Here is a 144,179-nt window from a genome sequence, read left to right on the forward strand (position 1 = left end):
GGGAAGGGAAGTGTCTGAGATGAAGGCAATGGAGGGGCGGAAACTGGAAGTGAAGTTGATGAATTCTTCAAGGTCTAGATGAGAACATGAAATGGCGCCAAAATAGTCATCGATGGAGTGGTAAAGGAGTTGTGGGAGGGGACTGGGTAGGCTTGGAACAAGGAATGTTTCACATACCCATAAAAAGACAAACGTAGCAAGGACCCATGCGGGTCTTTTGATTTGGAAAATGTGGGGTGAGTTAATGGAGAAGTTGTCGAAAAATAGAACGAGTTCAGCCAGGTGGAGAGAGTGGTGGTGAATAGGAATTGTTCAGGCCTCTTTTCAAGAAAGAAGCAAAGAGCCCTCAGGCCATCCTGGTGTGGGATGGAGGTGTAGGGAGATCGCACATCCATGGTGAACAGGAGGCGGTTAGGGCCATTGAATTGGAAACTGCCGATATGAGGCAGGGCATCAGAGGAATCCTAGATGTAGGTGGGGAAGGATAGGACCAGGGGAATGAGGATGGAGTCAAGGTAAGAGGAAATATTTTTATAGCTATTCCTAACTCTCACTTTTAGTCTTCCTCACTCAACAATAGTCCTTATAGTTGTAAATTATTGGAGCACATGAACTCTGTGTACAATTCAGACAAGAGATTATGATTCAGGTAAATTATGAACTTAAAAAATTCTCCAGTACCCTCTTTATCCCTATCCATATTGTGGATAGTTCTTGCTAACCCTGCTGCCATACCTGCCCACCATAAATAGGTACAAAAAAAACCCCCTCATGTGCGCAAATGGGTTTTGGGTAAAATGGTTGCCTTTAGCCAATTTGCTGTCTATAACCATTTACTCAATTGTAAAGTATAATGTCCTAATTATATGTCAGTACTACATAATACCAATGTTTTATATTTCTATAATCTATGACATATAAGCCTTGTGATATGGAATTAAGGACTCTGACATTTCTTGGCATTGTAACAAGAACTTCACCATGGCCACAATGAAATTCTTGCTTTCATAACTTAACAGGTTAATTAACCATAAAATTCCCAACCTAATTCAAACCAATATTTATTAACTAAGGAAATATCTGAAAAGCTGCAAAAAATAGTACTTTTTTATAAAACGGTTTCTTGTCAAATCAAAGCAATAGGTTTTAAACAGTCCAAACTGGATTTCAGCCAAACAGCTTCAAGGTTTCAAGGCTAAAGTTTATCTTTTGTAAAACAAATTGTTCAGTGATTTTTCCACAGTTGCAAAAATAGTGTTGAATGAAAATAATTCTAAAACCTGCAACTTTTAACTTAAAGTGCAAAAACCTTTTCTTGCCACACATGGTCTTAAAAGTAAATAATAAACAGATTCAACAATCACATTCGTACTTTCCTAATTCTGAGCAACTGGGAAATATTGGTTCCTGTAATGGGTTATGAATTCAACTGTCAAAAATCTGTTACATCCCCATTATTGAGGGTGGTGCGGAGTGTGGTTTGAGTCCCTATTTGTTATGGGAACAGACTGGCAAAAAGTTCAGGCACAAAGCTAGAAGCCACAACAAGTTTAAATTCTCAGATAAACTAACAATCAGCTATGATTTTTGTGATGGACTGGGCTATGTTCACAACCCTCTTGATGTGGAGATGCCGGCGTTGAACTGGGGTAAACTCAGTAAGAAGTCTCACAACACCATGTTAAAGTCCAACAGGTTTATTTGATAGTAAACACACAAGCTCTCAGAACGCTGTTCCTTTGTCAGGTGAGTGGAGAGGTCAGGTGAGTGGAGAACTCTCCATTCACCTGACGAAGGAACAGCATTCTGAAAGCTTGTGGGTTTACTATCAAATAAACCTGTTGGACTTTAACCTGGTGTTGTGAGACTTCTTACTGTGTCACAACTGTCTTATCAGTTCTTACGGTCTTGATCAGAGCAGGAGCCATACCAAAATGGGATACATCCAGAAAGGATGCTTCTTATAGTGTATTTGCAAAAAATTGTGAGAATCATAGTGGACATGCCAAATTTGCTTAACCTTCTGAGAGGCGTTAGTGGGCTTTCTTAACTGTAGCGTCGGTGTGAAGGGACCAGGACAGGTTGTTAGTGATCCAAACACCTAGAAACCTGAAGCTCTGACTATTTCCACTTCATCACTGTTAATGTAACATAATAAGAACATAAGAAATAGGAGCAGGAGTAGGCCATCTAGCCCTTCGAGCCTGCCCCGCCATTCAATAAGATCATGGCTGATCTGTTGTGGCTCAGTTCCACTTTCCCGCCCTCTTCCCATAACCCTTAATCCCCTCTCTTATCAAGAACCCATCAACCCGCTTCTTAAAAATATTTAGCGAGGCAGCCTCCACCACTTCAACGGGCAGAGAATTCCAGAGATTCACCACCCTTTGAGCGAAGAAGTTCCTCCTCAACTCCGTTCTAAACCGCCTCCCCTTTATCTTGAGGCTGTGCCCCCTAGTCCTACTGTCTTTTTTGAGCGGGAAGAGTCTCTCCACCTCTATCCTATCCATCCCATTCATCATCTTATACGTCTCAATGAGATCTCCCCTCATTCTTCTAAACTCTAACGAGTACAAGCCTAGTTTATTCAGCCTCTCCTCATAGCTCAATCCCCTCAACTCCGGTATCAGCCTAGTAAACCTCCTCTGCACTCCCTCCAGGGCCAAAATATCCTTGCGCAGGTGCGGCGCCCAAAACTGCACACAGTACTCCAGCTGCGGCCTCACCAATGCCCTATACAGCTGCAGCAAGACCTCCCTACTTTTATATTCAATCCCCCTCGCTATGAAGGCCAGCATCCCATTCGCCTTCCTGACCACCTGCTGCACCTGCAAGCTGGGTTTTTGCGACTCATGCACAAGGACCCCGAGGTCCCTCTGCACCGTCGCCTGCTGCAGTTTTTCGCCACGTAAGTAATAGTCCTTCCTACCATTATTCCTACCAAAGTGGACCACCTCACACTTGCCAACATTAAATTCCATTTGCCATTTCCTGGCCCATTCGCCCAGCCTATCTAGATCCTTCTGCAGACTCTCCACACCCTCCGCACAATTTGCCTTTCCCCCAATCTTGGTGTCATCAGCAAATTTCGACACCCTGCACTCGGTTCCCTCCTCCAGATCATCTATATAAATGGTAAATAGCTGAGGCCCCAGCACCGACCCCTGGGGCACCCCACTAGTCACCAACCGCCAATCCAAATAGCATCCATTGACCCCCACTCTCTGCCTCCTATTTGACAACCAATCCACTATCCACGCTAACACCCTACCCCCAACTCCATGTCCCCTGACCTTCTGCAATAACCTCTTGTGAGGTACCTTGTCAAACGCCTTCTGAAAATCCAGAAAGACCACATCCACCGGCTCTCCTCTATCCACTGCCCTAGACGGAGCATGTCCTCCACTGCGCTTTTTGGAGTCAATACTGTTTCGGTGGCTGATTTCCATGTTGTATTTGAACGGAAAGCAAGGTTGGCCCACCCCCAGCTCCCTTCCCCCACTTTAATTTCCTAGTAAAGTTGGTATCACTTTATTTTCCAACTATACCACTTATTTACAACCTGTGAGTGCATTTGTTGATCAAATTTTTTTCTGTGATTTCAAGATATGTAAATTAGTCACAATTCATGTGGCTGCAGTTTTAGTCAGTCGTCACAATTCGGTTGACTATGTTTTTGGGCCATCATCAGAAAATCATCACACCATGACATATACTTCAGTAGGCACACATCTTTGGAAGAAATGGTTTTCATGCAGTGTGCTTGGGAAGGTGAGATAAGAATTTACTTAGGAGGCTTATTATTAAAAAGACGAACAAGGGGGAGAAAGGTTATCCAGGGTAGGCAGGAATGTGGGGTTTAGTTACAATCACATCGGCCATGAGCGTAATAAATGATGGAGCAGGCTCAAGGGCAGAGTGGCTGACTCCTACTCCTAATTTGTATGTTCGTATGTAAATATTTTAAACCTTTAAGCGCTGATTGGAAATTAACTCTTTTCATTGTTTATGCTCTCATGGCTGGATTCCTTCACAAGATAACGTGTGTTCATAACAATATATGTTCTCAGATAAATGGATAGCTATTGCAGAATCATAGAAGCTCTGCAGTGCAGAGAGAGGCATGATGTGGCGATGCTGGCATTGGACTGGGGTAAACACAGTAAGAAGTCTCACAACACCAGATTAAAGTCCAACAGATTTATTTGGTAGCAAAAGCCATTAGCTTTCAGAGCGCTTGCTGCCCCTTTGTCAGGTGAGTGGGAATTCTATTCACACACAGGGCATATAAAGACACAAATTCAATTTACAAAATAATGATTTGTATGCGAATCTTTACAGGTAATCAAGTCTTAAAGGTACAGACAATGTGACCGGAGAGGGCGTTAAGCACAGGTTAAAGAGATATATATTGTTTCCCTTCAGGACAATAAATGAGGTTTTGCAAGCCCAGGCATGTCATGGGGGTTACAGATAATGCGGCATGAACCCAAGATTCCGGTTGAGGCCATCCTCAAATGTGTGGAACTTGGTTATCAGTCTCTGCTCAGCGACTCTGCTCTGTCGTGTTTCGTGAAGGCCGCCTTGGAGAATGCTTACCTGAAAATCAGAGGTCAAATGCCTGTGACCACTGAAATGTTCCCCAATAGGAAGAGAACACACTTGCCTGGTGATTGTTGAGTGGTGTTCTTTCATCCATTGTCGTAGTGTCTGCATGGTCTCCCCAATGTACCATGCCTCAGGACATTCTTTCCTGCAGCGTATCAAGTAAACAACCTTAGCCGAGTTTCCAGATGCAATTTTATAACTCATTCACTTCATCCTGGTCCACAATGTCTTCACCTTCAACAACCATTCGCACCTCAATATACCAACATCTTCATGTACAGGTTTGAACAAGACTTCTTCACCGCACAGGACCTTCAGCCCATGCTATACACTAGATTCATACTCTTGCAACTCGGCCAACGTTGTCTACTTGATACGCTGCAGGAAAGGATGTCCCGGTGCATGGTACATTGGGATGTTACGACATGCAGACACTACGACAATAGATGAATGAACGCCACTCGACAATCACCAGGTAAGACTGTTTTATTTCAGGCCACTAATGTGCTCAACATATTGCAGATTTTTCTGTGCAATATCAGTTTAATATACTGTTGGCTTGGCAGACAAGAGGCATCAGAGCGTTTGGAATATGTTACAGCACAGTTTATGTTGCTCCCTTTGTCAAACAAACTATCCAATCCAATTATCTGAACTGATGTTACTGAACAGCGAATAGACAGGAGGTCACACGGTGAAGCCTTCCATTGTTTGCTGGAGCAGACGAGTGAAGGAGCAGAGAGAGAGATAAGAATTTACCTGTTAAAAACCTGTTTAAATAAGTTTAAAGCACTTAGTTCCTTGTAGAACTGTTTAAATCATATAAAAGCATTTTTGCAGGCTTTTTGTATTTACCGCTTTAAGAATTCTGAGGGAGTGGATAGCAGGGAGTTGTGGGCCAGCAAGCTTTAAATCAGCGCCAGGTTTAAAAGGAGGCCTGGTATAGACAGCGGGCAGCGGAGTGAGGGGGAAGCAGAGTGAGCTATTAGAGCTTAATATCAAAAGGGCTGGAGAGAATAAGGGCCAGGTGAGTTCGTGTGGAAATTTTCAATACTACTACAGTGAATAATGGAGGGGCATGTGATGTGTGGTTTCTGTATGATGTGGGAGCTGGTGGACCCCAGGGTCCTTCCCAGTGACCATGTCTGCAGTAAGTGCAGGTTGCTGGAGGAGCTCCAGCTCAAGGTAGATGAGCTGGCCTCTGAGCTACAGACACTGAGGCTCATCAGGGGGAGAGAGGGTGCCATTGTCAATGGGGTGCAAGTGACATCCACCCCCCCTGGACTGGCTAACTCTAAGGGTCAGGAACAAGAGGGGGCTGCTGAGAGGAGGAAGGGGGGTGGGGAGAGGAGGAAGGAGGGTGGGGAGCGGAGGCCTCAGCCTCTCAATCTGCATAACAGGTTTGAGGTTCTTGCTTCCAGTCTGGATGAGGACAAGGGAGGTGAGGTCGGTGAGCAGACTGCACACAGTACAGTGATGCAGCAGGACATAGGCAAGGAGAAGGTGAAAAGGAACATAGTAGTGATTGGGGATAGTGGGGTTAAGGGTATTGACACTGTCCTTTGTCACAATGACAAAGTGCACAGAAGGGTGTGCTGTCTGCCTGGTGCTCGGGTCCGGGATGTCGCATCTGGGCTGCAGAGGAACCTGGAGTGGGAGGGTGAGAATCCAGTCGTTGTGGTACATGTGGGTGCCGGCGATGTAGGCAAAATGCGAACTGAGGATCTGGTGAGGGAGTATGAAAAGCTGGGAATGGAATTAAAAAGTAGAACCGACAAGGTGGTTATCTCTGGGCTACTGCCTGAACCGAGTGCAGACGGGCGCAGGGTTGATAGGATTAAGGAAGTGAATGGGTGGCTCAGGGATTGGTGTGGGAGGAATGGGTTTGAATTTATGGGGCATTGGCACCAGTATTGGGGTAGGTGGGACCTGTTCGGGCGGGATGGGGTGGGTCTGAACCGTGCTGGGACCAGAGTCCTGGCGAATCGGTTAAAGAGGACTGTAGATAGGGCTTTAAACTAATTAGGGGGGGGGAGGGTGCGAGGGTAGGTGACATTACGGGGTCTAAAGTTAAGGAGAGGGTACAGGTAAGGGAAGAGGCTGAGGATGTCCCAATAATAAAGGGAGTAGGGGGCGTGAGTATGGTTGGTGGCGTTCTGGCAAATAGGGTCCAGGTGAAGGCTGGGATGAAGGCGCTTTATCTGAATGCGCGAAGCATTCGGAATAAAGTGGATGAGCTGGTGGCACAGATCAGCACAAATGGATATGATCTGGTGGCCATTACAGAGACGTGGCTGCAAGGTGACAGGGACTGGGAGCTGAATGTCCAGGGGTATCAAGTGTTTAGGAAGGATACGCAGGAGAAAAAAGTGGGGGGCGTAGCTCTGCTGATTAAGGATAGCATCAGGGTGATAGCAAGGGATGATATTGGAGCCAAGGAGCAGAAAGTGGAATCGTTGTGGGTAGAGATTAGGAACAGCAAAGGGAGGAAGACACTGGTAGATGTTGTCTATAGGCCCCCGAATAATGATCTGGAGGTGGGGCGGGCTGTTAACGCGCAAATAAGTGCGGCATGCAGGAATGGGACGGCCGTAGTTATGGGGGATTTCAATCTGCATATAGATTGGTCAACCCATGTTGGACGTGGTGGGCTCGAGGAGGAGTTCTTGGAATGCTGCCGGGATAATTTCCTTGAACAGTGTGTGTTGGAGCCGACGAGGGAGCGAGCTATCTTGGATCTGGTGCTATGTAATGAGGCAGGTAGAATTAGGGACCTTGCGGTGAAGGATCCTCTTGGGGAGAGTGATCATTGTATGGTGGAGTTTCTGGTGCAGATGGAGGAGGAGAAAGTGGGTTCCCGGACGCGCGTCCTTTGTTTGAACGGAGGGGAGTACAGTAGGATGAGAGAAGAATTGGCGAATGTGGACTGGGGGAGCGCGTTGGAAGGTAGGTCTGCTGAGGAGCAGTGGAGGATCTTTGAGGAGATCTTTCTTGGTGCTCAGCAGAAATTTATTCCGATGGTCAAAAAGGACAGTAGGAGGAGAGGTAATAAGCCATGGATAACGAAGGAGGTGAAGGAAAGTGTTAAATTAAAAGCAGAGGCGTTTAGAGTAGCTAAGAGTAGAGGGCGAGAAGAGGATTGGGAGAGGTTTAAATGTCAACAAAGGTTGACAAAGAAGTTGATAAAGAAGGGTAGGAGAAACTATGAAGCTGGGCTAGCGCTTAATATAAAAAAGGATAGCAAGAGTTTTTATAAATATATAAAAAGGAAGAGGCTGGCTAGGGTGAACGTTGGTCCCTTAGAGGATGAGAAGGGGGACTTAGTGGTAGGGGATGGGGAAAATGGCTAAGGTCTTGAATAACTTTTTTGTTTCTGTCTTCACGGAGGAGGACGTGAATAATTTGCCGGGTGTTAGAGATGGAAAGGTGGTAGGACTGGAGGGTCTTAATGACGTTACTGTTACTAGAGAGGCGGTGCTCGACAGACTGGAGGGGCTGATTGTGGACAAGTCGCCAGGACCGGATGGAATGCATCCAAGGGTTCTGAAAGAAATGGCGGAGGTGATAGTGGATGCCTTGGTGGTTATTTTCCAGACGTCGCTGGATTCTGGGGAAGTGCCGGAAGATTGGAAAATGGCTAACGTTACGCCGTTGTTTAAGAAGGGTGGCAGGCAAAAGGCAGGGAATTATAGGCTGGTTAGTTTAACGTCTGTTGTAGGTAAAATGTTAGAATCCGTCATCAAGGAGGAAATAGCGAGGCATCTTGAGAGGAATTGCTTGATAGAGCAGGCGCAGCACGGTTTTGTTAAAGAGAAGTTGTGTCTGACAAATTTACTGGAGTTCTATGAGGATGTGTCTAGGGCGGTGGATAGAGGAGAGCCGGTGGATGTGGTCTTTCTTGATTTTCAGAAGGCGTTTGACAAGGTACCTCACAAGAGGTTATTGCAGAAGGTCAGGGGACATGGAGTTGGGGGTAGGGTATTAGCGTGGATAGAGGATTGGTTGTCAAATAGGAGGCAGAGAGTGGGGGTCAATGGGTGCTATTCGGATTGGCGGATGGTGACTAGTGGAGTGCCCCAGGGGTCGGTGCTGGGGCCTCAGCTATTTACCATTTCTATAGATGATCTGGAGGAGGGAACCGAGTGTAGGGTGTCGAAATTTGCTGATGACACCAAGATTGGTGGAACAGCAAATTGTGCGGAGGGTGTGGAGAGTCTGCAGAAGGATCTAGATAGGCTGGGCGAATGGGCCAGGAAATGGCAAATGGAATTTAATGTTGGCAAGTGTGAGGTGGTCCACTTTGGTAGGAATAATGGTAGGAAGGATCATTACTTACGTGGCGAAAAACTGCAGCAGGCAACGGTGCAGAGGGACATCGGGGTCCTTGTGCATGAGTCGCAGAAACCCAGCTTGCAGGTGCAGCAGGTGGTCAGGAAGGCGAATGGGATGCTGGCCTTCATCGCGAGGGGGATTGAATATAAAAGTAGGGAGGTCTTGCTGCGGCTGTATAGGGCATTGGTGAGGCCGCAGCTGGAGTACTGTGTGCAGCTTTGGGCGCCGTACTTACGCAAGGATATTTTGGCCTTGGAGGGAGTGCAGAGGAGGTTTACTAGGCTGATGCTGGAGTTGAGGGGGTTGAGCTATGAGGAGAGGCTGAATAAATTAGGCTTGTACTCATTAGAGTTTAGAAGAATGAGGGGAGATCTCATTGAGACGTATAAGATGATGAATGGGATGGATAGGATAGAGGTGGAGAGACTCTTCCCGCTCAGAAAGGATAGTAAGACTAGGGGGCACAGCCTCAAGATAAAGGGGGGGCGGTTTAGAACGGAGTTGAGGAGGAACTTCTTCACTCAAAGGGTGGTGAATCTCTGGAATTCTCTGCCCGTTGAAGTGGTGGAGGCTGCCTCGCTAAATATTTTTAAGACGCGGGTTGATGGGTTTTTGATAAGAGAGGGGATTAAGGGTTATGGGGAGAGGGTGGGAATGTGGAACTGAGCAGCGACAGATCAGCCATGATCTTATTGAATGGCGGGGCAGGCTCGAAGGGCTAGATGGCCTACTCCTGCTCCTATTTCTTATGTTCTTATGAAATAAAAAGAGGTGATTTCTAAAAAATTATATAGGAACATAAGAACTAGGAGCCGGAGTAGGCCATTTGGCCCCTTGAGTCTGCTCCTCCATTTAATAAGATCATGGCTGATCTTTTCGTGGACTCAATTCCACTTACCCACCCACTCACCATAACCCTTAATTCCTTTACTGTTCAAAAATTTATCTATCCTTGCCTTAAAAACATTCAATGAGGTAGCCTCAACTGCTTCACTGGGCAGGGAATTCCACAGATTCACAACCCTTTGGATGAAGAAGTTCCTCCTCAACTCAGTCCTTAATCCGTTTCCCCTTATTTTGAGGCCATGCCCCCTAATTCTACTTTCACCTGCTTCTAATTTACCTATTCCCTTCATAATCTTACATGTTTCTATAACATCTCCCCTCATTCTTCTGATTTCCACTGAATATAGCCCCAGACTACTCAGTCTCTTCTCAAAAGCCAACCCTCTCAAACTCCAGAATCAACCTAGTGAATCTCCTCTGCAGCCCCTCCAGTGCCAGTATATCCTTTCTCAAATAAGGAGACCAAAACTGTACACAGTACTCCAGATGTGGCCTCACCAGCACCTTGTACAGCTGCAACGTAACCTCGCTGTTCTTAAACTCCATCCCTCTAGCAATGAAGGACAAAATTCCATTTGCCTTCTTAATTACCTGCTGCACCTGCAAACCAACTCCTTGTGATTCTTGCACAAGGATACCTAGATCCCTCTGTAGAGCAGCATGCTGCAATTTTTTACTATTTAAATAATAGTTGATTTTGCTGTTGTTCCTACGAAACTGGAGAACCTCACATTTACCAGTATTGTACTCCATCTGCCAGACCCTTGTCCACTCAGACTATCTCTATCCCTTTGCAGACTTTCAGCAGCCTCTGCTCTGTCACTCATCGTAATGTCATCTGCAAATTTCAACACACTACACTTGCTCCCCAACTCCAAATCATCTACGTAAATCATTAACAATTGCAGTTCCAACACTGATCCCTGAGGCATACCACTAATCACTAATCACCAACCAGAAAAACACCTACTTACCCCCAATCTTTGCTTTCTGTGAGTTAGCCAATCCTCTATCCATGCTAATACATTACGCATAACACCCTGCACCTTTATCTTATGTAGCAGTCTTTGGTGTGGCACCTTGTCAAACACCTTCTGGAAATCCAGATACACCACATCCACAGGTTCCCCATTGTCCACTGCGCATGTAATGTTCTCAAAGAATTGCACTGAATCAGTCAAACATGACCTACCCTTCATGAACCCATACTGTGTCTTACCAAAGGGATAATTTATATCCAGATGTCTATTTCTTTCTTAATGGTAGATTCAAGTATTTTCCCTACTACAGAAGTTAAGCTAACCAGCCTATTGTTACCTGCCTTTTGTCAACCCCCTTTTTCAAACAGTGGCGTCACATTTGCTGTTTTCCAATGTGCAGGAATCACTCCAGAGTCCAGCGAATTTTGGTAAATTACCACAAGTGCATTTGTTATTTCCCCCACCATCTCTTTTACTACCCTGGGATGCATCCCATCAGGGACAGGAGACTTGTCTGCCTTTAGCCCCATTAGCTTGCTCTTTTGTGATAATGATAGTTTGTGGATCCTCACCTGCTATAGCCTTCCTGTCATTAATTTTTGGCATGTTATTCGTGTTTTCCATTGTGTAGACCGACTCAAAATATCTCAGCCGTTCTCTCATTTCCAGTTATTACATCCCCCTTCTCACCCTCTAAAGGACTAATGTTTACTTTAGCTATTTTTTTATTTTATATATGTAGAAATATTTGCTATTTTTTTATATTCTGAGCTACTTTGATCTCATAATCCATCTTACTTTTCTTTAAAGTGTTTTTTGTGGCTTTCTGTTGACCTTTAAAAATGTCCTAATTCTCTTTTCCCACTAATCTTTCTACTTTGTATGCATTTACTTTCAATTTGGTACCCTCCTTTATTTCTTTAGGTATCCATGGCTGATAATCTCTTTTTCTACTGTCCTTATCACTGAAGTCAGCAAACATATGAGCTTTGGACTGTCTGCAAAAAGGGAAAAAATAGTAAACCCTTTGCAAGTCTCTGTTGGCCTAAGTCATACCTATGGACAACTAATGAGTTCATCTTTGCCCACTTATGCTGCCCAGAGACAACTATAGCCTGATGTGACGTGGGAAGGATCTCTCGACAGGATACAAGAGCACGTTGAGACCTCAGTGTCACATACACAGATTTCAGGTTGTTAAAAAAGCTTCTGGTTGAAATCCATTGTGTTGGAACAGGTAATGCTTAGGCCATTAGCACTAGAATGGAAATAGTTGTCTTTGTTGTTCATAGCTGGCTGGGGCAGACATCCCATCTGCAAGACCATTGTGTTGACTACGCTGGAATGTTTACGCAATGTAAAATGTGTTACATTCCAGGAGGTGTTATCCTTTGTTCACTTTCAAATGGCTCAGAAACTTCCAGAAACTAGCATGTGATCACTTGGAGCCATTTTATCAGCCCAGCAATTGTTCATTTTGAAGAGAGGGGAAAAAACAATTTTATTAAGTAGTCAGCCTGTCTCCTGTTGGGAGTTTCTGACGCAGGTGGTCCATTCCTGTTTGAGAAAGCTGCTGTTTGCTCAGGAACACATTTCTGTGAAAAGTTGAAAAATAAGGCAGGGTTAAACCAAAATGGAAAATGATGTACAAAAGAATCTTTAGAGAATCAATGCTCAGATAGGGAAATTGGAACTCGTTGGGAGAATGCCCAGAGGCAGAAGCAAAAAAGATAGTGTAGGTGTAAGATTAATGCATAGATTATGATGCCTGGATAAAGAAATAAATATCACTACGTTTCAGAAATGGGCTGGCAGCATTTGGTTGGTGGAATGCCAGCAGCAGGTTAGAAGAAAAATTAAAGGAACTCACAATAAAGCTTAAAATACTATATTAACAATCAAGATTCTTTGTGTTTATAGATTTTATGACTTGTTAATGAACAACTGTCCAGCTTATATGTGTATGTCAATTTTGTGCACGGATCTAAAAGTTGTTTAACTTCTTGTGGTCCTGTCTTCAATGTTATTATAAGTTTGCCATTTATATTGTGTGTTTAACTGTCCGGCAGGGACTTAGTTCTAGCCGAGCATTCTCAGAACTGCCAAGGAGAGAAAGAGGGTTGAAGTTCTATATATTTTGTGTTTCCAAGTTAGGAAACTACAGGTCAACTGAGGCAATGTGATACTGTTATCTCAACAATAACTGCAAGGAGACAGACCTGGTGCAGTGCAGATTAGATGTTGCAAACGAGCTTTCATCATCATAGAATCCCTACAATACAGGAGGCCATTAGGCCCATCAAGTATGTACCGACCGCAATCTCAACCAGGCCCTATTCACGTAATCCCACACATTTACCCTGCTAATCCCCCTGACACTAGGGTCAATTTAGCATGGCCAATCGACCTAACCCACACATCTTTGGACTGTGGGAGGAAACCCACGCGGTCACAGGGAGAAAGTGCAAACTCCACACTGTGACCTAGTTCGGAATTGAACCTGGGTCCCTGGCGCTGTGAGGCGGATGAGGGTAAAGCAGTTGATGTGGTGTATATCAGTTTCAGTAAAGCATTTGATAAGGTTCCCCACAATAGGCTATTGCAGAAAATACGAGGGCATGGGATTGAGGGTAATTTTGTGGTTTGGCTCAGAAATTGGTTAGCTGAAAGAAGAGAGTGTGATGGAGTTCAGTTACTAATGGTGTACCGCAAGGATCTGTTTTGGGGCCACTGCTGTGTGTCATTTTTATGAATGATCTGGATGAGGATATAGTAGAATGGGTTAGTAAATTTGTGGATGACACAAAAGTTGGTGGAGTTGTGGACAGTATGGAAAGATGTTGCAGGTTACAGAGAGGCATAGATAAGCTGCGGAGCTGGGATAAGAGGTGGCAAATGGAGTTTAATGTGGAAAAGTGTGAGGTGATTCACTTTGGAAGGAGTAACAGGAATACAGAGCACTGGGCTAATGGTAAGATACTTGGTAGTCTAGATGAGCAGAGAAATCTCAGTGTCCTTACTACTCAGAGAGTAGTAAGGGTGTGGAATGCCCTTCCTTCAATAGTAGTGGACTCTTCGACATTAAGCGTGTTTAAAGGGTCATGGGAAAAACATGTGGATGATATTGGAATAGTGTAGATTAAATGGGCTTTAGATTTGTTTCACAAGTTGGTGCAACATCGAGGGCCAAAGGGCCTGTACTACGCTGTAATATTCTATGTTCTATGAAGTTTGTTGCTGGCCACAATGAAACTAGCAATACTGGTGAAATGTGGGAGTTTGAATTGAGGATGAGAGTTTTATGGTTTGATAGTTTAAATTGGAAATTTGGAGCTCAACTTAAGGTGATTTCTCATGGATTGTTCATGGGTTAAAAACTCTATATGAAAGCTAACATGTTTAGTGAATAGTTGAGAGTTTATGTTCTAATCCGTTTTGCTCCAGGATGTTTGTTCAGAAGTAACCCATTTTGAATTTGTCTATGCGCATGACTTGAAATGTTTTGTTCTACTTTTTAAAAGGGGAGTAGTGACTTAACGACTCAAGAAGTTCTGCCCCATGAGATCACTGAATTAAGTGTTCACATCGCCAGGTCTCTGCCCAATCCTCATGCCAATTTTAGCTTCTGCTAATTTCTCAAGTCTTTAGTCACCTAACATGTGAACAATTAATTGTGAAGATAACATCAGCTCCAAAATTTATCCTTGGGCAGAATGGTGGCACAGTGATTAGCACTGCTGCCTCATAGCACCAGGGACCTTGGTTTGACGCTTGGGTCACTTTCTATGTGGAGTTTGCACATTCTCCTTGTGTCTGCGTGGGTTTCCTCCCACACTCCAAAGTCATGTAGGTTAGGTGCTTTGGCCATACTAAATTTCCCCTTAGTGTCCTCATAGGATAGCAAGATTAGTGGGGTAAATATATGGGGTTATGGGGATAAGGCCCAAGTGGAATTGTCGGTGCAGATTCGATGGGCCGAATAGCCTCCTTATGCACCGTACGGATTCTATGATTCTTTCTACCCAAAATTCTAATGACAATACTGAACAATGCAAAAGTATGAAACATGAAAGAGTCCTTTATTTTATTAAGCACTCACAGAATAAAATACATTAATTTCGACAAGTATCCAGTTGTGCTTGTGATTCCTTTTATAATTTAGATATTTTATAGAGTTACTGCAATAAATAGGGCACTTGGTCTACTCAAACTTCTCCTTCGAAATGTACTTTACACTCCTTCCCCAAAAGATCAGTCACTAAAAGGCCACATGTAGTGATGAATAGCCATTTCTATCAGACTGGTAGCACTTCAGTCAACAACTTGCTATCGTACAATTGTGAAGCTAAATTCAATAAATATTGTAATTTGTGGGCTGGCACAATGGGGGAAAAAACATGGACAGTATCATTTTATGTCCACAATATTTGAGAAAGAAACCTGGCAGACCTACTTGTTCTGATTGACATGACTCTGGCTCCACACTCAAGCTATAAAATGCCACTCTTTTAAGAGCCAATTACCATGATGAAGGCCTAAGATACTGTGGTTAAAAACAGGACCCAGTTAAATTCTTGGGCCATGACTTAAAAACAGCAGTTAGGATATTCCAACAATTAAACTAACTTCATAGAAATTGTTGTGGCCCAAACTCAGGTCAAAGTATTTCAACTCATACAAAATTTGGTGTTGATTCAATACGTGAAAGCCTTTAAATTCTCCAAGCAGATTACTAATAATCTTGAGATAAAATTAAAAGACATATTCCAGATTTTTAGCAGCCTATTAAATGTAATTTGCTACTAGCATGAAGGACGGAATCGCAGTGCACCAACAGTAATCTTAAATTAGAAATCATTCACTAGTCATTTTTACAATAGAAATGCATGATATCAATTTACTGATTTTCAATAGATCAAATCAGACAATCAAGAATCAAATTAGCCAGTTAGATAAATGAGTGCTACCAGATAGCATATTGGAATTGAAAAAGGTCTGCGATACATACACCGTCTCCCCTCTACACAGAAGTTATAAGTCAGATTGCTTTAATTTTTTTTAAAAGAAGTTGAATATTTTAAACCTGTATTGAGAGGGAAGGTTAATGCAGTACTTACTGGCACAGTACCAGTGTCAATAGCTGCTAGTTATATCATTTGGCCTAATGAAAAAGGAGCCCAACCGCAAAGTTCAAACTGTCAGAGGGTACAGGTGGAAATCATTCGGCCCATTTAGTCCATACTAGATTCTCACAGAGCAATCCAGTCAGTCCCACTATCCCATTCAGTTCCTGTAGCCCTACAGGTTTATTTCCTTCAATTACCAAATTGCTTTTTGGAATCTTTGTTTTTGCATCCACGACCATTGTGGGCAGTGAATCCAAGGATGTTGCTGCTTGTTGTGTGAAGAAACTTTTCCTCATTTCCCCTTCATTTCTTGTCCAAAATCTCCTTTGTGACCCCTAGTCGAAGTACAGTCAGCTGATTGGAAATTGTTTGTCTGTAATAATCTTATACAGCCCCCTATTTCCCTTCCAAAGAACAGGCCCATTGACCCTCCAAGCCTGAACCAACCATGCTGCCTGACTGAACTAAAACCCCCTACCCTTCTGGGGACCGTATCTCTCTATTCCCATCCTATTCATCTATTTGTCAAGATGAACCTGAAAAGTCACTATCGTATCTGCTTCCACTATTTTCCCCCCACAGCAAGTTCCAGGCATCCACCACTTTCTAAAAAAAAACTTGCCTCATACATCTCCTTTAAACCTTGCCCTCACACCTTAAACATATGTCCCCTAGTAATTGACTCTTCCACCGCTCCGATAAAACTTCTGACTATCCACTCTGTCCATGCCCCTCAAAATCTTGTTGACTTGTATCAGATCACCTCTCAACCTCTGTCATTCCAATGAGAACAGATCAAGTTTCTCCAACCTTTCGTCGTAGCTAATGCCCTCCTTAATAGGCAACTCCTGGTAAATCTTTTCTGTATCCTCTCCAAAGCCTCCACATCCTTCTGGTAGTGCAGTAACCTGAATTGAACACTAAATTCCAAGTGTGGCCTAATTAACGTTCTATAAAGCTGCAACATGACTTGCCAATTTTTAAACTCAATGCCCCAGCCGATGAAGGCAAGCATGCCGTATGCCATCTTGACTACCTTCTCTACCTGCGTTGCCACTTTGTGACCTGTGTACCTGCTCACCCAGATCCTTTGCTTATCAACATCCTAAGGGCTCTATCATTTACTATATATTTCCCATCTGCATTAGACCTTCCAAAATGCATTACCTCACATTTGTCCAGATTAAATTCCATCCACCCAAGTCTCCAACCGATCTATATCCTGCTGTATTCTCTAATGTTCCTCATCGCTTTCTGCAACTCCACCAACATCTGTGTCGTCTGCAAACTTAATCAAACCAGTTATGTTTTCCTCCAAATCATTTGTTTTCACAAATGACAAAGATCCTAGCACATCCCTGAGGAACACCACTTGTCACAGCCCTCCATTCAAATACACCCTTCCACTGCTACCCTTCTATGCTATCTTCTATGACTGAGTAAGAAGTCTCACAATGCCAGGTTAAATTCCAACAAGTTTATTTGACAACAAAAGCTGTAGGAGTGCTGCTCCTTCATCAGGTGAGTGACGACTTGTGTTCACACACAAGGCATATACAAACACAAAGTCAATTGACAAGATAATGGTTGGAATGCGAGTGTTTACAGGTAATCAAGTCTTAAAAGGTACAGCTAATGCGCGTGGAGAGAGGGCCAAGTACAAAGTATTGTCTCCAGCCAAGACAGTTAGTGAGATTTTGCAAGCCCAGGCAAGTCTTGGAGGTTACAGATAGCGTGACATGAACCCAAGATCCCAGTTGAGGCCATTCTCATGTGTGCGGAATTTGGCTATCAATCTCTGCTCAGCGATTCATGAAGGCCACCTTGGAGAACACTTACCCGAAGATCAGAGGCTGAATGTCCATCACTGCTGAAGTGTTCACCGAGTGAGAGGGAGCATTCTTGCCTGATTGTTGAACGGTGTTCATTCATCATGTCTGCATGATCTCCCTAATGTACCATGGCTCAGGACATCCTTTCCAGCAGCTGAGTTGCAAGAGTATGTACTGAGTACTTGGTGGATGGTGTTCTCACGTGAGATGATGGCATCCGTGTCGATGATCTGGCATGTATTGCAGAGATTGCTGTGGCAGGATTATGTGGTGTTGTGGTCACAGTTCTCCTGAAGGCTGGGTAGTTTGCTGCGGACATTGGTTTGTTTGAGATTGTGCGGTTGTTTGAAGGCAAGGAGGAGGTGTGGGGATGGCCCTGGTGAGATGTTTGTCTTCATCAATGACACGTTGAAGGCTCCGGAGAAGATGTCGTAGCTTCTCCGCTCCAGGGAAGTACTGGGCGACGAAGGGTACTCTACCTGCCATTTCCCATATTTGTCTTCTGAGGTGGTCAGTGCGGTTTTTCGTTGTGGCACTTCTATGACAGACCAGTTCTGTATCTTGCCAGCTCATCACTAATCCTATGCTACTTCACCTTCTGTTATCAGTCTGCCACGAGGGACTTTAACCTGGTGTCGTGAGGCTTCTTACTAAAGTCCAAAGTCCAACAGGTTTATTTAGTAGTAAACACCAATAGCTTTGGGAATGCAGTTCCTTTGTCAGGTGAGTGGAGAGTTCTATGTGCCTTTATATGCCCTGTTTGTGATCAGAACTCTCCACTCACCTGACAAAGGAACAGCGTTTCCAAAGCTACTGGTGTTTACTACCAAATAAACCTGTTGGACTTTAACCTGGTGTTGTGAGACTTCTTACTGTGTTTACCCCAGTCCAACGCCGGCATCTCCACATCATGAGGGACTTTGTCAGAGGCCTTACTGAAATCCATGTAGACAACGTCCACTGTCCTAACCTCATCAATCATCTCCACAAAACACTCAATCAAGTTAGTGAAACACAACCTCCCCTTCACAAAACCATGCCGCCTCTCGCTAATATGTGCACTCATTTCTAAGTGGGAATAAATCCTGTCTCAAAGAATCATCTCTAATAATTTCCCTACCACTGTCATAAGGTTCACAGGTCTGTAATTACCTGGATCAATCGTTGCTATCCTTCTTAAACAAAATAACAATATTGGCTATTTTCCAATTTTGGGATCTCCCCTGTAGCCAGTGAGGATTCCAAGTTTTCTCTGAAGGCCCCAGTAATTTCCTCCCTCCCCATTCTGCCCATTTTCCTTCTCAATATGGCTGGACCATTAAACCTGCCTGATTTGTAGCAGGTAGTGGCATAAAAAGAGGACATCTTCCTTCCCTAAAGTCACCTGCACTCACCGGAATCCATCTCAATGTATTTTTCTCACACCCAGCCTAACCAGGCCTTAATAGATGATCAATATAATTTCCCTGCTTTTGCACTTAACACATCTATTTATGAAGTCTCATATCTCTCTGCTTAATGTTCTGCAACCTACAAGTATCAATACACATGCAAGCTCCACCCCCTCCCCCACTCAATAATATGTTCCTCCATTCCTTCAGAGAATGAAAGCAAAGTAGAAAAAGCCTTACTGTTGCCTAGCAACAGTGCTCAAGTGGCAGAGAATGACAGGACCTGATAGGCAGTTTAATCAGTAGGTGACAGAGAGACAAGACAGGAATTTTAAGCTCAAGGTTACTGAATTTACAGAATAAATGTTAGTTTGCTCTTCAATTGAAGCAACTGTTTTGTGTGCAGTTTTGGGCGATTTGGGGACTTATTAGTTGGGTGAGAAGCATCAAGTGACTGCTTAAGAATTCACAGGAAAAATACTGCTGACATGCATGTCAATCCCAAGCAAGGAGCCTTTGTGTCAAGCTAGTGATAACTCTTCGCTGCTTTGAATGCCTGTCATTTAAAGGAAAATGGATCATCTTGTGTATGTAGAATGTTATAGCTTTTTTTTGGTCTAGTGTGGTCATTTTTCTTGTTTGAACATGAAGTAAAGCATTTATTAAGAATTTATCAGCAGACTCTTCTGAATTTATTCAGCAAATTTCCTCCATGATTTTGAAAAAGACATTAGGACCTATCAAGTCAAGGTTCACTCTGGGATCTGACTTGTCCAGTATCAGCTGGGATGGCAACACCATTGTAAACCTTGCACTCTGTCACGTTTGCCATTCTTCAATCCTCTGCTAGTTGAAAAATTAGGCAAACCCTTCTGCTATGTCAATCCCTCTTCCCTTAGCAACTTGTCCGCAAGCCATCTGAACCAGTTGTTTTTCCAGTACTTTTTGCTTAAATTTCCATACTATCTCTTGCTGCCATTGTCACTATTGCAACCAATATTTTGTCAGCCCACACTTCCTTCATAAACACCAATACATAGAATTCATTAGGGATTGCAACTTTGCCCTATACCTCTAAACATACATCAACTCTTTATCCTCAGTTCACCATTTACCTGTTGGTAAGATCTTTGTGTTTTCATTCCTGTTGACTGCCATTCTACTGTTGTACACTGAGTCATATTTTCTTCACCTCCCCTCTTAAACCAATTGCATTCACTTAATTCACCTAACATGCATTATATACCCTCCCTTTTTGTTTCATCATCATCATCTCGGTTTTTCACATCATCCAGGCAACCTTGTTTTTGGCTCCATTTCACTCTTGTTTGAATGCATCAAATCTGTAGCAGAAGTATCTCTTCTTAAAGATCATCCATTGTTCCAGTAACTCTCCCCCACCAGTCTATGGTTCCATTGCATGCTGGCTAGTTCTAATTGTTCATTACTCTCCTCCATTACTAACTGAAACCCCATGATAAACTGATCATTTTTACCCAAATGGTCCACCACATTCCCCAGCACCAAATCCAACATCATCTTTCTAGTTATGCCAAGAACGTCCTGATCAATGAAATTATCCTGAATGAAGTTCAGAAATTCCTCCCCTTCCTTACCGTCTTGAGAGAGCCAGAAAGCAGGAAGATGATACTGTCAAAATCAGTGTAATAGGAGGAAGGCAAGATATTGGATGGATTAAAAACTGATTTTACTCAAAAGATTCTCAGTGGGGATGGTGTCAGAGAGCTGGAGAATTGCAAATGTTACAGCCAACATTCCTGAAACTCCACATATGGGGTATCTTCAATCAGGTTTCTCTTTATAACAATGATCTTCAAGAAATTAGACAACTGGGAGAAAATAAAAGCATGGTATATCTCCAAACCTTATACAATCAGACATAGGTTGATTGGGAGGGAACTTCTCTGTGGAGAAGTCATCTATCTTTTGAAGAATGAAGAATGTTAGCCCAAGTCATCTATTTGACTTCTTAATTTATTCAACCATCACCTACAATATATGAAAACTGCACAGATTATGCAAAGGTCTCCAAGGACCGACACCAAGTATGCTTGGTATACCACAGGGTCTATCTGTTCAAAATAGTAAAGCAATCATACTTTGAGAAAAGCACAAGGCAGATTCATTAATCACAAGCAATTGCTTGTACCCTAACTATTCTAGGTTAGCTCTCTGAAGGTCCATGCAAATAAACACCAATGGACACTGGCAACCAAGTCACATCTGTCTGTTCAATTTGTTTTCAAAAGTTCCAATTCCAGGATTACATGTGATAGACCCAAATGTTTTGCCCCCTTATAGGTTCTTGCTGCTCTGCTAACTGGAACGGGTCACTTCAGAACCAACACCTGGGTTCCATAGTTCCATTTAAATCCAAAAACCTAAACTGGGTGCAGCACAAACTTAAAACTCAAAAAAAATTGTTGCAGAACAAGTGGATTGCTTCTGTTGTGTGCATTTCAGATACTGAGAGTGAACTGAATTGGGATAGAGGGAGCAAAGTGCTGAAGATGTGGTGTAAACAGCGTTAGGTTGATTTCAAGTGTGAAAATTAACCATCTGCCTCAGATTCTAAAGAACTCTAATACTCAGTCAATGGGGAACTTTACCAAAAAAAGTCCGCAAGGCTTGACAGATGGTTGGAGTAACAAAGGGCTGATTCATAAACATTCTCCAGTGACCTATTTTTTGTAAAAAGAAATCTTTGCATCAAACCAGGGCATCTTGCAAGTATGATCATTAAGGGCTCACTTAAGAAAACATTCAAGGCATGAATACTAAGCGCAGTGCTTTGACAGCTTGGTGCTAAAGTTACACTATAATTACAAAGCTTTTAGAAGTGCAAGGTCTTTAAAACTTTTGCAGCACCATAAAAATGAAACTGAAAAATCTGACAGGTCTCAGGTCTTATAGCAAGATTTGAAGTAGACTTGAACTTTGTCGATATTCTTTAATAAAACAATTTTGACATTTAAACAAGTGAATAACTTCACAAACTAACAAAACAATCATCAGGTTGGGAAGGTTGGGAATCTTTTATCATTTGCAAACATTATGCAAAATGTTACGGGTACATGGCAGTAGAAAACAGTGTCAAAAAATTAAAGTTCAATATAAAAAAATTGACTTCATAAACAATGCAGTGAAGTCAACTTCCCAGTGTTTCAGATCAAAATTATACATTCCAAAAATATAATGCATCAAGAAATTCTCATCTAACCACTTAATTCTTTGTTCATAGTTACCAGTGGCAGTGTTCAATACTTAGTGTAAAAAAACTCAGCTTGATTTATATACTGAAATCAAGTACTATGTACAGTTTGACTGAGGTACTAGCCAAGGCAAATGAAGCGACCATCTCATGTCTTGATGAATCTGATATCAATAATATTTCCAAAGGGAATCGCCTGAAATAACTTTACCTCATTAGGTAACCTACCAATGAAGCATCTGGTCACTATTAACATTGATTTACAGCATATGAACAATTAATCCTTTTTGTTCCTAGCCTTGGTAGAGAATTACCATGCCTTTAGTAGCATCATAAGGAAATGCAGTAAACGCAGATCATAAAAGCAGTAACAGAAAGGAAATTACCATTGTGTTTCATACAAAAAAATGGTTTATCTTTCTTTAAAAAAAAGGCTCAATAGGGAAACATAGAAACTTCATGACACAATTATTGGGATTTGGCTCTGGCTTTCGCCCTGGTTTTACAGGGCTTTCCAGAAACAGGCAGTAGACTGACGAGAACAGCACGTTCTCCCGATGAGGAGTAGGTTTTATCCCGGATCATAACACGACAGTTATAGCTGGGCAGAAGTTTGGCATCTGTCACAAACAAAACAAAAAGATTAGCAACGAAGAACCAAGTGACACGTCAGCTTATCCAATAGTTTATTTTTCACTTCCACATTTCCTGAAAATGCTGATTCAATCGATTCCACAGTTGTGTCTAATATCATGAACACTTGATCATTTTAATGTCAAGAGCTTAGATAGTTCCTTGTGCATCCTTGGGATATCCAAAAGATGTCACAGTGAAAGCCTATTCACTATAGTTAGCAAGTTATTTGATCATACTGGATTGGGTTTATCATGGATGATGCTAATTCTGTCCTTGTCCAATATCCCCAAATTAATTTTACCATCAGGGAGGAGGATTTTGGTTGCATTTTCACTGACCTATCTTGAAGAAACAGAGGCCAGTTTTTATTCTTATACTGCTACTTCAACTAATTCAGCATAGACAAAGGGAACTAAACTCAGGTCCACCTTGGTTAATATAGTTCAGTACCTGACCTGAAACTATGCTTAATGCTCCACTATTTAGTGCAGCATCTGTCCTTCAGCTTTCTCCAGAAGGCAATGCTGGATCAGCTCAGTCTGACATATCAGATGTGTCACCAAAATGGCTCTTCCTCATGAGCAAACAGTGGGGGGAGGGTAGTATTATTAGGCCATTTGATAGGGGGTGGAAAATAAAAAGATGCAAAACTCCGATCCTTGTATGATAATCAGCAATGAGAACCTAGGAGTTTATTTCTCTTCTTCCTCTGGCCTTAGTCTCACTTGGCAAAGTTATGTTTCCAATAATACTTTGCTTTCCATCTTTGTATGCACATTTTTCAAGACTTTCTTTGAAAATTACTTTCTTTCTTGGACATCAACTTGTTCATTTGGCTAAATGGTCAGTACACATACTCATGTATATATCCGAATAAGTGGATAAGATATTGGCATAATGGCAGAGAAATGCTCCTTGATAAGCTGCCAGCAACAACATTGTTCTTGCCTTCAACACTTGTCAGCTGCCTTCCCTCAGTGGAGGAACTGATTTCTGGACATCCATACAGATTTGCTAGCCTACACAGTCCATCTGCTGGTACGATTAACTTGGTTTATTTCCTTATTCTTTCAATGGGTGTGGCTGTACTGGCAAGGCCATTATTTGTTGCTCAAAGAATTGTCCTCGAATTGAGTGGCTTGCTACACCATTTCAGAGGGCATTAAAGAATCAACCATAATTAGGTCGGACCAGGTAATGGCAGGTTTTCTTTCCTAAAAACATGCAATGCAGATGGAATTTTATTGGCAATCGATCAACATTTTTGATTTAATTTGATTTGTCACATGTATTAGCATACAGTGAAAAGTATTGTTTCTTGCGCATTATACAGACAAAACATACCATTCATAGAGAAGGAAATGAGAGAGTACGGAATGTAGTGTTAGTCATAGCTAGGCTATTAGACAAAGATCAACTTAATGCAAGGCAAATCCATTCAAAAGTCTGACAACAGCAGGGAAGAAGCTATTCTTGAGTTGGTTGGTATATGACCTCAGACTGTGTGCTTTCTCCCCCCGACGGAAGAAGATGGCAGAGAGAACGTCCAGGATGCATGGGGTCCTCAATTATGCTGGCTGCTTTGCTGAGGCAGCAGGAAGTGTAGACAGGGTCAAACCAGCAGGCCGGTTTGCGTGATGGATTGGGCTACATTCACAATCTTTTGTAGTTTCTTGCGGTCTTGGGCAGCGCAGGAGCCATACCAACCTGTGATACAACCAGAAAGAATGCTTTCTATGGTGCATCTGTTAAAGTTAGAGAGAGTCATAGATGACATGCCAAATTTCCTTAATCTTTTGAGAAAATATTGAGTGGCTTTACACAATCAAATACTCAAGCCATCTTGAGAGCTGCTGTTTAGTTCACTTAAATGTTGTCACCAGTCTTTTTAAAAACTGATGCTGGGGTTTTTAGTCTACTCAAAGTCAGTTTCAATGCAAAACATGATTTTGTAACACTATCAAGAGTACAGCGGGACTTTGGACCATTTAACCATTAGCCAAGGAGGAGGCAAGAGCTTAGTAATATTATTGCTAGATTATTAATCTAGAAACTCAGCTAATATTCTGAGGATCTGAGTTTGAATCCCATCATGGCAGCTGGTGGAATTTGAATTCAATAAAAAATATCTAGAATTAGGAGTCTACTGACGACCATGAAGCCATTGTTGATTGTTGGAAAAACCCATTTGGTTCACTAATGTCTTTTAGGGAAGGCAATTTGCCTGGTCTGGCCTACATGTGACTCTGGAGCCACAGCACTCTAGCTGACACTCAACTGCCCTCTGAAATGGCCGCTCAAGCCACTCGATTGTAGCAATTGCTACAAAGTTTCAACAAAGAAACTGGACCAACCGCCTAACATCAATCTAGACACCAGAAAAGACAATGGCAAAACAAACGGCCCTGTCAACCCTGCATAGTCCTCCTTACTAACGTCTGGGAGCTAATACCAAAACTGGGAAACCTGTTTCAGAGTAGTCAAGCAACAGCCTGACAGTTATTATCACAAAATAATACCTTACAAATAACACCCCAGACACCATTACCATCCCTGGATATGTTGTCCCCCACCTCTGCCACCCCCTCCACCCCCACAGGACAGATCCAGCAGAGGTGGCACACAGTCAGGAGGCAGGAGTGATTTGCCCTGGGAATCCTTAACATTGACTTTGGACCCCATAAGTCTAATGGCTTCAGGGTAAACATGGGCAAGGAAACCTCTTACTTGTTACCGTGTACCATTTTCCTTCAGCTGATGAATCAGTACTCCTCCATGTCGAACAACACTTAGAGGAGCCACTGAGGGTGGTAAGGGTGCAAAACGTACTCTGGTTGGGGGATTTCAATGTCCAAGAGTGGCTCAGCAGTAATACTACTGATCGAGCTGGTCAGGTCCTAAAGGATATAACTGCTAAATTGGGTCTGCAGCAGGTGGTGAAGGAACCAGCAAGAAGAAATAACATAATTGACCTCATCCTTACCAATCTGCCGGCTGCAGATGCATCTGTCCACGACAGTATTGATGAGTGCCGATCGGACAGTTCTTGTGGAGGTGAAATCCCGCCATCACATTGAGAATAACCTCCAGCGTGTTGTGTGACACTATCACTGTGCTAAGTGGGACAGGCTTCAAACAGATCTAGCAACTCAAGGCTGGGCATCCATGAGACACTGTGGCCATCAGCAGCAATGGGACTGTACTCGAACACAATCTGCAGCCTCATGGCCCAGCATATCCCCCACTCAACCATTACCATCAAACCACAGAATCAACCCTGGTTCAATACCAGGCATACTTAAAAATGAGCTATCAACCTGCTAAAGCTACCAAACAAGACTACTTGAATACCAAATGAATAAACAGTTAATGTCGATGCTGGCAGCTTATCAAGGAGCATTTCTCTGCCATTATGCTAATACCTTATCCACCTATTCGGATATATACATGGTATGTATACTGACCGTTTAGCTAAGTGAACACCAGTTGACATCCAAGAAAGAAAGTAATTTTCAAAGAAAATCTTTAAAAATGTGCTGACAGAGATGGAAAGTAAGGTATTATTGGAAACATAACAATGCCAAGTGAGACTAAGGCCGAAGATAGAGCTAAGCTCTCCCACAACCAACTGATTAGATCTAAGAGGTGCAGTCTTGCCACATCCAGTCGTGGATGGTAATTAAACAACTCACTGGAGGAGGGGGCTCCACAAATATCCCCATCCTCAATGGTGGAGGAGTCCAGTACATCAGTGCAAGAGATTAGACTGAAGCATCCGCAGCAAACGTCAGCCAGAAGTGCCAAGTGGATGACCCACCTCGGCCTCTTCCAGTGGTCCCAATATCTCAGATGCCAGTCTCCAGCCAATTAAATTCTCTCCACGTGATATCAAGAAACAGTGCACAAGTAAAGGGCTCTGATAACATTCTAGCAATAGCACTGAAGACTTTTGCTCCAGAACTTGCCACTCCCCTTGACAAGCTCTTCCAGTACAATTACAACAAGTGGCATCTACCCAGCAATGTGGAAAATTGGCCAGGTATGTCCTGTACACAAAAGACAGGACAAATCCAACCTGGCCAATTATCACCCAGCCTTCTCTCTATCATCGGTAAAGTGATAAAAGGGATCAACTTTCTACTTTCATCTATTTTCTCAGAAGACTAAGGAAATTTGGCATGTCAGCTATGACTCTCACCAACTTTTACAGATGCACCATAGAAAGCATTCTTTCTGGTTGTATCACAGCTTGGTATGGTTCCTACTGTGCCCAAGATCACAAGAAACTACAAAAGATTGTGAATGTAGCCCAATCCATCACGCAAACCAGCCTCCCAACCACTGACTCTGTCTGCACTTCCCGCTGTCTTGGCAAAACATCCAGCATAATTAAGGACCCGACACACCCTGGACATTCTCTCTTTCACCTTCTTCTGTCAGGAAAAAGATACAAAAGGCTGAAGGCATGTATCAACCGACACTCAAGAACAGCTTCTTCCCTGCTGCTGTCATTTTGAATGGACTTATCTTGCATTAAGTTGATCTTTCGCTACACACTATGACTGTAACACTACATTCTGCACTCATGTTTCCTTCTTTATGACCAGTATGTTTTGACTGTATAGCGCATAAGCAACAACACTTTTCAATGTATATTAATACGTGATAATAATAAATCAAAAGTGCTATCAAGCAGCATCTGCTCAGCAATAATGTGCTCAGTTACGCCCAATTTGGGTTTTGCCAGGGTCACTCAATTCCTGACCTCAGCTGAATTTTGAGGTGAGGGGAGTGTGATGGCCGCATTCGACTATGTATGGCATCAAGGAGCCCTAGAAAAACTGTAATCAATGAGTATTGGGGCAACTCTACTGGTTAGAGTCATACTGATACATAGGATGATGGTTGTAGTTGTGGAGGGTCAGTCATCTCAGTTCCAGGGCATTCCTGCAGGAGTAGCTCAATGTAGTGTCTTACGCCCAACAATCTTCAGCTGCTTCATCAATGATCTTCTCTCCATCATAAGGCCAGAAGTGGGATGCTCACCAATGACTGCACAATGTTCAGCACCATTTGTGACTCCTCAGATAGTGAAGCAGTCCACGTTCACATGCAACAAGATCTGGACAATATCCAGGCTTGGGCTGACAAGTGGTAAGTAACATTTGTGCCATAAACACAATGACCATCATCAATAAGGAACACTAACCACCACCCCTTGACATTCAGTGGTGTTACCATCACTGTATCCCCCACTGTCAACATCCTTAAGGATACCATTGAACAGAAACTCAACTGGACTTGCCACAGAAAGTGACAACAATAGATCAGAGGCTAGGAACACTGCAGTGATTAACTCACTTCGTATCCACCATCTACAAAATCAGGAATGTGATGGAATACTCCCCACTTGCCTATAAAGGTGCAGCTTCAACAAAACTCAAGAAGCTTGAAGCCATCCAGGACAAAGCAGCCCACTTGATTGGCACCACATCTACACATTTACATTTATTGGCGAAACTGGAGAAACCAGCATGGAATAAAAAGAATATAATTGGAGAAGTAACTCCTGTCAGTCTCACACTCACTGCTCTTCCCATCTAATACTGCATTGTTCTCCCACTCTCACCTGGACCTGTAGCTCCTTGGTCTTGTTTCGATCTTGAAGGAGCCTTAAAGTAATACTGTACAAGGACAACATTCAAGGTCCTGAACTTACATCCCAGTCTTCCCATTTTCGTTAAATACTTGTGATGACTTGAAGGTGATTTACCCTATTTCCAAATCAAGCTCAACCTCTTGGTTTGGATATTGTTGATGGTCCTTTTCCAATCACCTTTCTATTATTTCAAATTGCCTTCACCACTAGTATAATTCAATTAATGGTGAGAAATTTGAATCTGGTGTAGATCTTTTCTTGGATTCAGGAAAGCCAATTATGCCCTCAAATTATAAGCACCTTAACCATTACAGAATTAACTCAGAACGTCAACATATATCTTTCATTATCTCTAGGAATGAATCCCGATTTCCTATTTGAATTTGCATCTTTATCTCTCAACCCAGCTCACCTATGAAATTTGACCTTCCACAGCTAAGTTACTTGCAACAGTCGCACTGTTAAACACACATAGCAGCATAGTTTAAAAGCTTGAAACATGACAAAATGATATGCAGAATTGCTTTGAGGGAATTAGCTCAAATGGTAGAGCACTCACTAACCATGAGGGGTAGTGAGATCAATGCTCACTTTGATTTTGGGGCAGCACAGTGGTTAGCATGGCTGCCTCAAAAGCGCCAGGGACCCAGGTTCGATTCCTGGCTTGGGTCACTGTCTGTGTGGAGTTTGCACATCTTCCGTGTCTACACGGCTTTTCTCCGGGTGCGCCAGTTTCCTTCCACAATCGAAAGACGTGGAGGTTAGGTTGATTGGTCAGGCTAAATTGCCTTTTAGTATCAGGGGGACTAGTTAGAGTAAATCCATAGGGTTAGGGCCTTGTTGGGATTGTATTGTGGTTGGCGCAGACTCGATGGATCAAATCTGCATTGTAGGATTCTATGAATTCGTAGAATTAGAGTGCAATTGTTTGGAGGGGTAAAAACCCACAATCTAACTTTAAAATAAAGGATTTTCTTAGGACAAATAGATATGTTCTAGTCCAGAATATCTCAAACAGCTCCCCACTCACCACGATTTCTAGCAGTTCAGACTGGATCACTAGCCAGGGAGAGGGAGCATGCTTTAGGCCAGAATACAGTAAGTGCCTGTAGGTAGATCATTTTTAAAAATCTGCAGAATTTAATATCTCATTTCTCTACACAAATTTCACTTCATGTGACTTAGTTCAACAAAGAAATAGATAATAGGATACTTGCAACAACTATAGTCAAAAATCTCAGCTCACCAGTCTATTATTTGCCAAGCAGTCAATGATTCGTCATTACAGCACATCAACCCTGACTGCTTTTATCAAACAGAATCTTATTGGCAGTTATTGAGCCAGCACGGTAAAAGCAAAGTTACCACAGTCCCAGATAACCATAAGCTGGTCTCCACTTTGAAGGGGAGAGCAGACTGGTGGTGATTTAACCCAAGGATCATCACACCTCAGGCTAGGGACAAAATTGAGAAAGTGGGGCCTTCATAAATAACGTCAGCCAATATGGGAATTGAACCCCTGCTGTTTGCATCACAAAACCACGAACCAACTCTTCATCTGCAGAACAGGCTCGGGGCTGATTGTACAAGTTAGGAGGAGTAGGCCATTTATATAAATCTCCAAGGAGCAATTTGTTTGCTCACTGGCTAAATCTTGCATCTTTCCACTCCAGGTTTACTTCTCCTGTAACCAAACACCGTCTTTCCACTCCAGGTTTACTTCTCCTGTAACCAAACACCACACTGACAACTATCAGCTTCTAACCAATTTAGAATTGGAGGATGTGTGTATCATTTGTGGTTTTGTCTAATTCAAGGGGACATTATGTTCCAAATATGGTCCCCTTAATGTCAGTTTTATATACATTTCAGAATAGGCAAATGTTTCATTGGTCTACAGCACCCAAGTAACTTAATCTTTATTTCAGTTTTCAAAAGATCAACTGATTGTGTGTTATTTTCATAGAGCATTCCATTCATTTTGTAAGACCTTTACTTATGACGTATTAATTAGAAGCGAGTTTTAATATAATCCAACATCTCCAGTCTCAACATGGTCTTTTTATGATCTAAAAAGCTAAGTCAGAGGTAGTTTTATCCTCAGCTGAAGTTTTACTTTATTGGATTTAATTTGTGGTGATCTCTTGGGCATGCTGCCAAGCTCTCCATGCAGCCAGCTGAGAAAAATGGATAAACTACAAGTGTCCCATGAAACTGCGACTCAAAATGGCCAATTATCTGAAGTGAAAACTACAATTTGTTCTGTTTTGTTACCAAGGATGTTAGTCTGCCATTCCCTTCTATAAGGCAAATATAACAGTGAGGTCAGCAAGTTTAAAATCACAATATTCAATATCCTACAGGATTAAGAGGTTTATCCCTACTTTCGGAAAACCATTTCCAAATTCATTTTCTCAAACTGTTCTACCATTAACCTACAGCAATGATTTTACAACAAGTAATTCACTTAATAGCCATACAATGATTTCCCTGTCCTTGTGTTTATTCACTTTTTTCCAAATGCTCAACATCTGATATTGGATACATAGAAATTTCCTCCAACCAAATATCCTGAAGACTGGAAGCCCACCATAAACTTCTTTCCCCAACCACTGATCTCTCCTAGATAAATGTGAGGCAAATCCAGGTCACATGCAATCTTGGTGTTGTATTTAAATTTTGAAATGAGCTTCTGACTATACATAAGCTCAAACAAAATATGTCACCTGATCACCCCCAACCCTATAGCTCATCTCTGGCTTCATAAACCTGAACTCTGCTGCCTATATACTAATTTAAACCAACTTTTGCCTCAGTGCTTACCTTACTTACAATGGCTCTTGGTGCAATAACACCTTAATTTTAAAATTGCTGTTCTTTTTAAATCTCCCCTCACCCCTTCTGTTTCTAACCTCCTCCAGCCCTACAATCCACCAAAATCTCAGCACTCCAATTCTGACACCTTGCACATCTGATTTTATTCATTTGACAAGAGGCCATGGTTACTTCAGCTATCAGAGCTTCAAGCACTAGAATTCTCACCCCTAAAACTTTCAATTTTTCTACTTTTCCCATCACTCTAAGAAGCCACAAATCATGGCTTCATGAGAAATTTAGCTTGCTAACTCTCCAATAAAGTACCTGGGGTAGTTTTACTGTACCAAAATGCACTACAAGCTGTTGTTCACATAAGGCCCTATTACACCAGAAAATACTTAGTTTTTACTTCTCAACTATTCCCACTTGGTTTAAATATCAGTTCATTATGTTGTCTATACAAGATCACATCCTTTGTCTATTGGAATGTGAAAATTTCATCCTTCAACCATGTAGGATAATAATGAACCCTATTGCAAGCATTCTAATAATCCTGGTCACAACTATGGTCATTCCTAATTCTAGCCTACAAATCTGAAATAATCCTCAGTGAATTTTTTTCCAATCCAGATTCAGTCTGTCTCACTTTATGCCCCATTATGCTATCAGATTATCCCCAGGGTTACAGTTAAAAACAACTTAATTTGACACTCATGATGCATCTATTCCATAGTGCTCGCTAAGCTCAGACTCAAAATTAGCAATAGGAACGTTGTTGCTACAGTAATCCAAGGAAACACGTATTGCACTGAACACTTAATACTGCCGGTTGTTTCTCCGCCTACCAGTTTAGGTCAACATATTTTTTGAACAAACATATTAAGCTTCGACCTTAAAAGTCTTGTTAGTTCTGTTACTTTATTTCACCTCTAGTCACTTTCTCCTATTTCTCCCGTTTAAAAAGAAATCTGATACTCCCTCAACTAACAGCCAAATCAGAAGACCATGAATAGAGTCACTTCAAGATAGTCCTCACACAAGAGTACTGCTAACCCAGGTTTGTTTTTTTAATTCACCTGAAGGGTGTTGCATCACAGTTCACTGAGCTTATGGTAGCCCACATTCTAAAAACATGATACACTGGATTGCATGCCTATTATGTTTATAATCAGCTTAAATTTTCAGAGCTTTATAAAAACAGAGCCAGATTTCAAATTTTATAACCCCCTCAGAATATAGTCAAAATTCCTTGACTCCAAAATATTCAATTTATTTGTGATAACTATACTGGTCAGACTAGTTGGAGAAATTCAAAGTTGATTCCATAAATTTCCACACAATTGTTAGCTCTTCAACCTCAAGCTATCACCTTCATAGTTTGTGTTCTTTTTGATTTCTTGCTGTTGTCAGGTTTTGCTGTCTTTTTAGCTGATTCAACATCACTGGCTATGCCAGTATTTGTTGCCCATCCTAATTTTCCTTGAGCTAATAGTGATGAGCTGCCTTCTTGAACTACTGTAGTCCATGTGGTTTAAGTGATGTAAGTGTGGGAGTTCCAGGATTTTGATCCAGCCACAGTGAAGGAACACTGATGGAATTCCAAGTCAGGATGATGCAATTTGGAAGGGAACTTGCAGGTGTTGGTGTTCCCAAGTATCCCTTGCTGCCTTCGCCCTTCTAAGTGGTACAGGTCATGCATTTGGTGAAAGGTGCTGTCAAAGGAGCCTTAACGAGTAGCTGCAGTATGTCTTCCAGATGGCACACACAGCTGTCACACTGAGGGTCAGTGATGAAGGGAGCAAAAATTGGGGTGCCAATCAAGTGGGTTGCTTTCTCCTAGGTGGTGTCAACTTGAGTGCTGTTGGAGCTGCACTCATCCAGGCAACTGTAAAGAATCCTATCTTATACCCTCACTTTATCAAGCCCGGCAGATTGTATGCTTCAACAGTCTTGGCAACTTGTCTGACCAAGGTGTGTCTTTTTACTCATGCACAGACATTAAAATGTCAATTTCTTCCCAGATTCAGTTAATTCATTAGATTTCCGCACCACCCTCCACTGCCCCCCCTCCCCATACCCTACATGCCCAAGTTCATACTCACTTTCCCTTCAGAATGTTTTGATTCTTGTTGGAAACAAATTGTATTCTTCCTTTCATAGGTGGAATGGTTTGTTAATATTTCACCTCCATTTTTGAATTCCAACCCAGTATCCCAAGGGGCTTCCAGTTGATCCAACTCTTCTTGGTCCTCCGTATTTCTGCTCCAAAACCGTTAGACTTCACTGCGCTGGCACATTTGTCTAATGAAATAATCCTTAAATTACTAAATTGTACTATGCACAAAGCTTAGTGATGGAAAATCTGCGTATGCATTATTTGGACAATTTGTGAATTTTAGGTCACGTCAAGAACTTTGACGCATCTCTTGGAAGTTCCGAATATTTTGATATAACTTTAAGAATGGATATTTGGGTCTTTTGCAATGTCATAGCTTGGACACATTTGGAGGAAAGAGAAGCCAAAGCCAGTTCATAAGCCAGGAAGGGGCCTGAAGCTTCACTAACCCAGGGTCCTCCGGTTAAGAGAAATACATTAGGTTTGATTGTTGTAGAGAAACTAGGAATATTCTTCCCATTGATCAGGGTTGCAAATATTTGGTTTGAAGTTATTAGTTATGTTGACAAAGGGGCACACACTTGGGCTAAATTTTGCTTTGGATATTGCTGGTTGACAGGTATTTGTCACAGGTTGAGGATTTGAGAACCTAGTATTAGGCTTAGTCAGTGACTAAAGCAATAGTCACGGGGCTGAGAACTGCCATACAAATCCAGTGTTAGAGATCAGTGGATCCAATATAGACAGGATTGCCAGGAGTGAAGTAATTGCCTTGAGAAGAGAGAGAACATTTAACAGCAAACAGCTGTGAAATGTGGTTTCAGCAGTTAAGGTGTACAGGAAGCTTCAACAGCTAAGGTAAACCGGGAAGTTGTAGTTTGGAAAAGCATCAAGTCAAGTTGAATTTTTAAAGTTGCAAAGGAATTCTCATTTACATCAGAGTTATGTTGGCTAAGCTATAATTTTGAATGACATCGGGAGTCAAGAGGTCAGGTTCAAGGAAACAAAAAGAATCCAGAAGTCCCCATTCCACAGGAGGGGCAGACCAACCTGCATTGAACTCATGTATTGTGCCACAATACATGATTGGACACAGCAAGAACAAGGCCTTGTTCATGGAATCTTGTACCATCGGGTGTATCCAGAAAAGCTTCCATTTTGCAAAGATCTCTCATCTGAAGAAGAGGCTTGTTCAGGAGGGAGGCCAGGGGAGGAGGAGGATGGGGAAGAGATAGGAGGGAAGGGGAGGTTAACATTGCCCTCAACTTCTGCAGTAAAACCAGATTAATTGTCAGAGTAAAGGAACGGTCAGAATCGTGGGCTGGAATTTGCCGGATGTTAACACCCTGCTGCCAGAGAGGACGGAAAATTTAGCTCTTAGCCACATCTCTATTCACTGCAGTGGACGAGAGAATCCCGCTGGCATGAATGGCCAGAGAATCCAACTGGCATGAATCAGCATCCATTCTTTCAAGTCGTTTCAAAGATCACCTCCCATTCTTCTAAACACCAATGAGTGTAGGCCCAACCCATTCAATCTTTCCTCATAAGACAACCCCTTCATCTCAGGATCAAGCTGGTGAACTTTCTCAACTACCTCCAATCTGAATATTCTTCCCTTAAATAAGGAGGCAAAAACTGCAGTACACTGGTGCGATTTCATCAACACCACATACAGCTGTAGCAAGAACTTCCTACTTTTGTACTCCATTCCCCTTACAATAAAACCAGTCAAATGCTTTCTCTATTCCTTGCTGTACATGTATGCTTTTTAATGCAAAGATACCTTGTCATTTCATAGCCTTCTATTTAAATAACATTTTACATGTCGATTTTCCCTGACAAAATGGATTAGTTGATATTTTCCCACATCACATACTATCCATCAATGTTCTGCCAGCACATTTAGGCTATAATCCCTTTGCAGATTTTGCGTCCTCAAATTTCATTTCCGCTTAGCTTTATATGGTTAGTAAATGTGGCTATTATATTCAGTCCCTTCAACTAATTAAGAGATTGAGATACCTGTAGTTTGTTAATTTGTCAACCTGAAATGACCTATTTATCCCGACTGTCAAGTTACCCAATCCTCTTTCAATCTCACTCCCAAGTACCAGGAGCACTTGTGCAGTGACTATTAACATGCACTTTATCAAATGTCTTTTTGCAAATCCAAATGCGCCAATCTGACCGATTCCTCATTACCTACTTGTTACATCCTCAAAGAACTCTTAATAAATTTGTCAAGACACAATTTTCCTTTTACAAAGCCATAAATCTGAGGATGCAGACCATCAGGTTCAGGTGCTTGACAGCCGAGTAATTTACTCCTTTTCTTTCTGATATTTTACTATTACTGAATTGCTTTTTGTGCCTTCTCAATAAAGATACAAAATATTTTTCAGAATTGTTGCCATTTCCTCATTTCACATCACTACTTCACCAGTCACATTCTCTTAAGGACCAATGCTTACTTCAGCTCCTCACTTTTTACATAATTGTAGAAGCTATTTCATATTTTCTGCTAGTTTATGCACAATTTATTTTCTCTATCTTTAGATCATATTTGCCGATACCTAAAATGTTCCCCAACATCTTCGTAATATTGTATTTTTTAAAATTTGATACCATCTTTAACTTTCCTAGCTAGCCACAGATCTCAGCCTTTCTTCCCCCCTCAATCAGATATATATCTTCATTGAGTCAAAGTATTTCCTTGAACGCGTATCGCTGCTCCCTACAATCTTACCTTTTAACTTATTTTCCAGTTCCCTTTAGGCAATTCTTGTCTTCACATCTTTGAAATTACCTCTTACTGGAGTTTGAGACTCCAGTTTCAGGAGAAAGATTCTCACCCCCAAATCAAATGTAAAATTTTAAGCAGGTTATAAGAATATAAAAACTAGGAGCAGGAGTAGGCCATCTGGTTCCTAGAGCCTGCTCTACTATTCAGTAAGATCATAGCTGATCTTTTCATGGGCTCAGCTCACTTACCTACCCGCTTACTATACCCTTTAATTCCTTTACTGTTCAAAAATTTATCTATCCTTGCCTTAAAAACATTCAATGAGATAACCTCAATTGCTTCACTGGGCAGGGAATTCCACAGATTCACAACCCTTTGTGTGAAGAAGTTCTTCCTCAACTCAGTCCTTAATCTGTTTCCCCATATTTTGGTACTATGCCCCCTAGTTCCAGTTTCACCCACCAATGGAAAGAACTTCCCTGCTTCTATCTTATCTATTCCCTTCATAATCTTATGTTTCCATAAGATTTCCTCTCATTCTTCTGAATTCCAATGAGACTCAGCGTCTCCTCATAAGCCAACCCTCTCAATTCCAGAATCAATCTAGTGAATCTCTTCTGCACCTCCTCCAGTGCCTGTATATTCTCATGTAAGGAGACCAAGACTGGACACAGTATTCCAGGCGTGGCTTCACCAGCACTTTATACAGTTGCAACATAATCTCGCTGTTTTTAAATTCAATCCCTCTAGCAAAGGACAAAATTCTATTTGCCTTCTTAATTGCCTGCTGCACCTGCAAACCAACTGCTTGAGATTCCCGCACAAGGACACCCAGGTCGTCTGCACAGCAGCATGCTGCAATTTTTCACTATTTGAATAATAGTCCATTTTGCTATTATTCCTACCAAAATGGATGACCTTACATTTACCAACATCATACTCCATCTGCCAGATCCTCACCCACGCACTTAGATTATCTATATCCCTTTGCAGACTTTCAGCATCCTCTACACTTTGCTCTTCCACCTATCTTGGTGACATCTGTGAATTTTGACACATTGCACTTGGTCCCCAACTCCAAATCATCTATATAAATCATAAACAATTGCGGTCCCAACACTAATCCCTGAGGCACACCACTAATCACTGATCGCCAACCAGAAAAACATCCATTTATCCCCATTTTTTGCTTTCTGTTAGTTAACCAATCCTCTATCTATTCTAATACATTACCCGTAACACTGTGCACCTTTATCTTATGTAGCAGTCTTTGCTGTGGCACCTTGCCCATTCTCCAGTGCATATGTAACGTTCTCAAAGAATTCTTTCCTCAAGATATTTTATCGAGATGAATGCAAACATTTTTTAAATCTACCATTCTGTGGGACGTGGGCATCACTGGCAAGACCACCCCAATGGTCCTTGAACTGACTGGCTTGCCAGGCTGTTTCAGAGAGCATTTAAGGGGCAACTGTTTTGCTGTGGATCTGGAGGCACATGTCAGGTGGATTAGGTAATGACAGCAGATTTCCCTCCCTAAAGGGAATTGGTAAATTATATAGATTTTTACAACAATGATAATTTCATGGTCACCATAATAGAGACCAACTTTTAATTCCAGGCTTTCACTGAACTTAAATTCTACCAGCAGCACAGTGGAATTTGAACCTATGTCACTGGACTACAACTATGCCATCATCTCCCCCAAAGTACCATTCATCCTGACACATCATACGTTATCAGATCTAAAATAGCCTGTTCCCTGTTATTCAACATTCAGTTCTAAGTAACTATCCCAAACACATTTTGAATTTATTCTTGAGGATATCTGACAATTTGATTTGTCAAGTCCAATATGATTAAATCATCTTTTTTACAGGTACTCATTATGTCTTGATTTATACTCTGTTGTAGAATGCAGACTGTTAAGGGGGCTTACAAACTAGTCCCACTAGTATACGCTCCATTTTCTTCAAAATTACACTCAGGTTAAACCTATCGCTATCATGAGTTTTTTCTTCGATATTCTCTGACAGAGTATAGATTTATAATTCAAGCATAAGTGCCAAGCATTACCTCCACAAATGCCCCTCCTGAACAGATACAGGATCTCTGATGTTTTGTACTTCGAATTGTATTTAATTAATTTTCAATTCTACAAGATCATCAGTAGAAAACAGCCACTCTGGTCCCTTTTATTTGGGGGGGGGGGGGGGGTGGTGGGGGGAGAATGCAGATTAAGAAAAAAAAAACAAAAAAAATCAAAGATATAATGGTAAATGCAGCATTACTTGAAACTAGGTATAAGGCTTAATAGCAGAGTAAGATTTGCTTATATTTGCAGCTCTCCGAAAAAATGAAACTAGAAGATTGTTGACTGTTGGATTTCAACATCTTTAACTGCAATACAGAACACTTAGATTTTAAAGAGAAACGCTGAGTTACTGAGCTCTTAGAGCTAAGCTTCAACATTTATCAGAGACAGCATATTTACTGAGGACTAGGGCATAATGGTTCACAAAACTGTCACCAAGACAAATGTAGCAAATACACGAGATTTAATATTAACAAAGCCATCATCTCAGTCCATAGAAGTGCTTCAACTTTTCACAAATGATTCACATGATCATAATTGGTAAATAGAAGCTGTCCACATAAATCTCTAATGCTTGTGTATCAACTTTCACATTAAAAATATTGCCAGGGATTACAAGATCCTTAGGGTAAAAATATCCTTTAGTACTGTCAACCCTCTAAATGAAGGCCATTTGTAGCAAGTCTGCACTTTCAGAAACATGCTCCAAAACCAATTTGCTAGATCAAAGATGGTCATGACGATTCTTTCTGGTTGTATCACAGCTTGGTATGGCTTCTGCTCTGTCCAAGACCACAAGGAATTATAAAAGGTTGTGAATGTAGCCCAATCCATCATGCAAACCAGCCTCTCATCCATTGACTCTATCTACACTTCTCGCTGCCTCAGCAAAGCAGCCAGCATAATTAAAGACCCCATGCACCCCAGACATTCTCTCTTCCACCTTCTTCCTTCGGGAAAAAGCTGCAAAAGTCTGAGGTCACGTACCAACCAACTTGAGAACAGCTTCTTCTCTGCTGCTGTCAGGCTTCTGAATAGGCCTACCTTGCAGTAAGTTGATCTTTACACCCTAGCAATGACTGTAACAGTACATTCTGCATGGTCTCATTTCCTTCTCTATGAATGGTATGTTTTGTCTGTATAACACGCAAGAAATGATACCTTTCACTATCTGTTAATACATGTGACAATAATAAATCAAATGTACTTGCATCTAGGCAAACTCTCAATCATTCCTTTTGCAGGTATTGATGACGCTACTTTCTGTTCTTGAAATTCCACTAACCAACACCATCAGGCTTCCTTCCCCGATCAATTAATTTGAAGATCTTACAAGACAATCTTTATGATGATCCTTGCATCTTCCAACACGAAGATATTGGCTTGCTGCAGGCCTACAATAGCTACAATTAAAGGATTCCCTCTCTTCAGCATGAAAGTTAGACGTGGTAAATCCTGTTTTAATCTTAAATGGGGTCTAAGTGATTCATGGTTCAATTACCTCTGGGATATTTACAGACAGGGCTATTCTGGCTTGATTCCAGTAGTCTGCAGCCTGCTAACATGTTGATCAGGTCAATAACCAGATGTTCAGCTCATTTCATAGAATTGCACCCATTAAACCTATTTTTTGGACTGGATTATTTTACTGATACTTGACATCATTAAGTTTATCATTTCAGGAGCAAACCGATTACTTGTTTCTTTACCAGAAAGATCTCTGCCCATATATCTAAATCACTCCCATTTATTGAAGAAATCTGAGACCATCCTCTTCTGAAGACTGTCAATCTTAGATCATAGGTTCACTCCACAATTACATACTTCCACCCACCCCACACACAATTTGTCTTTCTGGAGATCCCAGTTACATGTTGATTATCAGTTCAGCTGAATTGTGCCAGGTTGAATATCCATCTGTTCCCCTAACAACCACTTTCAATTCAGCTATTAAGGGTTCCTGACTTGACTGTGCATGATGAGGTCTATGTCCTGCCTCTGCTATCCTGAATCCTAAGATTGATAAGCATTTTATGTCTTTATCCAAGCACACAGTATTGAACTGATTTTGAAATGTGGGTGCTTATTTATTCAGCATTGATAGGAGAGAAGTGACTTTCCTGCTGGTACTGCTTCTCCTTTTCCATCCAACTTCCCTCTCCATTCAGATAGGTTGGACTTCTTTAGCTTAATATCCTGCCCAGCTCAGGAAACTGCCTTTAGGGCGCTTTTTGCCCTAATAGCCATAGGTGTCATCATGTCATTTAATTGTTTTCTCTGCATTTCTTTATTCTCTTATGCAGGGTGTGCAGGGTGGTGATGGAGGGGGGATGGGGAGAAGTATTTTCCTCTCTCTAGCTAATGTTAGCTCAGTAACTGATTAATAAGTGATGGCAGAAACTAAAGCAAGTCCAGCACACATAACATATGAATAGTCCAAGAACTGATGTCTTAGATCCTCCAAGTTGCAATGTTTTGCCATTTTCCATTTAATATTCCTTTACCTTTCTTCCTACAGAGGAATGAATGATGTTCCACTGGACAATCCTTCACAATTTTCTATGTTTGTGCACATCTTGGGACATCCATTTTACATTCAGTAATTATCTACAAGTACAAATTAATTTTAAGCTAAGCTATTAACTGCACTCAATTACTAGAGAATCTTAATTTCCAAGTCAAAGGACTGCATTTCCATTTGTTTAACTAGTCCTGCAAATCCTTTGGGCTACTTCATAAAGATTCTGTAAGGACTGGATTTGATCAGTTTTGCGGGTATCGCTTCCATGGTTTGATTCACTATTACACGGGACCAACGAGTCAAGTATGACTTGGTCTTGACTGGAGCAGGGAGCTCTATTTATAATATTCTCATGTTGACTCCTGAGGTGTTTGAACCCTGCTCTGCATTATCAGGGTAATGCTTCAAGAGGAGGAGTTATAACTTCCATCTCCAAGAGCAGGAAATACGGCATGTTTAAATGTTATTCCTCCGGGTGAACATCCCTCTTTTCCAGAGGTTAAAGTGAACCTATCTAGATTGGAGCAGGGTGTTTTGTGTGTGTGTGTGTGTGTGTGTGTGTGTGTGGCAAAATAACTAGATTTCTCTTCCTACGGAGTGCTCAAGACCTCAAACAAGTTTTCGTTCAGCAGACAGCTGGAGTAATGATGCCTGGCTCTGGAGCTGTTGGGAAATAAATTTGGTTGGGTTAGGATTTTATTTTTCGGTTCAGATGAATTGGCCTACAAGATACCTGTTTTCACTGGTATTCAGAAGAATGGGGGGGGGGCATCTCATTGAAACACAAAATTCTGACAGGGCTGGACAGATTTGATGCAGGGATGATGGTTCCTCTGAGTGAAGTTTTGGGGGGGGGGGGGGGGGGTGCGGGGGGGTCACAGTTTAAGGATACAAGGTAGGCCATTTTGGATGGATTTGAGGAGTAACTTCTGCACTCAGAACATAATGAACCCGTTGAATTCTCTACCACAAAAGGCTACGGAAGATAAGTCACTAAATATATTTAAAGATATAGATAGATTGCGTGAATCTAAAGGTGTCAAAGGTTATGGGGGGAGAGCGCGCGAGAAATGGTGTTGAGTAAGAGGATCAGGCGTGATTGTATCAACATCATGGAGCAGATCTGAAGGGCCGAAATACCATGCTCCTGCTCCTATTTTCTGTTTCTACATCTTGCTGTAACCGTATAGAGCCTTAAATGAGACTGTATCTGGAGTATTGTCCATGGTTTTGTACTCTTTATCTAAGGAAGGATATACTTGCCATAAGAGGGAGTGCAACAGTGATTCAACCAGACTTATTTCAAAGTAAGGGGCAAGCTATTTAAGATAGGTGAGGAGGACTTCAGTCAATGGCGAATCTTTTGAATTCTCTATCCCAGACAGCTGTGGAAGCTTTAGTCGCTGAGCTTGATCAAAACAGAAATTGATAAATTTTTGGATAAGGTCATCGAGGGATATGAGGATCTAGTGGAAAAATGACATGAGGTAGATGATCAGCCACAATCTACTTGAATGGCAGGGCAGACTTGACAGACTGAAGTGCCTACTCTTGCTCTTATTTCCTGTGTTCCTATATAATAGAGATCCAATAGAATTAAGCGATTTCTCCTAGAGTCCTGACCATATTTACTCCTCAACTAGTACCTCTGAATTGACTGTTTGTCTGTCTGTCATAGTGAGACCTTACTGTGTGTAACCTGGTTGCCACAGTTTAAAAGTGATAACGTATCAAAATGATTTCTTTGGCAGTGAGAACTTCCTGGAAGGCATGACAAACAGATATATTTCCTTTTAAATACAAAAGGAGGAAAAATATCCCGAACAAAATCATAATTGGTGTACAATGCATAGTTCAGGCAGCAATTTCCGAGGCTTGGCTTTGGTTCTGGTTCAAATTTTATTGAACAATGTTCCTATTAAACTCTCTGGGGCTTTTAAAACTAAGTTAAAGATGCTATATGCATGCAAGTTGTTTGGGAGAGAAGGTTAATAAAGTTAATCTAATCTTGATACGTTCCAAATGAACAATTTTGCCAGTACTCTCACTCTGCCCAATCCCCACTGTTTGCTAGCAATTCCAACTTGTATTTTGACAGAATTTCGAAGTAGGTATAGAACTCTTTGAAAGGGTTAATAATCATACGAGTTTAAAAGCTACCGAAGCTGATATAAAGAAGTAGTCTTTTTATAAAAGTCTCCACAGATAAGCACCAAGACCATTAGTCTGAGAAAACACATTAAATCAGACATCTGGAAAAGGAGTGAATATACACAGACATGCTGAGACAATGACAACTTGTAACAATGATGGATTAGGTCAGCTAACATGATTAAACCTTCACATTGATTGGATATTATAATTAAGCAAGTGCAAGGTGATCGTGATTGGTATATGCTAATTGGTATATGCTAATTGCAATCGAATTTGAAACTATAATTGCTTCTGCATTTCTGAATTCTGCACTCTGGCTAGTTGCAAACTTGATCTGTGACTTTCCAGGGTCACAGCTTTGCAGCTTGATCAAAAAAACTGTTTAAGAAAACTCTGATTTGGTTTGGTTATTTAAAGGGTAAAGTTGTGATCAATTAAAAAGGCTGACATAAAAGCCCGTAACACACTAGAACAGAACATTAACAGGAAAGAAAAGGTGACTTTGTTGCACCATTCTAACTTCACTGTTACACAATTTTCTGTTTCATCATATGAGAGATGCAGCCATAGATTCCAGGAAGGGAAAGAATCTACAAAATCCTCACCCGTAACATCATATCTTGTTTTCTTCTGTGGGCTAAGGTGGTTCTTCTGCAGACTAGGGCTCTTGGCTGATTTTGTTTTCTTTCCTGGAAGAGTAGTGAGCAGTAAGTTTTATCAACGGGGAAAAAATAGGTTTTATTAAACCCCACTTTATCACTTACCAAGGCTGGCACGAGATTTACTAAAGGCAATTAAATTCCACCAGATCCAAGGCCTTTTGATGAAAATCCATACAACAACATGTTCAACTTTTCAAAAAGTTGCTTATACATAGGTACACCCACAAATGAATAAGGATGAGATCTAGGTAGCACAGATGATTAATCCCAAAACATACTGCCAGGCCAGCAGACAAGCCAGTAGCCAGCTAACGCTGCCCTGTAAGCATTTACCAGAAGTTGTGAAAAATGGTATTTATGAGCGAGGTGGTCATTCAGCTCAACCATCTAGAAAGATGCCTTGTGTCAATAGCTGTTTCAGTGTTTTGCCTCCACTGATCTGACTGAAAGTCTATTCCATAAACCGGTGTGAAAGAGACCTTTTCAAAACCAACAGTGCATTTTCCAAATCTAACTGGTGTTCTCTTGCAATTTACAATATTATTTATCCATCTCATCCTTGATATTGTAGGTTAATTTACAAGGCACCTTTCCAACTGAACTCCAAATTTGTTCTGTCTTTCCTTACAAATCACCATCCTGATATTAGGCAAAACATCCATGTTATTGCTCCCTGCAGTGTCTACAGCATCTCAACATAGCCTTGTCTTTCAGTGTCCAGACCTAATCTGGTCACTACACACTTATAACATCCCTGACTACATTATTCTAGCCAAGACATTCAACACTATTTTTTTTGGACTGTTCTGAATTGGTGGAACACGTCAGTTATTGAATCTACAGTTCTTTCAGCTTTATTGTCCATTCCAATGGCATAGATTTTATGTGCTGATCACTCACACAGCACTTGAACTTGTCAGCATTAAGTTTCACCTATGACTGTTTTACTCTCATGCTGAATTTGTCCAACTGCCTCCGTGACTTTGACGTTGCCTCTTCCATTCTACTAACTACCCAAGTTTAGTCTGAGTAAAGAGACTTTTATAAAATTGCATTTCACACAAAAACACGATACAATTAGCTAAAAACAAATGGATTTATTCAATGAATTTCAACTACACATCATTTCATAATGCAGCCATTGGCACTCCAGAATGTGTGAAATAAAATGAAAATCATAGCAGCTCCTGCAATGCAGAAGGAAATAACAGAGCCATGATCTAGTCAATTTAAACAAATTGTATAAGAGGTCTTGCAATGGCCAATGCATAGACAGAGTAATGTACATTCAAAACATTTCCAACACTGTTGACCTTAGTGGCAATAAGCAATACAATGGCTGATCAGTGAGGCAAGTGGGGATCGGGGTTGATGATGCCGGGAGGAAAGAAAGGATTTCAATTTAAAACCAGCTTCACATTTAAGAAATCTGTGGATTGCTGGTCTGAGGCCAGGCCATGCCACTGAGGAGTCTTTCCTCTCTTCTGATCAATCCCCAAGAAAGTTTACTGTAAGCACCCTGACCAATCCCCAGAGAGCTTACTGTAAACACCCTGACCCATTTCCAGAAAAACTTAACGAAGTTAAGGTCTGAGCAACTGGACTCAGAGCAAACAGATGCAACTTGCTTCCACCATGTTGAGCTCCTGACCTTGGCATGCCATACTAGATCACCATAGGAGAACCAGAAGGCTGAATAATACTGGTCGATTGTCACAGCCAACAGCGAGAGCAAGTGAATCAACTGTGTGAAATTAGAGTTCTAGTTTGGAACTCGAAGTTCATGGACCTTCACAAAGCATCTTGAAAATACGTGCTGACAAGGATAACCATGTGTCAGTTTCGCTGATTTTAACACTGTCAAATCATCCAATTCCAAATTCCTCCTGCAACCCGTGAGATTCGAGGGTGGGAAAAACGGCAGCATTTATGACAGCTAAGTCATTGTTCTCAAAATCATGCACTTCAAGCATGATGCTCATGGAGTCAAATTGGGAAGTTGATTCAAACCAGAAATTTATCTTAGCTAGCCTTTTAAAGTACTAACAGTTGTGTTAACTTCAATAGGTAGAAAAACAAATGAAGCCATTGAAGCTAAACGGCCACATAAACAAAGCCAGCAGGGAAAGCAGCAGCTTTAGCTACACTGAACTGAAGATGGTCAGATTTCAAATAGCAAACTTAATTCTGAATTCTTTGTAATTTAAAAATAGGAAATGAGATGCTACAAGATCCTCACCCGGAGTATCACTTTTCCTTTGTTTCTGTGGACTCCAACAATTAGAAGCATCAGGTTTCCTTTTGATTACTAAAAACAAAATCAATGAATCAGGTTTGAAATGCTGGAATGTTTTCTTCTCCATTTTTAACGTCATTTAGAAATATTTCATATAGAAATGCTTTCTACCCTCCCCAGAAAATAAATGGCTGCAGCGATGAACAGGCAAGCAGGGTTTAACATGATGCAGCCATGCTGATGTCAGGCAAGCTTGATGATCAGCCTCCATTCTTCTATCCAATTTTGCATGTACATATTTCATATCGAGACAATTCTTCAATAGTTTTGTTGCTGGTATTGATGTACTCTGTAGGCCATTTGGCATTGTAGCTGCATTAGTCAATTCTTCAACTTATACCATAATACAAGAAAGGACCAAATAAAAATGCATACAATTAAAAAGACAATTTACCTTGCTCCTTTCCCACATCTTACCAGTCCCCAAGACTTCTGTCATCTGTCTACCTGCGTCTCTAACCCCTCTCCCATTACTTTAAAAAATAACTACCATGTGGCTGGAATTTTCTAAAAATGACATCATCTTTGTTTCCACTTCTATCATTCATAACCCCAGAGTCTTTCAGAATGACAGCTCAATGGCTTCATTCACATCAAGGCCAGAATCTCTATCACTCTTGATCCTACTTGTACAAAAAAAAGTCAAAACTTTCAGTCTTCAAATCTGTTCATGGGGTGGCCCCATATCCATGATGACCTTTATATATGCCCTTGTCAATGATGTCCCACCAATTTATTGTTCTTTGCTCCAGTGTCTACTCCATTACAGGCACCTAATCCTTCAGCCATTTATTGTGCTCCCACCTTTCAGAACTTACCAGCTCAGCCACTTCCAATATAACACCTCCTCCTTTAAAATAGATATACAGTTATTACTACAGATTTGTAATTACTCCCATACATTTGTCTTATTGGAACAAAATGTAAAGGAAGGTTCAGTCAAGCTTTTAGGTGGGGTGTGGATGAAGAGAAGTCAGAAAAGGGGGAAGTTTGTCAGCACCTATGTTTCTCGTAACAAAGGCAGCTAAGAGGATCCCACAAAGTTGATATTGAAGGAATAGTGAGAATGTCAATACATCTTTATCAAGCAATAATCTCAAATTATCACATTGAACTAAAGAGCAGTCAGTTTTCTCATACCCTTAAATCCGAGCTTAACTCCAAGATGCCGTTTAACCTGATGAGTTTGGTCACTGGCTTCCTCACTCAATACATTCAGACAAAGATCTTCATTCATATTTTTTATTTTATCTCCATTATGCTCCTCTGCCAGAACAGTCCAAGTTTCTTTATCTGGCTCAATTTCAACCACATCCCGAGGAGTGTCTTTGCTTTGTTCCATTTCCTTTAGATAGAGATTCCTTTCAAGAGGATCTTCACAAGGCAATTTAACTGATTCTGCAGATATGTTATGGGAACTGAAGTTTGCATTGCCTGGCTTGCACAAGCTGGTTTCATTTTTTGCTGCTCTCATGTTGTTTTCACCAGGATCCTGCTGCATTACTTCTACATCACATACGTCTTGCTGCACTTCTCCCAGTACTTTATCCTGATTACTGTCAGGGACAATACTATTGCAACTCCGAGGTACAGAATTCCAGCTTTCAGATACTTCTAAGACATGCTTCTCATGAGTAGTAGCTGGCACACTGTGTGAAGTGGCCCTTATTTCCATCTGTTTTACAATAGAATTTGGATTACTAGTTTCATTGCTATAGTGAGTATCGTGTATTGCATTTGGCAAGTCTATCTGTGTTTCGGCTTTATTCCCCTGTGATAATTTACAATGGCAGTATATACCAAGCACACCAGATGCAGCTAGCCAGGCATTAATACAACAATATTCTTTCTTTTCTCGCTGTTTTCCCTTCTTTACAGCACCGTTCTTATTGCTGAGAGACTGTAGTAATGCATGATTTTGATCCCCCCACTGTCTACCTGCCAGCTTCATCCCCATTGCCTTGGAGCTGCTAGTCTTCCACCCATCGCTGCTGACAATCTGTGATGCCTTACTTTGAGTTTCCTCACTCAGTCTGCCATCCGAGCGACTGAATGATTCAGACCATGCACTTTCTGAAGGCAGCCTCTCATTTGGCTTTGCTATTTCTGCAAGCAGATTCAGAATTTCAGTGTGTCCAAGCACCTTGATGTTGCAAGATGAATGACCATCTGAATCCTCATGGAGGCCAGCTTTATCACCTTCATCTGGCACATGCGTTTCTTCAATATTGGGTAATTTACACTCAAAAATTTCTCCTTCTTGTAGATTATAGCGTTTGCAAGCCGACTTCTCAGTGTTGCCGCATGCAAGTGTGGGAGCATAGGGATTCCAGAAATTTAGCAAAGCTTCAATTTCTGTGTCAATCGAATGCAACAAATCATCAAGGTCCTGAGTTTCCTGGTCAGAAAACTTGAAGAGAGACGGACTATCAATTTCAACAGTCAGGATATTCAGGTCAGAAACCAATTTAGCATCCTGCTCTTTGGGATCAGGTGGTAAAACAGAATCCATCAATTGAGGTTCAGTAAGATTGTCTTTGTCTCCAGTTAGATCGATCAAAATGTTAGCTGCAACATCACTGGGTTCAGGGATCAGCTGGTTCACGTTTCTTTCCAGTGAACTTTCTAATACCAATTCCACATTTCCCACTTTAGCAGGTTCTTTTGCTGGGGAGCGCTGTCCGCTTTCCAAATTAGGTGGAGGCACAGAAGCCAACTGAGGATTTTCCTCCACAGCAAGCGCACGACAATCTTCAGGATTTTCTTTGTCTTTCAAACTGGATTCTGCAGTTGTTGATTCCTTTACTGAAGGTGAATCACTCACTTCATCCGCTGAGGAGCTGGTTAGGTCAACCAAAGGACAAGGCGAGTCCCGCTGAGCGGACTTCCACAGTCCAGTATTGTCTCCAAGTGAAAACACACCAGTGATACAGATCTCAGATTGAATTACATCATCTCTCGTAACAGTTTGATCAGCAACTGTAGTGTCATTGTTTGCCGAGTTTTCTCTGCATACTACCAGCTCTGAAGAGTTTGTTTTTTTATTAACAGGTAATGGTGCATTTTTACAACTGCTTACATCCTTTAAAGTATGTTCCACAGCAGAAGCCATAAACCTTTTTTGAGGTGGACTATCGGTTACGTTTTTCTGACTATCACAAGCTGTCTGATCATGTTGGATACTGGAGCCTTTAGACAATAGTCCTGTATCCAAAATTAGGTTTCTCTTTTTTCCATTTAACTCAGTGGAAGACAACGACACTCCAAGTGAAGTCTTCTGATTGGGATCCAGTGGTGCTTTCACACAATTTGTCTGCTGCTCAGTTAATCCTCCCACAACTGACGAGCTGACACCTGACATTTTTTCACAACGCTGCCCAGTCCAACTCGATAGTGCAGAGGCCGATGACAATACTGCTTTAGATTTCTCCAGCACTGGAGGAGGCACTTCCACAACTGAATTAGAGGTTTCACCTTGGCATTCATTAAGCCTTTGTGGCATATGCTTTTCTTGAGTCAATACTGCAGAGGGGCTACAAGCAGAAGCAGCCTCCACATTCTGGCAATTCTGCACAACCACAGAAGGTGGGAGCACAAGTACAAGGCCAGGAGAATTCTGTTTCCCATAGTCTCCTCTGGATACAAGTTGGACAGGGGAGGGTAATGAATTGTCACTGCTGGTTGCTGCAGAATCTGAAGAAACAAGTTGAATTGTTTGTTTACCTACATCTTTAGATGCCAATTTGATTGCTGAATATAGCACATTCATAGAATGTGGAGGATCTGACGGCAGACTACTCTGCTGATCACTGCTATTATACACAGCCCCTACTTCAACTGCAGATGTAGTCATAGTCTGTTGGATAATTGAATTTGAACCATCTATTGATGAAACCCCAAAGTTGCAATGTCCAACAGGCAAAGTGGATAATTGTGAGCCTGCAGAAATTGTATTCTGGGAACTTGCATTAGCAGTTGAAATGCGATTTCCTGGGGGCATTACATTATGTTGTGTATTTACATCTGAAGATACTGGGGACGTTATAATACTATGTTCATTCATTGTTGAAGGTGTATAAAAGAAGTGAATATTGTGCACATTTTGCTGCCTGTATAAATTTGGCTTAAAAGTGAGAGGAGGTACAGCTGGTGCAAGGGGAATGTTTCTCTGTGCATTGATCTCTGTAGTGGGCAACTGAGTAGTTTGATTGTTCTTTTCAACTGACTTCTCAGGAGTTGAACTAGCACTTTCTAATGCTCTATTCTGATCACTTAATTTATGATGTGACTGTGTGTCTTCAACATGCAAGTTCTTCACATTAGAAGGGTCAGTACACTGGAAAGTATGTTGGCTTTGCTGCAAATTTTTCCAATCATGAGGCATTGGAGTAACCCGTGCAAGCACCATTCTCTTTTGTCCATTTGAATTTGCAGGTGAAAACCAAGAATTAGTAGTAGTGTGCTGGGTACTGTGCTGTGCATTGGGCTGCAAACTCAAACAAACCGATGGCCCAGTCCGTTCAGAAACCTCAAAACTGCCATGAGAAGAGCTGGCTCTCGCTGGTGTTCCATTAGTGAGACTAGGTCGAGAAACACAATTTGTAAGGGCTGGCCAGTTTCTCTGACAAAGCTGAACAGGTGCGGCACCAGCAACAGCTGAAGAAGTTTTGTAGTGATCTTGATCTGTACCCACCTTCCGGTAAGCTGTTTGAACTTGTATCTGTTCATTACATTTCCCAAAATTATTTGTTGTAGCACCAAGAGGGGATTGAGAAAAATTTAGATGTTCTTGGTCCATTGAAATTTGAGGCACAGTTCCATTTGCAGATGTTACCGAAATGAGCATTTTAGAAGAATGAGCTACATTTTGACTTTGATAAGCTAACACTGGGTTAAAGGCCTGCATTACCCTGGCAGAATTGATATTGTGGATGTCATCAGTCTGAATTGTTTGCCCAGTAGTTGTAGTGGTCATCCACACAAGTCCATTCACAGCAAACTGCTGGACTCTTTTACTGGTCACTGTATTGTCTTGGGCAAGTATTGCGACTTGCCTCTTCCCTGGAGCAGCAACAGTTTGAGACGTTGACTGTGAAACAACTTTGTGGATTAAAGTGTTTGGTGCTTCAACAAGGGAAAGCACTTGTTGAGACTGTGCCATTGGCTGAACTGTTCCAATCATCTGGTTGAGGGTTTGCAGAGCGTTCTCGACAGGTTTGGCACTGCTGTTCTGCTGTGTGTGCAGAGGTGTTGGATGCACAAATGTTCTGTTTGCAGCACAGGCAGCATTATTAAGAATCGGCTTAGATACCGGATACGGTGGTGGCAGTCCCCTCTTGAAATCATAAATTTTCATTACTGCAGCTCTGGACAAGAGGAGTCATCACTTTTCTCAAAGTCGAGTCAAAGTCAGCCAGCTGTTTAAGGTCCTTGGCACAAAACCTTTGACCTACACAGAGCTTGCACCACAGGCATACAGGAATTCTGCAACAAAAAAAATGGAAATTATGAGTTTTAAACTATACCTATAATGAACCCATCATAGCTCCGAAGGTGATGGACAAACACACAGTTTACCTTAAAGACCAAAAGGTTTCTTACAAAAATAACTAAATTAAATGACGATAAAATTATACACAGTACAATCCCCACCACCACCCCCCAAGTTTCCAAAGTTATCCCAGACAGCGATACTTTCCCATTGGAAGCCAGACAGCAAATTACTTTCAACATACCAGGAGTTTTCACAAGACATTTGTTTAAAACCTAGAGCTAGTGATTATAACTAGAATCAAACAGGTCTGAAATGGGTTTAGCAGTAGTAAGTCATGTTAAGAGTGAAGAGACATGCATACTTATGGGTGAATCAAGCACCTGTAAAGTAAAACTTAACAGGCTATACTGGAGAACTCCAGTTAGGAGGTGGCATGTGTTATATTCTCAAAGGAGGCCAATAGTATTAAAAAAAATGAAGTCCCAATTATTAACCGAAAAGTAAACATACAAGTTTTCACACTTTAAACAAAAGCTTTCATTGTACAAGAATTAAAAGCAAGCACTGCTAATTTAACAATTTCATAACCCCGTATACCTCAAAACTGCAACAAAGACGACTCCCTGTTCCACTGTATTTCCAACTAAAAGTTCCCTTATACATTACATGATTTTTAGTTTGGTTTCAACTCAACAGAAGTGAAGAAAGCCTTATGTCACAGCTTTTAGAAATTGTCTTTACTTCTCAGTTTCCTAGTCCAGCACTTGGAGACATCCAGAGTTCACTCTGTGTTCACAGATCAATCCCCCCCAAAAAAATGGTCTTTTTCTAAAAGAAATTCGAACACCCATTTTTGGCAGATATAACTGTTATTCTTGGCCAGTCATTAAAGTCTGATCTTATCATTCTTTAACCTCACCCTTCAGACAACATTGTGTGTCTTGGGACACCTTCAGTCTCCAGATAATGTTCTGAATTTAAATTCACACCACTTGATAACTCTGGACTAGGAAATACCATTTAACTGCAGGCCCCATCACTGACATTAGTGTCAACATAATTATCTCAAATGCAATGGAACATCAGTATTAGGAGCAGTAGTAGGCAAATTCAGCCCTTAAAAGTTTGCTTTGCCATTCAATCAAATCCTGGCTGATCTCTCCCTGATCTGAAGGCCACCTCCCCACCTGTTCCCCATAGACCCTTATCCTTTTTCTTATTAGAAATATATCTATCCCTTCTTGAAATCAGGGGAAGGACAACCTAGTAGTATTATCACTAAACTAATAATTCAGAAACTCAGCTAACGTTCTGGGGACCTGGGTTTGAATCCCACTACAGCAGATTGTTGAATTAAAATTTCACAAAAAAAATCTGGAATTAAGAATCTACTGATGACTATGAAACCACTGCTGGTTGTCAGAAAAACCCTAGTTTATTAATGTCATTTAGGGGAGGAAATCTGCTGTCCTAACCTGATCTCGCGTACATGCGACTCCGGAGCCACCGTACTGTAGTTGACTCTTAGCTGTTCTCTAAGGGTGACTAGCGATGGGCAATAAATGCTAGCCATCCAGCAATGCCCATGTCCCATAAATGAAAAAAAACAACCAGACTCCACCATGCCGTCGGCAGCGAGTTCCATAAATTCGCCACCTACTGCAAGACTCCCAGATCTCTGTCCAGACACATTTTGAATCTGCTTTCCATTTGCCTAATAATTTGCCCAGTTTTTCTGCCAAAGTGGATCACCTCACATTATCCACATTAAACTCCATGTGCCAAATTTTGGCACATTTTCCTCACCTATCCATATCCGTCTGTAAAATCTTTATATCCTCTTCACTGCCTGCTTTTGCACCTGTTTTAGTATTACCCACAAATTTGGCCTGTGTAACAAATACATTTTTAATAAGTGCAGAGAGAACTTTCATCCTATGTTTCCCCACTGTTATAATTTGGTGATCTTAAGAGGATATTCTGTGATGTTAATATTTCTTTAGAACATTGACTAATCTCTACTTCAGTTTAACTTGGTTATGCATGTTGCATAGTGTGACTTTGAGCATTTTTTTTAATTGAGGAAAGATATGTTCTTGCAGGTTAATTGTTAGCTGCTTAATTGTGCATTAGCATTTGCAGCTGCACATGGCAGAACTACACAGCTTTGACCAGATCTGTTTGTTGTGAAATTCTTTAGTTGTGTTCATACCTCCATCCCCCACCAGGATGGTCTTGGAGCTCTCTGCTTCTTCCACAAACAGAGGACCAACAGTTCTCCACCACCCTCCTGTCTATCTGTCTGAGCTTGTTCTCACTCTGAAGAACCTCTCCTTCAACTCCATTCAATTCCTCAAGTAACTTCCTCAAATAAAAAAGCATTGCTCTAGTCCCAGTTATACATATCTTTTTGTGGGATACGTGGATCATTAATTATTCCAGATTTACTCATGCCCATCTCACATCTTTTTCCCAGTACATTAATGACCATTTCAGTGTTGCCTGCTATTGGCATGAACTGGAAAACTTCATTGAATTTATTTACAATTTCTATGCTTCCCTTACCTTCAGCCAAGTCCACTGCTGATTCTTCCCTTCCTCAACTTCTGTTTCCATTTCTGGAGATAAGCAACCAACTATTGTTCACTACAAACCCACAAGACTCCCACAGCTACTGGGTGACATTTGCTCACACTTCATTCAATTATCTCAGTCCCTGTGTCTTTCACATCTGTTCCGATAGTGCAATTTTCAACATCAGCACTTTGGATATCTTCCTTTTTCCTCAACCAAGCATTCCCAACAAAAGCCTTCAGCCAAGTCTGGTTTATTTTCAACTATTCTGTTCTCTTCTCCGTCCTCCCCCCATCCCCAATTTGGTTAGTCTTGTTCTCTTCTTTCACACCTCCATTATTTGCATTCAAATCATCTTCTGCCACCTCAAGGATAATGCCACCACTACACTGAGGCAACTTATAGATTGATGATTACTTGTGGAAGAATTCAATTCAATCCCCAAGCATGAACTCAAACTCCTGTCATTTAATTTGCCTCCTTGGTCTACCTCTGACCTCTGTTACTCAGCCTGGTAAGTGTTCAGAAAACAAACTACTTTGTTTGCTGAAATGAAGGCTCTTCTGGTCTCACTGGATGGCTGTTTCAGATTTCACACTTTCTCTCAGCACAGAGCTTATCACAGGTGTTATGGTTCAGGTTAGAAACTCTGAAGTGTTTTATGGAACCACCAGAATTAGGTTTTGCATCTTGAATTTGGCTATTAAGCATGAGATGTTTCTCTTCAGGTTTAATTCAAGTGACCCACTGGGCAGCTTTTATCAAACAAAGTTTATTTCAGAATATAATTAACATGTACAATAAGAAATCAGCAAGAGCTTTTTTTAATTACAAACAAAAAACAAAACAACCATCATAATGTATAACACTTGTGTTCCAATTAAAACCAAAACCCTTGGTTTTAATATAGCTCACATGATAATAAAAATTTGAGTCCCTTGGTTGAAGTCTGCAGTTCTCTGGATTCAGTCCAAACAGTCTGAAGTCAAGACAGCTTTCCAAAGTACCAGAGACACTCTGGTCCAGCCCCCAAGAATAACAGGTTTTCACTCTTCAGGAAAGCAAGATCTTGTTTTCATCTAGCAAACAGAATTTGCAAAACAGAGAGAGAAAATATTTCTTTTAGCTTCTTGTCCCTTCTAAAACTCAACTCAAAATCTGCAGCTCAAAATTGAAAAATCGCGTCACCCAAGCTGCCCACAGCTATTTTCTCCTCCCATTAACTTCACCTAAGCCCCCGAACATGAATTTTAAAAACTCTTAAAGGTACACTAACATCACACAGGGCATCTTTCATGTTTTCCTACTGCCTCCACTTACAGGTCAAATAAAATTTAAATAACATTCCCATGTTTACTTACAAAATCTTTTAAAAGTAGTGTAAGTTTCTGAAACTCCCCTTCGAAATTTAACAGTTGAAAATCCAAGAACCTATTTATTTCCAAATGCAAATTGTTAAAATTGAATCTATTTACTTGTAAAGCCACTTTACCACAGCCATTCACTATAAATGCATGCATCTTATTCTTTTAAGAAATTTTAAATATTGTTACTTCTGGCATGCTCTTCACACAGCATCAACCCCAGTTAGTCATCTGGCTTTAAGGAGATGGAGGAGTGAAGGATATGCTTAACACCAGATTGTGACTATATATAATTTTGGTTCTATTGATGATTCAACTCCTTAGTTATGCCAATTTTTAAATTGATAAATCTTTCAATCCACATCAGTAGTTCTGCACATATAATGGAGGTTATCCTGGAATTGGAAACAGGACTTGGATTTCAAAAGGGACTGCACAGTGGTCACTCCTATCAATATCAATATGGCCATGCACAGATGTATCTATAACAGGTAGATTAGCAAAGACAATGTTACTAATTAATTTCCACTACATACTTACTGTAAAAGCCCAGTCTGTCGTTGTGGTAAAGCCAACTTCTTAAGCCTCACTACCCAAGTACATTTACTGCCCTTGTTACCCTCTAAGTGTTTCCACCCAGCGATTCAATATGAAATATTGATCCATTAGCTAGCAGAGAAATAGGTCAGTGAGCAGAAGGTTTCCTTGGCCATGTTTGACCCAGAATAATGAGAGTTAATGAGGTCTGCACCCTGTGCAGAACACTCCAAGAGCCAATCCCAGTCACTACGAGTCCCCACTTTTGGTGGATCTGTCTTGAATCCAGGAATAATGGTGGAAGAGAATGAAACATTGGCTGCTAGGTATTATTCCATAAGAATGTTTAAGCTGTTGTTCGAAAAACCTGCAAATCAGGTCTCCTAACTTTGGCACCCATTGCCATTTGTGCGGAGGAAGCTACAGGTTTGACTAGGTTGGGAATGTCCATCAAGCAGCTGATTGGGTTTTATTCCTTTCTGGGGATTTAATACAAATGAATACAAAAGACTACTTCAGAAGACAACTAAAGATTAAACACATTGGTTTGATTTGGAATGAGAATCACATTAGCCGGATGATTCAAAAACTGCTTGGTCACAGAACATTAAAAGTTGATTTTGTATTTTTAATAGAATTCAGATTCAGACTTTCGTGGTGTGGTCACTGGGTTATTAAATTAACCTCCATTTTACTGAACCTGTGACCCAATCAGTGCACTTCCATAACAGTCATCCAATCACAGACACACACTTGAAGACAGGCAAGGTAGAGAAGAATGCAAAAAGGGGAAACACACAAGGAAGGAAGCAGGATGCTGTGAAACATGGCACGCATATAAAATGGACCATTTGTAAGCATTCTATTATAATGCTAGTTATTTGGTTTCCGTGTTTGTAGCAGTCTCGCTGCATTAATGTATTCCAATTCTTTTCCAGCTCAAGTTGCTGACCAATTTCTGTACAGCTAGTCAAAGTTCATGCAGCTTACATACACTAATATTTTATATCTTATTTTGAAAAGGCAAATGATAAACATTAAATACAACAAGGACAATTAAATAATCCACATCAAAGGGTTTAAAGTCTTCATAGCCAAATGAATTCACTTTGGAAATCAATTCGCAAAATACATTGTAATAAAATCAAAAAGCCAATTTGACTTATGAAATCAGTATCTCTAATATTAGATGTTGTGTACACACCCCCCCACACACACCCTCTCACACTGCGCCCCCCCCCCACCCCGCCACCCCCACTCCCCATTTGTTGCCCACCCCTAAATGCCCTTGAATTGAGTGGCTTGCTAGGCCATTTCTGAGGGCAGCTAAGAGTCAATCATTTTGCTGTGGGTCTGAAGTTATATGTAGACCAGGCCAGAAAAGGACAGCAGATTTTCTTCCCCAGGGTGCATTAAGTGCACCAGATTTTTTTTGAACAACAACGAAAGCTGCATGGTCACCATTACTGATACTAATCTATATTCCAGATCTATGATTTGAAATTAAATTCCACCAACTGAAGTGGTGGGATTTGAGCCCTTGCTCCCAAGGCTGGGTCTCTGGATTGCTAGTCCAGTAATACTGTGACTATGCCACCATCTCCCCTTGACAAACCAATTACAATCCTCAAAGCTTCGATGAAAAGATTCCTGCTAATTTTTTTCAGTGATTATAATTGTCAAAGACGATACATTTTTAATACTATAGCATTCTTTTAATTAAATTTGTTCAAGAAATTGAGGTAGCTCGATGGCACAGCGATTAGCATCATAGTGCCATTGAGCCCCCCCAAGGACCTGGGTTCAATTTCCAACTTGGATCATTGCCTGTGTGGAGTCTGCATGTTCTCCCCATGTCTGTGTGGGTTTCCTCCAGGTGCTCTGCTTTCCCCCTATAGTTCGAAAGACGTGCTGGTTAGGTGCACTGGCCATGTTAAATTCGCCAGTGTACGCAAACAGGCAGCGGTGAGTGGCGACAAGGGCATTTTCAGTAATTACATTGCAGTGTTAATGGAAGTCTACTTGGGACACTAATAAATCTGCTTCTTTTGATGTCTTCCTTTTTATATTTTTCATGAGGGCACCAGCCTTGTTTATAGCAAAACTACTACTCATTGCTGAAAGCAGATTTTGCAGTCCAATGCTGTACAGTAAACACTTCCGCCAGAAGAATCTGCTGCTTGACTAACCAATCAATAGCATAGTTTTTCATTCAATACAAAAATCTATTTGATTGTTCTGCAATAAAGTATATGAAGCTGAGAGCGAGGATGAAACAAAGACACATAGACTGAACATGTTAGACAGATTCCTTTCCAGAAACATTTGTGACCATCTTGTAGAAAAACCTATTGGCTGGTCCAGCCATCCTACTCCATGCCTGTTCTATCAATCTTCAAGCGAAAATCCCATATTTTTTACCCCCCCACCCCGCCGTCTCCTATTTCTCCATCAGGATCCTCATCTGTATGAATGTAAGAACATAAGAAATAGGAGCAGGAGTAGGCCATCCAGCCCTTCGAGCCTGCCCCGCCATTCAATAAGATCACGGCTGATCTGTCGTGTCTCAGTTCCACATTCCCGCCCTCTCCCCATAACCCTTAATCCCCTCGCTTATCAAAAACCCATCAACCCGCGTCTTAAAAATATTTAGCGAGGCAGCCTCCACCACCTCAACGGGCAGAGAATTCTAGAGATTCACCACCCTTTGAGTGAAGAAGTTCTTCCTCAACTCCGTTCTAAACCGCCCCCCCCCTTTATCTTGAGGCTGTGCCCCCTAGTCCTACTGACCTTTCTGAGCGCGAAGAGTCTCTCCACCTCTATCCTATCCATCCCATTCATCATCTTATACGTCTCAATGAGATCTCCCCTCATTCTTCTAAACTCTAATGGTTCCAATATTCATCCTCTACAAGTGACGGCAACTGAAAGCAATCTCCCCACCCCCATATTAGGAAGATGGGCTTTATAGAATACTAATTTATCTGCTAGATGGAGTTATTAATACATCTGAAAAGTTTTGTCAAAGAACGTACGGCAGCTACTAAGTTGCATTTATGAGGGCTACAAGCCACTTTATGGAGATAAAATCTAAGGAGATCTCAAGGACAATGACTAAAATAAGCACGAGGTTGAAATCAGAGTTTTGGGGGGTGGGGGGGGTGCAGGCGCAGGGTGGTGGAGGTTAACAGGACTCAGCTTCTAGTGGACAGTAATGTTAGATTTGAACTAAAAGGCAGGCTGCCACAGAGACGGTAGAAGCAACAGCCTTGCCCCCTGTAATACCAAAACTCTGATGCCAAGCCCCATTTGCCAGCTGAAAACTCACTGGAAGATCTTATTTCTGTAAAATGAGAGTTCATAAAGGAAGATTCCAACCCACTGGAACAATCTAACAGAACAGAAAAATCAATTAGTCACTACCACAGAGTAACTGATTTGGTGCAAAACTAAGTACCAGCAGCGACACTGGAAAATTACACTAGCTGCAAACAAGCATTTGGATAATCCAAGACTAATATCTCTGGCTTTTACCTTTTTAAAATACATATACATCATTTAGAAAGGATAGGCATGAAGGAAACGAGGGGTGGGATAGTGTTGTTAATAAGGGATGAGATCAGTTCATTAGAGAAAGGATCTTACATCATAGGATCAAAGCGTATAATCATTTTATGCGGAGCTAAGCAGCAGCAAGGGGCAGCAAACATTGGTGAGAGTTATTTATAGGACTCTAAACAGTAGTGGTAATGGTGGTACTCAGGAAATTGGAGCTGCATTCATCATGGACAATACAATAATACTGGGCAACTTCGATTTACATACAGACTGAGTAAATCTAATTTGCAGTAATGCTGTGGAAGATGAACTCCCAGTGAGTACAAGATAGGTTTTTGGAGCAGGATGGTGAAGAACAAACTAGGGATCAGGCTATTTTAAACTTGTGTTAAGTAATGAGAGAGTGTTAATTAATAGCCTTGCTGTAAAAGGACTCTTTAGGAAGCAAGTGTAAGTTAATTTTAGTTTCACAAGTAGGCCTACATTAACACTGCAATGAGGTTACTGTGAAAATCCTTTAGTTGTCACATTCCAGCACCTGTTCAGGTGCACGGAGGGAGAATGTAGCATGACCAAAGCACCTAATCAGCACGTCTTTTGCACTGTGGGAGGAAACCGGAGCACCCAGAGGAAATTCAATCAGACCTGGGGAGAATGTGCAGACTATGCACAGACAGTGACCCAAGCTGGGAATCAAACCCAGGTGCTGTGTGAGGCAGCTGTGCTAACCACTGTGACAGTGATGAGTGAATTTTACATTAAGTTTTGAAGTGATATAGTTCATCCTGAACAACAATAATTATGAACTTGGAGGGGTGAGTAGGTTATGACAGATTGGGAAATACACCAAGAATTTTGACAGCAGACAGGCAATGGCCAGTATTTAAATCATCAGGTTGATAGTTATAAAGGTTAGGTTGAATGGCCATGCTAAATTGCCACTTACTGTCAGGGGCACTAGCTAGGGTAAATGCATGGGGTAATGGGGATAGGGCCTGGGTGGGATCGTGGTTGGTGCAGACTTGATGGGCCGAATGGCCTCCTTCTGTACTGTAGGATTCTATGATTACATGATCCGCAACATCAATACAAAACCCAACAGAAAACATGTATCAACTGTGGTTAACAAAATTTACATCAAAGACTTTTGAAGCCAAGGATTGGGGAGCAACTTAGAACTCAAAGGAGGACCAAGAAACTAATAAAGGGTAGACAGAATGTGAGTGCAAGCTAGGTAGTGAGAAATATGAAGGTGGACTGTAAAAGCTTCTTCATGTGCATTAAATGAGAACAATTAGCAAGGACAAATGTGGGTTGAGCACAGGTGGAGATTGAGAATTTATATCAGAGGAGAATAGGAAAATACAGTAAACGGCAAAACCCTTAGGAGTATTGATAAGCAAAGGGATCTGGGTGTACAGAGACACAGGTCACAAAGTGGCAACGCAGGTGGAGAAGGTAGTCAAGAAGGCATATGGCAATGCTTGCTTTCATCGGCCAGGGTACTGAGTTTAAAAATTAGCAAGTTTTATAGGACGTTAGTTAGGCCACACTTGGAATATAGTGTTCAATTCTGGTCGCCACACTACCAGAAGGATGTGGAGGGTACAGAAAAGATTCATGAGGCTGTTGCCTGGTATGGAGGGCATTAGCTATGAGGAGAGGTTGAAGAAACTTAGCTTGTTCTCACTGGAGCGACAGAGGTTGAGGGGAGACCTGATGGAAGTCTACAAGACTATTAGGGGCACGGACAGAGTGATATTCAGAAGCTTTTTCCGAGGGGGGAAGAGTCACTTACTAGGGGACATAAGTTTCAGGTGCAAGGGGCAAGGTTTAAAGATGTACGAGGCAGGTTTTTTTTTTAAACACAGAACGGTGGGTGCCTGGAACTCACTGCGGGGGAGGTTCTGGAAGCAGATACGGCAGTCACTTTTAAGGGGCGTCTTGACAAGTACATGAATGAGATGGAAATAGAGGGATATGGTCCCCAGAAGCGTAGGGGGGTTTTAGTTAAGTTGGGCAGCATAGTCGACGCAGGGTTGGAGGGCCAAAGGGCCTGTTCCTGTGCTGTAATTTTCTTTGTTCTTGGAATATGGCAGGTAAATACAGCAATTACTTTGTGACTGTCTTCACTTCAAAGCTACAGAAAATCTCCTAGGAATACGAGGGGATGAGAAACTGAAAGAAATTTAAAAGTAACAGCACTCAAGAAATTAACTGAATTGAAGATTGATAAATCCTCTGGTTCTGATGAACTACATACCAGAGCATTGAAGGAGATGGTTATAAAGAAGTAATTGTGGAAGTAATTGGTGGTTATCGTTCAAAATTATAAAAAAGATTTTTGCAACTGGAAAGTAGCAAATATAATACGAAAATGACAATGATTGGGTAGAGTCATAGATTCCCTATAGTGCAGAAAAAGGCCATTCGGTCCATCAAGTCTGTACCGACAACGATCCCACCCAGGCTCTATCCGCATAGTCCCACAATTTACCCTGCTAATCCCTCTAACCTATGCATCTAAGGACACCAAGGGGCAATTTAGCACGACCAATGCACCTAACCCACATATCTTTGCACAATGGGAGGAAACTAGCGCACCCAGAGGAAACCCACGCAAACACGGAGAATGTGCAAATTCCACACAGATAGTGACCCAAGCCAGGAATCGAACCCAGGTCTTTGGAGCTGTGAGGCAGCAGTGCTCATATAGATTTATGAGAGGAAAATCATGTTTGACTTTAGGACATTACTTGTTCCATACAAGCGAACCAATGGATGTGGGCCCCAGGTGATAATGGAGGCACCATCAGGTCAGCAGTTGCTGCACTAAGCTAAGTCCATGGAGGCTGTGGACTCAGGTCAGGATATTAGAGGATTATTTTTATAGAACAATGTGCAAGGGTATGGGAAAAAGAAGGAGAATGGCATTAAGCCTTAATGCTTATCTGGAGAGCTAATGTAGTGTTGGAAGTAAAAGTGAAACACTGCCAGATGGAATCCCAAAATTAGAAGATACAAGATGGTTACGTGGTACAAAATGGACTCTGTGAGGAGACATTAAAATATGCTGACTTAGGCATAGACATTGCACAGCAAACTAACCTTTGAACTATATCCTGTTATTGTATAAAAACTAGGAACAGACGAAAAAAAACAGACCTTGTGGTCCAGATGTTCAGCTTAGCTTAGCTTAAGATAAAGCGGAACAGAAACAGCTTATCCCAAGATAAAGCGAAACTAAAACAATAAGTTTTTGTAAATGGTTATTTTGAAGGAATGTGATTGGAGGTCAATTGTTGCGGGGGGGGGGGGGGGCATAATTGGCTAATGTGTGTAACTAACCAAGGCTAATGATGTAATTACTGCTAATGTTTGAATTTGTTGATTCTTTGAAGTATATAAAAGAAGCTCAGTTGCCATTTTAAAATTGAGAAATTGACTGCGAGCACTGCAGAGTGCCAAGCACTTCTCCCAAAGCTTTGCTCAATAAACTGCATGTTGAATCTTTAAGTCTAACTCTGAATAATGATTTCCCACAAGAGTAAACATGATGGGCTGAACACCACCTTCTGCACCATAACAATCCTGTAATGCAGACTCCGTGAAAACCAAAGTATTGTGGGTGCTGGAAATCACAAACGAAAAAATGCTGGCAAAGAAATCCTGGTTAGACAGGGACTGGGTAGCAAGAAAAACAGTCGACATTTCAGATCTGTAGTCTTTCATCAGCTCTCAGAAAAGTTAAGGGATTGTAGCAAGGGGTGAATGGAACAAAGACAAAAAGGCTGGTCTGTGATAGGGTGGAAGAGAAATTGAATAACATGGAAGTTCACTTCCCAAGGCCAAAGGGAATGGAGCTGAAAAAAACAAAATGTGCCAAGAACAGATGTTCTATCAACACAAAGACAAAAGCTGAAACAAAGGAAACGAAACAAGGATGGGGCTCACAGACTGAAACTATTAAACTCAGTGTCAAGTTCACAGACTGCAAAGCGCTTAACTGAAAGATATGGTGCTGTCCCTGAAGCTTACATTGTGTCAACACTGGAACAATGCAGCAGACCAAGGGCAGAGATGTCAGCACAAGAGTAAGGTAGGGAATCACAATGGCAGGACAGAGTCACATTTGAAAAATAAAGGTGTTCTGCAAAGCGGTTATGCAATCAGTGTTTGATCATCCCAATGCAGAGGAGATTACATTATAAACAGTGACTCTACCAGACTGGATTGAAAGCAGCACAACTAAGGGCCCGATTTTACTATTTTCATTCTTAGAGCTAAACCTGGACGCAATTCTGATCCGACTTGGAAATCTGCTCAGGCACCCCCATACGCACTTAGCCTGAAAAACAACTCGTGTGTCTGAATTGTGCTGTGGGCGGGACTTAACACGCCCGAAACGACTGGAGCTCTGAACTGCGCATGCTCAGTTCAAAAAAATTTGAAAAAACGCGCCGCTGTCACATTGCTTCTGAGCTGCAGAAAGCAGCTCGGGAGTGAAAAGTGGGAGCAATGGCCCCCACAGACATCACTGTCCCCCTTATCCACCCCTCCCCCGCTAATCAGGCTGCTTGTGACCCCCTGTCCACTCCTCTCCCCCCCCCCCACTGAACACATGCAGAGTGGCAGCAGAATCACCGCCACCCTCTGCTCCCACCAGAGGACTGTCTGGCCTCACCCCCCCCCCCACCCCCCTCCCAGGAGTACGATGTGGCCTCATTCCCCTCCCCCCCCACCCCAGAAAACAATTTGGCCTCACTCCCCCCTTTCCCCCAGAGGTACATCTGACCTGCCTCTTCCTCCCTCCCCACCCCCTTACCAGATAACGATCAGGCCTCTCTCCTCTCCATCCACCAGAGATACATCTGATCCATCTCCGCCACCTCCTACCCCCTCTCCCAGACCCCCACCCCTCCCACCCAAAAATGATTGGCCCTCCCTTTCTTCACAGATTTTTTTACACAGTGGCTGCCTGGAACTCGTTGCCAGGAGAGACAGTGGAAGTGGATACGGTAGTGACATAAGGGGCATCTTGACAAGTACACGAATAGGATGGGAATAGAGGGATATGGTCATCAGGAGGGTAGGAGGTTTTAGTTAAATCAAGCAGCATGGTCGGTGCAGACTTGGAGACCAAAAGGTCTGTTCCTGTGCTGTAACTTTCTTTATTCTCCCGCACCCCCCACTCATCCCCACCAGGGTGTGATCAGGCTCCCTCTTCCCTACCCTCACCAGAGAATGATTTGGAGAGAGAGACAGAGACAGACAGAGACAGGCAGAGAGACAGACAGGCAGGCAGAGAGACAGACAGGCAGGCAGAGAGACAGACAGGCAGGCAGAGAGACAGACAGACAGGCAGAGAGACAGACAGACAGGCAGAGAGACAGACAGACAGGCAGAGAGACAGACAGACAGGCAGAGAGACAGACAGACAGGCAGAGAGACAGACAGACAGGCAGAGAGACAGACAGACAGGCAGAGAGACAGACAGACAGGCAGAGAGACAGACAGACAGGCAGAGAGACAGACAGACAGGCAGAGAGACAGACAGACAGGCAGAGAGACAGACAGACAGGCAGAGAGACAGACAGACAGGCAGAGAGACAGACAGACAGGCAGAGAGACAGGGAGACCCCCTCCTCAATCACTGATCTGTGTCAGAGCGCCGTTGGAAGCGCTGAAGTCACTTCTTCAGCAACTGGGGCGCCCAAAACAGATTTTTATTTAGCATGTCCATTTCAGCCCGATTCCGGATTGATGAATGCAGTGGTAAGGGAGGAAATGCTGATGAGTTGAGTGGGCAGTTCATTAATTCAATTTAAATGCATGCCCATTCCCAGGCCTCGGTAAAGTTGACATCTGCGCGGATGTGGGCACAGATCATGTCAATGGCCTCACGCCTGACTTTACCACGTTTTTGCACCCACAATGTTAAAATCGGGCCTAAGTCTCTGCTTTACCTGAAAAGTTGTTTGGATGTTTGGGGCCTTGGGCAGTAAGCAGAGGAGAGGTGAATGGAAAAGTGTTACACACCTCCTGTTTTCATGGGAAGGTTCCATGGGAAAGGGATGAGAGAGAAGGGTGACACAGGAATGGCCTAAGGTGTGATAAAAGTGCCTTTGGCATGCTGGAAGGAAAGGGAAGATGGGTTTGGTGGTGGCATCACGCTGGGGATAAGAGAACTCTTTCACGGTTCTGGGAGCAAAGAAATGATGAGAGCAGAAGCGTGGACAATGTGGATACACAGTCGGGAGCCCTGTAAGCCATGGTAGGACAACGGTCAAGGATAGAAGACATCATCATCTCAGGAGCACTATTGTGGAATGCTGCACCATCTGAACAGATGTGATGGGGACAGAGGAATTGAAAGAATGAAAGGGAATCTTTACAGGGTGTAGGGTATGAGAAAGTGTAGTCAAGGTAGATGTGGGAGTCAATGGGCTTATAATAAAAATCAGTTATGTAGAAACTAGAAGTAGGGCTAGGCTATTCGGCCCTTTGAGCCTGGTCTGCCAATCATCTTAATCGTGGCTGATCGAGTTCAATATCTTGATCCCCCACCTTTCCCCATATCTCTTAATCCTTTTGGCCCCAAACAATATACATTTAATCTCCTCCTGAAATCAGACAAAGTTTTGGTCTCAACTATATTTGGTGGTACTGAATTCCACACATTCACCCCTCTAGGAGAAGAAATTGCTCCTCATCCCAGTTCTAAAAGGCTTACCCCTTCTCCTCAAACTATGACCCAGTTAGGCATTCTGGACAATGAGTTCAACAATTTTAAAAACTCGGTCCTCACTTTGTTTACCCTTCACTGATTTCAGCTTTACTTTCAATCAACAGCACACCTGGTCGAGGTATATATCCTTTGCTTCATTCTTTGCCCCCTTGGAGGGCAAACTTTCCTGCCATTCAATCTCTTTTGGCTCTGATCCTTCTGCCAAACTTCCTCTTGTCCTGGCCCCACACACCCCTTGCTCAAAACTTATTACATGTCTAACTTTTTCCAGATCTGATGAAAGGTCATAGGACCAAAATGTTAACTCTGTTTCTCTCCCTCTCCCTCTAGATGCCGGCATTGGACTGGGGTGAACACAGTAAGAAGTCTCATAACACCAGGTTTAAGTCCAGCCAGTTTATTTGATAGCAATCCCACAAGCTTTCGGAAACGGTGTTCCTTTGTCAGATGTGTGGAAGGTTCTGATCAGAGAAGGGCCTTCTCTGTGAAGTGTTTGAGACTTCTTACTGTGTGTCTCCCTCTACACAGATGCTGCCTACCCACCACCACCACCCACCCCCCAACCTTTGATTTTACCTGTAAACCCATTTCAGGATTCAAAGTTAATGTCCTTTTAAAATGTAACAAAGTCAATCTAAACAAGTCTGTTGAAATTATGGATGGTCAATTTGCGCACGGTGTGCTTCTTGCCTGTTCACATTTATTTGAAATGAAAGACACTTAAGCCACAGGCAAAGGTCATAAAGTAGCTTTCAAGCTATCTTAACAAACCATGTCTGACGAAGGAGGCAGTTTTATCAAAATAACTAAAAGGAGTGGTGTTGTGGTTTAGTGGCAATCTGAGAAACATCTGTGGCAGAGCATTGATAAAATCATAGACTCCCTACATGCAGGAAGCTGCCATTCGGCCCAACAAGTTCTGCACCGACAACAATCCCATCCAGGTCCTGACCCCGTAATCCGGACACCAAGGGCAATTTAGCATGGCTAATCAACCTAATCCACACTTCTTTGGAGTATAGGAGGAAAGCGGAGCACCCTAGGTTAGAAACAACTTTTGAGTTTAGTTTTAAATTGGATCCAGAACCAGCTGGATGGGACCAGGGAGTTGCAATAAATATACTTTCTGTTAGGATGAATTCAAAGTAAAAGGACACTAAATGGTTACCTGGCACACAAAACAGACTCTGGGACAGGACATTAAGAGGCACTGACTTTGGGCACAGACATTTACACAAAGAGTTAAACCTGTAGTGTTTAAATCGCTGCAGGAAATGGTCAGACCTTGAGGCACCTTAAAACTTGAGGTAAGAGCAGACCCAGAACAATGAATTTGTTAACGAGATCAGCGACCGATAGATACATTTATGCAGTTATGTCCCTAATTACAAAGATGTGTTAACTATCAGATCAGCCATGATCTTATTGAATGGCGGGGCAGACTTGAAGGGCTAGTTGGCCTACTCCTGCTCCTATTTCTTATGTTCTTATGTTCTTATCAACGTTTGTACTTTTCTGCTTATAACAATGTGTTGACTGTCAATTTCCATATCTGGTTACTCAACTTCTAACGATGTTCTAACGGCTAATGTCTGTACTGTTATCTAATAAGTATAAAAGATGCTCAACTGTCATTGTGTAGTTCAGAAGGTGACTGTCTGCACTGCAGAGTGCCAGCACTTCTCCCAAAGCTTTGTCCGAATAAAACTGTTCGTTGAACCTCTAAGTCTGACTCCGAAGTGGTGAATTTCCCACCATACTTCCCAAAAGAACACAAGATCAGAAACCAAGGAGTTAGTTGCGACAAAAAGGATGTCGCAAGACGACGGTCAAGTTAAAAAGGAGCATAGAACAAGAAGTTAAACAAGGATGAACAGTAAAAGCAGAGAAAGTGCTCCAAGTTAAAGAAAGGACTGAAGAAATAGAAACCAGACATCTGAGGTAAATCAAAAGTTTGATGACATCTTAATACAGCCTGTGAAGCAGTAGTGTTCAGCTGGCATAGCTAGCTACCTGGGAGGTTGCATGAAAGCTTGAATACACATTGAAATCTAAGACAGGGGAATAATAAAAGGAGAAATTAAAATCCTAGAAGTAGAACTTTGATAAATGTATCGGAGAGAAATTGTTTTGGAAAATTCTGAAGCATTTTTTTCGCCAAGGGTGGAGTTTGTAAATACTCACGTGGAAATCAGAGTTCTAGTGAGACCAGTTTACTCAATGTTCCAAGATCTTCCACTTGGTTTCAGAGTGTGGTGCATCTGATCACATGTGGCCTGTTGGTTTACATACTGTGTAGTTACTCAGAACAATATAGTACAAGATATATTTTGTAACTTGTGTTACTGTTAAAAATTGGCATATTGCTGTGAAGAAAAAGGTGGGTTGAAGGATAGTTAATCTTTTAAGTTCAATAAATTTTTCTTTTGTTAAATCTTAATTTGATTTTCTAGTTTGCTGATGACACCACCAAAGTGGGTCGAACCTCAAACAATGACAAGACAGAGTATAGGAACGAGAGAGAATCTGGTGAACTGGTGAGGCAACAATAATCTCTCCCTCAATGTCAGCAAAATGAAGGAGATTGTCATTGACTTCAGGAAATGTAAAGGAGAACATGCTTCTGTCTACATCAATGGGGACGAAGTAGGAAGGGTCGAGAGCTTCAAGCTTTTAAGTGTCCAGATCATCAACAACCTGTCCTGGTCCCTGCATGCTGACACCATAGTTAAGAAAGCCCACCAATGCCTCTACATTCTCAGAAGGCTAAGGAAATTTGGCATGTCAGCTACAATTCTCACCAACTGTTACAGATGCACCACAGAAAGCATTTTTTCTGGTTGTATTGCAACTTGGTATGACTCCTGCTCTGCCCAAGTATGCAAGGAGCTACAAAATGTCATGAATGTTGCCCAATCCATCACGCAAACCAGCATCCCATCCATTGACTCAGTCCATACTTCCTGCTGCCTCGGCAAAGCCGACAGCATAATTAAGGACCCCACGCATTCTCTCTTCCACCTTCTTCCTTCGGGAAAAAAATACAAAAGTCTGAGGTCATGTATCAACTGAATCTAGAACAGTTTCTTCCCTACTGCTGTTGGACTTCTGAATGGAGTTACCTTGCATTAAGTTGATCTTTCTCTACACCCTAGATATGACTAACAGTACATTCCGCACTCTCTCATTCTTTTCTATGAATGATATGTTTTGTCTGTATAGTGCGCATGAAACAATACTTTTCACTCTACGTTAATACAAGTGACAATAATAAATCAAATTAATTGGCAATCCCGTGGCTTTACTCATCTGTTTGTAAAGCAAAAAAAAATTAAGTTAAAGTCTATTGAGTCAGGTTCCATTCTTGGACCTGACTGGCTGTCAGCTGGATCATAACACAGAATCAACTTTCAATGATAACAAAACTTAGAATTACAACACAGTTGCAAACTGCTCCTTCTCCAACCTAGTCAAAACTAGCAAACAGCAAATACATAACTTCAATCGGTGCATTTTGCATACCACCTTGCTGTGTTTTCTCTACAGATGGGGTCAATGTGTTGTGAATGTTTGAGGCACCCCTTGCAGCTCCGTCACACATCATCGCTTCACCCTCCCGCCCCCAAATAGTGCCAGTAACTGACATTTATGCTGCCTAAGTTTGGAACAAAATGTAAAATAAACTCAAAATGTGCACATTACATAGGAGCCACCAAACAATCCAACTTGCATCTAACATCCAAAAAGAATGATGTGTTCAGCTTCAATAACCTCCCCTCCCTGCCCTACCCAAGTGGGTAACATCTCATCCTACAAACAAAAGTGTATGGGGGAGAAGGATAGGAAAGAGAGGGGGGAAGAAAGGTTGTCTATTGACACAGTCTACCAATAAGCTGTACCAATAAGTTAAACTAGGTCAGCCATCACAATTACGCTTTTTAGCATAGCAAATGCAATTCACTTGGCTGACAGGGTCTTTTCAAACAGACACACAGAAAGCAGACTACAAAGTCTACACAAACTACCGCAAGCTACTGAGGCTACGTAAACGTTTGATAATAGATGCTTTCTACGGCAAAATGGGCTGAGTGAATGGTGGCTAGATACAAATTCCACACAAAATCAGTCACTTCTGATGAGGGGGCTGACAGGGAAACTATCCAATCACGTTCGCTGTCATACATCCCCCGTCATTCGTAATCTCCAACTATTCGGCAAGACTAGAGACAACCCACTAGTAATACATTAGAAATCTTGTGCACGTCATTTGTTTCTTCACCACACTGCCCATAATCCTTGTTACTGTTTAGATTTTTAGTGCCTAAGATTAAGTGGGCAAATTGTCATGTCGATAAGAGATTGAAAGGGACGAGTCTAAATATAGATACAGGTCGTGGTGACATTCATACAAGGGTGCTAAAAGAAATGGAAGTTGTTCTTTTTGTACAGCAGCAGACATATAAAATACAAAGAACGAATAAAGATGGAACAAAATTGGTTAAAGTAAAGTAGTGAGTGCCATGTCATACTTCCCCACGTAAAATGAACCAAAACAGATAAGTGACACTGTGCAGGGATATTGAAGGGAGAAAGCCAAGGGATGTCACTTGCACAAAATATTAACGGTTTAACTGGAATTAATGCAGCAAAAAATTAATCTGGTAAACAAGAACCTGAGACTTGGCTTCAGCATATCTGCAGAACTATCAACAAGGTGGAAGGACTGTTAAATAGGATTGTTAACTGACACTATGGACTAGCTTTTACAGTACAAATAGTGAGGTTACTAATACTGTCATTTACATGGAAATTGGACAGTAACATCTAGTGGTCGCATGTATTTAAATACAGAAATCAGGAAATTGTTACAAAGTTGAACTGACCTGCCAGAAGCTGTGTGATTACACTATTGCACCACTGTGGTACATTAAATAGTGTACTTAGCTCAGACAAACATGCCATTTAAAAGCTGGAGTAGTCTATTTGCATTCAAGTGCAACGTGATAAAACTCAAATATCATACCTTCGGCATTGAAAATTAACATTTACAAGTGTGGAGCCTCATTCTGTCATCTATTACTGTTGCTGTTGATTTTTTAACTATTCCTTTGTTGCATCTCTCAATTGAATATTTATTTTCTTCTATTTCATTTTCTGCATATGATTTGACACAGATTTCAATATTCTGACTGGCACTTCCTGGTTCATATCCTCCATGGTAAAAAGTCTGACAACACCAGGTTTTAGTCCAACCTTGGACTAAAACCTGGTGTTGTCAGACTTTTTACTGTGTTTACGCCAGTCCAACGCCGGCATACCCACATCATATCCTCCATACCAGGCAACATCCTGGTAAATCTTTTCTGTACCCTCTCCAAAGCCTTCACATCCTTCTGATAGTGCGGCCACCAGAATTGAACACTATACTCCAAATGTGGCCACACAAAGGTTCTATAAAGCTGCAACATAACTTGCTAATTTTTAAACCCTGGCCGATGAAGGCAAGCATGCTGTATTCTTCACCTGCATAGTCGCTTTCAGGTGACCTGTGTACCTGTACACCCAGATCCCTTTGCCTATCAACACTCCAAAGGATTCTGCCGTTTACTGTATATTTCCTATCTGTATTAGGCCTTCCAAAATGCATTACCTCACATTTGTCTGGTTAAACTCCATTTGCCATCTCTTCGCTCAAGTCTCCAACAGATCTACATTCTGCTGTATCCTCTGATCGTCCTCATCGCTATCTGCAAATCCACCAACCTTTGTGTCGTCCGCAAACTTACTAATCAATCCAGTTAAATTTTCCTCCAAATCATTTTTATACATTACAAACAACAAAGGTCTCAGTACTGATCCCTGAGGAACACCACATCACAGCCCTCCATTCAAAAGTGCACCCTTCCACTGCTACCTTCTGTCTTCTTTGACTGAGTCAGTTTTGTATCCACCTTACCAGCTCACCTCTGATCCCATGCGACTTCACCTTCTGCGCCAGTCTGCCATGGAAGAGATCCCAATAATCCAGATATCTGAAACCCTCCCTCCTACACCAGCTGTTTAGCCATGTGTTGAGCTGCATTATCTACCTATTCCTAGCCTCACTAGCACTTGGCACAGGGAGTAATCCTGAGATTACACCCCAGAAGTTCTGCTTTTTAACTTTCTATCTAATTCCCTAAACTGCTGCTGCAGGACCTCATTACTCTTCCTGCCTATGTCGTTAGCACCAATATGTACCACGACCTCTAGCTGTTCACCCTCTCCCTTCAGAATGCTTTCTGTCCGTTCAGAGATATCCTGCTCCCTGACACCAGAGAGGCAACATACCATTCTGAAGTCTCTTTCACGCCCACAGAAACGCCTATCTGTACCCCTAACTATAGAGTCCCCAATAACTATTGCTTTAGTCCTCTTTGTCCCTCTCTGCTTAACAGAGCCAGCCATGGTATCACTGCTTTGGCTGCTGTTGCTGGTATCCCCTGATAGCCCATCTTCCCCCAACAGTATCCAAAATGGTATACTTGTTAGAGAGAGGGATGACCACAAGGGATTCCTGCACTGACTGCCTGCCCCTTCTGGCGGTCACCCATCCATCTGCCTGCACCTTCGGTGTGACCACGTCTCTAAAGCTCTTATCTATGACACTTTCCAACTCCTTCATGCTCCTAAGTGCATCCAACTGCTGCTCCAACATATCCATGCATTCTGTAAGGAGCTGCAATTGGGTGCACTTCCTGCAGACAGTCGTCCAAGACGTTGATCTTTATCAACCATAACCATCTTCCAAGGCAACCAGCATAATTAAGGACCTCACTCACCCCAGGCATTCTTTCTTCCAGTTTCTTCCATCAGGAAAAAGATACAAAAATCTGAAGTCACATACCAACCTACTCACGAACAGTTTCTTCTCTGCTGCCATCAGACTTTTGAATGGACCTACCTTGTATTAAGTTGATCTTTCTCTACACCCTAGCTATGGCATAACACTACATTCTGCACTCGTTTCCTTCTCTATGAACAGTATGCTTTGTCTGTATGATGCTCAAGAAACAATACTTCCGCTATATACCAATACATGTGACAATAATAAATCAAATCAAGTCGTTAGTGCTAAGTATGGCTCCAACCGTAGCAGAGATTTCCCCCTAATTCTCATTAACTTGTTTTGCTAAGGCTCCTTGATGCCACACTCCATCACGTACTGGTTTGATACCAAGGACCGTCATGCTCTTTCCACACCAAGAGTTCAGCTCTTTTATCCCTATTTGGATAAAGGCTGTAATAAAAAGTCAGGAGCCAAGTAGCCCTAGTAGAACACACTCTTGCTCTTTCTGTCCAGAAACTGATAGAGGTCTCCAAGGCAAAAGGCTGCAACTGGCGGTCAGAGAAGGCTACTACTTCATTACAAACTATCAGGCAGAACAGGGACATTGGAAGAGTCAGTCATTTGGCCTAGCATGCCTGCTCCACCCACTTGATTGGCACCCCATCTACCACCTTAAAACATTCGGCCTCTCCAGGGACAGCAGTGTGTACCCTCTACAAGGTGCATTGCAGAAACTCAACAAGACTCCTTTAACACAATTTCCGAACCTATAACCTAGAAGGTCTAGGGCAGCAGACATGGGAACACTACCATCTGCAAGTCACCATCCTGATTTGGAACTATATCACCGTTCTTTCACTATTGCTGAGTCAAAATAGTGGAGCTACCATTCAATGAGATCATGGCTGACAATTGGGAGCAAATACTATAAATTTGGTAAGCATGTAGCAAAAGCAGATTTTAATGGAAATGTTAACTTTTATATAGATTGGGATAAACATACTTGCACATCAGAAAGTTGCAGACCTTTCAAGTGCGTCTGAGGTAGTTTTTTTGCCCAGGTGTGTCCTAGAACCAAAGCGGTGGTAAACTATGCAATAGGTTCCCATTTTAAGTTGGTTCATTCAGCGAAGTTACACTTTACTGCCAGATATAACAGGACTGTCATGCACATTTGGCATTGAGATTTCTGATTTGGCATCATTTCGGTCTTGGGTTGATGCAGTGTTGTACGATCCAAACGCCATGGGATGGCCACTCCCACTAACCACTTCCCTCTCACTCGCAGCTCCTCTTTCTCCATCACTCGCCACCCTTACTCACAGCAATTGCTTGAGGGGGGCTCATGGCACATGGGAGGTGCAGCAAGTTGGAACAGATAGCAGGAGGCACATGGAATAAATTAAATTGAAAGATTAAAAAAGTCATCTTATTTTCAACTTTATTTAATTTACAAATATAGGAATTTAGGAACGTACACTATTTCAACCTGTAGGGCTCAATGTTTTAATGTAGTTCTCTGACAAGAAAGGTCCTACAGAAGCTACCTGCTGCTTTTACACTAGCTGTAATGAGAAAATCCAATTTGCTTAAAATTGTTTCAATTAAGGTTTCACTTCAGGAATGCACTCACAAAGTTAAGCAAGAAATTACAGCAGTCACTTAAGTAACCATCACATTTAGTGAAACAACCTAACTGAACATGAACATTTAACTGACAGTGATTGTAATATGATCAAATTTAATTAGTGTTTGAAAGGGAGAAACTTGAAACACAATCTAGGATTCTAGATTGAGGCAGGGGCGACTTCACTGGGATGAAACAGACTGTCCACAATAAAGTGGATTACGTGAGGTAAGTGGGAGATAATCATTTGAAAAATGTACATAAACATGAAATAAAAACAGTTTATACGAGGACAAGAGCTTCGCTTCCAAAATGTGTCAGTTAAGAGAGGTAAAGCCAACATAAAGCTAAAAGCAAAAAATTCAAAACATGCAAAAATGTGAAAAATAGCCAATGGGATAGAGACAAAGAACGGCAAAAAGTGGCAAAATTGATGGTGCTGTAAAGAAAAGGAGAAAAAAATCAACACAAAAAACTCCACATCACAATAAAAAAAAAGGTGGCCAGGAGCAACGTGGCTGGCCCCTTGAAAAGTGATACTGTCAAAGATAAAGACATGGTGAATAATTACTCTGCATCAGCATTGAGTTGAGGAAGAGGTCATCACGAGAGGCTCCCTAACACAATCACCAAAATTAATGACAACAAAATAACGGCAAGGAAGAAAATACTCCTTTAGACTATAAATTTGTGCATGTCACACTGCAAAAAAGGTGACAGAGGATTAGCCCAACATCTGTTGTCAGGAAACTGCTCGAGTAAATAATTAAGGATAGAATTGGGTAATCAAATAGCTTGAAAGTTAGCTCATCGGCGAGAGCATCATGGGTTTATAAAGAGGTCATGTTTCCGGTTTTTTTTTGAAGAGGCAAATGAAATAGTCAGCAGTAGAATATCTTTATCATACCTACGTGCAGGTCAAGAAGGCATTGAATAAAGTCCCTCATGGAGATTGAAGGCCAAAGCTGAAGTTCATGGCACAGCAGTCAACTTGCTGACCTGGTTAGGAGATTAGTAGGAGTCAGTCTAGAGATGATGAACAATTGTGAGAAAGTGACCAATAGAGTCCTACAAGGATTCATTTTGAGGTCGTAACTGTATGGAATGCTGACTTTTACACTGGGAGGATATAACATAAGATTAGAAGCCACGATTCAAAGCAAATCCCATGTCAGGCCAAATCTAGTACTTGAGGTGGAACGATTACTTGGGATCCCCAAAGAATGATCCTGTCCTCAACACTAAGTTTGTCTTTCTTAATAAAGTAGGGTTTCATTTCTGAGAATTGTCCTTGTAATCCACCATGTGGGATTGTGTGCCTTATTTTAGATAAGATTGGATCATTTTGGGTCCAGGCCTTAGAATGCCTTGCGGACACTGACAAAGTCTCCAAAAAAATTAGAAGTCATCATAACCTCTTCTAATGCTAGTACTACAGCCAGGTTTATGGGAAATGGGAAGCAACTCAGTGCATCAGTATTGGCTGAGTCCCAGGGCAGTGCTCTAAGATACTCATAGGCTACCAATAACAAGGCCCAACACTGCACCCAAATGGAGGCAATTGGGGGAATTGCCTTTGAAAAGGCCCAAAAGGATTTATGGTCAGTAACTATAAAAAGGCCTACATAGATGTATTGAGAAAACTTATAGAATCATAGAATTCTACAGTGCAGAAGGGCATTCAGCCCATCAAGTCTGCACCAACATCCGTCCCATCCCCAGAACCCCACATATTTACCTTGCTAGTTCCCCTGATAGTAAGGGGCAATTAAACATGGTAGATCAACCTAAATATGACCACCAACCTGTCTTTCTCAGTTTGCCAATACATTCACTCCACACCTGAAAAGGCAAACTCAATGGGTTTTTCCATCCTATTTTTCCAGCCATGTGACAGAACCATCTCAACCCCATTTGGGGAAACATCATAAGCCAATGCAACTTCTTTCTTAAGGTCAAAATGCATTGACAGTAGCTGACATTTTATTTTAGGAAAAGTCTCTGCCTGCAGAGCTTTCCAATACCATCTCTGGCATTTTTGTAAAAGGGGGCTTTGCAAAAGAAATCAGCACTGAAGCCAAGCTTGGGGTAAATTTTCAACAATAATTTACTAATTCCAGGGAGGACCAACTCATGGTGCTCCTTGACAGTCTTTACCTCATCCTTTACTGGATGCAACTCCACTATCTATTCGGTAGCCTAAGTAGGTTACTTCAGCCATCTGGAAGATGCATTTCCTGTTCAAGTGAACTCCCACTTTGGAGCATCTTGGCAAGACTTCTAAGTTGGCTAGTGCTCCTGCTTCAAAATCCCATGACCAAGGTGTCATCTAAGTATACTGCTTCTTGGGTAGCTCTTGAAGGATGTGCTCTGCAACCCGTTGTAAAATGGCACATGTTGACTGGACTTCAAAAGGCAAGCAAATATAAGCAAGTCCCCTATTTGCATTGATTGTCACATATTTCCAAGGATTTGTCCAATTCAAGCTGAAGGTTTGGAGTGGCTCATTTCCAACTTGGAGAACATCTTGCTGCTTGTTTCCTTAGTGCATAAACCTTCAATTCACAGCACTGGGGATACCTTCTGAATTTGGAGACCTGAGTGACTGTTAGTTTACAGTCCTCACAAAGATGAACAGATTTGTGGGGCTCAGGTACAGGGATTATGAAGGTAACCCATTTTGCAAATTGCACAGGCTTTATTATACCTCAACTTTCATCCCAGGAATCAGCCTGGTGAATCTTCTCTGCGCTGCCTCCAACTGAAGTATATCTTCCTTGGGTAAGGGGACCAAAACTACACACCGCACTAGGTGAAGTGTCAGGGACCCGCTCAGAAACTCCAAGATGTAATGAAGTTAGCCTAGACCCCAACTTCATTTGATTTTTGCATTAGTTGCGAGCATAAGGTATTTCAATCCAGGTATGATTCTATTAACCCACAAGGAAGCTTTTATTAAAACAAACTTCATTTAAGAACACAGTTAGAGTAAACAAAAATTAGCATAACTTACCATTTGAAAATATTTAAACACTACAGGGTATAATTCTTAGCAACTATCTCTATAGTTGCAATGTAAGCAATGCCCTCAGGCATAAATCCCTCTTCAAAATAAGTTAGCTCAAAAAACAAAAATCAGTTCACATGGATTCTAGATTGTCAGCCTTTTACCACCTTTGGACAGAGACCCAGACAGACGTCTGTCTTCTGACCCTCATTCAGCAGTCTCTGGACAAAGATCTAACTTCCAAACTGCAGAACTTCAGAGAAAGAGACCTATTGTGTAGCAGATCCCAGTCTCCAATCTTCGAGAGGAGCTACTTCTCTACAGCTCCCAAACAGCAACTGAACTCAAACCCTCTGTGAGCCTAACCCTGGCCAGTCACATGACCTCCTGTCAAAACCCTGATTGAACTCTGCTCTGAAAAACCCCAGGGGAAAGCACTAACAACTCTGCATTAGTCCAGATTAAGACAAACATTCCAGCAATTAAGTTCAATTATGCTGCTGTAGTAACAGGTGTTACCAGTTATAGACAAAGTGGCACCAATAAATTGAAAGGAATGCTAAAAGAAATCCTGCACCAGAAACATGACAAATACATTTCTTAAAGGCACAGTATCTGCAGTGATTGCTGCCTTGTTCAACTGCCACAAGATGTCCCTACTTTTGTAATCCATTCCCCTGGTAACAAAGCTAATATTCTATTACCTTCTTAATTAATGTAACTTTATGTTGATTTTTTCTGATTCATCTACAATACACCCATATCCCGCTGTACTGTGGCATACATACTGCAGCCTCCCTTCACACAATGTGCTGTTGAAATAGAGAACGTCATATCTTTGCACATTACACTTCATCTGCTAAATTTCTCCCCGTGGAGAAATTTATACTCCTATATATATACACTCCTTAATATATACTCCTGTATCAATTTCTTGGTATCTATTTCAGGTAAGAAAGCAAGTTCTATCTTCATATCATTAGCAAATTTGGTCCCTTTATCCAAGTCATTAAAATAGATCATAATTAGTTGAGGCCCCAGTACTAATCCCTGCAACACCCATTAGTTAATTTGCCAATCTGATATCAGTTAGCCAAATCCATGCTAATATATCACATCCAAAACCACTTGCCAATGCTTCCCAAACTGAAACAGTGAGAGAATTCCAGGATGAAGGGTTTTGTTTAAACACACTTTTTCCCACAGGCTTTTTGCAGCAGCATTAAGGTCTTAAGTATCTGTACATTAGGGCATGCCCAACAATCAAAAAAGATGCAAGGATTTGAAGGAGATTTGCAGCTGTCAAAACTTAGTCTGAGCTCCATGGCAGACATTCATAGTTTAGGAAGCACTACCATATGCTCTTATCTTGTGTAATAATCTTTGATGTGGCAGCTTATGAATGTTTTTTAGAAATCCAAACACACCACTGTGGAAGGGGATTCTAAGCCAGCTAGAATAGTAACAGAAAGGAAAAAGTTGAGGTGATCTTCTCCACACGAAGATGTTAACAGTTTGATCATGTGTGGATGAAATTAATTAAAATGAAATTTTGACAGTGTGGAATATTATGTTCAAATTGAAATTTAATAATGTATTTTAATATTTAAAAATTGAATTTGTACACTGGCAAAATGTGAACACTGCAGAAAATAGTGCCAAGTTCAGAAGTTCATAAGTCAGTACAGTAAAAAATGTTTCAAATTGGGAACAATTGATGAAACATTATATTAATAACAATAAGGCCCATGTTGACAAGGCATAAAATATCAAACTTTGGGCCCCAAGGTTGGTGTTATCAATGCTTTGGCAATTTGCTGATAATGTAGACAAAGATTAGAAATGGGTTGTGCCAAATAGGTGGTGATCTGGAATTGGAATAGGCCAATAGAATGTCACTATATCAGATGGCGCATCGCAATTGGTTGAGGCAATCTGTCATAATAAGGATTGACACATTAATAATTAAAAAAATAATTATATTAAACTAATTGACGTGTTGACGTGGTATATATGGATTTTAGTAAGGCGTTTGATAAGGTTCACCATGGTAGGCTTCTGCAGAAAATGCAGATGTATGGGATTGGGGGTAATCTAGGTACTTGGATCAGGAATTGGCTAGCAGATAGGAGACAGAGGGTGGTGGTTGATGGTGAATATTCGTCATGGAGTTCGGTTACGAGTGGTGTGCCTCAGGGATCTGTTTTGGGGCCACTGCTGTTTGTAATTTTTATTAATGATCTGGATGAGGGTATAGTTGGGTGGATTAGTAAGTTTGCTGATGACACCAAAGTCGGAGGTGTGGTAGATTGTGAGGAAGGGTGTCATAGTTTGCAGGGTGACTTAGACAGGTTGCAGAGCTGGGCCGCGAGGTGGCGGATGGAGTTTAATGCGGAGAAGTGTGAGGTAATTCATTTCGGTAGGAGTAACAGATGTGTTGAGTATAGGGCTAATGGGAGGACTTTGAATAGTGTGGAGGAGCAGAGGGATCTAGGTGTATGTGTACACAGATCCCTGAAAGTTGGGAATCAAGTAGATAAGGTTGTTAAGAAGGCATACGGTGTCTTGGCGTTTATTGGTAGGGGGATTGAATTTAGGAGTCGCAGCGTCATGTTGCAACTGTACACAACTCTGGTGCGGCCGCACTTGGAGTACTGTGTGCAGTTCTGGTCCCCACATTACAGGAAGGACGTGGAGGCTTTGGAGAGGGTGCAGAGGAGGTTTACCAGGATGTTGCCTGGTATGGAGGGGAGGTCCTATGAGGAGAGACTGAGGGATTTGGGGTTGTTTTCGCTGGAAAGAAGGAGGCTAAGAGGGGATCTTATTGAAACATATAAGATGATTAGAGGTTTAGATAGGGTGGATAGTGATAGTCTTTTTCCTCGGATGGAGAAAGCTAGCACGAGGGGGCATGGCTTTAAATTAAGGGGGGGTAGTTCTAGGACGGATGTCAGGGGTAGGTTCTTTACCCAGAGGGTGGTGAGGGACTGGAATGCCCTGCCTGCTGCAGTTGTAAATGCGCCTAGTTTGGGGGCATTTAAGAGATCTGTGGATAGGTTTATGGACGAAAAGGGATTGGTTTAGATTAGTGGGTCAGTGTTTTTTTTTTAAAAAACTGGTCGGCGCAACATCGTGGGCCGAAGGGCCTGTTCTGCGCTGTAATGTTCTATGTTCTATAAGACTTGGAATGAGTTTGAGGATGAAGAGGAGGAGCCATTCCAAACTGCTGTGGAAGCTGGTGTGTGTCAGGCTTTGGATGGCAAAGAAATGCGCAAGCTGTTCTGCGCTGTAATGTTCTATGTTCTAATTAGTAGGATAAATTTAGATAAGAAGGTATAATTGTATTGAATTTGGCACAAAGTTTGAGATTTTCAGAAAGACTTTGTGACACTGTACCACTTGGCAATCTAAAGGCCTCTCTTTGGCTGTAGTTTAATGTTTTTATGTTTAAATAAATTTTAGTATGCTTTAAGCTGAGAATTTACCTTTGCAAGATTTAATTTTCGAAAGAATACTTAGAAAACCCCAAGAGATTAGGCTACCATCGAAAATCCCCCACTATAACCGCATTTGTTCCTCTCTATCTACCCTGCTTTTTACATCCTCAGAACTACTAGAGGAAGTCACCCTCTTGACTAACAGATTCTCTTCTCCACTAGATCCAGTGTCTTTAGACATTTCGCAGTTTAATTTGAGCACCAATAATCTCTGCCAGGGATCTGAGATCATCACCCACAACTTCAGTCATAATGGCAGCCATCAGTCAACTTCAGCCTGTTTACCATCTCCAAAACTTTATTTTAACCAGTTCTTGTGAACCATTGAGGACCACACCCAGAAAATCTTTGTCTATTGAAAAAGCCATTTTTCATAGGGCATTCCCTATTTAAATTAATGGCACAGTGGCACACTGGTTAGCACTGCTGCCTCACAGCGCCAGGAACCTGGGTTCGATTCCCGGCTTGGTTCACTGTGCAGAGGCTGCATGTTCTCCCCATGTCAGTGTGGGTTTTCTCCAGATGCTCCGGTTTCCTCGCACAGTCCAAAAGATGTGGTTAGGTGCATTGGCCATGTTAAATTCTCCCTTAGTGTATCTGAACAGTCCCTAGAGTGTGGCAACTAGGAGATTCTCAGAGTGTTAATGTAAGCTTATTTGTGATGAGTAACTTCATGAATGCAACACCTAAAAGAAAAGAGCAGTTCCTCACAACCACTGCCCTGAAATCCAAAGCTACCAAGCCAAACTAGGAATTATATTTTTAATATAATCAGCAAGAATTCCCAATTTTTGATAGGGGTGCTTGGGGAAGACTCCCTAATTACATTAGGAAGCCAGACTGAAGCCTGTAAAAAGGGGTGGGGGGGGGGGGGGGGGGGAAGCAAGTGCTGGACATTATATATTGAAAAAAATAGTTTAAAACTCTAGTATGTTTATCTCTCTGCTACTTGCTAAAAGAGTTTGAAAATCTTCAGATCAGTGTAAGAAAGGAAAGCTGCTAGCTGGAGGGAAACATCCCAAGGGCACAATCAGCCAGGGATTAGATCCTAGGCAGAACTTTGCAAGTGACAGATCTCAAGGTCTTTAAAAACAATGCAAGATTGTTCTTGTCTAGAGATAACTAACTTAGTGAGGCAACAATATAGAATTCATTAAGCACTGGGAAAACTAGACAAGGGAGTATAATTGATATTCACAGGCCAGACACAGGTTCTGTTAAAAACCAACTGTAACCAGCAGTAAATCAGAATAGATAAAAGTTCTTTTGAAAGTTTAAAATTTATTTAGCACAAGTAGGGCTACGTTAACATTGCAACGAATTTACTGTGAAAATTCCCGATTTGCCACACTCCAGCACCTATTCAGATAGTAAAGAGTCTGACAACACCAGGTTTAAGTCCAACCCTTTCACCTGACGAAGAGGGTAACCTCGAAAGCTAGTGAATTTACTATCAAATAAATCGGTTGGACTTAAACCTGGTGTTGTCAGACTTTTTACTGTGTTTACCCCAGTCCAACGCTGGCATATCCACATCATGACTCCTATTCAAATACATGGAGAATTTAGCATACTCAATGTATGTAATGAGAGTGAGAGAATTGATGGTGAATTGGTGCGGCAACAATAATCGTTCTTTCAATACCAAAATAAACGAGATTGTTATCAATAAGCGTAGAGGAGGACATGCCCCTGTCTACATCAATGGGGGCAAATTAGAAAGGGTCGAGAGCTTCAAGTTTTTAGGTGTTCAGATCAACAACTTGTCCTGGTGCCCCCATGCCGACACTATAGTTAAGAAAGCCCACCAACACCTCTACTCTCTCAGAAGACTAAGGAAAAACAGCTATGACTGTCATCAACGTTTAAAGATGCACCACAGAAAGCATTCTTTCCGGTTGTATCACAGCTTGGTATGGATCCTGCTTTGCCCAAGACCACAAGAAACTACAAAAGGTCGTGAATGTAGCCCAATCCATCTTGCAAACTATACTCCCATCCATTGGCTCTGTCTACACTTCCCGCAGCCTTGGCAAAACAGCCAGCATAATTAGGGACCCCACGCATCCCAGATACTCTCTCTTCCACTTTCTTCCATCGGAATAAAAAGATACAAAAGTCTGAGGTCACGTACCAACCAACTTAAGAATAGCTTCTTCCCTGCTGCTGTCAGAATTTTGCATTAGATTGATCTCTCGCTACATCCTATGACTGTAACCCTACATTCTGCACTCTCTCGTTTCCTTCTCTATGAACGGTATGTTCTGTCTGTATGGCACGCAAGAGCCAATACTTTTCACTGCATGTTATACATGTAACAATAATAAATCAAATCAAAACCAGCAATTCTTTCGGTCTGTGGAAGGAAACTGGAGCACCCAGGGAAAACCCATGCAGACTCTGCACAGACAGTGACCGAAGCCCAGGTACCTGGTGCTGAGACAACAGTGCTGACCACTGTGCCGCTAGTAGACATGCGCATGTTGTAGATGGTCAGTTGTTTTCACATTTTAGGCATCATGTAAACCTAATCAATAAGAGTGAGTGGAAATATACTCCCGTGCAAATGAGCATCTTTTGATTGGTATATGCTAATTTCTTGTAACTGAATTTAAGTGTCTGTACAATTCTTGAATCAGCGCTCTCTCTGGTGAATCACTAATTAGTACGGACTGGACTCAACGCTCCATAGTTTCTAACAAAGGCCTCATCTGAAACTCCCAAGACTCTGCCCCAACAATTTTTCTAAATGTAAGGAAAAGGTACTTTCTTCCAAGAATGAATCTACTGACAAATTATGGATTTTTCATAACAAAACAAACTTTATTTAAAGTTTAAATATAATAAATGACATGTTACATATAAACAGTTTAACAATATTTAAATTGAAAGGAAGCAACTTTACTTACTAAATTATCACCGTTTCACTTCCAAAAATATTCCTCACAGATGTAAAAGCCATTTTTAATGACAGCTGCAAAGTATTAATTTGTACTTAGGATAAGCCCTCTACATCCATGGATCAATCCTCTTTGTCCCTAATTAGCCCCATTCCTCTTTTTTAATTTATGTGCAGAACAGTTGAGATTCCCTTTTAAGCTGGCTGCAAGTCTCATCTCATTCTGTCAAATTGTAAACAAGACGAGGAGATTGCACAGCTGAGAGTTTGACAAGTGAGTGTTCAGTTTAGGGGACAGAGGTGCTCCTATCCTTTTCAGCCTCTAATATTTGGTTCTTACTTAAACGCAGTAGAAGCAGCCGAGTGGTGAGCAACTAGTAAGTTTTTCTACTCATAGGAAAGTTAAGGTTTGGCAACACAGTGCAACCGAGTGGATTGTGCATCCTGTAGTGTGTGGGAAGGCATGGATACACCATATGTTCGAGACAAAGGTCTGCACATCAGTAGCAGAAGCTTGAGCTCTGGGTTTAGGATCTCCAGCGACAAGAGTCACTGTGGACATCCGCAAGGCAGAGAATCAGAGGGCTGGCAAATTTAGGGAAGTGGTCACACTACAGGTTAGGAACATGCAAGCAGAAGGAGAATGGGTGACCAGTCAGCCTAAGCAAACTAAGTAAATAATGGTGTCGCTGAACTTATCTCACTCACTAACCACATTTGCATTTTAGACATAGTTAAGGGCGATGGTTCCTCAGGGGAATGCAACACCACCCAGGTGCATGACACCACGGATGGTGTAGCTCACAGGAGGTAGAAAGGAGATTGGAAAAGCAATTGCAGTACAAATGTGTTAAGCTGGGGAACAGAAAGGCATTTGTGTGTTCTTGGATACAACTCCAGAATGATATGTTGCCTTTATGGTTCTAGGGTGTCTCAGAGTGGCTGAAAAACATTCTCTGAGGAGAGTGTGAACAGCCAGAGGTCATGGTCCACACTGGTACCAACAGGAAGGAAGGAAGGGAGGATGAAATCCTCAAACCAGAGTTAGCAAAGAAATTTAAAAGCAGTAATCTCAGGATTATTCCAGTGTCACATGCGAGTAAGCAGAGGAGGATTGATCATGTGGCTGGACAATTAGAAGGGCATGAGATTTGAAGCATTGGGAATGATTGAGGCAGGTGGGACCTACACAAGATGGGTGGCTTGCATTTGGAGCAGAACTATGACTATCACAAGGAAATTTGTTAGTGCTGTTGAGAAACATTTAAATTAGATTGGCAGGGGAACAAGAGCCTCAGAGGGAGATCAGTTGAAGGGAAGCAAAATTGGTAACAAGCAGAAAAGGAATTAAGTCAAATTAGAAGACAGATGAAGCGGAGACTAGCATCCAATAGAATCAGAATACAGAATATTAAAAAGGCACAGTTAAGGGCACTTTACTTGAACGCAAGCTGCATTTGCAACAGTACGTGCTTTGAAGATACAAATAGGGGCAAATGACTATGACTGAATACCAACCATTATCTTGTAAACTGAGTGTCTTTATATGGCCTGTTTGTGAACACGAATCCCACCTGATGAAGGAGCAGTGCTTTGAAAGCTTGTGGCTTGTGCTACCAAATAAACTTGTTGGACTTTAACCTGGATGTTGAGATTTCTTACTATGACTGAATTGCCATTATGGGTGTGGTTCAGGGTGACCGGGGGAACTGAACTGAACTGAACTGACTGGGAACTGAATAGTCAACATTTAGGAAGGCATTCCAATCAGAAAGGGAAGCACAGTAGCACTGATAATAAGCATAGTACATTAGTGATTGAAGGCTCAAAATGTAGAATTAGCTTGGTATGGTAAATAGCAGCAAACGCTGGTGGGAGTTATTTATACAGGGCACCAATCTGCACCAGTAAATTCAAGCCACATGTAACATTGGTTGTATGGTAATAATGAGCAACTTCAATTTCCATATAGATTGGGTAAACCTAATAAGCACTAATGCTGTGAAGGATGAATTCCTGGACTGCGTACAAGATAGGCTTCTGAGTACACTGAGGAACCAATTAGAGAGAGATTGGGCTATTTTAGGTTTAGTATTGTGCAATGAGAGAGAGCTAATTAATAGTCTTGCTGTAAAAGGAGGCTTGAGCAAATAGTGACAATGAAAGAAGTTTGAAAGTTATAGTTCATTCTGATCAACAGAAAACATGAACTTATGAACAGTGAGCTGGTTATGGTAGATTGGGAATATACACTAAGAGCACTAATTCAGCATGCTTGGTTTCATCAGTCAGAAAACTGAATACAGGAGTTGGGACATCTTGTTGAAGTTGTATGAGACATTGGTATGGCCACACTTGGAATACAGTGTGCAATTCTGGTCACCCTATTATAGAAAGGATATTATTAAACTAGAAAGAGTGCAGAAGAGATTTACTAGGGTGCTACCAGAACTTGATGCACTGAGTTATAAGGAGAGGCTGGGACTTTTCCCTCCGGAGTGCAGGAGGCTGAGGGGCGACCTTATAGGGGTCTATAAAATAATGAGGGGCATAGACAAGGTAGATAGTCAATATCTTTTCCCAAAGGTAGGGGAGTCTAAAACTAGAGGGCATAGGATTAAGGTGAGAGGGGAGAGATACAGAAGTGTTCAGAGGGGCATACTTTTTCCACAGAGGGTGGCAAGTGTCTAGAACAAGCTGCCAGAGGTAGTAATAGAGGTGGATACAATTTTATCTTTTAAAAAGCATTTAGATAGTTACATGGGTACAAAGGGTATGGAGGGATATGGGCCAAATGCAGGCAATTGGGATTAGCTTAGGGATTTTAAAAAAAGGGTGGCATGGACGAGTTGGGCCGAAGGGCCTGTTTCCATGCCTCTATAACTTTGATCTTAAACAGGCAACAGCCAGTATTTAAAAAGTATTACATGGTTTCCAGCAAATGTATTTCCTCAGTTCCAAAAACCCAACAGAGTAGATGAATCAACTGTGGTCAACAAGAAGTCAAAGACGAGTTTAGATCAAAAGGAACTGGCTTTTAAAGTTACCAGAGGGAAAAAAATAAATCTAAGGATTGGAGAGCAAATTAAAACTCACCAAAGGAGGACCAAGAAACTGATAAAGAAAGAGTAAAGAGGATATGAATACATGCCAGCAGAAGCTATAAAGGTGTACAATAAAGCTAATTTCCTTTGTGAAAAAGAAAGGATTAGCAAGGACAAATGTGAGTCCATTACTTGCAAAGACAGGAGAATTTATAATGGAGAATAGGAAAATGGAGGAAAAACTAAATTACTACTTTTGTTTCTGTCCTTAGAGGAAACTGCAGAAAATCTCCCAGAAACACTGAGGGATCAAGAAACCTTTGAAGATGACAAACTGAAAAAAAAATTGGACTGGAGGTTAATAAATTCCCCAGATTTCATGACCTACATCCCAGGGTATTGAAGATATTGGATTACGTCCCAGGGGATTGAAGATTTTAAAAATAGTGGATTGGTAGCTACTTTGCAAAATTCGGTTGATTCTGAAAAGGTTCCTGCACTCTGGAAAGCAGTAGTAAATATAACCCCACTACTTCAGAAAGGAGAGAGAGAGAGAGAGGGAAAGAAAATGGAGAACCACAGACATCAAGTTTAGCGTAGATAGTTGGGAAAATGTCAAGAATCTATCACAAAGGATGTGATAACTGACACTTTGTGCAGAGTCTACATGGATTTATGAAAGGGAAATCATGCTTGACAAATCTGTCACAAGTTTCCAGATGGTGTTAGTTGTAGCATAAGGAGAACCAGTTGATGTGGTGTATTTAGAGTTTCAGAAAGCTTTTGACAAGGTCCCATACAGGAGTTACTTTAGCTCAAAGGAAATGGCTTTTCTTGTCAGAAGAAAAAGTGGTAAGCCACATGCAGATAAATCCAAAATAGGACTGCTTCTCTGTAATCTATCCCCACAACACGGTGGCATACCTAGCATGATACAGATCAAGATTTCAACCAATTAACTTCAATTTCCAGACTACATCTTTGACCTGATAAAATGTGGATTTAAGGCCTTACTTTGTTTACTCGCTACCAGACTCCCTCTTGAATTGAGACGTTACAAAATTAATACCTCGATTGGGGAACGCTGCAATCTTACCAAATGTACTGTCTTCAGGTTATCAGCCAAACAAATTCTTCTGCTATTTTATAGCTCTCACTCGATCTTGTAAGTACACACAGGAAATCCTTTGAATGGTAATCTTGAGGCTGAGTTTACCAACCTCCCAAGCTCAGTTCCTCCAGCCCCTCCCCCACCCCCCCTTGCATTTCAAACTTTAATACCCAATCTATAAGTTTTATTCCTAAAACATATGAATCAAATTCACCATTTACACGACAGACCAGATAACTGAAATTTCAAAGCCAAGAATAAGGCAGAAACAAAAGCATAACAGTGCATATGTAATCGCCATTGCATGATTTACCCATTGAATTTGCTGCATTTTAATGCCTCTATTTTTACTTAAGTCTTCAGCCTTTCTCATTTCAAGCTTCAATTAGATACTTTCCTCTGGATCAGCTGAAAAAGTTTTATAACCACATGTAAATTTCCCAGCAATTCTAGGTTTGACTTAAAAGGGCACATCTCTTCATTCTACGATCATTTTTAGTTTGCCTTTTTAGGGAAGAAGTAGCTGGAGATTAAATTTCCAGAGCTTCATTACAAGATTAATAAGTTAAAAGGACTCCAACTAAGAATTACTTATGTAGCAACAGATGTGCTTTCTTTGGTCAAGGATGGGCCAAAGTACATTTCACCACCAATGAAGTCATTTTGAAATGTAATCACTACTATAAACCACAGAATAAATTTAATTCATAATGTACATATTTTGCTCAGTCAAAATGGTGAAAATTCAGTTTAAGAATTAAGACTATTTTGAATTTTCTAAAACTGGGAAACTACACAAGCTATTTCTGAGCACTCAATTTGTTTATAGAAATACCTAGTATTAGAATGTTAAGCAAGTCAGCAAGTCTGCTTGTAATGCATTAAGCGGTACCAGGTAGAAACCAGCTGACAACAGGATGACCAAATGAGTGTTAAATGGCTAGGAAGTGCTGCAGTTTAGTTCAATTCAGGTCCCATTTCGTAGCCTCCATCCGTCACAAAAACTACAAGAATAACCTATATATAGTGCCTTTCACCATAGAATCATAGAAAAGCTACAGCACAGAAGGAGACCATTCAGCCCATCCTGTCCATGCCAGCTCGTGGACACCGAAGTACATTTTTTAATATAGGTGACCAAGCACGTTTTTTAATATAGGTGAATGGTGCAAGAAACAGGAACCAGAAGTTTCTACAAGTTCATGTTTACAAATGGTGCAAGGCAACAAGTCAGCAAAAAGGATATTAGAATTGACAAAGCCAGGAGACAAGTGCAGAAATATTGATTTCAGCATAATGAGCTGAAGGATGAGGAAGGACATTGTTATAGAGATAATAGGCAATCATGGTAACAGACAGGGTATATCCATGCTTTTTAATTGTCTGATCTGTAAGAACCAACAGTAATTATGCTGACTATACTATGTACAGTCATAAAGACAACTTTGTAAAGAGGTAGAACAACATACATGTCCTTAACCAGTAGCTCTTTTAAAAGAAAACTCCCAGCTGTTAAGGTTTCACATTTTAAACAAAAACTTTCACTGTATAAGAATTAAACGCATTATTTTGTAAACCTTTTGTTTAGGCCTGAAGATCTCAACAGATCACTCTCCATACTATTGGGTGATGATACTGTACCTTTAAGAAACGTATCTTGTGCAGGATCTGTTTGACTTATCAGTGTTTTGTCTGTGACTGGCATCCTGTATTGTTACTGCAGTAGCACAGTTCATCTTAATTGCTACAATGTTTGTTTTAATCTGGACTAGTGCTTACTCATTTTTGAGATGTTCCCTAGGACTTGGCAATGTTGATTGACAGGTAGATCAGTCTCTTTTTGGGAGATTCAGCTGTATGACAGTAGATGTTTTTCTGAGAGTTGTCATTTTCGGAAGCTGCAGAGGGGTATCCTTTTCTGTCTCTGAGGTCAGGAGACTGGGAGCTGCCAGTGACTAGGTTTACTTCAGAAGTTCTGTTATTGAAGATATATCCTTCTCAAAAAACCAACTGGATTTCTGTCCAGAAGTATTAAGAGGCTGCAAATCCAGAACCACGTGAGCTTTCTTTTCTTTTTGTGCTAATTCTCAAGAAGGGTGTTTGTCTATGGGGATATTGCTTTAAATTGGAACAATAGGAGATAGATAGTTAAGAATTATACTTTATCATGTTTAAGTATTTTAATGGGTAAAAGTTATGCTAAGTCTTTTTGTTATATTCTGTGTTCTTAAACAGTCTGTTTTGATAAAAGTTTGTATATTATTTCATCAGAGTCCCAGACCAGAACCCCAAGTTACATTAGGAAGCCAGGCTTCCTAATTTTCCTTTTCAGTACAAAGGAGAGGACAGGATATTTCTTTCCAGGAATGATTTCACTGGTAAAGTATGGATCTTTTAGACTGAAATAAGCTTTATCTAACAACAGTTTACATATAATTTGAACAAATGACTCAGCTTAGCCACGAACAGCTCAGTATTCAAAAAGAAAGCAACTTTGCTTTCTAGCTAATGATTATTCCAGTCCCAAACAAGCCCCATTAATACACAGATCAAACCACTGCTTGCTTTAACATTTGTTAACAGTCATGGAGCTTTCAGAGAGAAAGAGGGCTCTGGAAGCCTGCAACTTCAACTAGATTTCATTCAGCTGTAACATCCTGAAAAGGTTTTCCCTTCTTTCTGTTACTGACCCAGCTTGGCACATTCACCACATCACATGACCCTGTCAATCACTAATCAAAAATCCCAGGAGAACCTAAGACAACAAAAGTCCATTAGCTCTACTTAAAATAAACAGTCGCAGGGTTGAAACGAGTTATTATCCTGCTCTCCCAAAATCTGAACTGCATTCCTTCTAAACATGCTGACTGCCTGTAGCAAAAAGCTGAATTTTTAAACATCATTCAAACATAAAAAATATCTCTTCCCCCCCAGCTAAAAAAAAACAAGTATTAACATATGGCTTCATCTACCTAAAGCTACAATCAGTAGTCTATAGGGTATACATCTTATTACATCTAATCATGTAAATTTAAAAGAGCAGTATCACCTAGTCCAGTCTGTTTCCAACGTTCAAGGCTTCATCTTTTTTACATATCATAGTTGTTATAAAGCATCTGCAACCATGCACTCTCTTCCTGCCACTGTATAATCTTCAAATTAACGGCTATACCAATAAGCTCCATCTAAACAGTCCTGCATTTTAATCTTTAAACTTCTCTAAAAACTTCAATGGATTATGGTCAGTGTAAACTGTTGACTTTGAATTGCTGGCCACACAAACGATAAAATGTTGCAATTCCAATACCAAACTCAATGTCTCCTTCTCTATGGTTGAATATTTCTTTTGATGAATATTTATAGTTTTTTTAAAAAATGATTAATACATCCATCTGCTCTGTCCTTATAACAGTACTGCACCAATGTCCACCTTGAATTGTTTTGCATAATTTGGTGTCGCCAAAACTGGTGCTTGTTAACAGTTTTCAGATTGTCAAATGCCTCCTGACGCTCAGAAGTCCACTGAAATTTTCTGCGCCTTTTCAGCAGGGTGGAGCAACCACACTGCTAAAATTTGGCACAAACTTCCCCGAGAAACCCATTTTGTCCAGAAAGCTCAGCACTTCGCATCTTGTTGACAGTATTGGGAATGCCCTAGTAATTTTCGTTTTGACATTTTGGGGGACCATCTGTTTATGTCCAATCCTATGGCCCAAGAAAGCAACCTGGGCTTTTGCAAATTCACTTTTAGCCATTAAGCTTTATAAGCTTGTCTCCTGTAGTCAAATGAACAATTCCTTTAAATGTTCCAAAAGCTCCTTCATCTATGTACACTTAATTATTTAGTCCAGAAATGGCACTGTAAGTTCGTCTTCAGAATGTTGCTGGCACATTTTTCATTCCAAATGACATGATTTAAGCAGATACAGATCATTTGGCATTACAAAAGTTAAAACTTCCTTTACCAGCTCTGATAAAAATACTTGCCAGTATCCTTTACGCAAGTTGCCTTGTAATGAAATTTGCCTGTCCTTTTTACAATAATCTTCAAATGTTGGAATAGGATATGAATCTCACTTCGTAACTGCATTGACTTTTCTATAGGCCACACAATTGTTGTGTACCATCTGGTTTTGGTAGCGTTCCAATAGCTCTGCGCCAATCGTTGCAACTCAGATCAATATTATTCTAATATCATCTTTTCAGTCTCTTTCTGAACCTGTGGCAACTTTAATGGATCGAGTCTATATGAATGTTTCTTAATTGGAACTGCATTTCCTACATCTATATTATGCACAATTATTTTTGTATTTTAGTTTGTTCCCACATGTGGCTATGTAATTGTAAAAACCTTTTCAGGTCATTTTGATTTTCGTCTGGAAGACATGTTAGTAATTTATTCCAATTTCTGATTACTTCCTTTTGAGGAATGTCACATTCAGAACCATCGGAATTTGTTTCTTCACCCTGACTTTTAACAACTATAGCCTCCTGTTTCGCTTCCCTATCAAAATATCATGATCATGTCAACATGACACTGAGTTTTTCTTCTATCTGGCATTATCAATTCATCTCAAATTTTGTCTCGATTTGATATGACTCACTGAACCTTGCTTTTAATGGTTCATTTACTACTGTTAATAATACTAATACTTCCTCTCCACTAACAAAACTATCAATTTTTGATCTCTTATGCATTTCCTTTGTCATCACTTTTAAATGATGTCTAGCCAACTTACCAGCCCTAGTTAACTTCTCCCTAAAGTTTTACACAGTCCAATAATATAGTCTTATCTCATGCCCAAAAATCATTATGAATTGACCAAATTTAATTGATTCATTAGGTGCATCCCTAATTGCAAAAAGTACAAATGGAATTTCTAGATCGCAATCTTCCGGATAATCCTGATTATAGGCCCTCAACGTGGTCCATAAAGTTTGATGCTACCATTCCATTGCTCTCTGCGACTCTGGATGATACGCAGTTAATTTAAATTAGTTTATTCCCAAAACATGGATATAAAATTAGATTCTTGATCAATCTGATGGGATTTCTATGGGCAGCCCGTATCTGGTAAAAAAATTTAACTAACTTTCCAACAATCCTTTTAGTTGTAATATTACAAAATGGTATGGCCTCCTGAAATCCAGTAGGCATGTCCAGTACAGTCAAATACTGATTCTCACTTTTTGTTTCAGGTAGGGATCCCACAGAATCAATTTGAACCCTTGTAAAAGGCTCCTCAAATGCCAGAACGGGTATTAAGGTTCTGGTTTGATTACCGCTTGAGATTTCCCTATTACCTGACATGTAGGGCTAAATTCTACAACATCTTTACGCAGACCTGGCCAGTAAAAGTGTTTTCCTTAGTCCTAAATGACCTCCTACGGGAGCCTTGTGCATTACTCTCAACACTCCTTTCTATAACCCACCAGTCATACAACTTGATAAACTTCTGCCAATTTTTCATTTTATGTAAAGGTCTCCACTTCCTCATTAAGACATTCTGCATATGCTTCCTGATAGAACTGTTTTATCCCTACATCTTTCTGTTGCAATTCTGCCAATTTTTCTGAAGTAAAGATGTCTGCTTCATCTTCCACTTGTTCTTTTTCAACAATATGGTCAAAGATTGTTTCTGATAGCTGAACCTCAGCCTCCTTATCTTCATTCCGTGACCTCTCCTCCTGTCTCAACACATCTTTATAATCCTGAAACCAGAGTCAGGCAACATCCCAGGATATATTTCCTGCAACACTTCTTCAGTTGTTTGATTTTCTACTGGCTTCTCAATCACTTCACTCTCACTTGTAATCCAGCTATATCGTTACCCAGGATAAACCGTAATCCCGAAAAAGGTGATTTCTGTTTTACTCCTACCACCATCGGACTCTCCAACCTTACCTTACATAATGGAACATTAATCTTTTCACCATTAATTTCACATATTTGCACCTTTTCTGGCAACAATACTTCTTCCAAACTACATTATCTCATCTCTCACCATGAAAGATTGAATTGATCCTAAGATCTTAACTTTACCTACTCTTTCTAATTGATGAATAAACCTTTCCCACACAAATAAAAGTTTTTTAAAAATCTGTCACTCGCTTATCAACCAATTCTGAACATTGCACATTCTTTTGTACCTCATTAGCTTCATAGTTTCCTTTGTCACTTCAAACCCTTATGTTGTAAACGGAATCCCGAATAAGATAGTAAGATTTTTAAACCATTGGACATTAATGACAGAACCAGCAGCATTCAGTTAAATTACTTTTAAAATAAGTTTTTGTAAGCTAACAAGTATAATTGATTCAAGTGAGTAATGATTGTAAAACACATATGCTGATATTTTGAATGCATTTATTTTAAGGAATGTTGTTCACTTTAGTCAAAAAGCATTTTACTCCAAGGCATCATGGTAAAAGTCATTAGGGCAAAGCCATATTGAGAGAGGATATTTGGGTCTTGAAAAAATGCAAGCTTTATCAGTTAAGTTTCCGATGGAAAAAATATATAGAACCCTTGATTATATTTCATGAATAGGAAATATTCACTGTCCGGATGAGACAGGCTGGTGCCCAGCCATGGTGTCAAGAGTTAGTCTGGTTAGACAGTGACCTTTAAAACGAACTGATGAGAACGTTTATTTGAACTCTTGGCTGAGTGCCTTAGGCTACTAGGGGACTGGGCAATGGAGTCAGCCTAGACAGGAGTCAGCTTCCAGAGTTCATGAACTAATAAAGTACAGTTATTCTGGCCAATGGAATGCAATTGGCTAAAGAGTTGGACAGGAATTATTGTTGATCTGTGTATCTTGAAGATGATTGATTTAAAGTTACTGAGAGGCACAAATGATTGATAAGAAAAAACCATAATTGATCTGTTTTTTGATTTTACAACACTGTTTAATCATGCCTGTCTTCCCAATGTTTTTCTTAAGCCACAAACACTGCAACTGTGTGTCCAACTTTATCTCAATGAAAACATCTTAGGTTTCTTATTTCTCTTCCACCTTCATAGGTTTCCTTTTTAACCTGAGGTAAACTACCCTTACCATCTCCACCAAGATCTCCTTGACCACCCGAGGATTTCTCTTTTCCCCAGTTTCTATTCTTCACAGATTGAAATTGATGTTGAAAACCAAACCAGTTTATGAACTAATTCAAAATCATCTGCCATTTTTGTGCTGCTACTTGCACCATTTTTGCTCTTCCTCTGCTTCCACCTGAAGTTTTCTTTTCAGTTCCTAAACTTCTAATGCTCTTTTTAACCCTTTTCTCTCTTTTGTTTAAAAAGTGATGAAGGAATTTTGTTTTTTTCTTGTAATATTCGAGGCAGTATTTAATCCACTATATGTTAAGCATTATTGTGCAATATGAACGGCCGTGTTTTAGTATAAAAATTTAATCACAAATGTAGCTATCATTAAGGCAGTTGGCTTCACTTAGAATCACTTCCTCTATACATATCAAGAGGAAACAAGATAGTTCAATGAGTCAGTGCTTTTTTCCCCCTACAAATTGTAGACTAAAATTCAAGCCATATTTCTTCTTCAGCTCTTCAACTTTTGCCATCTACATCTTTGATGCCTCTTTATTTACACCTTTATGTTCATTTCATGCATCCCATTTGGCCTTTCCTTTCAAATCAAGCAAGCCAGGATGAACTATATTCACATCTCCAACAGTTGCCAGCTTGTACAGACTGTAAATGACCAACATTTTTCATCATCAGCCAGTTTAAAATCATCCTTTGACATTGCTGCTGCTCTCTACCTAGGGCTATGCTCTTTTGCTCGTTATTGCAATTCAACTGTTTCATCTTTTTGTTGCAAGGGTTTAAACTATTTTTCTGGTTGCAACTGTCATTTCTTTTCCTTGCTCAAGCAGTTTCATTTTATTCTTGTTGCAACCATTTCATTCATAATTGAATTTTAGAAAATTCCAAGCAAGACTGTGTTTCTGGCTATTTTAAAATAACAACTAGGAGCAGGACTAGGCCACTTGGTCCCTCGAGCCTGCTCCGCCATTCAATAAGGTCATGGCTGATCTTTTCATAGACTCAGCTCCACTAACTGATAACCCTTAATTCTGAGTTTTCATTGAAATTATCTCTGCCTTTCCTCACTCCTCCAGGCATAGTCAACTGCAGCTTGTTTGCCAAATCCAAAAGCGCTGTTTTAACCACCCTTTGTAACCCAATCCGAGTGACCTCTTTCACACCCAGGAAATCTTCAGCTACTGAAAGGGCATTTTTTCCACCAGGCACTCTCTATCTAAACTAACCATACATACGGCCTTAAAAAACACCAATACCTCAACACCCACTGTCTTATAGCTTTTAATCCCAGAAAAATGCCCCAATTTTTGTTAGGGTACCAGATCAGAAACCCCAAGGCATATTATGAAGCCAGAATAGACCACAAAAAATGTTTTTATTTTGGCATTGTGAGAATAGGATGTTTCACTCCAATCACTATGGTACTGACAAGTTAGGGAGCTTTTGTCAAAAAAAATTTAACAACATAGTTTAACTATTACAAATACTACTCTTAACTACTAACCTATTGCTCAGTTCCAATCAAGCAATATTTCTCTCAGACTTTAATCTCTAAAATTAGTTAGAAAAACACAGGCATATTTGCTTTGATTTAACAGTCTTGGAGCTTTCAGAAAGCCTCTGGAGAGAGGCAGACAGAGACACATTTCTTTCTTCCACCAGCTCCAGGTAGCAACTGCTCTCTTTTAAAATGAAAATGAAACTTTTTTCCCTGCAAACTTAGTTCCTCCCATTAACCATATGATTTGATCCTCGTCAATCAACATAATAAAAAACTCTCATAACTCTGCATTCCTAGTCTAAAACCCAAGGAGAACTTAAGCAAGCAACAGGCCCACACTGCAAGCTAAATGCATTCTCAGCATTTGAGCAACATGCTTTCCTAGACAAAGTCAACTCTTGTAACACAACAGTGACGCTTAAAGCAGCCCCACTTCAAACATAAAAATAGCATTGGATCATCATAGTATGAATAAAAAAATTCCGATTCACTCCTAAAGGCAATTGCTGTCAGAAGCTTTAAAATTGATTTCACAAAGGGGTTGGGGGAACATGCCTCAACCAATTTCAAAAATTTAAAACACTTCTGCTTACAGAAAAGCAGAAGCGAAAAACAAGAAAAAAAATGAATTCAGTTTTGCCTCTTTCCCTGATTGGAACAGGTTTAACCATCATCTTGGAAGACAATGTAACAAACAATAATGACTACACTACACATCACTGTGGAGACAGAATCTGCAAGATCCTCCAACATTAATCTTCTCTGGCAGTTTGTTAACCATTTAGTTTGCACAAGCCTCTCTCACGGCTTCAGAGTAACAACTGAATTAGAACAAGTGAGACTGAAACATACTCCAGTAAATTGAACAAGGACAATAAAAATTTAAATATGTCTCTCAAGCTCAAATAAAGCCACCAATCACAAAAAACCCACAGGACACTAGTATTAGAAATGAATGACTTGACCCTGTTGTGAATAACTTAATCATGGTTCACACATTTTAGAATACATCTTACATTTCTAGAAAAATTTTTAAAACAAGTTGCAATGTTTAACTGTAGAAAATGGGATAAATGAAATTAAAGCAAGCTTGAAGTCTATTATACTTTTAAAGGTTGGGCCATTGTGCCTCAGGATGTCAACAGCTAGAAAGATAATTAAAACGGCTTCAAATATTGCTGGAACATAAATAGTTGAAAAGGTGACCCACTTTTTTTAAAATAAAGTCAGAGTAGAAAAGTTAAGAACTATAAAACACCATGTGGGCCTTCCGAGCCGATGTGCTAGAGCTGTCTACTATGCTTTCAAGTACAATGGGAATCTGGAGAGATGTTTTTGTTTTGGGAGGAAGACTTAAATTCGTAAACCTGAAAGGTTGTAAAATCCATTTCCTTCATCCGAACAAAGAATAAATTGGAAATGAGGGATATTAACTTACAGGTCTATTTGATAATAGCCCAAGGCAACTTAAACCACACAAGCAGTTCCACAACACCAGGTTAAAGTCCAACAAGTATATTTGGTAGCACAATCCACTAGCTTTCCGGGCTTTCAAGACTAGATTAACTGTAAAGACCCGCATTCCAATCCTTATTTTATAAATTCAATGTGTCTCTTTATATGCCCTGTTTGTGAACAGAATGCCCACTCACCTGAAGGGGCAGCGCTCCGAAAGCTAGTGGCTTGTGCCACCAAATAAACCTGTTGGACTTTAACCTGGTGTTGAACTTCTTACTGTGTTTACCCCAATCCAACGCTGGCATTTCCACATCAAGGTTAAACCACCAAAGACACGTGGTTGCAATTTATCTGGGTGTTGGCTGGAAGAGCTTTTCAGTTGCAGTTTGGACTTTATGTGGCTTGCAGCTTAGAGAGAAAGAAGCCAAAGTAAATGAAGAAGCCAAAGTAAATGAGTGACATTAAATAGACCTGTACCAGAAGTGAAGTGAAAACTAACTCTCATCAATGACCATGACAGGTGACGTTTAGCTCAGTATGAATTTTGTGAACAGAAGCTGGAAGATTACCTACTTTAAATTCAGAAGATAATCTACAGTGGGTCTCAAAGTCTTACAGCAGAAAATAAATCAGATAAGCGTGCCTGTATTGGAAAAGCCATCAGAACAAGGGACTCAGACCACCAAATTCGAGTCTAAATGAAAATTTTTACTTCAGAATGGCTGGAGCCAAGGAAAATTCTCTAGAGGCCCATGCCAGACTCAACTATGAAACAGTGAAATCAGTTCGCAGAGAAGTGATGGCCTAGTGGTATTGTCACTGGGCTATTAATCCAGAAACTCAGCTAATGTCCTAGCGACCCAGGTTTGAATCCTGCCACTGCAGTTGATGAAATCTAAATTTAAAAATCTGGAATTAAGAATCTATCAATGAGCATAAAACCATTGTTGCAAAAGTTCATCTGGTTCACTTAGGGAAGGAAATCTGCCATCCCTACCTGGTCTAGCCTACACGTGACTCCAGACCCACAGCAGAGTGGCTGACTTTCAGCTGCCCTTGGGCAACCAGGAACGGGCCTCAAATGTTGGCCAGCCTACGACACCCATATCCCATGAATAAAAAAAGTGGTTAAAATGAGGTACCCTGATATTTTTTTAAAGTTAAGTCTCTAACCAGATTAATACAACTGCTCACTCGTGCCTTTGAAATATTGTTAAGGACTACACCAGAAACTTTAAGGTATATTGTGAAGTTTGCCTACTGTCACGAGAGTGTACCTTTAGGAAATTTTTTTTTACATCATACAGATTACAGCTGCAGCGATGTCATTGGAGAGGTGGAGCTACTGCTGTAGTTAGCTGATAGGGCTTTCAGTTTCCTTTGTGGCAGTCAAGTGATATGAGTTTGTTCCTTTGAGATCTTAGTTTTGTTTTGGGTAGCATTTGGGAAGCAGTTTAGCAGCAAGCTAAGAAGCAGTCTCTTCCTCTCCCTGTTCTTCTGTTAAGAAGCTGTGTTTTGGGAAACGGATTTGCCTACAACCTCGAGTTCCTTCAACCCAGGAGACTGGATACCTGTAATGAATGGGTTGTGCGTTCATTTGGAGGGTTTTGTATTTTGGCTGTTGGTTTTGGTTGGAACACATTAGAGATATTTCCTTAAGAGTTATACATTACCGTGGTTGTTTCTTGTCAGTAATTGTTAAAGGTTCTTGCTAATTTTCTTATTATGTGTTAACAATATTCTTAATTAAATTTTGTTTTTGATGAAAAGCCCCTCGTGGGTCAGTTGAATCACACCTGGAGTTAAGCCTCATGTTCAGCCTAGCCAAATTCAACACAAAACATTACAGGTCAGGCGAGCTTCATAGAACACCTTGAAGGATCCAACTGACTTGTAACACTAGACCCTAACTTTTAGACTTGATTTTGGCATTCAGGTGAGCATAAGGTGTTCTAATTGAAGTGACCCAGTCAGAAACTTTATCAAAACCAGCTTTATTTTAAAAGTTAGAATACAACAAAAAAAATTGCCATAACTTTCACCAATTAAAATATTTAAACATGCTAAAGTTTCAACAACTATCTCTGTTGTACAAATCCAGCAGTATCTCCCACAGATATAAATCCCTGCTTTAGAATGAATTAGCACTAAAAATCAAATATGCTTACATGACAACTAGATCTCTGGCCTTCTAACACCTCTGGAAAGTGATCCAGATAGATACGTATTTTCTAATTGTCATGCGGCCACTTCTAGAGAAAGTTTCATCTCCACACACTAGAATCTCAGATTTATTTCTTAACAGATTTCAGTCTCTACTTCAGACAGAGCAAGAGATACAGAGAAAGTGACCTCTCAAGATCCCAAAAAGCAGGCTGCATGAGTTCTGTGAAAACTAAACTGTACCCAGTCATATGGCTTTACCTGTCAATCTAATAAAGCCCCACCCAAAAGCAAAATAATAGAACCCTGTGTTAGTTCAGATTAAAGCCAACATTGCAGCAATTAAGATCAATTATGCTACTACAGTAATAGAGTGCTACTGAAACCAGACTAAACAACTGTGAATGCATTGAGCAGATCCCACCCAAGAAACATGACAAATATATTTAAGGGCACAGTATCATCATAATATATTTAGCTGGTCTGGGACAACAGTATTCCAAAGAAGCTGGACTATCTTCTCAGTCTTGCTATTGAGGAAAAAAAAGGAATCACTAACAGAACATTTGTCACATTGACTGCCACAGTAACCGACTTCAGGAACATTTACAGCAATCAGCCATTACACTAATCTCATTGTCCACCTACTTCTCTGCAATGAGACTTCTGTTTTAAAAGACAGATGGAATTGTTTAATGAAATCTAAGAACAGATAAACTGTTAAATTGAGTTGACCTCGTGTTGTAGTAAAACTATCGACCTTCCCAGCTACCATTGCTCTTTTCTCCCCAACAGAATTAATCTCAATAAATAGATGCAAGCGGTTGTGTTGTGAAGTTGGGTAGAGTAACTGTAGATTGGTATTTGTAAAGTGATAAGAAAGCATTGCATCATTCTGTTGAAAAGTGGTGGTTTACTTTGTGCTTGGACGTTAAAATTACAAACACGCAAGAATGTCAAAAATGAAATATTTGTATCAAAAGACCAAGCATCAGTATTACCAAGACAACAGGCTTTTAAATTTTTTTCCATTCAGACAATTTTGAATTGGCACTTAGATACCAAGAACCTATTGAATTTAAATCAGATGGTTTTGACAACCTGTCAGTTTACGCTGATGACACACTCATGTTCACAGACTCGGCTGGATACAGCCTATGACATGCAACATAGATATGGCTTATGGACTCCACAAGTTTGCAACAAGGGCACATCTCTTGGGTGCCCGCAAACGGGTGTAACCTTCGAATGTATGAAACTGTTGTATACACCAATCTCCACCCCAGGTCCCCAAGGTGGTGAAGGAGGATTCTTCCACTGGGGACATCTGCTGCAGGAATGCATCAGGGCCTGCCTGCGATGCAATAGTGTCAGATTGTGTACTTTGCCATGTCCTCTGCCAGGATCACCTGGGTCAAGTTCTCTCAACTTCTGATTGGTCTGTGGCAGACAGACCCCTCACAGAGGAGCTCAGGCCTTTCACCTGGAACGAGACCAGCATCCTCTACGTGGGAGTCCATCTTTGTCCAGCTGAGGAATCCAGGCCAAAGTGGCAGGAGCTGAAGGTCAAAGTCACCGCTTGCCTGAGTCTGGACTGGACTGCTCCAAATGCTGTCTTACAGGGCACGAGTTCTAGTCATAAGCCAACCGATCGTCCCCATGCTATGGTTCCAGCTGGTCACTTTGACCCCTCCCCCTGACTTTGTCACAAAATCCAGAGAATCTTTGTCCAGTTCCTCTGGGACAATAGGCTGCACTGTTGCAGTTCTGAATCTCCCGCTTAGGGAGGGAGGGCGGGGTCAGGCACTGGTGTGGTTTTGCACCCAGGTGGCAACCTTCTGCCTTCATACCCTACAGGGATACTTTTACTTCTCCACTATCGTGTGCCCTGGTGACGTATTTCTTCCACCAAGGGCATGGTCTGAATTATGACGTGCAGCTGTTATACATAGATCTGTAAGGTCTTCAGAATTCCTTGCAAACGTTGCCTGTCTTTTACCAGGAACTGCTCAAAGTCTGGAACATGATTGCCTCGCACCGCTGCTCTCTCCCATCCGGAGCAGCGACTATCAATTGTGAGCCGCTGATTAGGAATCTGCTCCTCCACCAACATAAAACTTTAGGTGGCTGGCTGAGTAGAGGGCTGTGGATGCTGAAGTGACCAGGGGGTCGGGGATATGCTGGGCGGTGGACGAGTGGGCTGGACGGAACTGAAGTCATGGTCTCAAGGAGACCCAACCGTCTGAACGTACCCCTGCTCAGATGGAATTTCACATTGGCCCAAAACCTAGAACCCCCAACCGCCGCCGTCCCATGGGTCAGGTGCTTCACGGAAATGCCCTCTGTGCCCTTTGTCACTGGAGGCGTTTCTTGTGCAGACTGCTACTGCACACCTTCGACTACCGTCTCCTTGCCCATCACCCAGATGCAGCTTAGCAGGCCCTGATGCTATCCAACAGCAGTGATCTCCAACGAGCGGATCCTCCCCCACTATTCTGGGGTGGAAAGTGGTATATGCAGCAGTTCCGTACAAAGGTTACACCAGGTCACGGGCTCCCAAGAGATATACCCTTGTTGCAAACTTATGGAGTTCATGAGCCATATCTACGTTGAATGTCACAGGCTGCACACCGTTTTTAGTTAGCTAAAAAATCTTGATGTTTTGTTTATACTTCAGTCCCATGCTCCTGATCTACATACACCGGTGCGGAGGAGGGGTGGGGACGACAGAGGACTTCCTCATGAGCCTGCTCTTGGGCCTGGCTAAATTTGCCTTAGTAAGAAGTCTCACAACACCAGGTTAAAGTCCAACAAGTTTATTTGGTAACAAACGCCACTAGCTTTCAAAGCACTGCTCCTTCGTCAGGTGAGTGGGAGTTGTGTTCACAAACAGGGCCTATAAAAGACACAAACTCAATTTACAAAATAATGATTGGAATGTGAGTCTTTACAGCTGATCAAGTCTTAAAAAGGTAAAATGTGACTGGAGAGAGCGTTAAGCACAGATTAAAGAGATGTGTATTGTCTCCAGACAGGACAGTTAGTGATAGTGATATTTTGCAAGTCCAGGCAAGCCGTGGGGGTTCCAGATAGGGTGACATGAACCCAAGATCCTGGTTGAGCCCGTCTTCATGAGTGAGGAACTTGGCTATCAGTCTCTGCTCAGCGACTGTGCTGTTGTGTATCGTGAAGGCCACCTTGGAGAATGTGTACCCAAAGGTAGGAGGCCAAATGCCCATGACCGCTACAGCGTTCCCCAACAGAAGAACAGTCTTGCCTGGTGATTGCCGAGCAGTGTTCGTTCATCCGTTGCCATCCCTTCTGCATGGTCTCCCCAATGTACCATGCCTCGGGACATCCTTTCCTGCAGCGCATCAGGTAGACAACGTTGGCCGAGTTGCAAGTGTATTTACTGTGAACCTGGTGGATGGTGTTCTCACGTGAGATGATGGCATCCATGTCAATGATCTGGCACATCATGCAGAGGTTGCTGTGGCAGGATTGTGTGGACCCTGGGCAATGGGATCTTCTGTAAGAACCTCGCCAGCCACATCAAGGGCATCCTGAAACCCATTGTACAAAGAAACCCCAGCTTTTGTCGCGACACTGACTTCCTACAGAAACTCTGCACACATGGAGCAGTTGAACCTCGTCACAATGGATGTCTCAGCGCTCTACACCAGCATCTCCCACAAAATGATGGCATTACTGCAACTGCTTCAGTACTCAACGCCGACAACTGTCAGTTTTCAGATGCAATTTTACACTCATCCTGGACCACAACGTCTTCACCTTCAACAACCAGTTCTTCATCCAAACACACGCAACAGCCATGGGGACCAAATTCGCATCTCAACATGCCAACATCTTCATGCATAGGTTCGGACAAGACTTCTTCACCGCACAGGACCTTCAATCGGTGCTATATACTAGATACATTGTTGACATTTTCTTCCTTTGGACTCATGGCGATCACTGAAACAACTATATATGACGACATCGAAAAGTTCCATCCCATCATTAGATTCACCGTATGTTATTCTCCAGAATCGGTGGCATTCTTGGACACGCGCATCTCCGTTAAGGACGGTCACCTCAGCACCTCATTGTGGACCTGCGGTACAGAACCTCACGATGTTCCACTTCTCCAGCTTCCACCCTAAATACGTTAAAGAAGCCATCCCCTACAGACTAGCCCTCCGTATATGCAGGATCTGCTCAGATGAGGAGGATTGCAACAAACACCTCCAGATGCTGAAAGATGCCCTCACAAGAACAGGATATGGCACTCAACTCATCGATTGACAGTTCCAACGCGCCACAGCGAAAAACCACTGACCTCCTCGAGGCAAACAAGGGACACAGTGGACAGAGTCCCCTTCGTCGTCCAGTACTTCCCCGGAGCAGAGAAGCTATGACATCTTCTCTGGAGCCTTCAACATGTCATTGATGAAGACAAACATCTCGCCAAGGCCATCCCCACACCCCCACTTCTTGCCTTCAAACTTCCGCACAACCTCAAAACAGACCATTGTCCGCAAAGTACCCAGCCTTCAGGGGAACAGTGAACATGACATCACACAACCCTGCCACAGCAACCTCTGCAAAACGTGCAGAATCATTGACACGGATGCCATCATCTCACGTGAGAATACCATCCACCAAGTACACAGTATATACTCTCGCAACTTGGCCAACGTTGTCTACCTGATACGCTGCAGGAAAGGATGTCCCGAGGCATGGTACACTGGGGAGACCATGCAGACACTACGACAACGGATGAATGAACACTGCTCGTCAATTACCAGGCAAGACTGTTCTCTCACTGTTAGGGAATACTTCAGCAGTCACGGGCATTCGGCCTCTGATCTTCAGGTAAGCATTCTCCAAGGCAGCCTTCATGACACAACAGTGCAGAGTCACTGAGCAGAGACTGATAGCCAAGTTCCACACACACGAAGACAGCCTCAACCAGGATCTTATGTTCATGTCACACTATCAGTAACTCCCACGGCTTGCCTGGACTTGCAAAATCTCACTAACTGTCCTGTCTGGAGACAATACGCATCTCTTTAACCTGTGCTTAACACCTCTCCACTCTTACTAACTTTAAGACTTGATCAGCTGTAAAGACTCACATTCCAATCATTATTCTGTAAATTGAGTGTGTCTTTATATGCAATTGTGAACAACTCCCACTCACCTGACGAAGGAGCAGTGCTCCGGAAGCTAGTGGCGTTTGCTACCAAATAAACCGGTTGGACTTTAACCTGGTGTTATGAAACTTCTTATTGTGTTTACCCCAGTCCAATGGCAGCATCTCCACATCATAAATTTGCCTTAAACAGGTACAGGCAGCGGGTGACAGGCGGGGGAGGGGGGGGGGGGGGGGGGGGGTCATCCGACCCAACTGTCTGCTCTATACTGCAGATACATTCGCAGTTGGTATCCCTGGAGAGGAAACATGCAGCATCCAAGGACATTGTTGAGGCTTTCCATGCCTACTGGGCAGCATTAGGACTGGGGTGCATCATCAACCCCTTTAGTCACATTTTAGTTTGATGTTTTAAGTTTCCTTTATACTTTGTTTATTGTTTTGGGCACTTCCTTTTTTTTGGGTGACTCCCCATTTTGAATTTCCCCTCAATTAATTTGATTTAGTTTAACTGTTTTGCCAAAAAGATTGACAACCTAGGGCCAATCCTATTGTGGGAAGTATTGATATGTCATTACAGGTATAAAAAAAGACAGCAGTGGGACAAAGACTGAGCAACTACCACAGTTCCCAGCTCTTAGCTCAAAGCCCCATCGGGATAGCAAAGGTACCAAAGAAGAATCAACAGAAGGCCCCTCCCAGAATGTTCCAGAAGACACAAAACCTGGTTGCAATTTTGAGTGTAATAAATTATTTTGTTTCGTTAATGAGTGGGAATTGTATTTATAGGAACAGCATACCATTAAAATCTTGTTTTATTTAATATTTTAGTAAAGTTGTTCACTATTAGTTAGATAAATAAATTGTTACAAGTTGATTTTAGAATGTGTCAGGGATTTATTTTGTATTTAATCATTGTTAAGTCTCTGTTCCCCTTTACACTGTCCTCAACCAGCAAAACCATATAGGGCCCACCGCTGGTGCTTTAGCGCATACACTGCATCCATGGCGGTCACCGTTTTGCGCTTGGCATGTTCAGCGTAGGTCACCGAGTCCCAGAACACAATCTCCAAAAACACCTCCAACATGCTGCGGACCTCCTCGTAGATCAAGCTGGAGACACGGTTAATGCCTCCGTGGCAAGGCAGGTGCCTGATAGCAGGTTTGGTAATGCCTTGAATATTGTGGCTCCGCCACAATATTCAGTGCCACTTGGCTCCACCTTTACCAAGTCCTTTACCACCTTTCCCTCTGCCTGACATGACCAATACCAAACGATCAAAACAAGTTGCTGAAGCACAGGTCACACCACTTCATGTTACAGATGAGACAAAACCCTTTCGGGGTTTTGGTGTTAGCTTGGGGGTGGTGGGAAATCAACCTCTGCTTTATAATAGTTGAAATAAAACAATATAAATGGTATATAATGTAAACCCAACCAAGATGCCCCCCCATCATATCCCTATGAAAAATGTGCAACATGGACATGCTCTCCTCAATCATACTTCATCCAAGCCAATAAACTCCTACCAGATACTTCAGGTTATGAAAGTTTGCATACTGATTTGGTTAAATGTTAGCATGATGCAGCAAACAAGTTTCTTAAACAATTATTTTCTGAACCGTGGAGAGATTTTAGTACTTAAGTTTAAATGGACCAAAAAAAGAACTGTTTCAACATTCGATAGAAAGGCTAATCGATGTAACCAAAATAACATTAAATCACCACAAAGAGAATGTGTACATGATCACATTCTAGTTTTCGAAGATGGATATCACTGTGTAACATTTTAAAGTGAGCCTCAATGCAATTAAAATAATTCAGTAGAAGGCAGCTGAAACAACAATGGGGGTAAGTAAGCAATATGATCAGAGTGCAGCCAAAATCCTGAATAAAAAAATCGATGTGTCATAAAGGACTGGTGAGATACAAGACTGGCAAAACCATGGCAACGGCTGTGCAGCTGCTGGTTCGAGGATGGGCTAGAAGAGAAGTAAAAGTGAATTCCTAACCAAGGGGGTGGGGGGCTCTCCTTTTGCAGCGTCTGGACATCCCTTTGATAACCTTCCCATTCAGAGTATTTTCAATGGGACTGTGATTAGAAGTTCAATTCATTTCATGGTTTTCTTTTTTAAGAGAAAAACACGGTATCCTGAACGTTATCAACGATTGTTCCATCCAACCCTGCATTTCCATCGCGCTTTTTTTTGGAAGAGGTTTGGTTTATAGGAATGTGTCTTTTTCTCCACCAGCCCCCCCCAAGGATAGGAAATGTGGCACTTTCAGGCTCTCGCCTTCAGGTAGTTGAAGAATTATACAAAGCCCGTACCTGTCTGGTTTTCACAAATTTGAATTTTGATCTTTCACACACTGCCGTGCACTCAAGTACAAAAGAAAAGTGGCAAAGTATTCACCATCTGACGATTGTACTTCCAAGTGTGTCCGGATTCCCGATACGTGCACATCTTTTTCAAAAAAAACAAAGGTTAACAATATAGGTACGGCGGTGGGGGGCGATTCTGAAGAAAACGCCGCTAAAACGCCCCAGAGTTTAAAGAGAATCGTAAAGGAGAAACAAGCCGAGGGGACGGAAATGGGGCACACAGTCCGTCCTGTGTACTGTTGCAAAAATAATCTCACCGAAAGAACTGGGGGAGGAGGTGGGGGGTTGGGGGATAGCGGGTGTGATTTATTCTCAACGAGAAAGGGCACAAAGGCTGCAAAGGTTCAGCCGGCGGCGGCTCTCGACGAGGCGAAACGAGGGATTTGAAAGCGTGCGAGGCGACAATAACAAGGAAAAGTACTCACGTCCAAAGCTGCAAAGGCAGAAGCGAATGCACAGAGACAAGGCAGCGGGATTTCCCCCCCCCCGGGAGAGCTTAAACTCCGCGACTCCCGTAACACAAAGTAACACTGCAGACGGCCGCCCATGCGCCTGCGCGCCCGCCGTGGGAACGCCCGGCCATTGTGACGTCACAATAAACCCTCCCGCCCCTCCATGGCAACGGCAGCTGCTACAGTCCGGCGCCTGCGTGCCAGCACCCCCATAACCCCCCACTCCTCTGGCGCAACGCGCCGGAGTTGGCAACCTTTCCTCCCAGAGTTAACTCCGTCCAGCTCCACCGCAGCCAGAGTTTTTTTTATTGGATTTGTAGAGTTAGTTGAAGTAAAATTAGTCACCTTTGGAGACTAAGGTGTTCGTGACTACAGCGCTTATGTTGTGGTTAGCAAAGAACATCCTGTTAGTGTATTAAAAAAATGGAACAGACAGAAAACCAGACTTTGAGATCCAGATGGTTTAGAAAAAGCAGAACAGAAACGATAAGTTTTGTTTGCGGTTGTTTTTGAAGGAATGTGATTGGAGGTCAATTGTTGCTGGGCAGGCATAATTGGTTAATGCATGTAACCACCCAGAGGTAGTGATGAGATAACCGCTGATGTCTGTATGATTAAAGTGTACAAGAAATGGCTAGCCGCAACTCCAAATGGAGAAGTTGACTGCGGGCACTGCGGAGTGCCAAGCACTTCTCCCAAAGCTTTGGCCAATAAACTGCATGTTGAATCTTTAAGTCTGACTCCGAGTGGTGATTTCCCACGACAAATTGGAATAATCTCACTGCTGGAGGGTTGATCAGTTGGCCTCAATCAGCGAACTGGAGTAGAGTTGAACTGTTGAAGTCAGACTGAGCCAACAATGCAGTTAAAAATGGATGAAAATTAGGGGAATTTATGGGATTATCGGATAGAAAGAGGAACTGATTGCTTGTACTGATTGACTAAGGACAAGGAAGTGCCTGTCACAAACACACAGCCTTCAACTGGTTGTTAAGACGGGAAATCCCCCACGTGAAGGTCAGGACCCTGAACTGGGTGTAGAGGCACCAAGGCACTTAGGATCATGAAGCACAATCAATAGAGGTCATCTAGCATCGAACTCTAGTGGTAAACAAACGCAGAGTTTGCCATCCGCTTGCATAAGTTTGTGTAATTTTGGTAGTCTGTCAGTTAAGTTGTAAAGCGGTGCAGTAATCACCCTGACCTAGAGCCAGACTCCGGTGGAGGAAACATGTAGCTGAGAAGGTAGTCATGGCCATGAGTATAACTCCGCTGGAGGAAACACGTTGCTGAGTATAAACAGAAATATCAATGAAGGGGCATGGAAGCCTGCAAGATGGCAGGTAAGGAAACTAAGTGGGGACCTGGGGGTTCCCTTATTGATAAATATATGACAGACAAACACTTGTTGATTAAGAAGATGCAAAAGGATGGCTGGGATGTTTCTCAGACCTTAGAACAACAGAGAACGTGGATAGACACGGAAAAGAAAGACAAAAAAAGGCTCGGGTATTATTAGTACATCAATTAGCTGGACTAATTGGACAAGTAGCCACTTCCACTAATAAGTGGAATGAAGACAAGGACAAAATTAAGAAATTAAAATCTAGGGTAAGGGAATTAGAAAAAAGGAAATAAATTTGGAAACAGTGGGAAAAGTTGTAATTATTGTAATAAAAGTGGACACACGGAAGCAATATGTTGGGACAAACATGGGAGACCCCAGTCCCGAACCGTGTTCACAGCAGAATTGGAGGATCTAAGGAATCTCCAAGATCAGCAAGACTGACTGCTTGCAGCCCCCATTATTAAGGGTAAAAAGGAGGGAAGGATCTATGTGTGTGCACTGGTAGGGGACAGGCAATGTGCGATGCTGGTAGATACAGGCGCATCCATATCTGTCACCAACCTTCCCTTACCCACTACAAGTAGGATGATTTATCTAACAGGGATAGAAGGGAACAAAGCACCGGCTTACCTGAGCAAGACCACATTAGTAGAAATAAGTAATTTGTATATACCTATGAGATTCTATGTGTGTAAAAATAACGAGGGTACAATAATGGGAAATTATTTAATGAAAGAGTATGAAATTTTGATTGACTGCGTGAAGGGAGAGCTAACCTGGCCAAAACGGGACAGCCAGAAAATTGGAATGGGAAGACTCATGAGTGACCTCAAGGCCATCAAGGTGGCAACAGCCATCACCAGGGATTGGCGACTAGAAACAAAGGGACTTGGAGCCATCTGTGTCTCCATTCCCCAAGTATGGGCCGAAACGAAATTAGATACTGACCTAACCAAAACTGACCTGATAAAGGTGCCCGGACCGGAACATAAGCCCCACCGAAAGTAGCCAATAAAACCAGAAGCAAAGGTAGCTGTAGTAAAAATAGTTAAAGGGTTAGTGGAAAAAGGAATACTGAGGGAAACTACGAGTACCACTAATTCCCCTACCTGGCCAGTGAGTAAACCTGACGGAAGTTACAGACTCACACTAGATTACACTGGCCTCAATAAAATCATGCCCAAATTGCACCCCATTGTAGCAAACCCCTCAACAATCCTGAATGGATTGTCACCGGAGCATAAAGTCTTTACCGCATTAGATATAGCCAATGGATTCTGGTCCCTATCCTTGGATCCCAAATCCCAAGAAAAATTTGCATTTACAGTGGGAGATAAATAGTACACTTGGACTTGCCTAACGCAGGGATTCCACAATAGCCCCACCATCTTCCATCGAGTAATGAGTGACATCCTGAAAGGGGTAGAACTACCAAAGACAATTCTACAATACGTGCATTATATATTAATAGCCTTAGAATCCAAGTCAGGACATCAGGGAGCACTATATCTAATGTTGAATGAACTGAAAACCGCACGGTTAAAGGTGAGCCCCAAAAAGGCACAAATCGGGAAAGCACTAGCCCTGTACCGAGGACACTTAATATCACAAGGGCTTAAAGAGATGTCAACAGACCAAAAGAAGGTGGTACAACAAATGCCGTGGCAAGTCACCATAAGATTAGTCAGGAAGGTGCTGGGACTGTTTAATTATAGCCGAAGTTTTATCCCGGAATTTGCAAAGTTGGCAGAGCCTATACGGAGGCTAGTTAAAGAGGGAAAGCCAGCTTTAAACGCTGTATAATCGGAACCTTAGCAAGAAGAGACCAATAATAAGCTAAAGGCAGAAGTGACATCAGTCCGCAGCCTGGGACTACCAGATTCCAATAAAGATTTCCACATACACAGTAACAATGAAGGGGGGTTCTGTTCTGCAGTAGTAACACAAGATCATGGCGATAAATGGAGACCCATAGGTTACTATTCAACAGCTGAAGGGCTAGTAGTAACTGGACTGCCAAGTGCATAGCTACCTTAGATTGCGCTGCCTGGGCAGTAAATGTTAGCGAACCGATAGTAATGACAGGAAACATAATCCTCCACACCAAACATACCTTGGTGGAAATGCTAAATACAGGAAAGTTAAGATCTGTCTCAAACATGAGAAGGGCCAAATGGGAAGCCATCCTCCTGCCTCCCAGCAAATCAGTCATAATAGTAAGAGATACAGGAAGTAACCCAGCAGAAGGAATTTTGGATACAGGAGAACCACATAATTGTAGAAATGTTGGTATGGATATAGAAGAAAGTAAGATAAAGGATATTCTTTTAGAAACAGCTGAAGAGACCCTTTTTGTAGATGGCTCACGTAAATACGTGAAAGGATCACCCTGGACCCGTGGGCAGTAGTAAATAACAGATTGGAGATGGTAAAGTCAGAAAGGACTGACAGAGATTTATCCGAACAGGTGGCGCAACTACTGGTACTTACAAAAGCACTAGAATTGTCTGAAGGAAAGACGATAAATATATATACCGAGAGTAAGTATGCATTCAGAGTAGTACATGATTATATGATGGTATGGAGTAGAAGGAGGTTTGTAACCACGGGAGGGATTCCTATTAATCACCAACAAAGGATTGAGGCATTACTAAAGACCAGCGAAAAACTCCAAGAAGCGTCAGTAATAAGAGTCAAAGCACATCAGAAAGAGATAACCCCTACTGGTTAAAATACAAAGGAAACCACGCCGCAGACGGAGCACCGCAACTAGTGTTAGAATAGGAGGCAGTTGGCGAGCTGCCAATAACAGTAATGAGCCAGGCAGAAGACGAAATAGATATTCGGGATTTACACGAAGGTACCTCAGAAGAGGAAAAGGGTAAGTGGGAAGTACAAGGAGTGAGCAGAGGAACTGATAACATTTGGAGACGGAATAACAAGGTAATGGCGCTGGAATGTGTACAAAACACTCTCTTGGAACTACTCCATGGACTTTCAATGCGGGAAGAGAGGCCATGGCAACTAGTGTAGGAAAAGAATGGTGATGGAAAGGAATGGGGAGGGACATAGCTTGACATTGCCACCGATGTGTGACATGTGCACAATACAATCCCAGTCAACCTATAAAATTTAAGATGGAACACTAGTCCCGACCAAAGGGCCCTGGGAACATCTGCAAATAGATTTCACCTAGGTCACTACCAGAATCCCATGGTAAAACCTATTGCTTGGTTATCAGAGACCAGTTTACCAGGTGGGTAGAAGCGTTCCCTACCAGAAATTGTACTGCTACCATGGTGGCTAGAATATTGGCAGAGGAGGTAATTCCTAGATGGGCAATACCACTACAAATTGATTTGGATCAAGGGACACACTTCATCGAAAAGGTGGTAAAAACAGTGTGCCAACTGATGGGAATAAAACAAAAATTCCATATTTTTGCAGAGTTCTGGAATGGTAGAACTCATGAACCAAACGCTTAAGAATGCCCTGGCCAAGGCCGTGCAAACGTCAGGAAAAACGTGGACAGAAGTATTACCTGCTATGTTAATGAAGTTAAGAGCCACAACAAACTGGACAACCGGATTAATCCCTTATGAGCTAATGACAAGGAAGGGCAATGCAATTACCAGAAAACAAGATAACAGGTGAGGCCGATGTAGGCCCAATAAAAGACAAAATTAAATGGTATGTTTAGGAACTAAGCGCCCAGCTAAAAGGGATGTGTAAATTAGTAAGAGACAATCAGGAAGAAAGAGATGCACAGATAGAGCTTGAAATGCTCCCTGACATCTTGATGGCAGGATGTCGCGTCATGGTAAAAACATTACCTGGAAAACTGGGGTTTGCACCAAAATGGAATGGCCCATGTGAGGTCATAATCAGTGGAGACACCAGTGCCGTCTGGACATAAGCAGGAAAGGTGAATGGAAACATTGGACCCAGCTGAAATTGTACAAAACAATTAATGAATAACATGCGATTCACGATTATCAATAAAATAACCAGGATACTTACCCCAAACAGGTGACGACTGTTTCCCCAAGCATGTCCAAACTAATAATATATAATGTTGGAATGTAACAAACGTGTCTAAGATAGCCTATATAATTGCGTCACTCTATGTTGTCATGGTTGTAAAGTTGACAGGGTTAGAAGATAACTTATTTTCAGCTATTTACCATTTATATAGATGATCTGGAGGAGGGAACCGAGTGCAGGGTGTCGAAATTTGCTGATGACACCAAGACTGGGGGAAAGGCAAATTGTGCGGAGGGTGTGGAGAGTCTGCAGAAGGATCTAGATTGGCTGGGCGAATGGGCCAGGAAATGGCAAATGGAATTTAATGTTGGCAAGTGTGAGGTGGTCCACTTTGGTAGGAAGAATGGTAGGAAGGACTATTACTTACGTGGCGAAAAACTGCAGCAGGCGACGGTGCAGAGGGACCTCAGGGTCCTTGTGCATGAGTCGCAAAAACCCAGCTTGCAGGTGCAGCAGGTGGTCAGGAAGGCGAATGGGATGCTGGCCTTCATAGCGAGGGGGATTGAATATAAAAGTAGGGAGGTCTTGCTGCAGCTGTATAGGGCATTGGTGAGGCCGCAGCTGGAGTACTGTGTGCAGTTTTGGGCGCCGCACCTGCGCAAGGATATTTTGGCCCTGGAGGGAGTGCAGAGGAGGTTTACTAGGCTGATACCGGAGTTGAGGGGATTGAGCTATGAGGAGAGGCTGAATAAACTAGGCTTGTACTCGTTAGAGTTTAGAAGAATGAGGGGAGATCTCATTGAGACGTATAAGATGATGAATGGGATGGATAGGATAGAGGTGGAGAGACTCTTCCCGCTCAAAAAAGACAGTAGGACTAGGGGGCACAGCCTCAAGATAAAGGGGAGGCGGTTTAGAACGGAGTTGAGGAGGAACTTCTTCACTCAAAGGGTGGCGAATCTCTGGAATTCTCTGCCCGTTGAAGTGGTGGAGGCTGCCTCGCTAAATATTTTTAAGAAGCGGGTTGATGGGTTCTTGATAAGAGAGGGGATTAAGGGTTATGGGGAGAGGGCGGGAAAGTGGAACTGAGCCACGACAGATCAGCCATGATCTTATTGAATGGCGGGGCAGGCTCGAAGGGCTAGATGGCCTACTCCTGCTCCTATTTCTTATGTTCTTATGTTCAAGGGCCATGTACATTTACTCAGTAAGTGAACCGTGTGTGTTACCCGCTAGCCCAGTCCGTAGAGGCCCTGTTCGTGGCTACCCCTAGTTAGACTTATAGACTGTAGACTTATATACAGGAGGATACTTCGGATGGAACGTGTAAGGGACATACAGGCAAATATGGGAGTGGTATACAGGGAAGATGTGTGGAAGTAATAAACTCCACAGATACTGTGTGCAGGGGGCTCCGGAGTTCTGAACTTTCCACACACCTGACGAAGGAACACTGTTTCTGAAAGCTTGGGGGATTACTATCAAATAAACTGGTTGGACTTAAGCTGGTGTTGTGAGACTTCTTACTAAGTAAACAGAGGCCAGTTTACTTGTATCTGTAGCAAGCAAAGATGCCTGAACGTGACCGTGGGGAGACAGTTCATTTGTGGTCAGTGTTATGGGGCTCATGTCAGCTCAACCACATGGACATACCAGTTTGATACCTAGCAATTGGTAGGACCGGGTGGAAAGTCAAGGAAACCAGGTAACTAGCAGTATATACAGTTTGCACAGACCAATAACCAGGATGCTAAATGTTACCGAGCAAAGGAGGGATTTGTGTTCCTCCTCGACGGCACCTTCACGACGGCAACACCAACTCTCCCAATCCTCTTTGCAGTAGGAACAATAGGACCACTCACTGTTCCATGCCCTCAAAAGGGGCATATGTGGGCCATCAGCAAGGAATTCTGTGCTGATTGGAAGGATCCAGTCACACTGGGATCGTAACTCGGCTATGAGTTCACTGGGGCCCCGTCTCTGGGGAGCACAGTAGGAGTAATTAGTGCTAAAAATTGAAACTATCATTTGTGGATTAACCATTCTGGGAAACAGCACATCAAAGGACTAGACGCCATCAACCAAGAACTGGCTGAATTAAGATTGTACACGCAGCAGACCTGCTATGCCGTAGATTATCAGTTAGCCCAGCAGGGAGGAGTATGCACAATAATAGGAGACAAATGTATAACACATGTTACAGATGAATCCTACAACATCAGCCAAGCCATTAATGACATAAGAAAGCAGCCCGATGACTTTAGACAAGACCCCAAGAAGGGGAATAGCTGGCTCAAATAATTATTGGAGGGATCCTGGAGGTCTTATTTAATGCATGGACTAATTATTCTTGTTGTAATAATAATTGCTTGTTGCATCGGATGTTTTAATATCTACTGTAAAGTCATGATGGCTCGGTTTGTGCCAGAGGCCAGCATGGTCACTGAAGAAGAACATCTAATGGGAACACCCGAAGGAAGGAGAGAGAGGGACAAAGACAGGTACCTGTGAATGGTGACTTGGAGTCACAGACATGACATATGTACGGATACATACATATTGCTATGCCAACTACATAGAGGTCATTTGGTCATCTGGGATTTCGTGAACATCCTCCAGGACCAAAAGGGGGAATTATTGTAGTAAAAGCGAAATGCTGCCAGATGGAATCCTGAAATTAGAAGATACAAGATGGTTACCTGGTACAAAATGGACTCTGTGGAAAAACATTAAAATGTGCTGACTTAGGCATAGACATTGCACAACAAACTAACCTTTGAACTACATCCTGTTATTGTATAGAAAAACTACAGAACATACAAAAAAAAAGACATTGAGGTCCAGATGGTCAGCTTAGCTTAAGATAAAGCAGAACTAAACAATATAAAATGGAACTGAAACAATAAGTTTTTGTTAGCGGTTGTTTGAAGGAATGTGATTGGAGGTCAGTTGTTGCTAGGGGGGCATAATTGGATAATGTGTGTAACTAACCAAGGCTAATGATATAATAACTGCTAATGTTTGAATTTGTCAACTCTTTGAAATGTATAAAAGAAGCTCAGTTGCCATTTTAAAATTGAAAAGTTAACTGCAAGCACTGCGGAGTGCCAAGCACTTTTCCCAAAGCTTTGCTCAATAAACTGCATGTTGAATCTTTAAGTCTGACTCTGAGGGGTGATTTCCCACAACAATTTGAATTTGGCTTTTGAAGCAAGCAAGGAGATGGAGTTGGGTCCACCTGACTTTGTAACTTTAAGAATGAAGTAAAAATCTTAAAAAAAGACTTGTGTCCACTTTGTTTCAATAGGTTTTGATGTGGCTAATAAGTCCAATGTGCAATCTGCAGATTCTGAAACATGTGGAGAAAGTGATGTGTGAAGGATTTTGAGTGATTGCTGGCAATAAACGTTGGCGTAGCCAGTGAAGCCTATGGCCCATGCACAAATTAAAAAAATGTTGCTCTCATTTTGTATTTCCTACATTACAACAATGACAAACATCAAGAAGAGTCAGATGATGTTGGAAAAACTCAGCATTCTGGCAGCATCTGGAAGGAGAGAGAAATAGAGCTAATGTTTGAGTCCTTTGGTTCTTCATCTGGATGGCAAAGAGCCAAAGGACTGAAAATGTCTGCTTGAACTCTATATTCTCACCTTACAGATGCTGTCACATCTGCTGAGTTTTACCAGCATCCTCGATATTTTGCTTGTTCAAGAAGAGTCCTAAAGGCTTAAAACACTGGACCCAAATTAACCATCAAATTGCGCCTGTTTTCAGGCGCAAAAATTTGTTAAAATCCGGTGTGAGGCAAGTAGCGCAATCTGCTCCTGCCTCTGTACCCGTTCCCCCTTTACCAAGGCCTGAAAATGGCTGTGACCAGGACTCTGCTCGAAATGGGCGCAACAGCCATTTAAATGTATTTGCATGCATTTAAATTGACTTAATTGCTGCACGCCTAACCTTACCGGCACTTCCTCCTTTACCACCATGTTTACCCAGCCAGAATCGGCGTGAAACAGACATGCTCCACCAATGTCAGATTCAGGCGCGCTCCAGTTAGTGAGGAGGTAGGTGCTGAGCATCCAACAGCTCTCTGCTTGAGATCGGTGTCAGGGGAAGGGCAGGGGGAGGGGAAAGGTCAGTCCGATGGCTGTGCTTGAGATCGATGGGAGGGTGGGGGGAGCAGGAGTCTGCTACCCTTCTGCCTGAGATCAGTGAGAAGGAAGGAGTGTCCACTGCCCCTCTGCCTTAGATCATTGGGGGAAAGAGAGGTCCACTGCCACTCTGCCTGACATCAGTGGGGGAAAGGGGGGTCCGCTGCCACTCTGCCTTAGATCAATGGGAGAAGGGGGTCCGCTGCCACTCTGCCTGACATCAATGAGGGAGAAGGGAGGAAATGCCTGCAATTCGTTTGGGTGGCGGAGTGGGTGGGAGAAAAGGGGATCAGTATTGTTGGGAGAGTGGGGCAATGTCTGCGGGGACTGGGGGAGGCATTATCCAGTCCAGGAGCGATGTGGCAGGGGAGCCGCCTTCTTTTTTTTTGCGCATGCACAGTTGGAGGTGCCGATCAGAGTGGCTGAATTTTGGGTGTGTTCAGCTCCACCCACAGGTTTCTGCAGTGCAATTCGGAATCACTGATTTTTTTTTTCAGGCAGAGTGCGCATGGGGACGGCTGAAAACTGTTCTAAAATCGGATCTGACTTTCAAGTCCGCCCAGCACTTAGAATCAAAATGGTAAAATAGAGCCCATTAACTCTGTTTTACTCTCCACAGATGCTGCCAGACCTGCTGAGTTTATCCAGCATTTTTCTGTTTTTATTTCAGATTTCCAGCATCTGCCATATTATGCTTTACTTCGAAAGCAGTTAATTGGCTGTAAAGCAATTTGATGTCTGATGACCTTGAAAAATGCTGCATAAATTTCAACTGTTGCCAGCAGCACCAGCTGTGCAGGAGAGTCTGGACCCCAAACACACATTCATAGTTTTCACAGAGCAGCTGTTGATTTCTCTGTAGTGGAAGGTGGAGAGTGGAAAATATGAAGGGTCCCTCCCCATCACTGGCTATATTGCACATATGGTAGCAGCACCCAAATCCACCTCTCCACCATCTCCCTCAAACCGTGAATGGCTCCTGTGCTGTCATGCAATTTCTTCCCATTTCAACATTGGGAAGGGCTCCGCCATTACATTAGGCACCCACCACAATCTGAGAAATACCCACAAACTTTATCAAATCTTTATATACATGAGGTTACTTTGTTTAAAGAGAAACATTAATAGGATTTCTGCAGAACTGATATTGGAGTAGTGCCAAATAATGGTGGATAAAATATATCACTATCGGTTTCCTCAGTGATAATCCCTTTATGGAATGTCAGATAAGCCTGATAACAGCAATCAAACATCATGTATGATCGTCAACAGATCACATGAAGAAAATTAATAAAACTATCATCAGTATCTTGGGAAAACAACCACCACCGGCCTGGCTGAGGTTTCTCAGATTGTAAATATGTGATAATTGTAATGAAGAGTATATAACAGTATTATGATCAATCTATAACAATGGAAAATCTGTCATCATTTTCTGGCACATCAACAGTACTTGGAAACCATATGATTCCAACTGCAGATGCCGAGAGACACCAAATAAATATGTTATTTGAGGTCAGAGGTAATGCATAGCCTGAGACCGAGATGGATCTATTCCCATTGCAACTAGATGTATAACAAAAGGACTTTGCAACCAGGCAAGTCAATCCTTTGAGATCTGCCTGGAAACTAAAAACATCAGTGGGCCATTAACTGACTTTCAACAATGCAGTGGATAGGGAAGATAGAAAATCCATCTTGGAAGATGTCCCAGAAAGAAGATCTCATGCAGAACGGAGCTAATTATTCCATACTTTGATGTGGAATTATCAAAGGTTAGATGAAATAGAACAGTAGTTTAGTTTACCAATCTGTTGTATTATTTGGCTCTTTATCACTTGGGCCTATAAGTCTTCATGGAATTGTATTTCTACAGATTGTAACGCTCCATTCTTTTAAACTTTCAGGCGCCTTGCATTAATAAGTCTATACATTGAGTCTCTATGAAATTCCTGCCTGAGTCAGAGCAGTGTTTTTGAGTTCTACAATTCCGTCTACCCCAATAACCTTTGATTCCTTTGCCTAACAAGAATCTAGCTCTGCCTTAAAAATATTCAATGACCCGACTTAACCGCCTTCTGAGCTAGTGAGTTCCAAAGTCACATTATTTTTTCTGAAGGAAAGAATGTCTCTTCATTTCTGTCCTAAAAGGGCGACCCTTAACTTTAAAACAGTGCCCCCTCATATTGGACTCACCTACAAGAGGAGCCATCCTTTTCACATGCACCTTGTCAACATTATCTTATATGTACAAATCTATATTCCTTCACAGTGTGAGGCCAACATCACTATGATGGAACCTGTCATTGAAGACAAGCACCCTCATTACAAAAGAGAGATCTAAGGGAGAAAACTCTGAATGCATTAAGAGCCACTCAAAGTAAAATCCAACAGAGAGCTAGGTGGTGCATCAACAGCTACTGGTTAAAACTCAGCCAGAATATCCAGATGTGCTCTAATGCAGAGAATATCAGGGACATGCATGAAATGATTCAAAAGGAAACAGATCCATCAGAAAAGAAAATGGCTTTGCCGAAACAAAGGTAAAGGTGGTTACTGCAATCACAATAAACAGCTGGAGAAATGGGTAGAACACTACCTTGAGCTGTACTCTAGGGAGAACACTGTCACTGAGGAAACTCTAGATGCGATCAAAAGCTTTCCTGACATGGAAGAGCTGAATATCAAAGCTGCAGTGGAGGAAATTAGCAAAGTTATTGCTTTGCTGGTGTGGGCAAAGCTCCAGGTCCTGGTATTTACTGCCTGAACTCATTAAGTATGGAGAAATGGTACTTTTGCAATATATGCACAAACTTCTCTGCTCTGTTGGAGGGAGGGAGGGAGGGGGCATTACCACAGGATATGCATGATGGAAAGATTGTGACAAGATTGTACAAGAACGAGAGCAGCCACAGCAATTGTAAGAACATTCCAGGCATCTCCCACTAGGTATTGTGGGAAAGGTATTTGTGCATGTTGCCCCCGTCTGATTGCAGATCCTGGCTGAACACATCTACCCTAAATCCCAGCATTGTTGCAGAACTGGAAGATCTACGTTTGATAGGATCCTCTTGGTCTGGTAACTGCAGAGAAAAGAAGAAATGAGAGTGAGGCTGTTTATTTAAGTTACTGGAGAGAATAAGAACATAAGAAATAGGAGCAGGAGCAGGATTAGGCTGTCTAACCCTTCAAGCCTGCCCTGCCATTCAATAAGATCATGGCTGGTTTGAAGTGGATCAGTTCCACTTTCCCACTTTCTCCCATAACCCTTAATTCCCCTGTCTATCAAAAACCTAGCCCTCAATGTTATGATGTGTCAAGTGCTCATCCAGATACTTTTTAAAGGATGTGAGGCAATCCACATCCACCACCCTCCGAGGCAGCACATTCCACACCATCACCACCCTCTAGGTAAAAAAGCTTTTTGTCACAGCCCCTCCCCCCAACCTCTGCCCTTCATCTTGAACCTATGTTGTCTTGTGACTGACCTTTCAATTTGGAGGAATAGCTGCTCCTTATCTAGAGTAGCAACATCCAACAAAATCAGGAAAGTAAAGCAATATGGGGAAATTTGATTGCACAATATCCCACAGTTTGGACCAAACACAAACAAGATTGTGGAAATTTATATTTCCCTCCCATAACAATTCCTGGGAAAGTTCATCCTCCACATAGGTAATATCCTTTCAAACCAGAAGCGATGGAGGCAGTTAAAAGCTTCTTCTGAGACAAATTTATCTGCTTGACCAATAAGGGAACCAGATGACAGTTATCGATTAACTATCAATTATACAGCACTGAATCACTACACCACTTGAGAGCATCCCATTATGGCTAATCCTGCTTGCATCTTGAACACAATTGAATAGAACAGACAATATTTACAGTACTTGACAATAGCTAATGGAATTTGGTTAATTCCTGTAGCTGAGGAACACCAGGTATAAGTTTGCATTTATAGTTAGGAATCAGCAGTACACTTGGACCTGTCTGCCACAGGGATTTCATAACACTTCATTGATTTTTCAAAAATACATGGCACAGATAATAGAAACCTTAGAATGTGCACAAACTACCATTTTGCAATACATAGACAACATTTTGATGGTAGTAAACAGTTCAATAACACATTGCTAAGCCGTATACAGTGATTCAAACAATTCAGGAAACAGGTCTTAAGCTAAATCCTAGCAAAGCTCAGTTGAGACAGGAACAGGAGATGTACCTAGGACATGTTTTATTCCAACGTAATGAAGAGACTCCAGAAGATCAAAAGAAAGCTGTGCTAAACATGCAAAGACCACTTACTGTAGAACAGGTAAGACAACTGTTCGAACTTTTTAACTTTTGCAGAAATTTTGTGGAAGATTATCCAGTGTTTGCAAATCCTTTACAGGATTTAATTAAAGGAGAAAGGGCTAGCAGTGAAAGAATAGAACAGGGAGAGAAAGAAGTACAGGCTTTTTCCAATTTAAAGCAAGCTATGGTAAAAGCTCCTGCATTAGGTTTATCAGATCTCATTAAACCGTTCACATTTTTTGTAAGGAAAATGATGAAATGCAAGCCATAGTGGTAACCCAAAAACATGGAGACAGCTTAAGACCAGTGGGTTTCTACTCCACCCAACCAGATTCAGTTGCTAGAGGTATGCATCAGTGTGTGAGAGCACTGGCCTGTGCTTCATTGGCAGTAAGTGTTTCAGAGCCATTCACCTGGATTGGAAAAATAATTCTCCATAGTCCACACACAGTTGTCCAACTATTAGAAGCAGGGAGATTAAAAGGAATTTCTGATGGAAGACATTCAAAATGGAAAGCAAATTTCTTACCAGGAGATAGACATGTAGAAATCAGCAGAGATGTAAGGGGAAATCCTGCAGGAGGATTGACAATATAAGGAACAGAATATGAATATGTCACTGAAGTGAAAGAGGGAGTAAGTGAAGGTTTACCAGAAGAACACTCAAAGGTGATGGGGTGATTAACTAATATGTAGATGGGGGCTAGAAAATATGTTAATGGAGAACCCCACACCGCATGAGCAGTGGTAAGTGATGAAGGAACAGTGATTGCAAGAGAACCAATCCCAGGGAGTAATTCAGCACAAATAGCAGAGTTGTTAATTTTAACTAAAGCTTTAGAAAGGGGTACAGGAAAATGAGTTAGCATCTATGCAGATAGTCAATGTGTTTTTGGGGTAATTCATGACTATACAACAGCTTGGAACAGATGAGGTTTCATTCCCTTAAGCGGTGGACATGTATTCCATGAAAGTTTGATTAAAGATCTAATCCAAGTAGCCTGTAGTCCTTAAGAAGCAGCTGTAATCAAGGTACAGGCACATAAGAAAATTAAGAGTGAAGTCCAGATTGGAAACAGTCAAGCCGACAGGGCAGCAAAAGATTGGCTAGAACACAATTTCAAAGGGAACACAAACAGCAGGTGTGCCAATATTACAAGTTAGTGATAATACACACATTGATGTGAGGCAGGTACAAGAAAAAGTGTTGAGGAAGAGAAGATAAAGTGGGAAAAATGAGGGGGGGAGAAAAGGTCAAATGGCATATGGTGGAGAAAAGGAAAAATAATAGCATCAGAAGTAGTACTGCAAACTTTGTTAAAAGTGGACCATAGATTAGGCCACACATGCAGAGATAAGATGGTCAATTTAATTGGAAATTGTCGATGCTGCAAAGGAATGAGGGAAATTGTAGTGAAATTCTGTCAAAGATGTTTGCAGTGTGCCTGGGCAAGAACCAGGTCGTCATTGCAAAGTTAAAATGGGGAACCAGCCGAGACCCAAAGGACCATGAGAATATCTGCAGATGGATTTTATAGGACCACTACCGAGGATAAAAGGGAAGGCCTATTGTTTAGTCATTATTGATCAGTTTGCTTGATGGATTGAAGCTTTCCCACGTAAAAATGCCACAGCCAAAATTGTAACTTTGATATTGGCAAATGAGATAATACCGAATTGGAGAGTGCTTCTTCAGTTCGACTCAAACCAGGGAATTCATTTAATAAGAAGTGTTTTAAGAAAAGTTGTCGAATGTTGGGGATAAAACAAAGCTTTCCCATACCATATTATCCACAGAGCTTAGGAAAGGTAGAACAAATGAACTGAACACTGAAGAATAGTTTAGCCAAAGCCATTTTAGAAGAAGGAAACAATTGATTACAGTCTTTGCCTGTTATCTTACTGCGACAGAGAGCCACTTCATCCCGAGGTACAGGATGAACTCCTTTTGAACTGATGACTGGTAGGACAATGCATCTCCTGGAGGATGTAATAACGGGGGAGGAGAACTTGAAATTGGCAGAAAAGTAGTGTTTCAGTGTATGAGAGATTTAGTAGACCATTTACATTCTCTCAAAAGGCAAATGATCCTTCAACAGCAGCATAGAGATTGAATAAAATTGGCAGAGGAAAACATTCCTACATTACCTAAACCAGGGGACAGATAAAGGTCTGGGGGTCCAATGGAATTTAGTCCATTGTCACTGGACTAACATACCCCTAACTGGTGAGAAGTACAGTCCGCAAAGGCGACACCAGACACACCTGCAACCACACCCTAATGAGCACTCCAGCTATAACAAAATCGTCCCAGAAGGTGGATAACCTTGTAGAACAGAGAAGATCATCATGGCTTTTGTAGCCACACTATTGATAATAGGGTTAATTTGGTTTTGCAGACAAGTTTTAGATTAGGCCAGATTATGGCCTAACTAGATTATGGCACTGGGAAATCAGGTTAATATTAGAGTTGAAGAAATAGAAATGATTTAGTTAATGTAATACTAACTCAAGTGCCTCAGGGCACTTTGTTTGCCTTTACAGAATTTGTATGAAGCTATCTGGAGAACTGCAGTCAACAGAAGATAAAAATCAACAATCAAATCCCAAGACGGATTGTCAAAGCCAAGTCTTGAAAGTTAAGGTGACATAATGGTGGCGCAGTTCTGTAAGTTAATTTTTATCTCTTTTAATATTGACCATCAGCTGGGAGATATAAAAGATAATATTGAGATCATCAGTTGATCAAAATGATTGCAAACCTTTTTTTGTTCTTTTGATGTTGAATTTATTATGTTGAACACAGCAGTCCATCTGGAACTGCATACTATAGTACTTATCTGAATATGGCATGCAATTATGCTAGAACAGCCAATGTATCTATATGTTCCTATACATGTGGAGGGAGGGATACCTTTCCATCCAGTGCCTCTATCACGGTCAGATTGAATTGTATGGAATCAGCTTACTTATAAAGGTCATAAGGCAGTAGCTTTGGGTTTTCCTAGAGATTGTGATAGAATACAGTTTTATAGAAATAGATCTTGTACAGGTAGGCAGGTCACATGAATAGGTATTCACCTGTTTTTAACACATCCACTCCAGCACCCAGCCGTATTTTGAATGAAGTAGAGTCAAAACCAAAAGGGATATTTTACCATGATGATTCTAAATACTGGGCCGACTTGAAACTGGAAGTGTTTCAGATCTGACTTTTAGATCCTTTCCCAGGCATCCGCCATGTACACTCTGCCTGTAAAAATATCAGTGATTCCAAATGGCACCGCACAAGCCTGTGAGTGAAGCTTAACACACCCTAAATCTTGCAGCTCCAACTCGCGCCTCCAACCGTGCATGCGCAGAAAGAAATGATAGAATGCGGCTCCCCTGCCACATCGCTCCTGAGCCAGATAATCCCTCCGTCTGGTCCCCACGGTCATTGCCCCAAACCCCCAACATTACTGACCCCTTCATATCCCATCCCCTCCACCATCCAGACTGATTGCAGGTCCTTCCCCCCCTCCCCACCTCTGATTACAGACAGAGTGGTTGCAGATCCCCCTTCTCTCTCACTGATTACAGGCAGAGTGGCAGCAGACCCCCCCACCAACCCCTCACTAATTACAGGCAGGATGGCAGCGGACCCTCCTTTCACCCCCACAGATCTCAAGCAAAGAACCATTGGATGCTCGCCACCTATGTCCTCACTAACTGGAGCCCCGAATTGGACTTTTGTGGAGCATTTCTGTTTCACGCAGATCACATTACTCGTCTCACACCCGATTTTACCAAATCTTCGTGCCCAAAAACAGAAGCAACAAGATGGTAAAATCGAGCCCTGTTCATCAAGAATAAAAAAGGTCTGGAACAGACTTGGGCACAAGCAAGTGTCAACACTCAGTAGACTTAACCAGTCAGAGATGTATGAATCCACCCAATAATAATCAGTCTTACAATATTCCATATTGTTTCAAGAGGGAACACACTTATCCAACACTTAATGACACATGTTGGATTTGTAGAAACAAGGCATATCCATGGCTACCAATTGGATGGGAAGGATCATGTTACCTTGGATATACAGTCCCATATTTATCATTCTTACAGCTTCCATCTGGGAGAAATCACTATGCCCTTGTGGGATAGACAACTTCCTTGGTATAATAATGCTCCCCTATGCATATATAAGATTGTCAGTTGAGATTGAAGACATTATCTCAATTTTGGAACAGGTTGCCAATGATACTGTTACAGCTCTCATTGAGATCAGATGAGATGGTTGCACTGTGCACACTTGTGCTACAGAATTGGATGGCAATAGTTCTTTTAATTCAATTATTTTTTAGTTCATTGGTGGGACATGGGCATCACTAGCTGGGCCAGCATTTATTGCCCATCTCCAGTTGCTGTTGAGAAGGTGGTGAGCTGTCTGCTTGAACAACTGGCTTGCCAGGCCATTTCAGAGAGTGGTTGAAAGTCAACCACATTGCTGTGGCTCTGGAGTCACATGTAGACCAGACCAGGTAAGGATGTCAGATTTCCTTTTCTAAAGAACTTTGGTAAACCAGATGGCTTTTTCTGACAATTAACAATGGTTTCATGGTCATTAGTAGATTCTTAATTCCAGATTTTTTTTATTGTATTCAAATTCCATCAACTGCCTTAGTGGGATTCGAACCTGGGTCCCCAGAACATTAGCTGAGTTGGATTAATAGTCAAGTGATAATACCGATAGGTCATTGGCCAGCATTAGCCATCATTTTAGCAGCTAAGGGTGGAACATGTGCTTTGATTGGATCACAGTGTTGCACGTACATAACTGACAGTTCAGAGAACTTAACCAATTTGGTCGTACACATTTGAAAGGAGGTCAAGAAACTTAAAAAATAAACATCCTTTTTTTTGTGGGACTGGGCAACTGGCTAGATGGGTTCTCTAGGATCAAACATAATGCAAGGGATAGCATTCTTCTTCATTGCTATCTTAACGTTCATTGTAATTGTGCAAATGTTTAAATGCTGTTGTTCTTTGGCAGCAAAATCCATAGGGGGTGCAGCATCAGTCCATCTTGTCTGGATAATGAGTAAATTCAATTCATGAAATATGATTAAGTGCTCTAAACATTATTTCCACCTGAAACTTTAACTGATAAATCTTGCATCTTTCCAAGGTTCAATTATTCTCTCGAACTTTGGCTTCACCTAGCAGTAAATTGCTTTTGGCTAAAGCAAACAATATTACTTAAAATCAATAATAATACATTCAACATATCAGCATATGTGTCTTACAGTCATAATCACTTGTTTGAATCAATTACTGCATCTAATATGTATAAATTGCCATCCTGACACCCCCACTTCTTGCCTTCAAACAACCGCACAACTTCAAACAGACCATTGTCCACAGCAAACTACCCAGCCTTCAGGAGAACAGTGACAATGACACCACACAACCCCGCCACACAACCTCTGCAAAACATGCTGGATCACCGACATGGATGTCATCATCTCATGTGAGAACACCATCCACCAGGTACACGGTACATACTCTTGCAACTCGGCCAACGATGTCTACCCGATACGCTGCAGGAAAGGATGTCCCGAGGTATGGTACATTGGGGAGACTATGCAGACGCTACGACAACGGATGAATGAACACCGCTCGACAATCACCAGGCAAGAGTGTTCTCTTCCTGTTAGGGAACACTTCCGCGGTCACAGGCATTCGGCCTCTGATCTTCAGGTAAGCATTCTCCAAGGCAGCCTTCACGACACACAACATAGAGTCGCTGAGCAGAAACCAATAGCCAAGTTCCACACAAATGAGGATGGTCTCAAATGGGACTTTGGGTTCCTGTCACACTATCTGTAACCCCCACAATTTCTCTGGGCTTGCAAAATCTCAATAACTATCCTGGCTGGAGACAATACACATCTCTTTAACCTGTGCTTAACCCTCTCTCCACTCACCTTGTCTGTACCTTTAAGACTTTATGACCTGTAAAGATTCACATTCCAAGCATTATTTTGTAAATTGAGTTTGTGTCTTTATATGCCTTGCTTGTGAACAGAACCCCCATTTATCTAACGAAGGAGCAGCACTCTGAAAGCTAGTGGCTTTTGCTATCAAATAAACCTGTTGGACTTTAACCCGGTGATGTGAGATTCTTACCGCGTTTACCCCAGTCCCAGAGCTTTTTCGATACCTCTGGATAGAAAGAGAGAGAGAGAGAGAGAGAGAGACCTGTCTGCTGACAGCCCCAAACAACAGCCTCCAGAGAGCATGAGAGAGAAAGACACCTCTTGCATCTTTCAGGACCAGGCAGAAAACTGATTGTTTTAAAATAGAAGAGAAACTGTTTATCATTCCTACAAGCTTAGCTCCTCCCATTAGCCAATTAGCTTAACTTCTGTAGTAGGGAAAATGCTTGAATCTATCATCAAAGAAGAAATAGTGAGACATCTGGATATAAATTGTCCCATTGGTAAGACATAGCATGGGTTCATAAAGGGAAGGTCATGTTTGACTAATTTGGTGGAATTCTTTGAGATCATTACATTTGCAATAGACAATGGGAAACATATGGATATGGTGTATCTGGATTTTGAGAAGGCATTTGACAAGGTGCCGCACCAAAGACTGCTACAAAAGATAAAGTGCAAGTGTTACGGGTAATGTATTAGCATGGATAGAGGATTGGTTAACTACCAGAAAGCAAAGAATGGGGGTAAATCAGTGTTTTTCTGGTTGGTTAACAGTGACTAGTGGTGTGCCACAGGGATCAGCATTGAGACCCCAACTGTTTATGATTTACATTGATGATTTGGAGTTGGAACCAAGTGTAGTGTGTCAAAGTTTGCAGATGACACTAAGATGGCAGAGCAAAGTGTGCAGAGGATGCTGAAAGTCTGCAAAGGGATATAGATAGTCTAAGTGAGTTGGCGAGGGTCTGGCAGATGGAGTACAATGTTGGTAAATGTGAGGTCATCCATTTTGGTAGGAATAACAGCAAAATGGACTATTATTTAAATGGTAAAGATTTGCAGCATGCTGCTGTGCAGAGGTACTTGGATTGGATGTCCTTGTGCAGGAATCTCAAGGAGTTTGTTTGCAGGTGCAGCAGGTAATTAAGAAGGCAAATGGAATTTTGTCCTTCATTGCTAGAGGGATGGAGTTTAAAAACAGTGAGGTTATGTTGCAGCTGTATAAAGTGCTGGTGAGGCCACACCTGGAGTACTGTGTACAGTTTTGGTCTCCTTACTTGAGAAAGAATGTACTGGCACTGGAGGGGGTGCAGAGGAGATTCACTAAGTTGATTCTGGAGTTTGAGAGGGTTGGCTTAAGAGGAGAGACTGAATAGACTGGGGCTATACTCATTGGAATTCAGAAGAATGAAGAGAGATCTTATAGAAACATATAAGATTATGAAGGGAATAGATAAGATCGAAGCAGTGAAGTTGTTTCCATTGGTGGGTGAAACTAGAACTAGGGGGCATAGTCTTAAAATAAGGGGAAGCAGATTTAGGACTAAGTTGAGGAGAAACTTCTTCACACAAACGGTTATGAATCTGTGGAATTCCCTGCCCAGTGAAGCAGTTGAGGCTACCTCACTGAATGTTTTTAAGGCAAGGATAGATAAATTTTTGAACAGTAAAGGGATTAATGATTATGGTGAGCGGGCAGGTAGGTGAAGCTGAATCCACAAAAAGATCAGCCATGATCTTATTGAATGGCGGAGCAGACTCGAGGGGCCAGATGGCCTACTCTTGCTCCTAGTTCTTATGTTCTTATGAGCACATGACTCTGTCTCTTGTCAATGAACAAAATCAAAACCCTACTCTGAAATTCCAAGAGAAACCAAAGTAAACACAAATGCATTAACCCTGTTTGAACAAACACAACTTTAACTAAAATCAGTTAGGTTTCTATGAATCTGTGTTTCTATGGTTATCCTGCATTCTCAACATTTGAGCTGCCTGTTGACCAGACATATTGACACTGTGTAAAATAGAGCTGAATTTTAAACATATCTCTTATAAGAAACATGTTAAAATACATTTCTTAAATGCATAGTATCATCACACTGTCCACTAAATTAATGACCTCTTCAAAAAGTTCAATCAGGTCCATCATATATGATCTACCCTTTACAAGTCCATACTGGCTCTCTCTGACTAGCTGAAAATGTTCAAGGTGTTTAGCCACCCTATCCGTAATTAATGACCTTGCAATTTTCCCCAAAAAATATTTGGCTATGTTGTAAAAATCAGCCTGTTTTAACCCTTATACGGTGGACAAATAACTTTGAGTAGACGTCTTATTAGTACAAACAATATTTATTTAAACCCACACAATCAATAATCACCCACCCGACCAACAATAAGTTATCTTACAGAAAATACTAGAATTCAAGTACAATACAAGACCTTGACTTAACTTTGCGTGACTGACAAGTCCCCAAACAGATAGTGGCCTTTATCTCTGCACTGGTCTCGGTAGTTGTCTGCGTAGTCTGGTCCTTTAGTCTGGTGTGGTACCCTGGCTCTGATCTTCTTTCTTTCCTCCCTTCTCAGGTGTGGTGGCTCTCCGTCGTTGTAGTTTGTTTGTGGGGTCAGAGAGAGAGAGAGAGATTCCTGGTTGTGCAGCATCCTTTATACCCCGTTCGGTTTCACGCCCTTTTTTAGGCCATTGCCAATCAATCGATCAGGACTTGATCACCCTGATTGATAAGAGTCCAATCAGGTGCTACCACACCGATCTCTGGGTGTGTCCCTGGCGGCCATGCCTGTATGTGTTGTAGGCACATAGGTCACATACCTTCCTCCTAAGTAAGGATTCACGGTGCCTTTACGTCTGGCACACAACCCAGTGTGATCAGAAAGTCTCTTTCATCCTGGAGATGGCCCATATCCTGTGTATTCACTCATCAGGGTTGCAGCCTGTTTGTCTGTCTTTAAACTGCAGCCTGTCGGTTTAGTTTCTTGCCCAGTTGTCCCAGAGTGCTTTACAAAACGCCATTTTAGATGGCCTGTTTGGCTACAGCTAACTGGTTTAGAATTCCTAGGTTTCCCTCTCTCAGCTTTCTTAAACAGTGGAGTGACATGTGTACCTTTGCAATCTTAAGAAAACCTTTCCTGAATCGAGAGAACTTTGAAAAGTTATCGTTAAGGCCTCTATAATATCCTCACTTACTTCCTTTAAGACCTGAGGTTGGACACTATCCAGACTTGTGGATTTGTTACTATTAAGTGCTGATATTTTCTTCACCTTTATTTTACTAATGTGAATTTTGGTGAGTTGTTATCTCTGATTTTAACAGTAGTTTCTTTGGAATGTCTGGCATGCTGATTTCTTTCTCTAGAACCATAGAACTATACAACATTATAACACAGAAACAGGCCTTTTGGCCCTTCTTGGCTGTGCTGTACCATTTTTCTGCCTAGTCCCACTGACCTGCACCTGGACTATATCCCTCCACATCCCTTTCATCCATGTACCTGTCCAAGTTTTTCTTAAATGTTAAATTTGAGTCCACACTTACCACTTCATCTGGCAGCTCATTCCACACTCCCACCACTCTCTATGTGAAGAAGCCCCCCCCTAATATTCCGTTAAACTTTTCCTTCAGCCTTAACCCATGTCCTCTAGGTTTTTCCTCCCTTAGCCTCAGTGGAAAAAGCCTGCTTGCATTCATTCTATCTATAACCATCATAATTTTATGCACTTCTATCAAATCTCCCCTCATTCTTCTACGCTGCAGGGAATAAAGTCCTAACCTATTCAACCTTTCTCTGCAACCCAGTTTCTCAAGTCCCAGCAACACCCTTGTAAACCTTCTCTGCACTCTTTCAACCTTATTAATATCCTTCCTGTAATTAGGTGACCAAAACTGCACACAATACTCTAAATTCGACCTCACCAATGTCTTAAACAACCTCACCATAACATTCCAACTGTTATACTCAATACTTTGATTTATAAAGGCCAATGTACCAAAAGCACTCTTTACAACCCTCTCTACCTGTGATGCCACTTTTAGGGAATTATGTATCTGTATTCCCAGATCCTTCTGTTCTACTACACTCTTCAGTGTCTTACCACTTACCTTGTATGTTCGACCTTGGTTTGTCCTTCCAAAGTGCAATACCTCACACTTAGCTGCATTAAACTCCATCTGCCATTTTTCAGCCCATTTTTCTAGCTGGTCCAAATCCCCCTGCAAGCTTTGAAAACTTTCCTCACTGTCCACTACACCTCCAATCTTTGTATCATCAGCAAATCTGCTGATCCAAGTTACCACATTATCATCCAGACCATTGATATAGACGACAAACAACAATGGACCCAGCAGTGATCCCTGGGGCACACCATTAGTCACAGGCCTTCACTCAGAGAAGCAACCCTCCACTACCACTTGCTGGCTTCTTCCATTGAGCCAATGTCTAATCCAGTTTACTACCTCTCCATGTATACCTAGAGACTGAACCTTCCTAACTAACCTCCCATGCGGAGTACTGGAAGTATTGAAACAAAGTAGTTGTTCAGCATGTTTGGTATTTCCTTGGCCAAGCGGAAAGTATCGTGAGAAGGCCAAAGTTGTGTTTTACCTCAGTGGAAAAACTTGCCACGATCATCCCCTCTACCCATCAGTGACGGCTACATTTCCCACATGCAATGTGAGGAACATCAGTTCCATTCATTTTTATTTTGTATTGCGTCTTTACACCTCCCGCATCAAAAGGTTCACCTACGGTGGCATGATATCACAATGGCGCAAATCATGACTGGTTTCAAAAGACATGAACCTGGTGGACAGACCTTTGTGGGGAGAACAACACTCACAGGGCAGATCTGGGTATTTTGGCAGAAAGGGGTGGCGGGGGAGGGGGGGTTACCAGAAAATGATTCGCGAGTGAGGTGACATGATTTGGAGATCATAGAATCCCAACACTGCAGAAAGAAGCCATTCAGCCCATTGAGTCTACACCGACAACAATTACACCCTGGCCCTATCCCCGTAACTCCATATATCTACCCCACTAATCCCTCTAACCTATAGATCCCAGGACACTAAGGGGCAATTTAGCATGACTAATGCACCTAGCCAACACACACCTTTCGATTGTGGGAGGAAACCAAAGTATCTGGAGGAAACCCATGCAGACTTGGGGAGAACGTGCAAACTCCATACAGACAGTGACCCAAGCTAGGAATCAAACCTGGTGGGGGTGAGGGAAGGGGTGAGGGAAGGGGGGAGGGGGGGAGGAGGGGTGGTGGTGGGGATGGTGGTGATGGTGGTGCAGTAGCAGCTGGAAGTGCTTTAAAGGGGAAAGTCTAATTGAAAGACATGTCATACTCTGCTTCCATTGCAACTGAGCATGTTCAGCTGTAACTCAGTTGACTTGCCTTGAACCTAATGTCTCACACAATTATGCCCAAACAAGCACCAATTATGTGTGTGAGTACCACTGATTGCCACTCAGCATTTAACCCTTGGCATGCTAACCTCCAAAATCATTGACTGCTATGATTTTCCCCGTACCATTAGCCAGTTGCACAAACAAATACATTCCCTTAAACAGTTGGTGATGGCACACTGTGCTTGGACAGTGACCTGAATCTTTTGCTGTGTGCTGAGGTGTGTTTTGACAAATGCAGCCCCCCCAAACAGACTGGATTGCAAGACCTTGCAGTGAAGCTTGGGACAAATCCTGTGCCTGAGATGAGAGAATGACCGAAGCTGCAACCACACAGTCATGTGTGAGGTAAGGCTGGTGTGGGGTCTTGTCTATACAGCAAGCGACTGAAGGTCTGGGCATCCATGTGATGGCCAGAATATGAATCACCCAAAACTATTGATCAAACAATGAATCTTACAAATGTTAATCGTCAATCTCTCTCTTTGATATTGCAGTGAGGAGAGTGAAGGTGAGGTACAGCCTGTTGAACTAATGATTATTTTTCTGGTTCATAGGCAGGAGAGAAGAAGACATTAACTGAGGTGGCTGGCATGTCCTGCAGCAGTGCAGGACAAAGGTCTTGCACCAAGGTTTCCATGGCAGCCACCACCCTCGCTGTGTTGACTTCATTATGTTGGAGTGTCAGCGCAATCACCTCCATTCTGGGACTCCCCCATTCTGTTTCTCAATCTGAGTAATGTCGCTGACATCCCTCCTTGATGTTTCCAAAATTGCCTTTGGAACTCCAGCAAAGGAGGCATGACCAAATCCAGAGACTCGACATGTAACAGAGACTCAGCAGATTGCTGGCCTTCCAAGGGTTGGCGCCCTGAGACACTCCTGCTTCCACCTACTGTGACTCTGAGGGCCTGATTTTACCTTCAAATTGCGCCCGTTTTCAGATGCGAAAACTTGGTGAAGTTGGGCGTGAAGCGAGTAGTGCGATCCGTGCCCGCCTCTGCGTCAATTCCCCCTTTACCAAGGCCTGAAAATGGCTGCGACCAGGACCGCGCGCAAAACAGGCATTTAAAATGACTTCATGGGCTGTGCGCCCAACCCTTTACCATCACATTTGCCTATCCGGAATCAGTGCGAAACAGACATGTTCCACAAAAGTCTGAATCAGGCGCTTCAGTTAGTGAGGAGGCAAATGCCAAGCATCCAATGGCTTTCTGCTTGAGATCGGTGGGGGTGGTGGTGGTGGTGGGGGCTGGGGGTGGAGAGGTGGATCCAATGGCTCTCTACTTGAGATCGGTGTGGGGGGAAGGGGAACTCTGCTGTCACTCTGCCTGAGATCTGTGGGGGTGGGAGGGGGAAAGGGGGGTTCTGCTGCCACTCAGCCCGAGATCAGTGAGGGGGAAGAGGGGAGAGGCCTGCTTTCAGGCTGGGTGGTGGAGGGGGTGGGGGGATAAGGGGGCCAGTAATGTTGGGGGGGGGGTGGGTTAATGTCTGTGGGAGCAGGGGGAGACATTATTTGGCCCGAAAGCCACATTCTATCATTTTTTTTGTCTGCACATGCGTAGTTGGAGGCGCCAATCAGAGCTGCAGTGTTTCGGGCGCGTGAAGCCTCGCCCACAGGCTTGTGCAGCGTGATTCAGAATGACTGATATTTTTGCAGGCAGAGTTTGTATGGGAACGGGTCTAAAAGTTGGATCTGAAACACTCCCAGTTTCATGTCTGGCCACCATTAGAACCAAAATGGTAAAACGGGGTCCTGAGAGTGTGCTGTGCTCAGCACATCATGATTCCCGAGGCTAACTGAAACTGGGCTACACTGGTGGTATGCCTCTGAGTTAATGGAGGGTATGGGTAAAAACTGTGATAGGTCTTCATTCTCAACATCTGAGAAATCATCTATGCTGGTTGAGGAGCTGGATTCTTGGACCTGGTTAGAGGACATCCTGTGCTGATTCCCAGATGTGCCTGCAAAAGAAAGAAGAGTTCATTAGTGCATGGTGGGAGTCTTTATGAACAGGAGACATGATTCATGGAATTGTTGTTTGATGGATGATGCTGTGCTGATCCTCACTTGGTCGGCACAGATGCAGTCGACATCCTCCCCGGATGGCTCTTTCCTCAAAGTCTGTAAGGACTTTTATCTCAGGCATCCTTCCACAAATCTGGGATCTTTCCCTACTGCTGTGAGCCAGCTTATCCTGCATGAAAATAGATGGAGAAAGTGTAATTAGGATGCATGCCAGGGTAGATAATGACGATGCCCAGAATGTGTGAATGGTGAGTGAGAACTGCGAGGTGATGAGAGGCGATGAAGATGTATGTGGGAGAACGAATGCTGGTACCCATTGAGCTGGCAGTGAGTGAGATGCCTGTTGATTTGTGTGATGGATCTGCGGCTGTATGAGTTGAGAGTGACGAGAAGAGTGACTTACCCTGCCTGTCCTTCTCTGCAATGGATTTTTGCTGATGACTGCTGCCACCACTTCCTATGTTGGGTTGGCGTCCCTATGGGCTGGTTTCCCTGTGCGTGGGTATGCAACATCACGTCACGCCTCCACTAGCTCCAGCAGTCTTGCGAGAGAGGTATTGGAGAACCTGGAGGCAGCCTTCCTTGCAGCCATCACTTGCTGTCGACCAAGAACATAGAACATAGAACATAGAACACTACAGCACAAACAGGCCCTTCGGCCCACAAGTTGCGCAGATCACATCAATACCTACCAATCCATAGACCTATCTATAACCCCCAATCCCATTAAATCCCATGTACTCATCCAGAAGTCTTTTAAAAGACCCCAGCGAGTTCGCCTCCACCACCACTGACGGCAGCCGATTCCATTCACTCACCACCCTCTGAGTGAAAAACTTACCCCTAACATCACCTCTGTACTTGCTTCCCTGCACCTTAAATCTGTGTCCTCTCGTAGCGAAGAAGAAGTGGTTGGTGAGCACTGGGGCAGTCTTTAAAGGTTGCGCCCCATCATTATTGTGCTGACGTGATGGTGGACAAGTGAACCATAGGCTGCCTGCCTGCAATCCTGTGTGAATCCTGTGACTTCAAAATTTTACTCCATGGTGCGAAATCCCTCCATTGCCATCAGTGGGCTAAATGCCGGATTCCCACTTGCAGTCAACCTTTGCTGACCTCCCAAAAAATTTTACTCCTCACTTTCATGGGCCCACGTTGTTCTCCACCATCATTTCTCTCTCTAATATTGCTGCTGTAAGATTATTTACACTGAATTCTGTTAAATCCCCTTTCGTAGTTTAGTGAGGTAAGCAAATGTAGAAATGAGGCTTTACACAAACTGATGCCAAAATAGAGGGATTATGAGAAATACTGTCAAGCTTGAAAAAAGACAGTTACTGCAGCTGAAGTCCAAGCTGCTTGTGTAAACTAATGGGGCAGGGAGGGGCAGGGTGTTTGAGATAAATGGTAATAGAATGTGGCAGCCTTGAGATAAGAGGAAATAGGACAACAAAGAATACGCAGAACATGATGTGATTAAGTGAGGCTAGCTTTGCTCACATGAACAGGGACCGATTAATAAGAGTCAGGATGAAAGAGAACTTCCCAAGTAAGACAGTGCAACATGAAAAACTGGAAATCAGAGAACAAGAAATGAAAGAGCAAGAGAGAGAGAGAAGGAGTGGGAAGTAAACTTGAAGATCAAAAGATGCAACAGGAAAAATCACCATGTGCACCCCCTCCCAGTTGTAATGTGGGAAGCAAAGCCTGTGTTAAAACTATAAATCACTGTCTGAATTTATTGCTCCAGGGTACATAATTGCTCTCACTTTATCTCTTTAAAGAAGTCTGCTGGCTGAATTTTATTGCCAGGCAGACACAGCACAATACAGGGTCTCAGGGCTGCTAAAACCAACATTATACCACAATGATATCCATCAAAATATTCGGAGTCGTCACACCAAACTTTAGCAATTCAAACATATAACGTTTGTTACATGGTTAGTTTAAAATAGACACTTGATTTCAAAAGGTTTGTGCATTTAAGAAATGCCAATGCTTTTGCTATAATTTGTTTATCCTGTGTCTAAACCTGAGTTGTTATTTAATTCTAATCTTTTTGGTGAAAATAAATTATAGTTTTCTTCATAAACCTTTTGATTTGTGCTTATAGTTTCTTCAGGGAAAAGAGCCCATTAAGTTGAACCTAAAATTAAACCACGTGCAGATTTAAAAAAAGACTTAAGGGGCAGGATTTTACGGCCTCACGAGGCCAAAGCCATAAAATCTCAACCAAGATGAACAGGGGTTTCCATTGTCTGCCCCTCACCCACTTCAATTCCTGTGGCAGGCTGGGTGGGTAAAATTCTGGCCAACGTTGCAAGTCTAGATGACGCTTCTTCAGAACTGTTCTAACAACGAACCATCCAGACCTGAAACATTTTCTCTCCATAGATGCTGTCAAACCTGCTGGGAGTTTCCAACATTTTCTGTTTTTGTTTCAAATTCCAGCATCCACAGTAATTTGCTTTTATCTTTAATATTAATAAAATGACTTCCGATTTTAACAGGAAAAATAGAGCATATTATCCAAATGTGAGAGATTGCAAAGCTCTGAGATACAGAGGGGTCAATGTATCTTAATGCATGAATCGCAAAAGGCTAGCATGCACGGACAGCAGATAATTAGGAAAACTTTGGTAGGAATAATGGTAGGAAGGACTATTACTTACATGGCGAAAAACTGCAGCATGCGACGGTGCAGAGGGACCTCGGGGTCCTTGTGCATGAGTCGCAAAAACCCAGCCTGCAGGTGCAGCAGGTGGTCAGGAAGGCTAATGGGATGCTGGCCTTCATAGCGAGGGGGATTGAATATAAAAGTAGGGAGGTCTTGCTGCAGCTGTATAGGGCATTGGTGAGGCCGCAGCTGGAGTACTGGGTGCAGTTTTGGTCACCGCACTTACACAAGGATATTTTGGCCTTGGAGGGAGTGCAGAGGAGGTTTACTAGGCTGATACCGGAGTTGAGGGGGTTGAGCTATGAGGAGAGGCTGAATAAACTAGGCTTGTACTCGTTAGAGTTTAGAAGAATGAGGGGAGATCTCATTGAGACATATAAGATGATGAATGGGATGGATAGGATAGAGGTGGAGAGGCTCTTCCCGCTCAGAAAGGACAGTAGGACTAGAGGGCACAGCCTCAAGATAAAGGAGGGGGGGCGGTTTAGAACGGAGTTGAGGAGGAACTTCTTCACTCAAAGGGTGGTGAATCTCTAGAATTCTCTGCCCGTTGAGGTGGTGGAGGCTGCATCGCTAAATATTTTTAAGAAGCGGGTTGATGGGTTTTTGATAAGAGAGGGGATTAAGGGTTATGGGGAGAGGGCGGGAATGTGGAACTGAGCCACGACAGATCAGCCATGATCTTACTGAATGGCGGGGCAGGCTCGAGGGGCTAGATGGCCTACTCCTGCTCCTATTTCTTATGTTCTAATAGAATGTTATTATTTAATGCGAAAGGAATCAAATACTGAAGTAGGGAGGTTATTCTTCAGTTGTACAGGACACTGGTAAAACCACATCTGGAGTACTGTGTACAGCATTGGTCTTCTTTTTTAAGGAAAGATGTAGATGCATTGGAAGCTGTTCCGAAGAATATTTTATTGAACTAAAACCAGGAATAGTCTGGTTGCCTTATGAAGAAAGGTTGGCGAGACTAACCTTGTATCTGCTGGAAATTAGAAGAATAATAAGTGACTAGATTGAAATTATAAGATCCTGAAAGATCTTGACAAGGTGCATATGGAGAGGTTGTTTCCTCTTGTGGAAAGTTCAGTACAAGGGGGCACTGTTTAAAAATAAGGGGTTGTCCATTTGGGACTGAGATGAGAAGGTTATCAGGATAGAAGGGAATGTGGAATTCAGGTTACAATCGGATCAACCATGATCTTATTGGATGGTAGAGCAGGCTAAGTGCTGAGTGACCAACTCCAGTAACAAATATGTATGTTCATATGTTGCATTTATATATTATCTATCATGGTCAATGATATACAGCCACTGATGCAATGTAGGAAACACTGAAACCTGTTTATACTGTTTAGAGGATGTGCTACTGAGAAAAAAATTATTTCTATTTCTTCCTTTTATGGCTGGATTTTAAAAAACAATAGACTGCAATCCCACTAAGACAATTGAGGACCGCTAGTCAGACCCAATATACAATGTGCATTTCACTCAAGTAGAACAAAGAAAGAACAGACACCTAAATCACCTGAGGAGTTTGGAAGACCTCATCCTCTGTTGTCTGGCTCACTTTCTTCAAACATTTCTAAGAAGAGCCATCAAAATGCAATTACCTGTTTTGAAGAAAACAGTGACCACTGCAGATATGGATTCATCAAATTCTCTGGAATATACAGCCAGCAGGACTGCTTACCAAGCTAGAGAGATAACAGATCAGAATGCAATACGGAAAGGCTTCAAAAAAGCTGCCTCTCTCTCTTTCTTAAACAAATTGCAGATTAGACATATTTTGGGAACGAAGCATGGAGTTCTGGCTCATATAACTTCACAGAGGAAGACAACTAAATAAAACAGCCACAATATGGAATCACCACATTAAAAAAAAAATCAAAGGTTAGTTAGCCATATAATCATTTTATCTTCCTTACAAACTTTAAAAACCTTAAGTTATCCTTTTGCCCTACCATTTGCATAATGTGTGTGGGCTCAGGCAAGGTGTGTGATATCTGAATGGTGGTTATGATTTAGCAATTTATTTTTTCATTTGGTAAGTAGTTTTAATGAAGTTTGTCTTTGTTTAAACTCAGAAAACCTGTCTGGCTAATTCTGTACAATCTGAAAATGTACAAAGTAGGACTCCTGTGGTATTGGCAAAGTGCATCCTCCCTAAATTCACAAAACACCCCGTTACAGTTAGATCTGGAGTGGTAGAATAGGGGAGTCATTATTTTACCCCACTTCACAAGGTTGTATCAGAAAATTTGGGGGCTAGCATCCGGGATCCCACAGACAATGAGAGAATTGAAGTAGAGAAAGCAACTTGTTTCCTAGAAGCAATTATAAAAACTGCCAAAAGATTTTTTGGCTTTACAACGCCAAAGTACAAAATACCCATTTTCAAAGCCAGTGCCTTTCTAGAACAAATAAGGTGTAGCTTTTGGAGGTAGAATTAGAGTGTTGCACAAAAGGGCAGGGACTGTGAATGTTTAAAACTTGTGGCCAAACAATTTGTTCACAAACATGGAGAAATTATAAAATTACAGCTGAGCAAAAAGGACTAGAGATGGAATTCAAAACAAGAGAGAAAGAAAGAGAGAGAAAAAAAGAGAAAGAGTAAAGGAAAGAGAGAGGGGGGAGAGAAAAAGAGAGGAAACTTTAATCGGGAGGTATGGGCAGCCAAGGCAGGCTGCAGGGCAATACCATCCAAAGGTCCAAGAGATTTCAGGGAGGCTGACAAAGTTGGAGAGAGCCTGCAGGGATCTGCAGAGGTGCAGGGAACTGAAAGAGGTTCAGATTTCCTATAAGGAAAGATAGAACATATAAGTTTTGAATTGGCTAGGGAGAAGTTACTTGCATTTAACAAGGTTGGAGCCCAATCAGTAGAAGCAAAAGGGACCAGGACAAAAGCTGAAGAATCCTGCTTCAGACATCATCAAGTTGGCTTTGTGGTTTTGAGTATATTAACAGCAATTAATTACCTAATATACACGGTAGAGGGTACAGGAATGGAGTTGAATCTATCTTAGGTCTTTACACATCTCTATACACCTCTAGACTAATCCTGGCTCTAGGTCATGTGCCTTCTTGCATCAACATATGGGAGGTAATGTATGCAGTCCCACAGTAATCCTCTGAGAAATAAACCCTACTATTATAGGACACAGGAGTTAAAAGTGCCATTCCAATAGCGACTGGTTGGCGATGAGTTTGGAAGACATTCGGATCATCAAATCTGCATCAACTCTCTAGCTGAGCATCCAACCCAGGCCCTATCCCTGTAACCCCATGTATTTACCTCACTAATAAATTAATTACAATTTCCACATGATAATCAGCTCCATGCCAGTTTGTCACAACTGGCAAAGGCCCCTGCTGTTGTTTCTCAGCCCCCTGCGCTGCTTGAATCCTAGCCTACGTCTGGCATCTATTGGATAATCCTGATGCTCCTCTGTCTTTGGAGCTTCCTTTCTTTATCTGGGTGGGTGGGGTGTTGATACGGACTCTGATTTGTAATGGATAATTCTAGATGGTTTTCCTTATCTTGTCAGGAGGAGGAGGGTTGTATCTCCCCCCGAAATACCTTGTTGTTGGATGTCTTGATGATTCTCCTGCTCCCTGTCAGTGGGGCTTCCTTAGTGGAACGTGGCCTAAATTCTTCAGTGATGGGGAGCCTGATCATTGCCTCTGATATGATTGGAGAGGAGGGAGGTTTGTTGTGTTGAAAGCCAAGGTGAGGTGCATGAATCCTTGGCTGACTGGTTCCTGTACATGGGAGTGCCACATCTTGTACTGATGGCAGTATCCTTTTATTTGGATTATATTTTTATTGCTTAGTGTTCCTGGGATGCTGAGTTAGGCCCCAATTGGTTGTATGTTAACCTATAAGGGATCTCATATACTGTATCTCTGTAATCCTACGGAGGAGGGTATGCACCAGGAGGCCATGTGTTCATGGTTTTACTCTGTTCTCTTACTATCCTGGATCCCCCATCCTTTCTGTTTTCCTTTATTTACCCGTACGAGAGGGGATACCGACTACAAAGGTTGGAATGATTGATAATTTGCATCATTTGAATGAATATTCCCTGGCTTTTTCTGCATGTTTATGTGGAATAATGATTACTAGAGATTGGTGCTAGAGGTTGGGAATTTGTCGTGACTTGCCGTAAATGTAAATTAGAAAATTTCCAATAAAAGCGATGGAAGAGAGAAGACTTCGAACTAGACTAAGAGAGATAAAGACATCAAACTTGTTTGCAGCAAGGAGGATTGTGAAACTGCAGAATTACAGGTTGAGCTATTAACAGAAATGTGAATCTTCAAATCTTTGGCAAAATAAGAAACACCTTTAAGCACCTGTGTGTTGGGGAAAGAAGACCCATGGATCGCCAATGATTCTAACTTCAACCAATCATATTGGTCAGGACAAACTATAGCCTAAAATGGCTGGTACAGGTCTCTTGATAGGGGTGAAAAGGGGCTGCAGCGCATCTTTGGCACACCTAGAAGAAGATAGAATACAGTCTATGGAACACATAGAGCATAGAATATTACAGCACAGTACAGGCCCTTCGGCCCTCGATGTTGCGCCGACCTGTGAAACCAATCTAAAGCCCATCTAACCTACACTATTCCAATATCATCCATATATTAGTCCACTACTGTTGCAGGCAGGGCATTCCATGCCCTTACTACTCTCTGAGTAAAGAACCTATCTCTGTCCTATATCTATCACCCCTCAATTTAAAGCTATGTTGTCTTGTGCCATCTCCATCCGAGGAAAAAGGCTATCACTGTCCACCCTATCTAATCCTCTGATCATCTTATATGCCTCTATTAAGTCACCTTTTAACCTTCTCCTCTCTAACGAAAACACCCTCAAGTCCCTCAGCCTTTCCTCATAAGATCTTACCACCACACTAGGCAACATCCCAGTAAATCTCCTCTGCACCCTTTCCAATGCTTCCATGTCCTTCCTATAAAGTGGCGACCAGAACTGTATGCAATACTCCAAGTGCGGCCACACCACAGTTTTGTACAGCTGCAACATGAACTCATGGCTCTGAAAATCAATCCCTCTACCAATACACCTTCTTAACAACCCTATCAACCTGGGTGCTACCTCTCAGGGACCTATACACATGGACACCAAGATCTCTCTGTTCATCCACACTACCAAGTAACTTACCATTAGCCAAGTACTCTGTATTCCTGTTACTCTTTCCAAAGTGAATCTCTTCACACTTTTCCGCATTAAACTCCATTTGCCACCTCTCAGCCCAGTTCTGCAGCTTATCTGTGTCCCTCTGTAACCTCAACATCCTTCTGCACTATCCACAACTCCACCAACTTTAGTGTTATCTGCAAATTTACTAACCCATCCTTCTATGCCCTCATCCAGGTCATTTATAAAAATGACAAGCAGCACTGGCCCCAAAACAGATCCTTGTGGTACACTACTAGTAACTGATTTAAATTTCCCATCAACCATCACCCTCTGTCTTCTTACAGCTAGCCAATTTCTGATCCAAACCGTTAAATCACCCTCCATCCCATGCCTTCGTATCTGCTACTATAACTTATCATGGGGAGCCTTATCTGCCTTTACTGAAATCCATACACACACATCAACTGCTTTACCCTCATCCATCTCTTTGGCCATCTTCTCAAAGAATTCAATAAGGTTTGTGAGGCACGACCTACCCTTCACAAAACCGTGTTGACTATCCCTAATCAAATTATTCCTTTCTA

General features: G+C 41.9%; 1 protein-coding gene across 8 annotated transcripts; it reads right to left on the reverse strand.

Moving 5' to 3' along the window:
- Positions 1 to 22,158: 22,158 nt before the first annotated feature.
- Positions 22,159 to 108,595, reverse strand: LOC145344052 (uncharacterized). Of its 8 annotated transcripts, none has more exons than XM_080190814.1 (6): positions 108,491 to 108,595; positions 55,033 to 55,196; positions 47,190 to 51,533; positions 45,993 to 46,061; positions 43,697 to 43,780; positions 22,159 to 22,967 (listed from the first exon to the last, which is right to left on the reverse strand). In XM_080190814.1, the coding sequence occupies exons 3-6, from the start codon at positions 51,403 to 51,405 to the stop codon at positions 22,816 to 22,818; spliced, it is 4,521 nt and encodes a 1,506-aa protein (XP_080046940.1). In that variant the 5' UTR covers positions 51,406 to 51,533; positions 55,033 to 55,196; positions 108,491 to 108,595; the 3' UTR covers positions 22,159 to 22,815. The 8 variants fall into 8 exon arrangements, 7 of the variants coding, with proteins under 7 accessions (XP_080046940.1, XP_080046939.1, XP_080046941.1 ...); XM_080190813.1 differs by lacking the exon at positions 55,033 to 55,196 and adding an exon at positions 108,097 to 108,147; XM_080190815.1 differs by lacking the exon at positions 108,491 to 108,595 and adding an exon at positions 108,012 to 108,068.
- Between the last annotated feature and the right edge of the window lie 35,584 nt (positions 108,596 to 144,179).

The sequence above is a fragment of the Carcharhinus amblyrhynchos genome, chromosome 6 (assembly GCF_965287045.1).
Source record: "Carcharhinus amblyrhynchos chromosome 6, sCarAmb.v2.hapA, whole genome shotgun sequence".
Taxonomy (NCBI): Eukaryota; Metazoa; Chordata; class Chondrichthyes; order Carcharhiniformes; family Carcharhinidae; genus Carcharhinus; species Carcharhinus amblyrhynchos.

Excerpts from the sequence above, each read along its gene's own strand:
- LOC145344052 (XM_080190812.1), bottom strand. The coding sequence starts at position 51,405 with ATGAAAATTTATGATTTCAAGAGGGGACTGCCACCACCGTATCCGGTA. Across the intron at positions 46,062-47,189 it reads AGTTAAGCTCGGATTTAAGG|TAATCAAAAGGAAACCTGAT; the intron begins GTATGAGAAAAC and ends TTTTGTTTTTAG. Across the intron at positions 43,781-45,992 it reads AAGGAAAAGTGATACTCCGG|GAAAGAAAACAAAATCAGCC; the intron begins GTGAGGATCTTG and ends CTACTCTTCCAG.